The sequence below is a fragment of the Hyperolius riggenbachi genome, chromosome 1, assembly GCF_040937935.1.
Source record: "Hyperolius riggenbachi isolate aHypRig1 chromosome 1, aHypRig1.pri, whole genome shotgun sequence".
NCBI classification, from domain to species: Eukaryota; Metazoa; Chordata; class Amphibia; order Anura; family Hyperoliidae; genus Hyperolius; species Hyperolius riggenbachi.
In genome coordinates this window covers 91,580,632-91,703,239 of record NC_090646.1, presented here as the reverse complement: position 1 = coordinate 91,703,239, position 122,608 = coordinate 91,580,632, and the positions used below count along the sequence as shown (strand labels likewise).

The 122,608-nt window shown below is 44.2% G+C and overlaps 1 protein-coding gene across 2 annotated transcripts; it reads left to right on the top strand.

Moving 5' to 3' along the window:
* Nucleotides 1-5,579: 5,579 nt before the first annotated feature.
* LOC137563791 (SH3 domain and tetratricopeptide repeat-containing protein 1-like) lies at nucleotides 5,580-97,907 on the top strand. 2 transcript variants are annotated; one of them, XM_068276734.1, is made up of 18 exons: nucleotides 5,580-5,673; nucleotides 17,475-17,772; nucleotides 25,659-25,754; nucleotides 32,585-32,706; nucleotides 34,855-34,960; nucleotides 40,190-40,333; nucleotides 49,834-50,023; nucleotides 52,995-53,065; nucleotides 57,292-57,487; nucleotides 58,629-58,762; nucleotides 61,016-61,051; nucleotides 67,027-68,700; nucleotides 78,333-78,513; nucleotides 82,077-82,227; nucleotides 83,924-84,046; nucleotides 85,601-85,751; nucleotides 91,008-91,204; nucleotides 97,461-97,907. In XM_068276734.1, exons 2-18 carry the CDS (start codon nucleotides 17,526-17,528, stop codon nucleotides 97,692-97,694), a joined length of 4,053 nt encoding a protein of 1,350 aa, XP_068132835.1. In that variant the 5' UTR covers nucleotides 5,580-5,673; nucleotides 17,475-17,525; the 3' UTR covers nucleotides 97,695-97,907. The 2 variants fall into 2 exon arrangements, with proteins under 2 accessions (XP_068132835.1, XP_068132841.1); XM_068276740.1 differs by lacking the exons at nucleotides 85,601-85,751; nucleotides 91,008-91,204; nucleotides 97,461-97,907 and having other exon boundaries at nucleotides 83,928-84,007.
* Nucleotides 97,908-122,608: the final 24,701 nt, after the last annotated feature.

Below are 122,608 nucleotides of genomic sequence, written 5' to 3'. Positions count from 1 at the left end.
GCCAAAACGCTGCCAAAAGCGCTCCTGTGGGTTCCAGCCCTCACAGCTGATCACTACAGTAATAGCACTAGTGCTACAGTAAGCGGATCTATAGTGACAGTGCCACTGCTGATAGATGCACAATCTGTATGACAGATACACTGGGAATAAAGGTATCAGCAGAGAGGAGAGTGACCGGGATAAATCCCTTTCCTGTTTATGGAAAAATAAGACATTTCCAGGTTGGGACAGATTTATCAGTAGCCACGCTGCTTATTTGCTGAGCTCAGACCTTTCAGAACAATGTCTGGATGTTCAGCTTCTGCACAATCCTGATGACTGATAAGAACTCGTGATCTTGCACCATAGGCTATATGACAGTCAGGCCTGCTGGGACCCACTAGCAGCACTTTTCTAATCACTTGTGATTTGTAAGCTTTTGCTAAGGCAAGGGCTGATTCAGGGCTGGTGCACACCAAGACAAGAGCACTTCTGAGTACTTTTAAAATTGCCATCGCTTTGAAAAGCGCTTGGCTAATGTATTTGAATGGGATGGAGCACACCAGAGCAGAGCCGGGACAAGGTCCTCCAGCACCCAAGGCTGAGACACCAAAGTGCGCCCCTCCATCCCTGCCACCCCAGCCATCACACACTGATTGCTATTAGACTAAGAGGCGCCACAGGGCCCACAACCTCCCCAACACCTTAATATGTAGTTATCTGGCTTGCAGTCACTGCCTTTTCTTATTTCTTTCTGCTTCAAACACAATTAGGAATGACAGCTGAATGAATTGTGCGCCCCCTCCTACACTGCGCCCTGAGGCTGGAGCCTCTCCAGCCTATGCCTCGGCCCGGCCCTGCACCAGAGCGATGTGATTTTCTCCCAAACGGATCCTGCAGCATTTCTGCTGATTTCTGAGGTGATTCAGCCTCAATGATAAGTATAAGAAAGTGGAAATTCACTTTGAAAAGCTCTAGATCAGAGCGATTTTCAAAGCATTTTTTGTTACAGAAGCTGTTCAGTTCCAGCTCTACTGTAAAAAACAAAACAAACAAAAAACGCTACACCAAAATGCTCCAAAAATCGTTAGGTATGATTAGAAAATCGCTAGGCATATGCCTCTGAAAAATCACTTTAAAAAGCTCTGAGCGTTTGCGATTACATCAGCACTTTTTGGTGTACACTGGCCCTAGTACTCTTAGCGGTAGCGTAGCTTAGGAGCTGTGGGCCCCAGTGCAAGTTTTACATTGGGCACCCTCAAGCACTCTAACATCGCTATTGATATGGAGCACCAAAACCTGCCAAGGACAGCTGCAGTGTCAGAGAGGTGTAGGCGGAGTTGGAGAACAATCTATTAATAGTTATGACTAATCAAAGCACATATAGAGGTGATCATAATCAGCAGAGAACCAATAAAGAGCTAATAAAGTGGTTGAAGCAGGGCCCTTGGAGGGCCCTCCTGGTCCAGAGGCTAGAGGGCCCTCCTGGTCCAGGGGTTCCGGTGTGGTCGCTACCTCTGCATCTCCTATTGCTACTCCACTGACTCTGATGGCTAGGTCACACCAAAAGTCGCTAAGCATAATCGCAAACGCTTAGCGCTTTTTTTGTAGCAATATGCAGTAGCAATTCCCGGCATAGTCTAGCGATTCTCTACTTATGTCTAGATATTCTGCTGCATTTGTGTTTAGCAGTTTTGTAGTCCTTGTGGCAAAACAGGAAGTACACTTTGACCTGGAAGTGAACAGCTTTTGGCAAAAAATTTTTTTAAAATGGCCCTGTTCAGTGATTCTTAAAGCAATTTTACAGTTTTCCTATACATTGAGGCAAAACTGCCCTCAAAATGCTGCAGGACCCGCATTTGCTAAAAAAAAATCACATCCCTCTGGTGTGAACTGGCCCATATAAACACAGCCAAGTGCTTTTCAAATTGCTAGCGCCTATAAAAGTGCTCAAAAGCGCTCTTGGTGTGAACCAGCCCTTAGCTAGGGTCTGTACACAATGCTGCGCTTGCACTGCGCTTTTAAAATCGGCTGTGTTTTTTAAATGCAAGGTCTTTTGAAATATTATGAAAATCGTGAAGACCTGTACACACTGGTGCGATGCAATTTTTCTATTTTCATGAAGGCTTTGCGATGTAAACGCATGCGATTTAAAAAACACAGCGCAAGCGCAGCAGTGTGTACAGGCCCTGACTCTGAACAAGCATTTAGGTGTGATTCAGGCACTACTGCAGCCAAAGATCACTGGGACTGCCAGGCAACTGGTATTGTCTTCTTAGTGGCGCCTTCATATTTTAGTTTCTGCTGTCTTCTACAATTTAGCCTATGTTCACAGTAAAGCGTGGCAGTGTGGTGTAACACGGTCAATGCACCACCTATGCGACATTCACAGTGCACCAGATGCATTGTGGTATAATGGGTTGCAGCAGCATAATGCATAGTAAAGCAAACTTTTCATTGACTGTTTGCTTCACTGTACCCAGAGCAACAGAGCATAACATGCCACATCACTGTCCCGAACTGTGGCATTTCGTTTCTGTTGTCACAGGGAACGCAATGGCCACTGTGTATGTGGCTTTAAAGGACAACTGAAGTGAGAAGAAGAATATGGAGGTTACCATATTTCCTTTTAAACAACACCAGTTGCCTGGCAGCCCTGCTGATGTATTTGGCTGCAGTAGTGTCTGAATAACACCAGAAACAAGCATGCAGCCAATCTTGTCAGATCTGACAATAATGTCAGAAACAGCTGATCTGCTGCATGCTTGTTCAGGGTCAGTGGCTAAAAGTATTAGAATTAAAGTATCAGCAGGATAGCCAGGTAACTGGTAAACGAAATAAATATGGCAGTCTTCCTCTCACTTCAGTTGTCCTTTAACCACTTCAGCCTGCGGGTGTTTTCACCTTCAGGTCGGAAGCAATTTTCCCGTCAGCGCTCCTCCCATTCATTCACCAATAACTTTATCACTACTCATCACACATAAATAATCTATATCTTTTCTTTTTCACCACAAATTAGGCTTTCTACAGGTGATACTTGTTTTCAGTAATTACTTTATTCTCTATGCATTTTATAGGAAAATCCCCCCCACTATTTCTCCAATTCCATCCCCTATAGATTTAAAATAAGCAATGCTACTATAAATAACACCCACCCATTGTATCTGCCAGTTAGTCCCGTCTATCACAACATTTAAATTATGTTCCTAGTACAATGTATGGCGCCAAAATATTATTTGGAAATAAAGCTGTATTTTTTCTGTTTAGGTTTTTTTTTGTGTCCCGTCAATTGTAAGCCCTTATGTACTAAAATAACAGTAACATACCTTCATGACATACATATTAAAAGTAAATAAAAGTCACTACTTTCACTACTCACTACACTACACTTTACTACACACTTTTGCCACAAATTAAGCTTTTTGTGAGCAATACTTGTTTTCAGTAATTACTTTATTTTCTATGCCTTTAAAAGGCAAATACACAAGGGAAAAAAAAGAAAAAATACACTATTCCTCTAATTCTTTCCCCAATAGTTTTAAAATAAGCAATGCTACTATAAATAAACCAACCCATTTTATTTTCCCATTAGTCCCGGCTATCACATTTAAATTATGTTCCTAGTACAATGTATGGCATCAATATATTACGGTATGTGGAAATAAAGGTGTATTTTTTCTGTGTTTTTTGTTTTGTTTGTTTGTTTTGTATGTCCCATCAATTGTAAGCCCTTATGTACTAAAATAACAGTAATATATCCTCATAACATACATATTGAAAAAGATAAGTCCCTAAGGTAACTATTTATGGATTTTTTTACTGCTTTTTTTTCTTTAATTTGTTTGCTTGGTAACTGGGGTGGGGGTCGGAGGGGTTTTGAAAGTGATTTAATAACTTCATTTTATTAATACAAATCTGTGGTGTTAAATTCAACTTTCACCACTAGATGGCGCTAGAGACACTCCCTGGTTTACCAGGAAGTGTTTCTTTTTTTTTCACTTTAATGCATGTTCATTCTTATGAATGGACATGGACCGTGATCGGGGTCATGTCTATTCATTACAGGCACTGCAATTGGTTCCCGGGAAGCCTTGCTTCCCTTCCCCAACCGCCGAATTGGAAAACTGCTGGGGTGGGCACAGAATACTCATCCAGTTTGACTTTAGCAGTGCCTATCTGGATGAGAATACTCATCCAAATAGGCTTAAGTGGTTAAAGGACAACTATAGTGAGAGGGATATGGAGGCTGTCATATTTATTTCCTTTCAACAATACCAGTTGCCTGCTGATCTATTTGGCTGCAGTAGTGTCTGAAACACACCAGAAACCAGCATGCAGCTAATCTTGTCAGATCTGACAATAATGTCAGAAACACCTGATCTGCTGTATGCTTGTTCAGGGTCTATGGCTTTACGTATAAGAGGCAGAGGATCAGCAGGATCCATCAACAGGCTATGGCAGGCTCCATATCACTCGTACCTCGGGTTCACTTTAAAGTGGAATGTAACCCAGCATTTCTTCTTTGCTCTAAAAAATTATTTACAGCATATTATATACAACCAGTATCTTTTTTTTTACTAGAACAGCATTCAAAGGGTTACACACAGGGCTGGAAAGTTCAGTGCAGAGAAATCTGGGGCATCCGAAGTTTAGATAATGTTATCTTGTGTTTACTTAATTGTATCAAGTGAGGAATGTGACACATTCTCTGACTGTGCAGAAGCTCCTGGACACAGACAGACACTAAAAGCATTTCTGCCTTCAATACATAATGAATAAAACCAGTTATGAATAAAATGCAAAGTCAGCTCTCAAAGGGCTTGATTCACAAAGCGGTGCTAACTGTTAGCACGCCTGTGAAAACCTCCTTAGCACGTCTAAACAAACTTTTCGCGCATAAAACTTTATGCGCATAAAACTTTACGCGCGCAAAACTTTACGCGCGCACTGCACAGAGCGCAGGGCGCTCCGTGCGAAGAGCCCATTAAAGCCTATGGGACTTAGCGCGCATAAAACTTTGCGCGCATAAAACTTTGCACGCGCAAAGTTGGCGCGCGATCTGATTGAGAAATCTGGTGCTAACCTACTTAGCACCCTGGTTAGCACGTCTAAAGGCTTTAGACGTGCTAAGTAGGTTAGCACCGCTTTGTGAATCAAGCCCAAAGTCAGCAAAAAACTGTACTTTTGGGAACTTGTAATTTCTAAATGAATAATAATACTTATGCACAAATGCAAATATGATAACCGTATGGCATATAAAAAGTGGGAAAACATGTTTTTATTGAATATTATGTCAGGGTCTTATACCGCTTTAAAGAAAACAAAGATGTTAACTCTGACGTGATTGTTCCCAGTGACACAGACAATGCTATCTCCGTACACCAGCACATTGCTATGTGTGTGAATTGCTGAGCACAAAGCAAACAGTCCAGTAGCAGAACATTAATGACAGCGAGTTGTGAAAGCCATGGTCATCCCGGCCTCAGTGTTAATGGTCAACTCTTTGTTAGTTTAGAGAGTCCGGACTGAGCTCTGGGTAGTTCAGTCAACAGGAAAGGTAGAGAGGTCATACAGGAAGGGATGTGTGAGAGGCAGTTCCGTTCAGTGCTGCACAGAGTGCTGCACAGAGCTCACAGCTGTAGCCGTCACATGCTTCTCTGCCTGCGGAGAGACACACATGGTCACTGTGGTAAGGTAAGACATATTTCCATTACTACAAGCAGAATGTGCAGAACTTCTAACAGCTCCATAACTGCCAAGGTAAAGCTATTACTAATGAGATATAGACACTGTCATTCCTGTGGAGACAGTAACAGATGTGAATTGTTTTCTGTATGCTATTCACTGCTGGTCAGCCATAACATTACATCCACCAACAGGTGAAGAGAGTAACCAGTGGCGTAGCTAAGGAGCTGTGGGCCCTGATGCAAGTTGTACATTGGGGCCCCCCCAAGCACTCTATACATAACAATTGATACTGCGCACCAAAACCTGCCAATGGCAACTACAGTGTCAGAGGTGCAAGAAGGGAATGGGGAGCAGTTTGTTAGTGATTACTACTATTCAAAGCATCTATAGAAGTGATTATTATGAGCACCGGACCAATAGAGAGCTAATACTGTAGTTGAAGGAGGGCCCTTCGGGGCCCCTCTGGCCCAAGGGCCCCGATGCGGTGGCTACCTCTGCACCCCCTATTGCTACGCCCCTGAGAGTAACTATTATTATTCTAATGGTGCCTGTCAAAGGATGAGATATCTTTAAACCTGGTACACACTTTCAATTAGGATTGGCCAATCACTGACCAATGTTACCACCTCCATGTACTATAAGGGTTTACCTACACAATCTGCACATAATATTTAATATCTGTTGACCCTCATATTATATGGAGATGGTAAAACTGGTCAGTGATCGGCCAATCCTAATTGAAAATGTGCACCCAGGGCCGGTTCTCTCATGAAGCAGGGTGAAACATTTGCATCAGCCGCAGAGATTACAGGGGCAGCATTTGTGTACTGTGTGTACCTTCCTGAGGAGGAATGGAGTGGCTGAGGGTGAGCAGTTTGTTTGTCACAGACTCACAGCCAGCCAGTGTGTTATTGTGCTGAGCTTCAGCATGTCATGTGAGAACATTAAATGAAGCAGAGTAAATTGTCAGGTGCGGCTCGATCATTCCAAATCGGGGTGGGGAGCATCCTCACAAGTTTGCCTCAGGCAGCAAAAAGTCTAGAACCGGTCCTGTGTGCAGCAGGCTTTAGTTAGCAAGTGAGTCAGTTTTTGAAAATGATGCTTGGAAGCTGGATAGATGGGCAAATGTTAGGATTTCAGCAATTTTGATAAGAGGCAAATTGTGAATCCTTAAAGGGAACCTGAAGCGAGTACAGTTATTTAAACACATGACGTTGCTGCAAATGAATATTACATACTAACCTCACCGTCAGTTCCTCTCAGAAGCTCACCATTTTCTTTTTACAGTGTTCCCTTCCAGTTCTGACAGTATTTTGTCAGAACTGAAATATACCAGTTGCTGTCGGTTATATATCAGCAGTTGTCAGTTACAACTGAATGTGCAAGGTAGTGTCCATGTTTCCCTATGGCTCAAGTGGGTGATATTACAGTTTAACAGTGTGCTAATCAAGAAGCTGTTATGGGGTAATGGCCATTTTTAAAATGGAGGATGGAGAATTCCATTGATCCCGGTGGACAAATGGGACGCAGGAGAGGAGAAAGAGATTGAGTTGTAGATTACACAGGAAGTAAGTATGACGTGTTTATGGTTATTTTGGCTTTTTATTTTCAGTTCAGGTTCTCTTTAAAGCAAACCTGTAAGGTTTGCAAACATAGAAGTACTAAACTTACCTCTGAGAGGGAGGCCTCTGGATCCTCCTCCGACAGGCTGTCCCAGCACTGGGACCCCCGAGCTCCCCCTCAGGTAAACTTTAAAGTGGTGCTGAACTCTTGCACAGGACAGAAGGAAAACATAGAGAAATGCATCCTGTATGAATTTAGAGAGTTTAGCCTGTCTAAAGCCCCCTCATCACAAGTGTAATTTGATCTCTTCAGCTGTGTCAGGCAGCTCCTGCCATGGCAGAAAGCTAATTGGTACACACTAGATGTTAACAATATGTCTGCTTCCATAAAAGCAGGAAGTAGACTGCAGAATTATTGCAGGATTTGTATCAGTTGTAACAAAAAAAAATGTTTTTCTTTACAGGTTATTAAGCTTTTGCTTATGTTTTAGAACAGAGAGGAAGCTCTGAGTTCTGGTACATACTATTGTGATGTCTGAGTTTCCAGCATCTGATCATAGCAATAGTAGCTGTGTTTAGGCTATTCTTATGGAGTTGTCTGCAATAAGTGCTGCAATTTATGGGTTTGAAATCTTTGTGGAATTTTATGACATGTATGCATTTCAAGGACCTGCCCAGGCGGCCTGATCATATTCAATCACTCAAATAAAGAAAGTGTGGTATAGCGCTCGACCCCCAGTGAGGACAGTGCTGAAACCTGGATGCTTGATCCCAACAGGCCAGAAACCCACTAGGAGCGCTTTTCTGAGCACTTGATATGAAAAGCTCTTGCTAATGTAATGCTATGGGTGTGATCCCACGTGAGGGATGTGATTTTATAAAAATCCCCCATAGCATTGCATTAGCAAGAGCTTAGTGGGTCTCTGGCCTAAGAATAATGAAGAAGAAAGGATTGTCCACACTTGTCCAACAGTGTTATCAAACTAGACAGGGATGGAGAGGCGCTCAGAGCAAGATGGGGATAAGGGAGCACTCCCAATTATTATAGTTTCACCCGCTGCTGCTTGTAGCCCGAGGGTCCCAAATACGCGTGCATCAAAAAAGGGCGCCTGGAAAAAAGGGCGCGGGGTATAGCCGAAAGTTTTAATGCAAAACCATATTTTTCGGTTAAGAGGTTGTAAACGAAAATTTTGTGCTAAATAGGTTAAATAAACGGAAATGAAATGGCAAAATACCGTCTATAACATATATTATGCTGTAACTATACTTAACCTTACTCTCACACAGAGCCCTCCCTGTACCTATCCCTAGCCCCTAGACCCCCCTGGTGGTGCCTAACCCTAAGACCCCACTGGTGGTGCCTAACCCTAAGACCCCCCCTGGTGGTGCCTAACCCTAAGACCCAGAGGCGGCCTTAGAGTACGCGGGGCCTGGGGCGAGTGTCATATGCGGGGCCTAGAGACACAGATTAGAGGTGTGTGTGTGTGTGTGTGTGTGTGTGTGTGTGTGTGTGTCACTCTCACATTGCAGTGCTTGGTCTCCAGTTCCAGGTCAACATTAGCAAGGAGTTTGTGTGTTCCGCCAGGTACTCCGGTTATGAATGACAGGATTAGATTGTGAGCCCCTCTGAGGACAGTCAGTGACATGACTATGTACTCTGTAAGGTGCTGCAGAAGATCTCCGTGCTATATAAATACATGATAATAATAATATGGTAGAACATTAGACTATGACTATGGTAGGTATTAAATTGGAAGCTCCTCTGGGGACAGTCAGTCAGTGACATGACTATGTACAGTGCTGCGGAAGATGTCAGTGTTGTATAAATACATAATAATAATATAGTAGGACATAAGACTGACTATGGTAGGGTAGATTGTGAGCTCCTCTGAGGACAGTCAGTGACATGACTAAGTACTCTGTAAAGTGCTGCAGAAGATGTCAGTGCTGTATAAATACATAATAGCAATATGGTAGGACATTAGACTATGACGATTTGATTGTGAGCCCCTCTGAGGACAGTCAGTGACATGAATATGTACTCTGTAAAGTACTGCAGGAGATGTCAGTTCTATATAAATCCATAATAATAATATGGTAAGACATTAGGCTATGACTATGGCAGGATTAGATTGTCAGCTCCTCTGAGGACAGTCAGTGACATGACTATGTACTCTTTAATGTGCTGCAGGAGATATCAGTGCTATATAAATACATAATAATAATATGGTAGGCCATTTGACTATAGTAGGATTAGATTGTGAGCTCCTCTGAGGACAGTCAGTGACATGACTATGTACTCTGTAATGTGCTGCAGGAGATGTCAGTGCTATATAAATAAATAATAATAATATGGTAGGACATTAGACTATGACTATAGTAGGATTAGATTGTGAGCTCCTCTGATGGCAGTCAGTGACATGACTATGTACTCTGTAATGTGCTGCAGAAGATGTCAGTGCTATATAAATACATAATAACAATATGGTAGGACATCAGACTATGAGTACATACTGTGGGAACATACTGTTGGAAAAGCACTTGGGTGGGAATACGGAGATGCACAGAATGCAAGAAAAACATATTAAACCATGCGTTTATGTGAATTTTCTTTAAAACACAAAAGAAAAATAAGAACATTTTTACAATAACAGATTTGAATCAGACCATAGAGAAAATACAATAAAAGTGACATGATTGCCAGAAAATAAACCAGAATACTTGGGCAAAACAAGATCATCACTGCAGTCACTCACATGCTTGCCTCCTTCCTTCTTTCCCTGTGGAACCACTGCTCCCAGCAACTTCAGTCTGCACCACAGACAACTGCAGAACATCTCCACTTTCATCAACTCTTCAGTGACACTCGCTCTCCTCCTCCCCTCTCACCAGTATGGGACTGGGTCCTCTCCCTGCTATGTATAGGCTGGCTGTTCTAGTCACGGCTGGCTGATCAGCCTTCCTCATCTGCCCCGCGCTTCAAGCTGCACACATGGAATGTGTGTCAGCTCCTCATCCAGATCTCAAGCCTCGAGTCACGTCTCTCCCTCCAGCTCTTCCCGCCATCATGTCACACTCCAAAGAGACGTCAGGTCAGCGTAAGTACGCTTGACGCTGACATGTGTGATAGTTTACTGTGTGTGAGCCTGTGGGGAGGGAGGAGGAGTTGCCGAACAGCACTCGTAGCTGCTGGCTGCCGGTAATTAAAAGGGTGCTATAGCCTCCCGAAGCACCCCCTGGCCATGACTATACCAAGTGTGCAGTGCACCCGCCGTCCTGCTGCTCCATGACAAGAAACTGTCATGGAGAAATCGGAGGCTCCTGCAGAGGGTGCGGGGCCCTCTTCAGGTGCGGGGCCTGGGGCGACTGCCCCACTTGCCCCCCCCAAAGGCCGGCTCTGCTAAGACCCCCCTAGTGGTGCCTAACCACCCCCTGGTTGCGTATATTATACTGTAACTATACCTAACCCTCCCTGTACATATCCCTAACCCCTAGACCCCCCTGGTAATGCCTAAACCTAACCATCCCCACCGCACAAACACTCTAAACACATATAAACAATAATATATTTAATCCTTAAAATACTTCTCTACAAATAACATGAATAAAATAATTTATCTTCTCTACAAATAACTTGAACAAAATAATTTATATATTTGTAATAGAATAAATAGCCTTAAAATCACGTATACATTAATATTATAAATAGAGAAAAGTATATATAAATATATACAATACAATAGATAGCCTTACAATCATGTACGCATTAGAAAACTTAAAATAACAGTAATATTAAAAGCGATATTTTAGTAACTATAATAAACGCATTATAAGAGTAAAAACAAAGTTAATACCAAAAGCGATGTATTTCTAATACAATAAGGTTGAAAACGGTATTTAACTATTTGACATTCCTGGACGTGAAACTCACGTCCAGGAAGCCATGTGCGCTCCTGCGCGTCCACGCGGCCGATCGCGCACGTGCACGCGCGCTCCCGGCCGGCCGTTTGTTAGCCAGTGAATCAGTGAATAGGGCAACGGTGCCCGATCACTGATTCCTCTCCCCCGCAGAAAAAGCGACAGCTTCTCTCGGAAGCTACGCTTTTTCTGCTTCCTATGTCGCTCTAAGCGTACGTGGTACGCTTAGAGTGACGTCACTGTAAACAACTCATGGCTGCCATCTTGTGGCCAAAAAGTAAACTACATCTAAATGTTAAATAAAAATAAAAATACACGTATATTTACAAAAAAAAATACAATTTCAATCCCACCCTCCCAAAAATACCCACATAAAATGTTTAATTAAAAAAAACAAAAAAACATTACAATAAAAAAAAAAAAACACAAATATTTACCTAAGGGTCTAAACTTTTTAAATATCTATGTAAAGATGAAATATTTCTTTTTTTTTTTTTATTATAAGCTTGTAAATAGTGATGAATGCAAAACGGAAAAAATGCACTTTTATTTCCAAATAAAATATTGTCGCCATACATTGTGTTAGGGACATAATTTAAATGGTGTAATAACCGGGACAAATGGGCATATACAATACGTGGGTTTTAATTATGGAGGCATGTATTATTTTAAAACTATAATTGCCGAAAAGTGAGAAATAATGATTTGTTTCCGTTTTTTTCTTATTCTTCCTTTTAAAATGCATTTACAGTAAAGTGGCTCTTAGTAAAATGTACCCCCCAAAGAAAGCCTAATTGGTGGCGGAAAAAACAAGATATAGATCAGTTCATTGTGATAAGTAGTAATAAAGTTATAGGCTAATGAATGGGAGGTGAACATTGTTCGGATGCATGAAGCGAAAAACGACTGAATGCGAACTGGTTAAGCATTATACATATGAAAACAAATTTTTAAATGATCAAAGTGTAAACGAAAATTTAGTTGTTATACTTTTGTAAGCGAAATTTTAAAACTAAAATATATGTTAAAACTGATATAAGCGAAATTTAAAAACGAAAAAAATAAGTATAACACAAACTCAAAACGAACTTGTAAACGATATTTGTTATAAACCTTATTTTGTAAACGAAAACTTTTGTTAACACGATCCCTGTAGGCCCGGTTCACATTAGCGGTTGTTTGCCAAACGGACCGGATGACCTGACCGGATCTGGACCGGATCCGGATCGGAACCGTACGGTTCTGATCCGGATCCGATCCGGATCCGGTCAGGTTGCATCAGGTGTCCATCAGGATGCGATCCGGATCCGTTTGGCAAAAGTTCGTTAAAAACAAAAAGAATGTTGGGGTCTGGGAGGTCAGCAGAAGGGGGACCTGTGGAATCAGGCCCTCTGCTGTTTAGCACTCACCTCCACCTCCGACATGCTGCCAACATCTCCGGATCCGGATCCAGCTGTGCTGCTCCACTCCAAAATGCTTGCCCATGTGTCCCCATCCAATATCGCCGCAACAATCCCCATAGGAAGTGGGGTAGAACATCCGGATTTCTCAGCCAGTGTGTTGTGCGCTCTCCGGTTCCCATTGGTTTGTATTGGCCGGATGGTGCAGTCCGGCTCCGCCCCGGATACGGCTGCCGGAGGAGCCGGATGAAAAAATAGCGCATGTTGGAACGGAGGCCGGAGTCCGGATCCGGTCCGGCTCCGGTTCGGCAGAACGGACGCATGTGAACGGACGCATAGGCTTTCATTGCTATGCCGTGCGTCCGTTCCGTCCGTTCTGCAAGCGGTGCGGCTCCGGCACGGCGATTCCGGAGGGCCACCGCAAGTGTGAACCGGGCCTAACCGCTATTTCTCGGGCGCCCTTTTTTCCTCCCTGGCGCCGAATAGCCGATATTTTGCATTGTAGTCTATGGTGGCGCCCTTTTTGTCCACTATCCCTGTGCGCCCTTTTTTACTAGCCCGCCCAAATACCTCAGGTCAATAATAAAGAAGAGTATATACTGTATATAGAAATAAGTAACGCTGGGAATGATGATAAAATTTTTCAAATTTTAATTGATATATAGTATCTGTATACAATTGAATCTGTCGCTCAAAGCAGATTATATGGAAATAGATGATATGGTAATAGTCAAATCACATTAAAAACATAAAAAATACATAAAATGTACATAAATATGCATAATAAATTATCTCAGTATTGCACACGGGATACACTCAGGAGTACATGGGTATATTGATCAATGTACGTTCAGGATGCAATGCTCATACGTCATTCTCAATATTCACACCTGAGCCACCCGATGCTCTATAAAGAGGAGGAGGAGGAGGGGGGGGGGAGGAATTCCAAAAAAGTGCATTTATAAAAGAAATCAAGTCCTAAAGAGCAGGAGATAAATTAAAAAATCAATTGAGATAAACTATAGCTAAAAAGTTTGTTGATGAAGAGGTAAAATCGCCCAGTACTGGTTTTTAAACTATTGCTCGTGATCAGATCTGTATATTACCTCTAGTTAGTAGTAAAAAGTTGTGATGCTCATTATAAATTCATAGGGGTTGATGTAGACCTTGATCAAATTAACTGTCACAGTATCTCTTACAGGGCAATGTAGGTATACTCCAGTAACTTCAGCCGTTTAATGCAAGTACATGTAGGTCATAAAGCATGTGCAACTTAGATAGGTAAAAGCGCTCTCTCAATTTTGAGTACTCATGCCCCTGTTGATCAGCTGGTACCACTTCCGTGATGCTTTATTCAGTGCGGGGCCCGGGTTTCTACCTTTTCATCTAGGGTTACCGCTGGCTCTAGTAATAGTGCCTACTGGTTTTCCTCTGGTAGTGCAGACAGGAGATTGCGCTTACCCAGGTGTGGATCATAGCTCCTTCTGCCTCTAAACAGCGTGAAGGTGGCCACACAAGATACAATAAAATGATCCGATTTTACAGTAATTCGATAAAAATGATCGTATCTCTCGAAAAAATCAAAAGCTTTTTTTTTATTCGACTGAAAAATCCGATCGGATTTCCCGTTTTTTTCTATTTAAATCGATCTGGAATGCCAGATACTTCGCTTCAATTTCTGCTAAAGATTGTATGGTGTGTGTTGGATTGTTAATTTATTAATATACACACCCTAGCAATTTTCTCTGAGTTTCCAATCATTTTTATCATAATTGAGGAAAAAATGGAACATAGGTGTGTGGTACATTGGTCATATTTTTGAAACGTTACAATCAGTCAGAAAATTTGATTGCAATTCTTAAATTGAACAGATATTTAAAAAATTGTATGGTGTGTGGCCACCTTGAGGCAGACGTGAATCGTTACAGCTTCTGCCTGGACAGCTTGAGGCAAGCTGGCTCCACAGCGTCTATCAGGGGCCATGTCCATTCATAATAAACATTGTGAATGGAAGAGAAAATAAATGAAACACTTCCTGATAATCCAAGGAATGTTTCTATCACCATCTAGTGGAGAAAAGTTAAATTACGCACAACACATATTTCTAATAAAAAAAATAATCCCTTCCAAGGACAACTGAAGCAAGAGGAATATGGAGGCTGCCATATGTATTGCCTATTAAGCACTACCAGTTTCCTGGCTGTTCTGCTGATCCTCTGCCTCCAATACTTTTAGGGCCCGTTTCCACTATCGCGAATCCGCATGTGTTGTCCGCATGCAGATTCGCATAGCCAATACAAGTGGATGGCCCTGTTTCCACTTGTCAGTAATCCTGAGCGTTTTTCTGTGCAGAAGAAATCTGCACGGAAGAGCCGTCAGAATTCGCACGCCGCTATGCGAATTGCCGCTAATGTATTTAATAGGGAAATCACATGTGGTTTTGGCATTCGTATTTTACCGCGATTTTGCATAGAAACTAATGTTAAGTCACACAGGCAGTGACATGGTTAAACTCGCATAAATACTAACCTATGCGAAATCGTGGTAAAATACGCATGCGGAATCGCACCCGTATGCGATTTCGTCAGTGGGGAATCAGCGGCGATTCCGCACCGCACAAGTGGAAACGGGCCCTTAGCCATAGACCCTGAATAAGCATGCAGCAGATCAGGTGTTTCTGAAATTATTGTCAGATCTGACAAGATTAGCTGCATGCTTGTTTCTGGTGTGATGAAAAGACAGCAGGGCTGCCAGGCAACTGGTATTGTTCAAAAGGAAATAATTATGGCAGCCTCCATATTCTTCTCACTTCAGTTGTCCTTTAAAGCTGGAAACTCTCTCTACAGCCTCTGCATTGATCATTATTGGTATGTGATTGGTCATTTTGGTGTTCCCAAGTCCACAATAACTTCTTCGGTCTTTTTTGTATTTAATAACAAGTTGTTATTGTCACACCATGCAGTCAGGTTCCTAACCTCTTCCCTGTATGCAGCCTCCTCGTGGTCTGATGTAAGACTAATGACAATGGTATCATCTTCAAATGTATCAGTTATGTTTGAATTATGGATAGATTGGCAGTCATGGGTGAAAGGTGCACAGAGGAGAGGACTTAGTACACAGCCCTGTGGCACGCCAGTGCTCAGGATAAGGATGGAAGATGTGTGTTTTCCTAACCTGACAGCTCCAGGGTGATTTGTAAGAAAGTCCAATAACCAGGTACATATGGAGGGAGCTAGACCTGGTGTATACAGTTTGTTGATTAGCTGGCTAGGTATGATGGTGGTAAATCCCAAGCTATAGTCAACAAAGAGTATCCTAACATAGGTGTTGGGCTATTCTAGGTGTGAGAAGGCAGCATGGAGGGCTATACAGCTGCATAAAGTCAGATGAACAGTTAAAGTGTAACTGCAATAGGAAAACATTAGCTAATGGCTGGTGTGAGAGATTAATAAGTAGCAGTGAAAGTATTCCCTGTGTTTACTTTACTTTGCACTGTGTGCCAAAATGTACTATGTGAAATTAGCTGTGTACATACTAGGGGGATCAATTCTTTTCTGAAAGGCATCTAGTCACTGTTAGAAATATGATAAGAAATGCTGCCTCCCTTGCCTATAGGATGCATGGGAATTACAAACATAAATCAGAACATTCATTCAGGCCAGACTTGTCATAAGAAAACTTTTCACCTGAATAGACTTTTCTTCATAAGAATAAAAAAAGTGTTTGGTCCTGCACGGAATTTGTATGCTCTTCCCGTGTCTGCGTGAGTTTCTCCTGGGCACTCTGTTTTCCTCCCACATTCCAAAAACGTACTTAATCGGCTTCCCCTTTAAAAAAATGTCCCTAGACTATAGTAGGGATCAGCCCCTCTGAGGGACAGTTAGTGACAAGACTATACACTCTGTAAAGCACTACAGAAAATGTCAGCACTGTGTAAATATCTAACAATAAAAATAATTATAATAAGCTAGCAAATCAGTGCCAATTGGGCACATGCATTTCCACAAGTAAGGATGCAGAAACAAATCCAGTTTTCATTGGCCAATCATAATGTGAATATATGTGAGTATATGAGATTGTTAGTTACACATATCACATTATATGACCAACTGAACACTAAAGCCTGGTACACACTTTCAATTGATTGCCCAATCACTGACCAATTTTACCACCTCCATGTGGTAACCCCCGCCGTGCATGTGCATGTTCTCGATGTTCCCGCTCGTGCACACACTTAAATGTGAATGACTGCATGTAAACATGTGCATTCAGTCATATACAATGACTGAATGTAAACATGTAAACACTCATGTAAACATAAAGAAAAAATTGCAGTAAAAAAAACCAAAAACCTAACTAATTGTGTCACGCATACTTAGACTAAAGATCAGTGGACACTTGTAATGGCTGCCAGCCTGCCACCCACAGCGATTGGAAGCGATTGCTAGGGCGAAAGTTCAGAGACCCAACGCTGTACAGATACTGTACATTACTGTGTTGTTGCCTAGCAATGTATCTGTATAGCACTATGGTCCCCAAACTGTGTGCCATATCAGGTCCAATCGCTAGAAACACACAAGCTGGCGATAATGGTACGCCACATTCCCAACTAGTGATGAAATATGGCTTGGGGCCTAGTGAGTGTCAAGGGCCCCACTTGCCAACTCCTTATCCGCTTCAGCTTACCAAAAGGACCACAAGTGGGCCCCCAATCTACTACTTTGCCTAGGGCCCCATTACATCTTAATTAATCTCTGAACTCACCCATGATCATGTGACCAGTTTCATTGGCTTCTTACAATTATTTGATCACACGTTTTTTCCACTTCCTTTTTGTCCCATATGATTTCAATCACAGGTTAAACAATGTAAGATACATTGTTTGGCTTATCTCTAGTGATAATCTGCTTTGTGTTTCCATTCACAGATTTGGTTACTCAGTTATTACAATGCAAATATCATAAGGTGAAGGACAAATATGGAGCCAGGCGTTCCCCAGCCCATTATGCTCCACCACAGGCTACAACCCATTGCAGAGGATGAAACAGAAGCTTTAGAGGCACCGGCAGGAAGTGAGGAGACAACAACAAGAGAAGGCAAGGATGGAGCTCCAGTGGAAGCCACCAAGAGAGCTGGTCTTCAGCCTGATCACGAAAGTGCCATTCACAGCCCCAAATCCCTTGTGGCCTCTGTGAAGAAGGTCATTTCCTCTCTAGGTCCAAGCGGTAGGTTAGGACTCATCGTACTCGTTTCTCCTAAAGGAAAATCAAAAGATGAAAACGAAACTGTTTAAAAATAATAGTTCCTTGTTGTGTTCAGAATCACATTAATTTGCCAAAAATGTCGTACCTGGAATTGTTTATGGTTCCCATGGCAATGGCAATAGAGCCAAAACAAACACTCGCCAATCTCGTCTTACTATGCCATAGTTGCCATACAGGTCTCATCCACTAGAGGCTTCTGGAGGTGAATCCACTGTGAGCACAGTAAGCGTTTAAGATCAGTTGGTGTGCCCATACATGATACCATCTGGATTGTTTGTACAATCAGTAAAATAAAGTTATCAGTTTCGCTCTGGAAAGCAAGGTAATTTTGCTGCCACCACTCTCTAGATTGAAAACAGGCGAAGAGACTATGAAATTAGCACCCTAAAAGGAAAAACAGTCCATCTCAGGATTTAATTCAGTGTGACAATATGTTGTACTAGACAAGCAGCCAGAGAAGTCTTACATTCCTGAAGCTAGCAGTAGAGTATTGTACCATGTCAGTCCATCAGTTTTTACAGGATCAGTTGAAAAAGGCACCTGAGCCGCCTGTATGAAAAGGGCGCCTTCATGGATATCAATGTTATTTCTGCTAAAATCGGCTACAAGGTGGTGAAAAGGGCACCTCAGTTTTGATATTGGCTACAAGCAGGTGCCCCTTGGGAGCCCATATTTTATTTGGTTACGTTCGGCTACAGTAGGGCTCCTGTTGTGTAGCCCATATTTTTACGTTCGGCTACAGTAGGGCACTCCTTTGTAGCCCTTATTTTTTTATTTGGCTACAAGGTTTTCGCTACAAAAGGGCACCCTTTTATAGCTGAGATTTTTGATTCGGGGGTGCAGGGGGGCTTAGGATTAGTCATCACAAGCGGGGGGGGGAGCTTAGGGTTAGGCACCACTGGGGGCTTAGGATTAGGCCCTCCCAGGGGAGGGTTCTGTGTGATAGTAGGGAGATGTTAGGTGATAGTAATCACTGTGGGGTCTTAGGGTCAGGCACCTCCAGGAGTTCTTAGGGCACCACCAAGGGGGGTTAGGGTTAGGTACCGCCAGGGGGGACTTAAGGTTAGGCACCACTAGGGGAGTCTTAGGGTTAGGCACCATCTGGGGGGACTTATGCTGGGCATACACGGCATACTATCTAGCAGATAGTGCGCCGGTATCGTCACCGCTCGTCCGCGCGTGTGCGCAGATCGATTCCCGTTTGGCCCCGCGGGCACTTCCTTCTCAGCGCTTATCAGCGCTTTGTTTTGCCTATTGTCTGCCCGCGGGGATCGAGCAGGGGGTCGATCCACGCGGTGATCGGACATGTCGGAAATTATCAGTTGGGCCATCAGTGGCTCGATTGATAAGAAGAATCTGGGCCGTGTATGCCCTGCATTAGGGTTAGCCACCACCTGGGGGGGGGGGGGTCTTAGGGTTAGGCACTACCTGGGAGGTCTTAGGGTTAGGTACCCACAGGAGAGTCTTAGGGTTAGGCACCACCAGAGGGTCTTACGGTTAGGCACCACCTGTGGGGTTAGGGTTATGGGAAGGTTCTGTGTGAGGGTAGGGAGGAGTTAGGTCATAGTAATCACCAGGAGGGGTCTTGGGGTTAGGCACCACCAGGGGGTTAGGGTTATGAACCACCAGGGGTGGGGGGTTAGGGTTAGGTACCACCAAGGGGGGGGGGGGGTTAGGGTTAGGCACCATCAGGGGAAGGTTCTGTGTAAAAATAGAGAGACGTTAGGTCATAGTAATCACTTTCCTCAGCTATATCTAGAGCCCTTTTATAGCCCAACAACTGTTGCCTATAACAGTATCCTTTTAATAAACTAAAACTAGCTTTTTTGGCTACACCAGGTGCTCTTTGTAGCCGAATTTGACATATGGGCTACAGCGGGCACCCTTTGTAGCCGAATTTGGCATATATGGGCGACACCAGGCGCCCTTTGTAGCCAAATTTGGGATAGAGGGGCTACACCAGGTGTCCTTTTTTCCAGGCCCCTTTTCAAATGGATCCGTTTTTACTTAAGGTGATACCACTTATTGGCTAACCTGAATCTTTTAAAGTTAGACCGTAAATGATATCATCTTGATTCAAAACTTCCTGTCTATTCCTAAAGTTAGTGATAGCAAAGAGATGATTTTTTTTTAAATAACAGAAAGCAAGGTGCAGACAGATGTTCTGCTATTGCTATAACACTAGATGACTTATTAGGAAGAAACAATAGTGTAGAATAGAATAGAATGCATGCTAATCTCCCCCATTACTTGTCCATGCCCATGTCTGTCTTTATCTCCCTTACTGCTTGTCCATACCCCTTTCTGTACTAATCTCCTCCACTGCTAGCCCATACCCATGACTGCACTAATATCCGTCTGTACTAATACCCATGTCTGTATGAATCTCCCTCAGTGCTTGCCCATACCCATTCCTGTACTTATCTCTTCCACTGCTTGCCCATACCCATTCCTGTACTTATTTCTTCCACTGCTTGCCCATACCCATGTCTGCCCTTACCTCCTCAACTGCTCTCCCATACCCATGTCTGTACTAATACCCGTCTGTACTAATACCCATGTCTGTGTGAATCTCCCTCACTGCTTGCCCATACCCATGTCTGTACTAACCTCCCCCACTGCTTCACCATACCCATGTCTGTACTGTACTATTCTCCTCCACTGCTTGCCCATACCCATGTCTGCACTTATCTCCCCCACTGCTTGCCCATACCCATGTCTGTACTAACCATGGGCAAACGCAGAGGGGGATTACAGCTGCCCAGAATCCCCCCTCAGACCAGGGCCAGTGCAGTGTCAGGGGACAGGCACAAATTGAGACACCAGAATATCTGCAGGCATCCTGCAGTTCACAGCACTGCCCCCTTTCTTTCCCTGCTACAGTTAACTTTTGATGTAGCAGCAGCATGTGTACAGAACATGGAGCAGCAGTGTCTTTACAGAGCATGGAGCAGCAGTGTGTGTACAAAGCATGGAGCAGCAGTGTGTGTACAGAGCATGGAGCAACAGGGTGTTTACAGAGCATGGAGCAGCAGTGTGTGTACAGAGCATGGAGCAGCAGTGTGTGTACAGAGCATGGGGCAGCAGTGTCTGTACAGAGCATGGGGCAGCAGTGTTTGTACAAAGAATGGAGCAGCTCTGGGGAACTTAACAGAGTCAGGTATGAGCACAGCCCTGTGCCCTGCTGTGTGAATGCTTCACTTTCCCCTTCATTACCAATGTCAGCTGTCCTCATTATTATCTGTATCCAAACTGCTCCTGATCGATCCCGTCATTGGTCAGACGGGAAATTGCATTATGTGTACCCAGCATGATGTCCTGCCATATTATTATACTGTATTGTGTGTGGCTGAGGGAGAGCTTTCAGGAATCCCCCCTGTTGAAGATCCTGGGTTTGCCCCCTGCTAACCTCCTCCACTGCTTGCCCATACCCGTGTCTGTACTTACCTCCCTCACTGTTTGCCCATACCCATATCTGTACTAGAGATGGGCCGAACGGTTCGCCCGCGAACGGTTCCAGGCGAACTTTGGGTGGTTTGCGTTCGCCAGCGAAGGCGAACTATTGCGGAAGTTCGGTACGCCCCCAAATGCCTCACTGCTGCCTGGTAATTGCTTGGTGAGCACATAGTTCAATTGCCTGTGTGAAAGGGCCCTCACTCCTTCCCCATACCAATGTCTGAACTAATCTCCCCACTGCTTGCCCATACCCATGTCTGTACTAATCTCCCTTACTGCTTGCCCATACCCAGGTCTGTACTTATCTCCCTCACTCCTGGCCCATACTCATGTCTGTGCTAATCTCCTCCACTGCTTCCCCATACCCATATCTGCACTTATCTCCCTCACAGAAAGTTATCCTACATAATGTACGATGCCCAGCGGCCAGGGCTGGCCCACTCATGAGGCAGGGTGAAACTTTTGCCTCAGGCGGCACTCCCTGGGGGGCGGCAACCGCACTTCCGTGGGTTGCGGGGGGGGGGGGCTGGCCGCCGAGCTGGAGGGGTAGCGGGCAGTAAGGGGGTATTGGGCCTAGCGGTAGGGAGGGGTGTCGGACCCCCCCCTCCCTCGCCTGGGTCCCCCGATCTGTGCTTCCCCTCCATTGTTACGCAGCTGCCGATAGTAAGAGGGACGGGTGGGGATCACGCACCTCTTCCACGTTCCAGCGTGCGCTCCACTGACGTCACTTCCTGCAACGCCGCCCACTGTATTGCTCCCTTTGCCTGTACCGCAGGGCTGGCCCTGCCCAGCGGGCATTAATTTTCTTGTGCTCCTGTAACTGTAACCTGAATTTATTACAAGTTCGTGAGTACATGTACACTTATGCAGCTCAGTGACCTCTCAGCAACTCTCTGTCCATCATGACCCAGGTGAAGATTGTGATCTTTTGCCTCCTAATAGCAGACTCTAATTTGTGGGAATATACATTTTGGCTCCATTTTTAATGAATAATAGAGCTAAGCTACTAGTGATGATTTTTCCTGGGAGAGGATGAGGAAACCTGGCGACTGCAGATAGAGTACAGCACGTTGGCTTCTGTCCTATAGAAACAGTGCTGGATGTCTGTGAGAGAGTCTGTGTTAGCAGATAGGTTTTTATGTCAATTGATAAGAAAACACAGGCGTGTGAATATTCTGTGGCTTTATTTTTAGAGTGCTAGTGCGTGGGTATATGTAGGTGATGTGTGAGTGTGAAATTAAACAAAAACAGTCTTCAGTGGAAAATATAAGACCCACCCGGGGAAGATGAAGACATGCAGTGAAACGCCCAGAATCAGTGCTGCCCTTTTGATGCCAGTGCAATGGGTTCAGTGGTAAGCTACATATACACACTAGATTGAACTCAGCCAAGGTTGCAGATAACTACCGCCTCTGCCAAGAGAATGTCAAGTGTGCACCAGACCCTGATCCTTCTCAGATCCCTTGCGGATCGACTTGGCCGAGCACTGGCCAAGGGCATTGTGTTCCCTCCACACACACACTCACTCCCACTTGCGTTATGACACTCCCGTGCGGCGATGTGTCGGCCCTCCTCCCCCTGCATAGCAACAGAATCCGCTGCTAGCCTGAAGGCTAGTGACGCATCTGTACAGCCTTAGCCTTGTACTTGAGGCTTGATCCCTGATGGGCAACAGTCCTCGTGCCTGTGCAGAGCCTGATGAGCGGACCTCCACCCCATACTGACGTGACTAGTGCTGAATAAGCAGTGCTGATAGGCTCCTTTTGTATATGCAGATTCCATAAGAGAATCACTGACACAAACTTCAAGTCACTGACCCCAAAAAAGTCTGCAGATCAAGTGTTCTACTCAAGTCTGGAGGTGAGGGGCCATATGCTATCTTTTTTTAAGGGGGGGGGGGGGTCATACATTCTACATTGATACATTCTACATTCATGCAAAAAGGGTGCCGGGAAAAAGGGCGCCTGGTGTAAACGTTAATTTGAAATATCGTTTATAAAACAACTACATTTTAATATTTTGTTTAGAATAATGTTTTACAAATTAAAATCATTAAAAAATGTCTATGAAATGTTGTATTGGTAAAACACTATTTTCTGTAATTATAGACGGAAAATTATAATAACGTTTGTATATTCACAATGATGATTATAATTATTATGATTTAAAGGGACACCGAGCAGTGCAGGAACTATGGAAAGATGCATATCATTTTAAAGCTCTCTTTCTCCTCTTTCCAATGGTATATAAACCGCCGCCCTACGCCTTTTAGTTTTCACGATTTCGATTGCGCAAATAGAGTAAACTAAAAGGCGTAGGGTCGCGGTTTATGTGTCGCCAGAAAGAGGAGAAAGAGAGCTTTAAAATGATATCCATCTTTCCATAGTTACATTGTATTACAAAGGGCGACTTTGTCCTAAAGTCAGCAGCTCCATTTAGCAGAAAAAGTCACCCTGTGTAATACAATGTAACTATGGAAAGATGCATATCATTTTAAAGCTCTCTTTCTCCTCTTTCCAATGATATATAAACCGCCGCCCTACGCCTTTTAGTTTTCGCGATTTCGATTGCGAAAATAGAGTAAACTAAAAGGCGTACGGCCGCGGTTTATGTGTCGCCAGAAAGAGGAGAAAGGAAGCTTTAAAATGATATCCATCTTTCCATAGTTACATTGTATTACACAGGGCGACACATAAACCGCGGCCCTATGCCTTTAGTTTTCTCTATTTTCGCAATCGAAATCGCGGCCGCAGCAAATTCGATCGCGAAAATAGCAAAAACTAAAATGCGTAGGGCAGCGGTTTATATATCATTGGAAAGAGGAGAAAAAGAGCTTTAAAATGATATGCATCTTTCCATAGTTTCTGCACTGCTCGGAGTCCCTTTAAAATGGATTTTACATAAAGTACTTTTAAGTACTGTTTTTTATTTTATTTTATTTTTTTTATGATTTAACCAGATCAGGATCCAAGAAAATATCTTTACATTTTCTACTGCTATAAAGTTTCTAAATTATATTTTGTAACAATTTTTATTATAAAATTGATAAACCTTTAAAAAGTCATTAAGTACAGATTAAAACTTAATTCACATATTTCAAAAAATCAAATCATAAAAAAAAAATGTAAGTACGTTTGTAATAACTGTAGTAAAACATGAGTAAATATTACTAACATTTTACTACAACTAAACCTAACCCTATTCCTTCCACAGAACCCTCCCTCTACCTATCCCTAAACCTTAGACCCCCGGTGGTGCCAAACCCTAAGATCCCATTGGTGGTGCCTAACCCTAAGACCCCCCTGGTGGTGCCTAACCCTAAGATCCCCCTGGTGGTGCCTAACCCTAAGACCCCCCCGGGTGGTACCTAACCCTAAGACCCCCCCTGGTGGTGCCTAACCCTAAGACCCCCCTGGTGGTACCTAACCCTAAGATCCCCCTGGTGGTGCCTAACCCTAAATCTCCTCTAGTGGTGCCTAACCCTAAGACCCCCCCCCTGGTGGTGCCTAACCCTAAGACCCCCTGGTGGTGCCTAACCCTAAGACCCCTCTGGTGGTGCCTAACCCTAATTCCCCCCTGCTGGTAGCTAACCCTAAAACCCCCCTAGTGCTGCTTGACCCTAAATCCCCCCAGTAGTGCCTAATCCTAAATTCCCCCTTAGTGATCGCTTTATTGTGTGAATAATAATGTTTTACAACTAGAGACTGTAAAAAATACAATACAATGTACTTACTGATCGCTTGATTATGTGGATAATAATGTTTTACAAAGAGTAAGTGATAACATTTTAAACAACGTTTTAGTTAAATACGATAGATATGTTTAGTATGTTTGTAACCATTATTCATTAGATTTAGCTATTGCTCGGTTTATCAGATGGATAATAGTGTTTTATCAGTATTAAGTGTGAAAAACGATATATTATGATTTTGTTGTTGCACAGTTTATTTGGTGGATATTGTGTTACAGAGTGTTAATGAAAAAAAAAAATATATATATATTACAATTTATTTGTTGACGGCTTTATATGTTGAAAATAATGATTTATAAAAAGTGATTATTTAAATATTACATTACGGTTTAACTCAAAACTATAAATAAGTATTATTTTATGTGTAAACGTTACTGGTCGCCGGCGAAGTTGGGAAACATTACTTATCACGGATGCAGTTTGAAAACATAAATGATCATGGGCGCCCTTTTTTCCTGTTCGGCACCTGTTAAACGATATTTAATTAATATGGGAGTCAATGACAGCACCCTTTTTGTCCACCTGCCTCATGCGCCCAAATTTCCTGCTTCCTGTTTGCTTAATTGCTTTGTACTGTTGTTGAGTTTGATAGAACTGTACAATGTGCCATGAGCCTAACGTACACTTTATCCTCCTGCAGCTGAATCTCGCAGTCTGTCAGACTTTGTCCACATTAATGATTGTTTGAAAGAAAAATCAGAAAAGGTCCCTGACCCACCAGATGCCTTTGTATCAGGTAAGAAAAGTAATGGTGTTTTGTTGAATGGGTAAACGACAATAAGACAGTGTTAAAGGGAAGCTGAACTGAGCCGAGAGAGCGATGTGGAGGCTGACACCTTTATTTCCTGTTAAACAATTCCAGTTGCCTGGCATCCTGCTTATCTCTTTGACTGCAGTAATGTCTGAATTGCACACCTGAAACAGGCATGTGATCAATCTATTCAGACTTCATCCGGAACACCTGATCTGCATGCTTGTTCAGGATCTAAAGCCCCATCTACACCATACAATTTTTTGTGCGATTCGATTCATCAATTCGATTCAATCCGACATGTCCGAACGGGATTCGATTCATTTTGTCATTGCAGGACAATGGCAAAATGAATCGAATCGAATTTTGATCTGACATGTTGGATTGAATTGAATTGAATCAATGAATCGAATTGAGTCAAATCGCAATAAAAAATGTATGGTGTAGATGGGGCTTAAAGGTGGCCACTAACGGTCCAATTTCCAGTGAAAAAATCGTTTGAGCGATCAGAAGTTCTGATCGGAGGAAAAATTGTTTACTACACCATCAACGAACCAATCTTTGCTTCCTATCTATCACAATCAACAAGAAAATCCAAATTTTGGATTGACAAAAATCCAAACGGACGACTACTTTTTACAATCGTTCATAATCGATTGTGCCCATCAACTGAGACTTTTTACAATCGTTCATAATCGATTGTGCCCATCAACTGAGACTTTTTACAATCGTTCATAATCGATTGTGCCCATCAACTGAGATTATTTTCAACCAACGATTTTTCGCTAGAAATTAGACCGTTAGTGGCCACCTTTATGGTCCCAAAAATACGGTGTTTCATAAGGAAAGGGGACGTAACTTGGGGATGTGACCTGTGCTGAGGGGCGGGGCATAGGACGCCAGATCATCTTTGCCTATAGGCTCCTAAGCTGTAAATCCGACCTTGTGTTATTGTATCGTATTGTATCTATGGCTAAAAGTATTAGAGGCAGTGGATCAGCAGGACAGCTAGCAGGCAGGCGATGTGCATAGTTTAAAAGGAGATAAATAAGTCAGCCTCCATACCCCTCAAAATAAACATCCACCTGTCAAAATAACCATACACAGGTCATACTTACCTCCAGTGTAGTCTACTCCTCAATCTCTTTCTCCTCTCCTGCATCCTGTTTGTCCACTGTGATCAATGCAATTGATTTTGAAAATGGTCATTACCCCATAACAGCTTCCTGGTCAGCACACTGTTAAACTGTGATATCGCTCACTTGAGCCATAGGTAAACGTGGACATTACCTTGCTTAACAGTTGTCCTTTCAGTTATTACTGTCAGCAACTGATCTATAACTGACAGCAGTTGATATATTCCAGTTTTGGCAAAATCTTGTCAGAACTGGAAGGAATTGTTTTATTTTTTAACAATTTTATTAGAACATTACATTACATTCACTCCCATAATAAATATTGTTTAATGGACGCCGAACTGGAAAAAAGGGCGCCGGAGATGATTAACGTTTTACAAACGGTACCTAGAGATTTTTAATGTTTTATAACTGTGTTTGTGATGATTTAAGTTTAGAAAATGCGCCCGTGACGAATAACGTTTACACAAATACTAAACATATTTATCGTGTTTAACTAAAACATTATTTAAAATGGTATCCCTTACTGTTTGTAAAACATTATTATTCACAAAATAAAGCGATCAGTACGTAACGTAAATTGCAATATATTTTTTACAGTCACTATTTGTAAAACATTATTATCCACATAATAAAGCGATCAGTAAGGGGGGGTGGTTAGGGTTAGGCACCACCAGGGGGGTGGTTAGGGTTAGGCACCACCAGGGGGTCTAGGGTTAGGCCCCGCCAGGGGGGTCTAGGGGTTAGGGATAGGTACAGGGAGGGTTCTGTGTGAGAGTAGGGTTAGGTATAGTTACAGTACAATATACACCACCAGGGGGGTTGTTAGGGTTAGGCACCACCAGGGAGGTGGTTAGGGTTAGGCACCACCAGGGGGTCTTAGGGTTAGGCACCACCAGGGAGGTTTAGGGGTTAGGGATAGGTACAGGGAGGGTTCCATGTGAGAGTAGGGTTCGGTATAGTTTTAGTAAAATTTTAGTAATACTTACTTACTAATGTTTTACAACACTTATTACGAACGTAGTTATATTTTTATCATCGTTATAAACAATATTTTCAGATTTTATTAAAAGAAGAAACGATAAATGAAGGTTATTCACAATAATATACAATTATAACGATTAAACATATATTATCGTCTTTTTAACAAACGTAATTATAAGTTTCACTTTTGAAACAGGGAAGATTAACGATTTCACAATTGCCGATTTCATACAAATTATTTAATGATTTATACATTTGTAAAACATTATTTGTAAACGAAATACAACACAATATTTTTCTAAACGGTATTACTGCTTATCGTTTGCACCCCGCGCCCTTTTTTCCCAACGCCATTTTTTCCCAACGCCCTATGCCGCTGGCCAAATGGTTAGCAGGCAGGCCACAGATATCAGAGCACATGAAAGTCTTTAAGATTATAGTATATTATTTCTCTTCTCTCTACCTCTTAAAGGGAACCTAAATTGAGAAGGATATGGATTTTTCCTTTTAAAATGATACCAGTTGCCTGACTCTCCTGCTGATCCTGTGTCTCTAATACTTTTAGCCACAGCCCCTCAACAAGCATGCAGATCAGGTGCTCTGACTGAAGTCAGACTGGATTAACTGCGTGCTTGTTTCAGGTGTGTGATTCAGCAACTACTGCAGCCAAAGAGATCAGCAGGCCTGACAAGCAACTGGTATTGTTTAAATTGAAACATCCATATCCCTCTCAGTTTAGGTTCCCTTTAAAGAGACACTGTAGTAAAAAAAAGGTGCCCCTGCGCAGTAGAGTGGACCCAACCCTGATTGGCTATTTACACCTGACCCCGAGCCGAGAGCTGCTACTGCGCCTGCGCTGGATGAAGGTAAGTATTTACATGGCCGCCGTTCGGAGGGGCCCAGCGAAACCGCCGTGGGACAGAGGAGGGAGAAGCCTCGATAGGATCCAGAGGCTTCCCCCTCCAGAGGTAAATACTCTCCAGGGTCACTTTTTTCTGTTACATGGTTTCTATAAATAAAAAAAAGAGAATGTATTTTTATTACGGAAACTTTATAAAGGGAATTGGTTTGAATGGATGTAACAACTCTCCAAAAAATAACTCTGTTTAGTTTGCTTTATCAGACTGGGAGGACTCTGAGCCTTGAGGTGAACTCTTTTCCCAGCTAAGCGATGATAACAACATGAGGGGATCACATGATACTGGGGAAGGGGATTTGTATTGGAAAGGAAGTGTTTTTGTGATGTACTGGTCAGAGGGAAGGAAGCCAGCCAGGATATAGATCTGATAATTTACAGGACCTCAGATGACAGAGAGAAGGGCAGTCAGCGGGTTTAGTAAACAATGCAACTTGCTGACAAATGGATCCTATGTGGAGAACACAGAATGCTACTGAAGCAAGTACTGACTGGAAGCAAGATAATGTCACCGGGGGTAGAGGGCGGCACACTATACAGTGCACTAATACAAAATACCAGTACATAATATCACTGTACTCCTAGCCATGCAGATCATGAAGGGTTCCCAAGCAATATATACATTTTTACTTACATGATAATTTCAGTTTTAATAAGAGCAAAAAAGTTTCTGTAATAAATTATGTAGGTAGAAAAAACAAACAAACAGTACAGACACAACATTCGCAAGCCAGTGACAACAGGCAGTGAGGCCGGATTACGTCATTTGGACATGGGGCTCGGCAGGCGCCTAATTGACGCCAGTGTAAATGATCTGTAATTGAGCGCCCAATCGGTGAGTTGGGCCCCCCGATGCATATAGCAGCTAGTCGGTTACTACAAAGGAAATAATGGTCGTTCGGGCACCGGGTTTAGTGTAAGGAATTAGGAGGCAGAGGTTAGGTTTAGGCACTTAAAGGGGGGTTAATATTAGGGCTGAACCAGCAGTCTGGAATTTCGCTAAAATGCTTTCTGCTAGCAAGCGTGACACAAGTATCGGTAAATAATCATAACGGTGGCTGTCCCTCCATTTGAATGGACAGCTCTTAAATTATGAGCTTCTAACACAGTAGGTGGTGGTGGTGGTGGTGTTGGTGGAGGGGTAGTTTTAAGCACTAGGAGGGAAGGGTTTAAATGGGAATGTGTGCTGGGTAAGTGCATAATAAAATATCAGTACTTTTTCTTTTTACCAGCAGAACCGCTCAGCACCCAACTTATGCACATACGACAGTGGGGGGGACTGCCCCATGCTTTTCAGTAGGATTCCTTTAAACATAAAGAAATCGTCTTTCTGCGATAGAACATGAGGGGCTGTATCCCCAATGAGGACAGAGACGGCCATAAAAATCTAAAAAATGGTCCAAACTCATCTCATGCTATCCAAAACAATATAAAAATGTCTGCAGCTCTGCTGTAAGGGATTGTTGAGGTGAGTGGGAAACCACATCTCCCCACTGGCAGGCAGGGTTTCCTGCACTAATGGCAGGTTAGTTTCCTTTTTGTAAATGACTGGAGCTGCATTTTTAACACAGACCCTGGCAGGTGTAAGAACTCTTCCCTGACTGGTCTATGTTTACTCTCATCTGCACTGTTTCTGCTTAGGTTTACCATGCACCTTTCACAAGTACAAAAAAAAAGAAAAATAAGACAACAGACTGGCCACATAGATTTCCAGCAGTTACTTCTCCTGGAACTCTGCCTATAGGAGCCAGTGTCCATATTAACTGTGCAGAATCTGTTAACTCTGCTTTCTGCTCCTCTACTTCAGTGGTAGGGAACCTATGGCTCGGGACCCTGATGTGGCTCTTTTGATGGCTACATATGGCCCACAGACAAATCAGTAGGGGTTGAACCAATAAGCTGCACTGCTCAAGCAGTGCAGCTTAGTGTGAAAGCGCAAGTAAAAATTTCTAAGTAGTGCACGCTACTGCTGTAGCATGCACTGCTAACTTACTCGCGCTACCCCTAAAACGAACAGCTGCTCCAATTGTCCCACTCTGGATCCTGTCAGGTCCAGTGACTTTGTAAAACGAGATCCCGGCACTTTGATTGGCCCAATAGGCTGCCTGTCACTTGACTGGCAGCCTATTGGGCCAAAGTGTGGGGATCTCGTCCTGCATAGTGAATTAACCCCCATGTCAGCTAGCTAATTGTACAAGCTGTTAGTCAGTATTTCTCCTGTCTGGCTCTCGGGGAAATTGCTGATGTTGCTGAAATCCAAGAGAAGCTGAAGATGTGTCTGACACTTCCGCTGCCTGGTGGATCAACTGCGTACACATCACCATGGCAACAGGGATATGAGCTCTACTGTCCCAGTTTGAAACATATTGTATGGCTCTCACGGAATTACATTTTAAAATATGTGGCGTTTATGGCTCTCTCAGCCAAAAAGGTTCCTGACCCATGCTCTACTTGGTAAAAGAGAAAACATTTTCTCTTATGAGACTTTGGAAAGTAGAACTTAGTGGCACCACAAGTTACACACGAAGACTCATGATCAGTGACTTAGTTCCCATTAGTCTTATAAATGAATGAAAGGTGTATAATTTTGTTTCAGACACCCTGATGTAGCTACCAGTATACTGTGTGGCAGGCTGTGGAGACTGCTGAGGGAGCACCCAATGAGAATAGGTGTTGTTTGCTGTTTGTGCTCAGCATTACTTTAACGGTATTGCCAAAGTGAATGATATTATCACTACCCAAAGGGAAATGTCAGGAATCCTGCAGTGTTCTGGACTGTAATGAACAGTCATTGTCCACCAATAGGTGGCTCTATGCTGTTCCTACCAAGACTTGCACTTTTACTTCACTGATTACTTCTCACTGGTGCATTTGTAAGGACTACTATTTCCTCCCCAACTTGCCACAATACCGCAGAGCCTCCTGGTGTGTTCCTGGTCCGTATTTGTTCTCTGATTCTCTGTCTGCTATTTTTCCTTATGGTTTGTCCTGATTCTTGTTTAGACTTCACCTTTTCTGGATGATATCTGTATTTCGACTGGTTGTAAATATTATTTGTACTTATTGACACTTAGATAGTTAGGGTTGCGAATTTGAGCTTGGCTTTTGTGGAGTTGATACTTGTTTGCTGTGTTTCAATTTGTACATTGTGCACATACCTCCCAACTTTTTGAGATGAGAAAGAGGAACACTTAAGCCACACCCCTATCCATGCCCTGGCACGCCCCTAGTCACGCATACCATAAAGATTTCATAAGAAAAATATGTTGTTTTATTATTAAAACAACACTGGTCCTCTCTATCCTGGTTCATTGTCCTTCATATTAACATTTTAAAATTAGTAATATATCAATGTAAAGCATGAGAATAAAGTTTAGAGTCAATCAAACACATTTTAGTAGAGACATATAATATATATTTACATAGAAAGAGTGACAAAGTCCTGAAAGAGGGACACATGAGGAGGAAAGAGGGACAGAGGGACGGGGCTCCCAAAGAGGGACTGTTGGGAGCTATGTGTGCACTTTTCACCAACTACTGTTAGTTTTTTTTTTGCTGAATTTGGTCTCAAGTCATCAGTATTAGCTGCAAACTGTGGTCACCCGTAAGTTATATTTGCAACCTCATAACAGGAAATTGAAATATACTTTGAAGAAAAACTGAACACTTCTTCACAGCTTTGTCTCCATCAAGGAGCTGAAGCCTCCATAGAAGATGCCTTATTTATATTGTAGGTACAGATAAGCCTAATCCAATTACTGTAATGATTTGTCTCATAGATCTTGGTCTCCAGCTGATCATGGTAAGAGAAGGAAAGCCCGATGCCCATCTACAAGCAGAGCTCAGGAACAGGCTCCGTCTGCTGGAGAACGATAACAAGGAAGTTGCTGCAGTCTTCTCTGTAAGTTCACACCTATAGGGGGAATTTACAAAGTCAGGCAATGACATAAAAACTAAGGGCAAAAACTAAAACCCTTGTGCGAGTGTTAGCATTATAGGTTGTTCACAAATTTGCTTCCAGCCCATCTCTCTCTACCAGTGGCGTACCTACCAAAGGCTGCAGGTGCTCACAGCACCGGGTGTAGCTATGGCTAGGGGTGCCGCTGTGGTGCTCAGTCACTGTGTTCTTCCACCTGGGACCTTTTTTAATAGTTTGGGCAACATTCAGGAAAATAGCAGCAGGCAGTGCAGGGGAGTGTACTACTTCCTGCACTAGATGTAGAGTGAATGTGCAGAGCAGCAGGCTGAGTGGAGAGAAGGATTGCTGTGCTGCAGCTGGGATATTAGCAGGGAGAGGTGGCAGGATGTGTTTAGTGCTTCAGAAGTTGCCTGTCATTAGTAGCCATGATCACTGGCTGCTGTAATTCCAGAGTGCCCGGCCTAGACTATTGATTATTTGTCCTGATCAGAGTAATTAATCAATAATGCAGGGCAGTCTGCTGTTGCAGAAGCCAGTGGCAATGACATCTTCTGCAGCACTGTATAAAGTACAGAGTTTCATAACAGTTAGCTCCGTCCACATTCTGATGACTCCTTTTCCCCGAAAAATTCTCCAAAATTTGCAGCGAGGTGCTCTGCGCCCCAACCCGTCAAACCCCCCCCCCCCCCCAACAAAAAAATTGGTTGTTTTTGGAGGCTGTCTGTAAATAACCAGCACCGGCTGTCAAATTCCCAAGGTACACCACTGCTCTCTGCATAAGTGAAGTGAATTTCTTAGCAAGAAGATTATTCTGTAAAGAGGGAATGTGATGTAACCGTGCAAATAAAGACAGAGTGAATCCACCCCCTCTGTCTTTGCCTGAATGTGTCTCTCAAATACAGGGGGTAAACTCAGATTAAGTTACCGCAGAGAATGAAAAGCGTTGCCAAGTCCTCACTTGTTTACCTGCCCCCCCTCTCCTTCTAGCAGCATACTTGCAAAGACGGCACCGGAAAATTTAGGCGCAGGATGAAGCCGAAAAATGTATTACTATTTTACTGTTCCCCCTCCAGGCCGCCATGGAGTCAGGGGGAAATCTGAAATTCGCCTGCCAGCTATTGTTGGTGGCCAAATTATGCTGTTTTAAAAATAATTTGGACTCTGTCTTTTGATGGCGCCCAAATTACGGTCTGAGTGCTGCTATAGCCATAATTCACATTACGGCTTATGGTGGTGTATGTTTTGCTCTGTTTCAACCTAGCAGTATGGGCATGCCATTGTTGAAAATCCATTCCATTTTTCAGCTGGCTGGATTAGAAGGAGGGAAACTTTTATAGGGTTAAAAACATTTTTAAAAAAAGAGAGAGAAGTTTTAGTAAAGGGCTCTCTCAGGATATTGTGGTGGATTCTTACACAGTTGAAGTCAGAAGTTTACATACACTTTGAAAGTCGCCTTAAAACCCCTTCACAGATGTTATACCGACAAGCTCTAAATTTGGCAAATCAGCATATATCATTTAAAACATGTACTTTGTGTATTTTATAACTTTGTGTATTTTTTCCCAACAACCTTCAAAGATGATTTAACTTTTTAACGACTGTATCACAATTCAATTAGGTCACAAGTTTACATGTATTGTTGTTTACAGCAAACCTAAAAATAAACTTATGAGATGATTATTGTTAATGTGTTTTACTAAAGTTAAATAGAACATAGAACTGAGTCTCACATTTTTAAGTACTTCCTTTTAAGACTGAATTCTAAACAGCAGCCATGACAAATCTGCTTCACTGTTGACCCTTTGAATTGTACAGCAATAAAACCTTATCATAAGCCTTTTCTCACTCAGATTCATCTTTTTTTTTGGCTTCTATTTACTTTTCAGGAAAGAACTAAATTTGATGAGCAGTTTGACAAGCTTTTTTGCATGGATAACAACTCTAGTTTTTTTTATACTTGCTGTACTGGAAAACAGAAAGGGATTTCAGACAATTTTTTAGTAGGGCTAATACTATATGTATTTATGTTTTTCTGGCCCTGTATACAGGAAGGAGTTGTATAAGCATTGTTGGTAAAATGAACATAATCTCTTAGGTGGTAAAATGTGATTGTGGATGTTACTTTTACAGGAGCTATCAGCACGACTGCTGTCTATTGAGAGTGATAAAGATCTTATAACTGTGACTTTCCGAACATTTGAAGAGATCTGGAAGTTTACAACCTACTACTCACTAGGTAAAAGAAAATAATTATAATCACTCTTATTATAAATATACTTATTGCTGCTCGTATTTGTTTTACTATTGCATTAGACTTTGATTGGGTAAGGTGGCTCAAAATGAGACCAGTGACCTCTATTTTGGTTAATGATCTCTACCATTTTTTCCAGATCTGACAAGATTGTTGACCACTGCTAATGCAAAAATTGGGAGGTGTTACAGAGTATCCAGTGCTAACATAAGGGAGTTGTAATAAGAGTAATGGTCCTTTGCCATTAAAAAGGACCCATGGGTCAGCTCATGCTAATTTACTGTATTTTTTGGACCACAAGGCGTCCCGGACTATAAGACGCACCTAGGTTTAGAGGACTAATACCAGGGGGAAAAGATATTCGAAACCTGTTGCATCCATAGTGCAGGAGCGTCTTGAGAGAGGGGGAAATGTCAGAAGCAATGGAGTGTGTCTTGCTGGAGTTTGACATTATCTTAACATTTGCTCCTGAAGTAAGGCAAGCACGACAGGACCACTATTTGGCAGGAAGTGTGATAGGGAATAATTGTCGGAAATATAGACAAAAGGTCAATGGCAAAACTGTTGGCAGAATATGGAATTCAGTTCTGGGCACCACATTACAAAAAAGATATTGCAGTTTTAGAGCAGGTGCAGAGACGAGCAACAAAATTGATACGTGGGATGGAAGGTCTCACTTACCAAGAAAGGTTAGATAAACTGGGTTTATTTAGTCTAGAGAAAAGACGCCTTAGAGGAGATCTAATTAACATGTATAAATACATCAGAGGGCAATATAATAGCTTGGCGGATGAGCTTTTTGTCCCTAGGCCTTCTCAAAGGACTAGAGGACATGATCTGCGCATGGAGGAAAAACGTTTTAGCCATTTATTTAGGAAAGGGTTCTTTACAGTAAGAGTGATTAAGATGTGGAATGCATTGCCACAGGAAGTCGTTATGGCAAACTCTATACCTGCATTTAAAGGGGGCTTAGATGCTTTCCTTGCGTTGAATGACATCCATGGCTACAATTACTAGGTAATGCCAATGATGTTGATCCAGGGATTTTATCTGATTGCCATCTGGAGTCGGGAAGGAATTTTTACCTTGTAAGGGTTTTTTCGCCTTCCTCTGGATCAACAGGGATATGTGAGGGAGCAGGCTGGAGTTGTACTTTGTACTGGTTGAACTCGATGGACGTATGTCTTTTTTCAACCAAAGTAACTATGTAACTATGTAATATCACTAAGCAATATACAGTATCACACATGATAATCATCAAGTGTCCCTGCGTCCCCGGTCCCTGTGTCAGTGCATTTGCAATACTGCGCATGTGCAGCATGGACAGCTATTGGGACAGGGGAAGCAGAGGGCCGGGCGGATGTGTGCGCGGGTGGACATGTGCGTGCGTGGGGCGGGTGGGCATGTGCATGCGTGCTGACTATTCGGCAGTGGCGGTGGTCACAGGGGCAGGAGGGGAGGGGGGTTGCGAGACAGACCTAGCTTATTATATAATTCTTCTTAAAACAATTAATCATATAAAAAATAATTGCATAATAAAACTTAATAATATAAAATATTTTTCTATATACATTTGTCTTTCCTATGAATAAATAAATTTAATAACTTCCACCAGCAGATGTCACTGTTTAATCATTTAAATAATAAGCTGTATTAATAATATTAATTATACGTCTATGAAACCGCCAGGTGGCATAATTGTCCTAAATACGGGACAATAGAAAAAACCTTGCAAAATTTTATTGACATTCCAAAGGACACTCATAGTCAAAACATCTTTGTGGAACACAGCTAATGTGTTTTGAAACGTTTACTGCAGAATCCAGCATTTAAATGCATTTCAAAGTATTACATTTTATTTTATGTAATTATAGGGTTTAACAATAATTATTTCTTTCTTTATAAGGAATGTATTGATTATTAATATCTTTCTGCAATATAAAATGGCAACAGTGCTTCTTAAGACAATGGTATTCAATTTCAATTTGTTTATACTTTTCATATTTTGACTTTCTCTGGCTGGGAAATGATATCTTTTCTTGCTGGCTGTAACAGCCTTGTAACAAGTACATGTCAACAATCTTCTAGCTTACAACTTAAAATAATCTTATAAAAGTTTCACTGTCTGGAATATGCTGAGATGTCCCAGAGCAATATTTTAAAGAAGTACCCCAACTTTACAATGAAATTTTGCATAGAACATTAAAACTTAAATCATACACATATGACAGCTTCTCCTGCATAAATAAACCGCTAGAATTCTGACAGATCCTATTAGAGATCACCACTGCTGCTAAGGACCCTTTTTCTTGTAGCCATGCTGCTCCAACCCATGAGTGTATCTAGGCATGTGCGAGTATGGACCGTTTATGCCTGGTAGAGCAAAGCCATGCACAAGTAGCTTCCCTCTATTGGCCATGTGACGACCTCACTTGTGCATCCCCAGTCTGGATGCCTTCATACATGGCAGGAGCGTGTCCAAGAGAAACATATTTGACAACCTCTTGACGAATATGTTTAGAGATACCAAGTGCTGGAATGGTGGGCTGAAGGAGGATCCACAAAGCCTCTGGACTACTACAGGCCTAGCAGTACTGAGTTAAGCATCTACTTTTTTACTTGCGTTTGCAGTGTAGTGTTAACCCAGCCTAAGGCCCCACTAGCTGTTTCAACTGGCAAGCTTTGTATGGTTTGCTGCAGTGCAACAGAGATAAGATACCTCCACATTAGGACCTAGTCGGTGGCTTAGCCATGGGGAATGTAACCACACCAGGCCCTTTCAACCACTGGAAACCACATGGGGCATACCTCCAATTAAGACCTAATACAGTGGTTAAAGGATGCTTCAACCACTATATTAACTCTTAACTGAAGGTATGCTGGTAATGATGATCACCTCAATATGTGCTTCAAAACAGTAGTAAAATCCATTACCGGAAACGATTGGTTGTGCCCATTACTGGCAAAATTCCCACTAGCCTAGCCAATTCGATCAGATTAGTGGAATCGACTTACTGGGTGTAGTTGTCAGCCACCAACTAACCTAGTTAACTAGTTAAGTGCAGCAGTACAGCAACACCCTTCCAAAACATTACCAGATGGAGGTGCCAACTAAAACATTCACAAGAAATATTTTGTATCTTTCTAACTAAATATAATGTTTTACTGTTTTTATCCTACTAATATTATAAATGCGAAAGTTCAGATGTTTGGATGTTTGTTACTCGATCACACAAAAGGCTGAATGGATTTGAATGAAATTTGGCACACACATAGTACATTACCTGGAATAACATATAGGATACTTTTTATCCCCATAACCAAAAAGTGGGCGGAGACAAATACAAATTTCACTAGGAAAATGTAAACTGTGGCCATTTTTACACTGTTAATGGTAGGTGTAAGGATTCCTCCTGTGGCGTGTTCTGTCCATTGCGGTGGAGCCGCAAATGGACAGTTCTGGCTTGTCAGCCTGCATTCGGTCGGTTGTGCATTTGTCACATTGTCATTTGCAATTGCTCTGCAGTTCTGGGCAGCTCAGAATGCTGTCATCATTCCACCAATGGCTTAGTATAGCTGAACTGCAGCCAGATAGCCCTGGATTTCCTGCATGCATGTTGTTGCATAGGACTGCATGCATTGGTACAGATAGTCTTTCAGCTAGCAAATGGTAATCAAACCAGCTCAGGATTGAATGATTACCATTCAGCTGTGTGGAGATTTGCATGCTTGCATCCATTGGCTGATGCCAGCATAAAAGTCTGCTTCCCCTTTTAGACCTCGCCCATCATAGCGTTCAGCTCTCTGAGTTGTTGTTGGGTCTATGCTGTGAAAGTTGTTATTGTAAATGTATAATGCCTTGCTCTGTATTGTCATGTCTGCTGGATGTTTGCTGACATGCAGGGGCTCAGTGAAATTGTTCTGATCCTGATAGTTAGATTCTGCCAGCACCACGTTGGTGACTGGTAGTATTCCTTCTAGTCTTGTTCTTGAGGACGAACTATAGCAGCGGTTGCCATTAGTTCTCTCCTACCTGTTAGTCTTGTCTATCTCAGTGTGAATGTCGCCGTCGCTGAATCAACGACTAGATTGGCCGACCATTCCGTCTGTCTGTCTGTTGTCTGTCTTGTTAATCACCATTACTTGTGCTTAGCTAGTTCTTGATAAATATATATATGCAGAATTGCTAATATATATTTATCCATTACTTGAGTCGTTTGTTATTTTCTTTATTCGAGTTACAGAGATTTCTCAGTTACTGTGTTAGCTAGTCAGTTTAGCACATTTTGGTAGGGTGCGCTTATCGTGATCAACCCTGCTTACCTAGCATAGTTGTGTTGCTATTAGTTACATTCTTTCCTGTAGTCCTGCCTGTGTGGATGCTTGCTGGTGACTTTCGTTAGCCTGCTTGCTCTGATTCTGTGGATGTGACTGTGAGCTGCAATCTATAGTCCTGTCTTGTACCTGTCTGAATGCTTGCTAGCGCAAGAGCAGCGCAACATCGCACTGCGCTGCCATTGCGTCTTATTTGTAGCGATATCGGAAGCCCAGAGCTGCAGTTGCTCTGGGCAGCCTGTGTAGCCTCTTCCATTATCCAGCTCTTAGCCTTGTTGTGCTGGGTGGTCAGAAAGTATAACCCCCCAGCATTACAGTAGGGTTCTCAAACTTTGCACAGTTGGTCACTGGGTGACTGGGATTAATATTCAGAAAAGTGGGTGGAGACAACAAAAGCCAATTAAAATTCACCTATTGATTTTCAAGGGCAATATTTAATTGCTGCCATTCTTGCACTGTTAATGGCACAAGCCTCAAACCTTGGATGACTGGGGTTCAAATTCAGAAAAGGGGTGGAGCCACAAACAGGCAATAAGATTTGTTTCATTTTAATGCAGGTTATTGATGCCAAAGACCGCAAAGCTCACAAACTTGGTCATTGAGTAATTGCGTAATTGAGTGTTAGGGTTAGAAAAAGTGGGTGCAGCCAGCACCTGCCAAATACATACCCGGGCAACGCCGGGTCTTCAGCTAGTAGTTAATAAAACATACCCCAAGCCCTTGATTATCATGGTGATGATTATTATTTACCTTGTCCGCATTCTGTACAATACTGTAAATAGAGGAGGAGATAATAAGAAAACAAAGTATTTTTGGATTGTCTTGAAGTAGCTGAACCTTGTGATAGAATGCACCTAATTTTCTTTTTCTTCAACGCAGGCTTCTTGAATCACTGTATGGAGAATCTATTATTAGACCAGACCTTCTGGCTGACCTCATTAGAGGAGGAAGATGCTGGAATTAAGGTTTTGGTCAATCAGGAGTCGCTAAGCTACATTTATAAAGGTCTTCTAATAGAAGAAGGTTTGTAGGAATGTGTGCATTTTCTATATTTCTCAATGCTGTAAAGATCATTTATTCGATACCACAATACCAGAATTCCAAGTAAAAGTGCCCACTAATGGTACAATTTTCAGTGAAGAATCACCCGAGCGATCAGATAAATGCGATTGAAAATTAAATCTTGAACTACATCAATTATTTCACCATCAATGAATCTTTACTTTCTATCCATCAACGTTTTTCTTACTGACTAAATTGACATCAAAAAAATCACCTTAAAGGTGGCCATACATGGTACAATTTTTTCATCCAATCTTACCAATTCTATTTAGTATAAGGGAACTGCCTAAATTATCCTTTCAGTACATTCACTTAATTTACCCTTATACTACATAGAAATGGTAAGATTGTATGAAAAAATTGTACCATGTATGGCCACCATTAGGATCATATTCAGTCAATCTGAGACACCAACGAGGTTTATTGTCTAGCAATCAGATTGCCTTTATCTGATCGCTGGGGTGATTCTTTGCTTAAAATTGTACCATTAGTGGACACTTTTACTTGGATTTCGGCAAATCTGTAGGTAGATACATCTAAAAGATAGCAAAGATAGCTCTTATGCCTTGCGGTTCAAGAAACCCAGGTTTAAACCAAGTTCCAGTCAGAGCGTGATCTGTATGGAAACTGTATGTTCTCCCTCTTTTTACATTGTTATTCTCTTGGCATCCCAGTTTAATAGTCGCCACCTGCCATTGGCCAAATGACACTCCCTGCCATTCAGTTGTCCAGGTGACTCCTGGATACAAACTCCTGGACCCAGGGGCAGTTCTAGCCTTATTGCTGCCTGAGGCAAACTTGTGAGGATGCGCCCCCCTCCCAATTTGGAATGATCGCACAGCACCCAACAATTTACTCTGCTCTGCAGCTCAACACAATAGCACACTGGCTGGCTGCGAGTCTGTGTATAACAAACGGCTCACCTTCAGCCATCCTCCATTCCTCCTCAGTCAGGACAGCAGTGCTACCTCCTCCCTTCTGCTGTGCAAGTCAAATGAAACACAACTGCTCTCCTGCCTCCCCCCTCCTCACTCACTGTCAGTCTCTTCACACAGCACAGCAAGCTGCTTTTCCCCAATGATAACCTCTTCACATCGCTCTCCTATGGCTTTTCCTCCTACTCTACCTACATGCTGTTAGTGTAAACACAGTACAACAATGCTGCCTCTGTAATCTCTGTGCCTTGTGCAAATGTTTCACCTTTCTTCATGAGAGAACCAGCCCTGCCTAGACCATAACTTACCCCAGCCCATCAGCAGTCTCTTTTCCCGGTAACTCTTGGATCCAAACTCTTTGGGCCTAACTTGCCCCAGACCATCAGTGATCACTTTTAAAGGAACTCCTGGGTTGTAACTTGTCCCAGACCATCATCAGTCACCTTTTCAGGAACTCCAGGATCCAACTCCTGTAGCCTAACTTACCTCAGACAATAAGTGTCATGATCGGTGTCAGCACGCAGAGAGAATCTGATTATTGGCGATCTGCAGTATCACCAAGAATGCAGCTGTATACCCGATTATTGATAATCTGCAGTATCACCGATAATCCGACATATTGCTAACCTCTGGACACCAGCAAAAGAACACAATAAAGACAGTAATATATCAGAAAGTGTGGAAATGTCCACCACACGGCAATTCCTCAGGGGTGTGGTTACCTCTGAATGGGAACCCCGTGAGTGAGATCCTCTAACCAGGCAGAGTGAGGAATCTCGACCCCCAGCAGTAATCGTCTGCTTGGGGCAGGCGTCTCGGAGAGGCAAGCTTCAGAGATAACCCTCCAGTGGGAGATGTTCCACTGAAGGGAGAAAGGTCAGACAGGCAAGGGTTCGGCAACAGAGATGACGGCGGCAGTACAGGAGTGGAAGGCAGAAGAGTAATCGGTAAACAGGCATAGGTCGGCAACAAGGATCAGATAGGCAAAGGTACAAGATCAGCAAGAGATAGAGTAGTCAGGGATAGCCAGAGTCAAAACACAGATCAATATACAACAATATTCCTAAGCTAAGGTGTGAAATCCTTAGTATCAATTGACCCGTCTACGGAGAAGGTAAATGTCCTGCCGCCTCGCGCGCGTGCGCATGACGCTCTGCCTCTGCACATCAGTGAGGCCAGGTCCCCGGTCAGCGCACCTTCGCGCACGGATTGTGGGGCCCGCCGCCATATCGTCAGGCGCGGCGGCGACTGCCCTGCTCTGTGCCGGCGGCTCCGTATGCGAGTCGGAAGCCGCCGGCTGGGAAGCGGAGGCCGCCGCCATGCTGCCCTGCGCGGCGGCGGCCCCGCTATTTCTCACAGTACCCCCCCCTTGAGAAGTGGACTCCGGACACTTCCTACGTGGCTTCTCAGGATGTAACTGATGGAACCTCTTTTTTAATTTCTCAGCGTGCATGCGACTCTCTGGTACCCAAGATCTGTCCTCCACCCCATACCCTTTCCAATGGACCAGATACTGTACGGAATTCTGTACCAGCCGGGAATCCAAAATTTTTCCAACCTCGTACTCATTCTGGCCCTCCACTACCACTGGGGGGGGGGGGGGGGGGAGGAATTTACATACACTGCTGGTTTCAACAAGGGGAAACATGGAATGATCTCCCACCTCTCATGCTGGCTGGGAGATCAATCACATACGAGACCTCATTGATCTTTTTGGCCACCGGATAAGGCCCTATGAACTTGGGCCCCAACTTGGTGGATGGTTGTCTGAGTGCCAAATGTCTTGTTGACACCCACACCATGTCTCCAGGAGAAAAGTGCCACTCAACAGACCGTTTCTTGTCAGCCTGTTTCTTTTGATTCTGAAAGGCTACTCCAGAATTCTCCTTTACTTGTCCCCAAAGTTTCTTCAAAACCTTCTGCCAATCTTCCAGGGCTGGGAAGGGAGAGGAACACACCGGCAATGGGGAAAATTTATGAGAACTTCCTGACACCACCTGAAAAGGGGACAAGCCTGTTGAAGCGCTTTTCAAGACAAGACAAGACAAATAACATTTATATTGCGCTTTTCTCCTTGCGGACTCAAAGCGCCAGAGCTGCAGCCACTAGGGCGCGCTCTATTGGCAGTAGCAGTATAAGGGAGACTTGCCAAAGGTCTCCTACTGAATTAGTGCTGGCTTACTGAACAGGCAGAGCCGAGATTCGAACCCTGGTGTCCTGTGTCAGAGGCAGAGCCCTTAACCATTACACCATCAGCCAACTGCTCAGGTTCAGGTTGTTGTGTGCAAACTCAGCAAAGGGTAAAAATGTAACCCACTCCGTTTGTGCATCTGCCACATACCACCTCAGGAATTGTTCCAGTGACTGATTAACCCTTTCGGTCTGCCCGTTGGTCTGTGGGTGATACCCAGACGAGAAGGACAGGTTCATACCCAAATTATGGCAAAAAGCCCTCCAAAATTTTGATACAAATTGGACTCCTCTATCCGACACCACATCATCCGGAATCCCATGTAATCGGAAGACGTGCTGTATGAAGAGGTCGGCTAAGTCTTGAGCTGATGGAAATCCTTTAAGAGGAACAAAGTGGGCCATCTTGCTGAACCTGTCCACGATCACCCATATGACAGTCATACCTTCCGACTTGGGAAGCTCGCCAATGAAGTCCATGGACAGGTGGGTCCATGGTTCGCTTGGAACTGGCAAGGGTTGTAAGGTACCCACTGGAGCCTGGCGAGACGGTTTACTCCTGGAACACACCACACACTCTCTGACGAATTCCCTGCAATCAGATGCCAATGAAGGCCACCAAACACACCTTGTGAGTAGATCTAGAGTGCAGGTGACCCCTGGGTGACCTGTGTTCTTATGGGCATGGAATAGCTGCATGATTTGCAAATGGAACGGGAGTGGAACAAAGAGAACCCCTTCCGGTTTCCCTTCTGGGGTATCTAGCTGGTGAGGCGCCAGTGTGACTGCCCAGTCCTCCCAGGTTTCAGTGGCTGCCAGCACCACCTTGTGTGGTACAATGCTCTCGGGGAGTGCGGGCTGAGCTGTCTCCGGTTCAAAACATCTGGAGAGAGCGTCCGCTTTAATGTTTTTGGAACCTGGAGTGTACGTGATAACAAATCTAAAACGCGAGAAAAATAGGGACCAGCGGTCCTGACGAGGAGTGAGCCTCTTAGTCCCTTCAATGTACTCCAGGTTCTTATGGTCAGTATATACAGTAATAGTGTGTTCTGCACCTTCCAGCCAATGGCGCCATTCCTGGAAGACTAACTTGACGGCCAGCAGTTCCCTGTTGCCCACATCTTAGTTTCTCTCAGCAGGAGAAAACCTGCGTGAGAAATAGGCACAAGGTTGTGTCTTGCCCTGCAGACCCGAGCGCTGAGACAGCACAGCCCCCACCCCGATCTCTGAGGCATCTACCTCTACTATGAAGGGAAGAGCGATGTTAACATGTCTCAGTATGGGTGTTGAGCAAAACAGTTTCTTCAAGGTATTGAATGCGGCCTGGGCCTCCGATGACCACTGATAAGGGTCAGCCCCTTTCTTGGTTAGACTAGTCAGAGGGGCTACTACTGAAGAAAATCCCTTAATAAATCTCCGGTAGTAGTTAGCAAAACCGAGAAATCTCTGAAGTGCCTTTAAACCCACCGGTTGCGGCCACTCTAGGACAGCCAAAACTTTTTCTGGGTCCATAGAGAGCCCTGACGTTGAGATGATGTATCCCAGAAAAGGAATTTGAGTGACCTCAAAAAGGCATTTCTCTAGTTTTGCATACAATAGGTTTTGTCTCAACCTCTTCAACACATATTTGACATGCTTGCGATGTTCCACGAGGTTTGGAAAGAAAATCAATATGTCATCGAGATATACCACGACAAACTTCCACAACACCTCCCTGAAGACCTCCTTAATCAAGTCCTGGAAGACGGCCGGGGCGTTACACAACCCGAAGGGCATAACCAGATACTCGTAATGCCCGTCGGGTGTATTGAAGGCTGTCTTCCTTTCGTCACCAGCCCTAATGCGCACCAGGTTGCCCCACGTAGGTCCAATTTTGAAAAAATAGTGGCATTGGTAATCTGGCCAAAGAGATCGTCTATCAGAGGTAATGGATAGCGATTCTTGATGGTGATCTTGTTTAGACCTCGATAGTCAATACAGGGTCTAAGGCCACCATCTTTATTTTTAACGAAAAAAAAAACCCCGCCCCGGCCGGTGACCGAGAAGGGCGGATGAACCCCTTTGCCAAGTTCTCCGTAATGTACTCTCGCATTGCCTGTTTCTCCGGACCGGAAAGATTATAAAGATGACCCCTAGGAGGCATACAACCAGATCTTAGGTCGATAGGACAGTTGAAACTCCGATGTGGTGGGAGTTTATCAGCAGATTTAGGACAAAACACATCCGCAAACTCAGCGTACTGTGCGGGTATCCCCTTGACCTCTACCTTGGCAGCACACATGGCAATCCTTCCCAAACAATGAGTATGGCAATAAGGTGACCAGCTGAGTAACTGACCTGAGGCCCAATCTATCTGTGGGGAATGGAGCTGTAACCAGGGCATGCCAAGAATAATGGTGGAGGTTGCCATGCACAAAACAAGGAACTGAAGACTCTCCTTATGTAGAACCCCTATAGTACATGAAAACCTTGGGGTCTGAGAGAGAGGTGATCTACACTGTAGAGGAGAGTCATCTACTGCGGTGACGACTATTTGTCGGTCTAAGGGCTGTAAGGGAACCCCCAGTCCTTTCACAAATTCGTAATCTATAAAATTGGTTGCGGACCCAGAGTCCACAAAAGCTTCAGTACAAACAGAAGAATTCCCCCAGGAAATGGAACACGGGAGAAGTAACCGATTATTCTGACTTACAGGTAAGTTCTGTGCGTCTAGGGTATTACCTCTAACTACACCTAGACAGCAGCGTTTCCCGATTTCCTGGGGCAATTTTGAGCAATATGACCCTGCTCTGCACAATATAAACAAAGGTTCTCTGCCCTTCTACGCTCTTTCTCGGCTCGAGTCAACCGAGAATGTCCGATTTGCATCGGTTCGTCGATAGCAGGAGCAGGTGATGGGGACGCATGAGAAAAAACTCTCACTGCATTCCTGTCTCTCGCTGATAGCGCAATCTACGGTCCGCCCGTATCGCCAAAGAAATGTTGTCATCCACAGACTTGGGCTCTGGGTGTCCCAACATTAATTCAGATACTGCGTCTGATAGGCCTGACAGAAAACAGTCTAACAAGGCGTAAGACCCCCACCAAGATGACACAGCCTACTTTCTGAACTCTGCCGCGTAAACCTCGACCGTGTCTCGACCCTGCCTGAGAGTTTTGAGCTTCCTCTCGGCAGTGATCGAGGCATCCGGATCATCATAAATTATAGCCATTGATTTGAAAAATTCCTCAACTGACGTGAGAGCCGTATCCTCGGGTGGAAGACCATGTGCTCAGGTTTGCGAATCCCCGGACAATAAAGTCTTAATAAAAGTCACCCTTTGCTGCTCAGAACTCAGACTGGGTAGGTCGTAACTCAAAATAAGATAAAACCCGGTTACGAAAATTCTGGTCATATCCTTGCCCTGAAAACTTTTCGGGCACTGACATTCAGAGATCTGTGACCGGAGGGGATTGCACTGTGGCCACAGTCGTCTGCAAGACCCGTACAGACCCAGCCAACTGGTTGATCTGAGTCTGTTGTGTATTAACCACCTCGATGAGGTTATTAAGCGAGGTGGTTAGAGTCTCGATCTGACTGCGTAGTGCTTTCATACCAATGGTCTGCTGTTCTGTCATGATCGGTGTCAGCACGCAGAGAGAATCTGATTATTGGCGATCTGCAGTATCACCAAGAATGCAGATGTATACCCGATTATTGATGATCTGCAGTATCACCAATAATCCAATATATTGCTAACCTCTGGACACCAGCAAAAGAACACAATAAAGACAGTAATATATCAGAAAGTGTGGAAATGTCCACCACACGGCAATTCCTCAGAGGTGTGGATACCTCTGAATGGGAACCCCGTGAGTGAGATCCTCTAACCAGGCAGAGTGAGGAATCTCGACCCCCAACAGTAATCGTCTGCTTGGGGCAGGCGTCTCGGAGAGGCAAGCCTCAGAGATAACCCTCCAGTGGGAGACGTTCCACTGAAGGGAGAAAGGTCAGACAGGCAAGGGTTCGGCAACAGAGATGACGGCGGCAGTACAGGAGTGGAAGGCAGAAGAGTAATCGGTAAACAGGCATAGGTCGGCAACAAGGATCAGATAGGCAAAGGTACAAGATCAGCAAGAGATAGAGTAGTCAGGGATAGCAAGAGTCAAAACACAGATCAATATACAACAATGTTCCTGTGATGATCCGCTCAGCTGGCTGCACAGGCAGACAGCTGTTTGTCCATTCCTCTAGTCTGTGGGCTGCAGGTCTCTGGAACAGAGACCTGTCTTTCCATTGCAAGTTTCTGGTCTGTTCTCTTGCTGGGGAATTTGCATACATTCGTTATGCAAATCCCCTACCTGCCTTCTTTGATGACTGGCACTATAAGAGCTTTATGTTTCCCAGAAGGGTTGGCTGGTCATTTCCCTTCCATGGTCTGTTCCTGATGGACACTGCTGGAGTGTCAGCCGTTGCTATCTAGTATAGTTAATTCCTGGGGGTTGCTTTAGGCTCCCCTTCTAGCCCAGTCAGGTTGTATTATCTGTTTGTTTGTTCTGTTGCCATTGTCCTGTCCCAACGGTGGTCGACAGGAAATGGTTCTGATCTCTGTTCTTGGAGTATAGCTGGTGCAGCGGTTGCTACCAGCTATCTCTTCTGATCTGTCTCTTTGGATCGCGCTAGCCACTTTTCGCTAGCGCTGTGGATCCTTCTGTTCTGTCTTCTGGGATCGCATTAGCCACTTTTCGCTAGTGCTGTGGATCCTTCTGTTCTGTCTCCTGGGATCGCACTAGCCACTTTTCGCTAGCGCTGTGGATCCTTCTGTTCTGTCTCCTGGGATCGCGCTAGACACTTTCGCTAGTGCTGTGGATCCTTCTGTTCTGCTACTCTGTACCTGGATCGTGCTAGCCACTTTTCGCTCTGATACGAACGCTTGCTGTAGACTCGGTGAGGTAACCGTTAAGCAAGCGCTCGCGTTCTCTGTTTCGTGTTTGTCTGTCTTTGGTTAGTTAGGCGTGCTTGTCTCTGTTGTGCGTAACACGCAGAGACCGCGCACGAACGCGTGCACTGTTGCGAATGAGTGCGGTGTTCGCGTTCAGCTAGCGTTTGTTATTTTCCTTATCTTCTCTTTGTATGATTTTCTGTGCCTTTGCTACCCTTGTGCGCTGTCCTGCTCTGTCTTGTGTCTCTATCGGCAATCGCCAATCTTGCGATTGCGTTCCCACTTTGTTTCCGCTGTTGTGTGTTCACTGTCGCTGGGTGGCGGCTAGTTTGGTGCACACACATACATCCTGTCCCTGTGCTCTTTCTCTTTAAGGGCTCTTCAGCCCCGTTTATCGGGTTCTGTACAATTCCCATCTGGCATCTGTGGCTGTGCAGCGGCTGTGTTCGCCTGCACTCCGCAGCGCCATCTGCCGGTGGGAATTGCCCTCTGCGGGTGCATAGCACCTAGCCTGGGTTTCCCAAAATTATACGCTGGTGGAGGGTTTTCGTTGTGTCAGTGCGCGTCTTGTGCGCTGACCACGAAAACGACCCCGCCATCGTTACAATTCCTAAGCTAAGGTGTGAAATCCTTAGTATCAACACCAGAGAACTGCACTAAGGTCTGAGCGCTAACACAGAATGTATTCACGACAGCAGACAGTGAGCAAATGACATCTGTGGGCTTAAATGCAGAAGCCCTGTTCCACCAGCCCGCCCAGGGGGCTGGAAACAAGGTCAGCTTGTGATTGGTTGGCTGAGGTCAGTTGATCACCGGATCAGCTGACCCGTCTACGGAGAAGGTAAATGTCCTGCCGCCTCGCGCGCGTGCGCATGACCCTCTGCCTCTGCACATCAGTGAGGCCAGGTCCCCGGTCAGCGCACGCTCGCGCACGGAAGTCCACCGGCTGGATTGCGGGGCCCGCCGCCATATCGTCAGGCGCGGCGGCGACTGCCCTGCTCTGTGCCGGCGGCTCCGTATGCGAGTCGGAAGCCGCCGGATGGGAAGCAGAGGCCGCCGCCATGCTGCCCGGCGCGGCGGCGGCCCCGCTATTCCTCACAATAAGCAGTCACAATGCTGTACTCATGCCTTCAATGAAATATTTCTCATTACGGGACTGAGCCAGGCGAGCCGATTACACCTATTTCCATACCCAAAACCTGGCCCAACCTTTCCTCTAATCTTAACTCTTTTCCCTCAAAATCAGACCAAATCTTAATAGAAGCAGAAAAAAAACTTCACATGGTCTTCCTGTGCACATCACAGTCTGTAGATAGTTTAACACACAATTCCTCCGAGCTAATAATACAAAACTATGAATATTTGATGTAAAATCATATTTGGCAAAAATAAAATGGCATTTTCTTCTTTTCAGGGATATACTTTGTACTTTGTGATGACAACTATATCAGACAAGCCACTGCTGTGGATAACAATGTGCAGATAATTCAGACCAGTACTGAGGCTAAGAAACACACAGCAGAGTGGAGCTACCCAGAATCCTCCACTGGGGAAGATGAGGAAGCCTCCAAGGCTGGAGCTGAGCCGCTTTGCCCCTTTCATCAGTAGGTAGCTGCCCCCTTTAGTTCATTATTACTCTGTTGTTATCAGTACATAGGGAAGGCGTTACTTCACCACATCAAACAAGTGATTTCTCTAAGAAAACCTAAAACCTTTTTTTTGCATGTAACCATTTCTAATATATTCCACCATTATGCAATGTACTGTATATAAGAGCTCGGGAGCAAAGTCAATGGTGACGTGACAGATCTATTTGCGCCAGAGGGCCACTGAAGTTTGGAAGGCGGAGCATTTATCAGCGGGTTTCCAGTGGGGTGGGGGGATAGTTATGGTTAGGCATTGGGGGATGGCATTTTAGGTTAGGCATCATGGTTGGTTGGGTAGGTTAGGGTTAGGCATCGATAGAGGGAGGGCCCGTGTGAGAATAGAGTTAGGTTTAGCAATAGTAAAATATTATTAACATTTTGTAGAAAATCAGTAATTTTACCGATATTCTACAAGCAGCTATTTCCAGTTCCCAAATTTCCCAGGAGCCCATGTTGCATGTTCGCAAGTGAACACCAAGAGAAAAAAAGGACAACCGAGATGACATGTGACATGATGAGATAGACATGTGTATCTATAGTGCCATTACTCAAAAGAGTTAGGACCAGCACCATGCAGAATAATAACAATAATAATAAGCAACAAGTTAGAGCAATAATTTAATTAGAATGGGCTAAGGGGAACCAGGGGAAAAATTCTGATACAAAACAAAGAAAAAGACCCCCATAAACAGCACCAGACTAATAAGATGAAAGGTATATCAAACTTTATTATGTTCCAAAAAAAACCATCAATAATAATAAAAACAATGATTAAAAAAGGTCACAAAAAATGACCAACCGGGTCTCTCGATCCCATTCAATAGTGAATAATACATATAATAAGGATATCACCATCTGGTTACTGGTACAATGATCCGAAATAGAACAATCACCTCATATATGTATATATATATATATATTGATACAAAACACACAGAATTATATATAAATGACAATATGTGTAAGGGTTAACATTGTGCTAATTAAGGTGTATATGTGCAACGGGAGCTATAATCCATAAGGTGCATATTCGGAGAGGCCAATAGAAAAGGCAAGAGAGTGGGAGGGGTGAATAGGTGAATTGACTGCCTGTAGCCGATTGAAATATGTATTGCACAGTGCCCGATGGGGGTAGAGGGTTGAAGCGGTAGGCAGGGTGACTTACGTGGGGATGAGGGATGCCAGGATCAGCTGACCAGATGCCAGGGGGGGAGAGAAGAGAGAAGCCCGTCAAACAGCCTTAGTGCACCACGCGGGCTCGACCCGCTTCACAGGAGGCTGGAGTAAGACTGAGAAAATGTCGCCCTTATACTCCAAGAACGCTAGGTAACGGAAGTACGTCGCCGCAAGAAGCCAGATATGACACGGCCGCGTCATCAGCCAGACTAGCGTAGGGTAACCATAGGAACCCTACGCCGCTGACTGTCCGTGACATAAAGAGCCAAAATAATAAAAGCGGCGAACGAGTGGGGAGGGACAAAACATAAATGGAATTTTTAGAAAAGTAAATAAAGAAATAACAAAGAGAATAATGAAAAGGATAATATAAATCTTAATAATGTAATGTAATATAACTATACGGATTTTATAGTAATTAAGCATGAGAAAAAATAGCATGAGACATTGTATCAAAAGCAGTACAACAACCCTAACCAATGTGCCATCTAGTGGAGGAATTGCAAAATGCACAGACATATCAAATACACATCCGAACACACTGCCCAGGCTTCATATTGAGGTCAGTGTGGAATATATACGAAGAGACACCAAGAATATCTTCTCTCTTTTCCAAGGGAAGCGTCCGTTCCATAATGTAATGGCCACTAAGGAAAAGGAGGGAAAAGAGGACACATAAAAAGAGACAGAAGCAGGGGCAGAAAAATGGGGGGGGGGGGGGGGGGAGGGAGGGGAAAAAAAGAAAGAAAAAAGAACTCTATCTATAGTGCCAAGTACACAAATAACTAGGCTGTGTTCCTTTTTTATTTCATGGCCTGAAAGAGTTAAAAATTAGGTATGCAAGTGACAGTTTCTATCCGGGTTGAGACTGGGTCAGACTATAGCATAACACTTACTTTGTAAGTAATTAAAGCCATAAAATACTTTCCTGTTAGTAAATGGCTTCCTGGAGCAGGAAAGAGATAAAATCTGGATTTAAATATAAAATAACAGTGGGATGACTAAAAAAGTCATTTTTAGGAGAACAATGATTGATACAATTCTTTTTCTCATCAGTTTATTTTCACCTCGGAAGTCCTTTAAGAAAAGGGAACTCTTTTCAAAAAGGAATGGACTGATGATATCGGTCAGTTTATAATTCATTTTTTTTTGCTGAAACACAAACTATAGGAACATTTGGGACATCTTGTTTTGAGTATTTTTCTGCTTGCTGGCAGCAGAAAAATATTTTGATAAGGTGTGAAAACCTCCATTGTGAGAATCAGAGGAAACGTTCACTAATTAAGGGCCAATGCGTCTTTCAAGAGTGCCAGAATAACCAGGAACAGTTTTATAGAGCGGACCCCACATGCCCTGTACTTGCCATTTAGGAGTCGGGGTCTCTGAATTGGATGGAAGGGTTCAAAGGAACTCTTTATATGTACAGAGCAGAATTATTACTTGGTTGTTAGTCTGATACATTAAGCTTAGTAGGTTAGTCTAAGTTCAGGATATCGAACTCCAGTCTTCGAGGGCCCTCACACAATTGTGACAAAGCTCAAATTCATTGATCGAACTAAATCATGAAAGGTGTGGATCTTCAATTAGAACACCTTTCTCCATTTCTCAGTCTATCCTAAACACTGGCATGGATATGGCCTTCGAGAACTGGAGTTCGACACTTGTGGTCTAGGTAAATACTCGACTCTTGCTGCATTTTTCATTTGTGTAGGTTTTGGATATTGCACTTAGGTATCCGTTTATTGTTTCACAGGTGGTTCCTGAGAACAAATTTAGGTCCGGACTTTGGAGGTTTTGGTGAATCAAAACAGAGGAACCACATAGGTAAGTACAGAACACAACATTGAGTCACATGACAACAGTTTCACTGACCAACATGGAAGCTCGGCAACTCAATCCACCTACGTCTTTGGAACTATTTATCATATTCACACCCAGTTTTCACTGTAATCAGCACATTGTACTGCTCAGTGAATTATCAATACAGGTAAACAATTAGTCACTATCTCAGACACCTTTACACCTTTAGTGGCTGTAGCTCTCAAGTGCTTTGAGCTCTACAGGAGAAAAGGAGTCCTTGGGAAATACTCTCTAACACTACAGGGTGGCCTATTGAGCGTGCCCCTAGTCACTGCAGCCCCCAAGTGTTTTAAGTCTGATAGGAGAAAATGGCTATGCAAATATTATTATTATTACATGAATAGTGTGTAACTCTGTGCCTGCTGCTGTAGTGCCAACAAGGTAGCTATGGTACAACTGTTGGTGTTTTGATATTCTGGTGTCAATGTTGTTTGGGCTCCCTTAGTTTCAGACAAAGAAAGCGTAGATGACACTGCAACCCACTTAAAGAGAGTCTGAAGCCAAATAAATTACCTCTTTTTATTGCACAGTTATGTTAAGCATTAAGATCAAAGCTGATTCACCGCATCCCTGCAGCAGAATGGGGTATTAATCCCCCCAAAATCCCGGGACAAAATTCCACGACTTTCCAGGTCATGGATTTTGCTGCCCGGGGGAGGCAGAACTTTGCACTGTAGCTCTGCCTCTAGTCCAGTCAATCTCCGCCAATCTCCGCCTCTCCCCACCCCTCTCAGTTAAAGAAGACTGAAAGGGGCGGGGAGAGGCAGAGATCAGCGGAGATCGACTCGACTAGAGGCAGAGCTACAGCGCAAAGCTCTGCCTCTACCAGGAAGCAATCAGAGAATTTTGCCCCAGGGAGTTTGAGGGGATAAATACCACATTCTGCCATGGGAATACGGCGAATCAGCTTTGATCTTAATGCTTAACATAACTGTGCAATAAAAAGAGGTAATTTATTTGGCTTCAGACTCTCTTTAAGGCCTCTTTCACAGTGCGACGTTAAAGTCGCACGTTAGAAAATTTTATAACGCAGACTAACGCACAGCAATACTAAGTCTGTGCGACATTCACAGTGTACACGGTACGTTTGTGTAACGTGAGGCGTTATTAGAAAGTGCTGCATGCTGTGCGTTTAGCAATGAATCTTCTGCGTTAGTTGTGTTGCAAATGCTCAGTAATGTATTTTTTTTATATGTAACGCATGCGCCATTTTGTTCTATCACTGTGCGACAAATACGGCAGGGCTAAAGAATGCACTACAACGTCCAAGTTATAGTGCACAATGCGTTGCGTTAGGGGCACGTTGTGCGACCTTAACGTCGCATCAAACGCAACGTCCTGATGGAAAAGTAGCCTAAGGGTAATGTTACCAGGGAGTCCAAACAGGATGAGCCTGGATCCACCAAAGGCTCCGTATACGATTCCTCAACAAAAAACTAAGATTGAGGACGCTACCAGGATTTAGTGAATGAAAATTGGGCCCAATCCATTCAAATAAAATAAAATTACTTATAAGCCACCAACAAGCAGGAAAATACTTACAATAATTTTTATAGTACTTTTCACTTGCTTTTTGCTACTTTTTCAATTGTGTGCTGAAAAGTCATTTTAAACAGAAGATGAAAAAATATCTCCTAGGAGAAAACTTCGAAGAAAAAGTGGATTGGATCGGGCCCTTTGTATTTATTGTCTCACAAACATGTCTAAAGACAGGCACAACGTTTCGTGCGGAGCGGACATCAGACATGTTTGTAGGACAATTTTAATTTGCTAAATCCAGGTGGAATCCCAGATCTTTGTTTCTTGTTCTTCCTTTGTTTTTGTGCCCCATGCAAATGCCCATGTCCAGACATAGAGACTGCCTTGTCCTTTGGTTTATACCTGGATTAAATAAAGGTGGATTTGTATTATTGCACTGGACATGGGTCCACATGCAATACACGTTTTCTCCTAGGTGATATTTTCTCAACTTGTCAATAAAATGCCTTTTAAGCCACAAGCAAGCAAGAAAGTACTCAGAGTAATGTTGATAGTACATGATCACCAACTTTTTGGTAGTTTTTAATTGCAGTTCTTTTAAACTGAAGATAAAAAATTATCTCCTAGGATAAAAAGTCAATTGATTAAGGCTCATGAGCCTATATTCAATTAACTTTTTCTCCTTAGTTTTCTCCTTGGAGATAGTTTTTCAACTTCTTTTCATAACTTTCCAGCAATTGGCAAATTAAAAAGTTCCAAAAAGTAGATGAAAAAGTACGATCAAAATGATCTTATGTATTTTCTTGCTTGGTGGTGGTTTAGAAGGCATTTTATGTGTGAAAATATCACCTAGGATAAAAATAAGAAGAAAAATATAATTGCATATGGATATGGGCCATTGTGCAGAATTTCCTTCATTTTGTAGATATAGAAACTATTTTGGTGCTGCATTCACCTGCATTGGCCCATCTCCCTATCAACATACATTTCATATCAGACTTTGAACACCCCACTGCCTATATACAGTGGAGGAAATAATTATTTGACCCCTCACTGATTTTGTAAGTTTGTCCAATGACAAAGAAATGAAAAGTCTCAGAACAGTATCATTTCAATGGTAGGTTTATTTTAACAGTGGCAGATAGCACATCAAAAGGAAAATCGAAAAAATAACCTTAAATAAAAGATAGCAACTGATTTGCATTTCATAGAGTGAAATAAGTTTTTGAACCCCTACCAACCATTAAGAGTTCTGGCTCCCACAGAGTGGTTAGACACTTCTACTCAATTAGTCACCCTCATTAAGGACACCTGTCTTAACTAGTCACCTGTATAAAAGACACCTGTCCACAGAATCAATCAATCAAGCAGACTCCAAACTATCCAACATGGGAAAGACCAAAGAGCTGTCCAAGGATGTCAGAGACAAAATTGTAGACCTGCACAAGGCTGGAATGGGCTACAAAACCATTAGCAAGAAGCTGGGAGAGAAGGTGACAACTGTTTGTGCGATTGTTCGAAAATGGAAGGAGCACAAAATGACCATCAATCGACCTCGCTCTGGGGCTCCACGCAAGATCTCACCTCGTGGGGTGTCAATGGTTCTGAGAAAGGTGAAAAAGCATCCTAGAACTACACAGGAGGAGTTAGTGAATGACCTCAAATTAGCAGGGATCACAGTCACCAAGAAAACCATTGGAAACACATTACACCGCAATGGATTAAATCCTGCAGGGCTCGCAAGGTCCCCCTGCTCAAGAAGGCACATGTGCAGGCCCGTCTGAAGTTTGCCAATGAACACCTGAATGATTCTGTGAGCGACTGGGAGAAGGTGCTGTGGTCTGATGAGACCAAAATAGAGCTCTTTGGCATTAACTCAACTCGCTGTGTTTGGAGGAAGAAAAATGCTGCCTATGACCCCCAAAACACCGTCCCCACCGTCAAGCATGGGAGTGGAAACATTTTGCTTTGGGGGTGTTTTTCTGCTAAGGGCACAGGACAACTTAATCGCATTAACGGGAAAATGGACGGAGCCATGTATCGTGAAATCCTGAACGACAACCTCCTTCCCTCTGCCAGGAAACTGAAAATGGGTCGTGGATGGGTGTTCCAGCACGACAATGACCTAAAACATACAGCAAAGGCAACAAAGGAGTGGTTCAAGAAGAAGCACATTAAGGTCATGGAGTGGCCTAGTCAGTCTCCGGACCTTAATCCAATAGAAAACCTATGGAGGGAGCTCAAGCTCAGAGTTGCACAGAGACAGCCTCGAAACCTTAGGGATTTAGAGATGATCTGCAAAGAGGAGTGGACCAACATTCCTCCTAAAATGTGTGCAAACTTGGTCATCAATTACAAGAAACGTTTGACCTCTGTGCTTGCAAACAAGGGTTTTTCCACTAAGTATTAAGTCTTTTATTGTTAGAGGGTTCAAAAACTTATTTCACTCAATGAAATGCAAATCAGTTGCTATCTTTTATTTAAGGTTATTTTTTCGATTTTCCTTTTGATGTGCTATCTGCCACTGTTAAAATAAACCTACCATTGAAATGATACTGTTCTGAGACTTTTCATTTCTTTGTCATTGGACAAACTTACAAAATCAGTGAGGGGTCAAATAATTATTTCCTCCACTGTATCTTGCTTGACTGATTTTTGTAAATACATGTGGATGATGATGCTCATGTTAACATCCTTGATATTTTGGTCAGCTGTAGGTCACTTGGAAGCTGTAGTAGACTATGACAGCGAGGCTCCCGATGAGATCCCATATCAGAGCGGAGACCGGATGGAGACCATCAGCACTTACATAGAATGCATGGAGTGGTTTGTGGGAAGACATGTGACCACCGGCAGGGTGGGCTTTGTAAGAACCAGGAACGTCAGACCGTGTGCTTCAGATCAAGGGTGAGAGGGCTGCATAAAACACTCTGGTCGTGATTTATAAGGATTTGAAGATATAGTACCTAGATCTAAAGAAAACCTAGTAGCAAGCACAAAAACTACATACACATTTGTGTTTTTTTTCTGTAACAGCTTCAGGGCCAAAATAGTCTATGTTCTATGTCAGTGTGTGTCTTGTAAAGATAAAGATGGACCCTTTTAGTTGCTGATCCATAAGGGCTGTTCTGAAATGGTACTCTGTTGTACCAATGATTGGTAATGAGAAAATGCACTGATGTGCAAATTTATGCTGCACTGCTGTGATTTTTTTTTCCTCGCATGCAAAATTCTAGTATGAACAGTCCCATTGACCTACATTGGTAAGTTAAAATTTCTATGCAGGAAAAGACATGTGATGAGATAAGTGTGAATCCTGTCACTAACGGCCACTAATGGTACAGTTTTCAGTGAAGAATCACCCTAGTGATCGGAAAACTGCGATCGGAAATAAAATGTCTTAATTCATTAATTATTTTTTCCATCAGCTAACTAATATGTACTTCCTATTCATCACAACCATTATAAAAAAAAATTTCTGATCGACAAAATTGCCATGGAATGATCACTTTTAGAATTGTGTGCTGTTGATAAGGAACATTCATCTGATCACTCGAACAATTCTTCTCTAAAAATTGTACTGTTAGTTGCCGCCTTTATAGCTTTTTGGCTTTAAAATTATGTATGCATTGCTAGAACTCCTCCCCACTGAGCTTTGTACTAAAAACCACACTGCCATATCTAGCTTTCTTTGTAAACACATGCGAGCACAGCATAGATCGTATTTCTGCAGCCTCTGCAGAGTGGTGAGGTGTATTTTCCTTCTCAGCCTCCTGTCACACTGAACTGGCCTCAGCCAATCAGTGAGGAGCAGGAATGTGGGAGGAAAGATAACCAGCTTCCCTCTCCCTGGCAATGTACCTGAATAGAGCCAGGGTGAAATATGATTCATTACAGATGACATATTTATGATTATATGAGAATGCTTGCAATACAGCCTGCATGTAGACTACATAATAAACACAAAGCAGTGGGTAAATGGAATTTGATTTTATGGCTGACAATCCTGCTTTAATATTGATGATTAATGAATGTTACTTTTGTGTAGGCAGGAACGTTCATGGGATTTTCTGTGTGAAGACGTGCTAAGCACACGGAGCACAGACGACTTTGATCTGGATGCTGCGAGGGCATTGCTGCTTAGGATATCCCACTCTGATGTCTGCCATTTGTATAAACTGGGTAAATAAGGATGTCATTGCTCACTAGTAAAGGCACATACATGAAACCAGCCATGTTCTCCTGCCCATCTGATATCTCCACTAACAAGCACGGGTAGCAGTGACTGTTGAGGATAACAATCATCCATGCAGCCTGGATGTTACAGGTGTCAAAAATTCATGTCATTCAGAGTTCCTTTAAATTAATTATTACATCTCCACGTTCTGATCACCAATGTGGTCTTCCATAAAAAAAAAAAAAGTTAAAAGCTTGCAAAGTATGTGAATAAAGGGAAAGAAATGGAATTTCTTCTCATTATCCAGACCTTCCACTACTAGAAGCCTCCAACAATCTTAGGCATGCCCCCATCACAGTTCCCCAGGGGTGAATGGGTGTTATCTGACCAACATTATGGCCTTTCCCCATCATCAGTCACTAGAGGTAACTACAGCATGAGGGCCGCTTCACATAGGCAACTGCCGCTACTGTAGTGCCAAACACTCTTCTCTTCTGCTATGTGCACAAAAGCGTTTGGCATAGTTTCCCATCTGTTGGTCGTCATGTTACATTTTGAGCCCCTAGAAGGAAACAGAACCAAGAACGCAGATGACCCTAGGAAAAAAAAACAAGAAAAAATTCAGAAAATTTGATCGACCATGGCACTTGCACAATCAACAGTAAATGCATTGAGATGATAGCTTACATTCATCTCAGTGTGGGTTGTGCTGGATCCTAGCGCTAAACTATGGAAATGGACGCTGGCAGCCATTCATCTGAACCAAGCCTACATAAATCAGACACATGACCAGCTTTTCCTTTTCCTAAAAAGTAATACACACGACGGGGATTTTTTTTTCTTTTCTTTTTTGCTATTCAATTCCCTTCTTTTAATTGCCTGTATATATACCTGAGATTAAAACATTTGACCATAATTCCAAATTTAGACACCCATACTGATTTGCAGGCATTAGGTCTAGTTTACACTGGCACTAAAATACGGTCCATTAGCGGATTGTAATGGAATAGATCCTAATGGATGTGAATGGATCCAATGTTAACCTTGATCTTTTCACATTGGTCTGTTCGATTGTATCCATTGGCTCTGTGATTTTTCCGGATAGTGGAGCCCAGCTGAATAGAAACAGAGGCTGAAGCACTGCATTGGGGGTAATAAGAAACAGTAATACAACAACACACTGACTGCAAAACGGACCGTTCTAGCCAGCAAAAAATTACTTTCAGGGCCGGGCCGAGGCATAGGCTGGAGAGGCTCCAGCCTCAGGGCGCAGTGTAGGAGGGGGCGCACAATTCATTCAGCTGTCATTCCTAATTGTGTTTGAAGCAGAAAGAAATAAGAAAAGGGGATACATAGCAGTGACTGCAAGCCAGATAACAAGATATTAAGGTGTTTGGGAGGTTGTGGGTCCTGTGGCACCTCTTAGTCTAATAGCAATCAGTGTGTGACGGCTGGGGTGGGAGGGATGGAGGGGCGCACTTCGGTGTCTCAGCCTTGGGTGCTGGAGGACCTTGTCCCACCTCTGATTACTTTGGTGATGTTGTCAGGGAGAATGGGAGTCTGGAATGCAGCAATCAATGTTTCGTACTTGTGACATGTCTATATACTATGTACTGCTCTGCAGAAGGTGTCAGCGCTATATAAATACTAGCTCTTTATCAACGTTAACACATACAGCACTGGCATTTTCCCCAGCAGCTATTCAGCACTTTCTGGGCTATATGCAATTCACTTTTTCACCTGAGTTTTCGTCTAGGTGATATTTTCACCTTGTAAACTTGTAAATAAAATGCCTTTTACACCACCAGCAAGCAAACAAATACTCAAAATAATTTAGACATTACTTTTTCACCTACTTTTTCCTTTGCAAAGTGCTTAAAAGTTAACTTGATTTGAAGATGAAAAATGTTCTCCTAGGAGCAAACTCAGGAGAAAAAGTGAATTGCATAAGGCCCTCTGTTGTAAAACGGATACCAACTGATCGGAAATGGAATGAATGAATATGAGATCCGTTTTCACAGATCCATTTACCAGAAAATGCCAGTGTGGACCGGCCCTAAGGCATTATCCAATCACCCTCAGGCCATGCTGTCCACCAGCTTGCTTACTAAAGAGGTCAGATCGGGCATTTGTCATCTTACCATGACCTTTTGCAATGCTGACGTGTCACACCGCATATCATCTTGGCTACTTTGCAACTTTCTTTTCTCCGCTTGCATTCTCACTCACTTTGCCTTTTTTCTTTTTGTTAATTATAGATGAACTTGAAGAACTCAAAATCTGTAGCAATAAAGGTAAAAATGTAACGTTCTACTACCTTATAATTTATGATATAAAACTAAATTAAAGTAAAAGTGTGAAATCATAAAATATATCTTATATAAAGTATTTACTTTTATTTTTGAGCGATTTTGCTTCAATGGAAGGTATAGGAACAATACAAAATGGTCACAAAGCGGTTTGTTTGTTTTTTATCTGGCGATTGCGTTCGCGTTTATAAGAATAAATAAATTGTATTTATTCTTTTCTGGGTCAAAGAGTTCACTTGAAAAAATGGAATTGCTCTACAAAAGCACTTTGTACAAAATCGTACTGCGCAGTGAAGAGCCGGGAAAGGAAAAAAAAAACATTAAAAAAAGATGTGAACAAAGCCTCAAGGCCTATACCCATGATGCGATTTTTGCAGATGATTTTTAACGACAAACGATTTTTTTCATGATGTCGCGCAAAATCATTTAATGAAAATTCATTAAAAGAATTTTCACTACGCTTGCCACTCGTGGCGATTGACTCATTTCACTATGCATGCCACTTGACTCATCTCTGAGTCTCTTTAAAGGACAACTGACCTGAGAGGGATATGAAGGCTGCCATATTTATTTCCTTTTGCCTGGTAGTCCTGCTGATCTATGTGGCTGCAGTAATCTCTGAATAACACAACTGAAACAAGCATGTGGCAAATGCAGTCAAACTTAAGTCAAACATCTGATCTGCATTCTTGTTCAGGATCTATTGATAAAAGCAGAGGATGTCTGGCACTGTAGCTTTAATGCGTCACAGCAAGTGTACAATAAATGTAACATCAAACACAGGGACAGAGTCCGTGGAAGAGGTGGTACTTATCGTGCTCTGCTGAAGGTCAGGAGGCAGCTGTGGGCGCCAGTGGGTGCACGGCCTTACAGCCGTTTCGCAATGGGATGAGCCTTGCTTCTTCGGAGGCTAATCGTGCTAACCGTTTCTCCCCTCCTGTATATCTATTGGCACGGGACTACCCATATATGCTTAAAGCATGTGGCATGAATGGGTGCTGCATGTTCTTTTCCCACGAAAAACAGCTAATTAAGCTTTGGGATACGGATAATACATCCTATCCCTTGCGTGGATGGAGCAGAGTTTTGCTTACTGCCTGTTGCTTGGCAGACGAGATGCGCATTTACGCACCCGCCCCTTGTCCGCCTATTGGTCGGCGGTGTTAGCCGCCGCCTGGTTTTGCGGTCCAGGGGCGGTCTAGGTTGCCAACGCAACATTTTGAAGCTCCACTCATACGCGTCATCTGTACGCAGTGACGCATCAGCGTCCCCGTAACATAGTGACGCATAAGCGCCGCTCACGATGACGCATCTGTACCAACCTATGGCTGAGCCCCACGTCATTTCCTACAGGTAGGCTGGACCCTACACGGAAGCAGGCGATTTAATGGCCACTTCCATCCTGCACATTGTGCACGATTAGCCTCCGAAGAAGCAAGGCTCATCCCATTGCGAAACGTCTGTAAGGCCGTGCACCCACTGGCGCCCACAGCTGCCTCCCCACCTTCAGCAGAGCACGATAAGTACCACCTCTTCCACGGACTCTGTCCCTGTGTTTGATGTTACATTTATTGTACACTTGCTGTGACGCATTAAAGCTACAGTGCCAGACATCCTTTGCTCTTTTTTTGTATGAAGTTGTCACAATGTTTGAACTCCATTTGTCTTGAGCACATAGCTTCTGCTGAAGTTTTTCTACACTGCCATTCAGCGGAACTAATTCCATCTGCAGTTTGTACTGAGTGCCTGCCTCTCTCTTTTGAAGTTCGTCTATTGATAAAAGTATTAACCTCTTGAGGACTGCAGTGCCAAACCCCCTAGTGACCAGGCAATTTTTAGTACAATAGGCCACTGCTGCTTTAAGGCCAAGCTGCAAGGCCGCACAACACAGCACACAAGTGATTCCTCCCCACTTTTCTCCCCACCAACAGAGCTCTCTGTTGGTGGGGTCTGATCGCTCCCCCCATGTTTAATTTTTTTTTTTTATAAATATTGTTGTTGCTATTTTTATTTAAAAAATCCCTGTTTCTTTAAGTATTTACCCACCCTCCCCACAGCCAGCCAATTATGGCGATCGGCTGTCATAGGGTTCTGCCTATAAGAGCCGATTGCTCTCTTGTCCCCCAGGGGACAGCCGTGTCACACGGCTGTCCACAGTGCTGATCACAGCGCTGCACCAAGTAAATAGACGGCGATCACGCCGTCTACCAGTCTCCCGAGCGGCAATAGCCGCTCGGAGACTGAACGCGATCTCCTGCAAAACAGAGCCCCAGGACTTTATACCAATCGGCGTTAGGCGGTCCTGGGGCTGCCGCTGCGGCCACGCCCATCGGTGTGACGCGGTCGGCAAGAGGTTAAAGGCAGAGGATCAGCAGGACATCCAGACAATGTGCGTTGTTTAAATGAAAATATGGCAGCCTCCATATCCTTCTTAGGTCAATTGTCTGTTGCTACGGTAATGAGCATTACTTACGAGGGTGAAAACCCCAAAGGGGAAAAGAGGCGCCCAGGGTTTGAGAAAATTGCGTTAAAAACAAATAAAATAAAAAAGTGAGGTAGCTCAGCTCAGAGAACCTTTTGGCACTTTATCCGGCCTGAGAAAGTGGGCATGGACCGACGAAACACGTTGCCAGTGCATAAAATTGTCTTCACTGAGGTTAGCTACCTCACCTTTTTCTGTTTTATTTGTTTTTAACACAATGTTATGATACCCTGGACGCCTCTTTGCCACTTTAGGCTGTACTTGGAGATGAGCGTAATGACCTAATTACGATTTTGCGAAATTTCGCGTAATTAGTGTAATTACGATTATGGCCGTAAGTACATAATCGTAATGAAGAAGGATTTCGCGAAATTTCGCGTAAGCGTAATTTTCGCGTAATTTTCGCATTACAGTCGTATCATGTCGTAATTTCGCATTAAACGCTACCGTAATTTCGCGTTAAACCGTAACGCTCCGTATAATATAAAAAAGCCGCCGACTTTAAGGGTTAATAGCAAAGCCCCCTTAAATGCTAAGAGCCTCAAATTTGGAGAATATATTAAGGAGATCAGGAGGATTAAGAGGAAAAATTTTTTTTTCAAAAAGACCTTATAGTTTTTGAGAAAATCGATGTTAAAGTTTCAAAGGAAAAATGTAAACATTTAAAAACCCGCCGACTTTAACGGTTAATAGCAAAGCCTGCTTAAAGTTTAGGAACACCAAATTCCCAGGGTATATTAAGGGGATCAGTGGGAATAAGAGAAAATTTTTTTTTTTCAAAAAGACCTTATAGTTTTTGAGAAAATCGATTTTTAAGTTTCAAGGGCGAAAATGTCTTTTAAATGCGGAAAATGTCAGTTTTTTTTGCACAGGTAACAATAGTGTATTATTTTCATAGATTCCCCCAAGTGGGAAGAGTTTTACTTACTTCGTTCTGAGTGTGGGAAATATAAAAAAAAAAACGACGTGGGGTCCCCCCTCCCAGACCTCTTTAACCCCTTGTCCCCCATGCAGGCTGGGATAGCCAGAATGCGGAGCACCGGCCGCGTGGGGCTCCGCACCCTGACTATACCAGCCCGCATGGTCCATGGATTGGGGGGTCTCGGAAGGGGAGGGGCAGCCAAGCTTTCCCCTCCCCCTCCGAGCCCTTGTCCAATCCAAGGACAAGGGGCTCTTCTCCACCTCCGATGGGCGGTGGAGGTGGAGGCCGCGATTTCCTGGGTGGGGGGTTCATGGTGGAATCTGGGAGTCCCCTTTAAAAAGGGGTCCCCCAGATGCCCACCCCCCTCCCAGGAGAAATGAGTATAGAGGTACTTGTAGTACCCCTTACCCATTTCCTTTAAGAGTTAAAAGTAAATAAACACACAAACACATAGAAAAAGTATTTTAATTGAACAAAAAACATAACCACGAAAAAAGTCCTTTAATATTCTTAATTAACCATTAATACTTACCTGTCCCTTTAAATAAATGATCCCACGCAATATCCTCGGAAATGTTCTATCAGTTACAATGTAACAAAGTTATTACAATATAACAACTTTGTTACATTGTAACTACGCCGCACCCGACGTCACTCACCGCCGCCGCCGCCGCCGCGTCTGCGCTGCAGGACCCGACAGAGCTCTGAGCTATAGCTCAGAGCTCTCCAAAGCATCTTTGTATTTGGGCTCCAAGGAGCCCCATTGGTCCTTAGCAGACCAATGGGGTTCCTTCTGATTTGAAGGAACCCCATTGGTCTGCTAAGGACCAATGGGGCTCCTTGGAGCCCAAATACAAAGATGCTTCTCAGAGCTCTGAGCTATATAGCTCAGAGCTCTGTCGGGTCCGTGCAGGACGCTAAGTCCCCGCCGGCTCCGCTGCCCTCCCCGCCTCTCCCACATGTCACCCACATGTCACCCACATGTGGGTGACATGTGGGTGACAGATGTGGGCGGGGTGGACAGCGGGAGCTGCGGGGACTTAGCGTCCTGCACGGACGCGTATGCGGCGGCTGAGCGGCGAGTGGCGTCGGGTGCGGCGTAGTTACAATGTAACAAAGTTGTTACATAATAACTTTGTTACATTGTAACTGATAGAACATTTCCGAGGATATTGCGTGGGATCATTTATTTAAAGGGACAGGTAAGTATTAATGGTTAATTAAGAATATTAAAGGACTTTTTTCGTGGTTATGTTTTTTGTTCAATTAAAATACTTTTTCTATGTGTTTGTGTGTTTATTTACTTTTAACTCTTAAAGGAAATGGGTAAGGGGTACTACAAGTACCTCTATACTCATTTCTCCTGGGAGGGGGGTGGGCATCTGGGGGACCCCTTTTTAAAGGGGACTCCCAGATTCCACCATGAACCCCCCACCCAGGAAATCGCGGCCTCCACCTCCACCGCCCATCGGAGGTGGAGAAGAGCCCCTTGTCCTTGGATTGGACAAGGGCTCGGAGGGGGAGGGGAAAGCTTGGCTGCCCCTCCCCTTCCAAAACCCCCCAATCCATGGACCATGCGGGCTGGTATAGTCAGGGTGCGGAGCCCCACGCGGCCGGTGCTCCGCATTCTGGCTATCCCAGCCTGCATGGGGGACAAGGGGTTAAAGAGGTCTGGGAGGGGGGACCCCACGTCGTTTTTTTTTTATATTTCCCACACTCAGAACGAAGTAAGTAAAACTCTTCCCACTTGGGGGAATCTATGAAAATAATACACTATTGTTACCTGTGCAAAAAAAACTGACATTTTCCGCATTTAAAAGACATTTTCGTACTTGAAACTTAAAAATCGATTTTCTCAAAAACTATAAGGTCTTTTTGAAAAAAATTTTTTTCCTCTTATTCCCACTGATCCCCTTAATATACCCTGGGAATTTGGTGTTCCTAAACTTTAAGCAGGCTTTGCTATTAACCGTTAAAGTCGGCGGGTTTTTAAATGTTTACATTTTTCCTTTGAAACTTTAACATCGATTTTCTCAAAAACTATAAGGTCTTTTTGAAAAAAAAATGTTTCCTCTTATTCCTCCTGATCTCCTTAATATATTCTCCAAATTTGAGGCTCTTAGCATTTAAGGGGGCTTTGCTATTAACCCTTAAAGTCGGCGGCTTTTTTATATTATATGGAGCGTTACGGTTTAACGCGAAATTACGGTAGCGTTTAATGCGAAATTACGGCATGAACGAAACGCGAAATTTCGCGTTGAAAATTACGCTTACGGTATTTTCAATTACGATTTTAATGGCAATTTCGCTACGCTAATTTCGCATCGTAATCGCAAATTTCGCATGCGTAATTATAGTAATGCGAAATTACGAAAATTTCAGCTCAACTCTAGCTGTACTAGGCCAACACACTTTATTTAGCATGTACTCCTTCCAACAGTTTGCTTTTATAAACTGTTTAGATTCACTTATCATCCTAATTGCTTCCAGAATTTGCTTTATACAATGTTGAGTTTGGTTGGGCTTTCATTTAATTTTTTGTATGCTTTATTTCAGAAGTACGCCATTCAACACCAGCAATCGACAGCAACAATCTACAACAGAAGCTGGAGGAATTTTTGTCGAGACCCAACACTTGTTCAGAATTTTCTACTGACTTACAAGAAAAGAAAGCAACTTCTTCTGAAGTTCAGGCCATCTGTGATGAGTGTGAGGACCTCAGTTTCTGTATTTGTGGGAACGAAGACCAGTATGCATTACCACTGCAGTCACTACTCCAGTTTTTAGATAGCGAATTGTATCTCCCAGGCTTCAGGAGGCTTTATGATGTTTCCTACACCTCTCTCTGCAGCCTGTTTCATGGATATGAAGAAGAGGAAGATCTAATTCGGTATCTCAGCGTAGCACGAGAAGCAGCAAAGAAGTCTAACATGACCTGGGCCCTGGCAAGACTTTGCTTTGCTCTTGGCAGGCTCTGCGCTAGAAAGAATAAGTTGTCACAAGCAAGAGTTTACTTTGAGGAAGCCATGGGGGTTATGAATGGGGATTTTTCGGACATCTTCCTTTTTAGTGCCATCCATATGAACTTAAATGCCATATATCTGAAACAGAAATCTAAGGACAAGAGTATGCAAATGATTGACAAGTCTTCTTCACTTATCCTTGGACTACAAAGCTATATAAGCAGTACAGACATGGAACCAGTGGTGCTAAAATATGCTCTAAAGAAGGCCATACTGAGTCAAGATCAGAAAAGCGAAAGAAAAGTATGCCTTCTTTTGGCCAAAACATACAACGCTTTAAGGCGATATGATGAATCTCTACCGTTTATAGAGCGCCTGCAAGTTTTAAAAAATGCAACAGATTCCAGTACATGTTCCTCCCCACATTACTATTTCCAGCTGGCTGACAACTACAGTCACAAGTGTTTACCACACTTGACCATGAGCTGTGTTAAGGTGGCTTCTAAGACCTCTTGCAGCTTTATGGAATCGTTGAGAAGAGTCAACTTCATCATCAAAAATTCTTCAAAGATCTGTGGAATGAAAAGGACCGGAACTATGACATTTCCAACTCAGATTGCTTACCATCTGAAACGGGCTCTGTCATCTGTGTCTTCCAACCAAGAACAGGATCTTTGGAATTCTGTGCATCTGAGCTTAGCTGAGCTTTGTGCAATTCACCAACTGTATAAAGAAGCTCAATCTCACCTCATGCAAATAGTGAACACTGGTATCGACATAAAGCACAGGGTGGATATTTTGGTATTACTTGCCAGGTTGTATATGCTTGATGGACAAGACCACAAAGCCCTGGATATACTAAACTTTGCCACATCATGTTTAACTTGTACTCTGCATCAGTTGGGCATAATACACAACCTTATGGCTATTTCTCTGCGGCGAGGTACCATGGCTAAAGATGCTGCCAGACACTACTATAGAGCTCTGCAGATCTCAAGAGACTTGGACAACATGGAAAACCAGGCAGTGGTGTTAGCAAACTTGGGCATATTATGTTTACATCTCAAGGCTAGGACTTTGGCGGAACATTTCTTAGTTAAATCTGTATCAGTTTACTCCAGTGTTCCGCATACAGATAACAGAGCTGACTTTATGAATGTCTTACTCATCCTTGGGCATCATTACATTAGCATAGACCAAAGAGAAATGGGAAAACTTTATTATGAATGGGCTTTACTGCTGGCCATAGAAGCAAATCATCTACAAGGTATGTTCTGTTTCCATCCCTGCACCTAGAGACTTTGTAATTTTTGCAATATAATAATAATACAAAAAAATATTTGCTGCACCCACTTACAAATACTAAGTGACCCACATCTGCTTTTTGCACAATTATAGTCAGCCTGAAACATTCTTGAAACTTGATCTTCTCAGGGAGGAACGCTGCTTCCAGTAACGTTTATTTTACTGTAGCGTTACTGGAAGCAGCGTTCCTCCCTGAGAGGATCAAGTCGCTTCTCATTGTCTCACGCTGCTTTATTCACCCACCGGCAAGCAGGTCACGATGCTGGACACAGAGTGTGTACAGAGCACGCAGAGGAGGGTGAAAGGTGGGGTAGAGCCAGTAGTACGGCCTGAGGGGCGTGGAAGGGGTGTTACGCAGGAGTGCCTCTCCTACTAAGGACACCCCTTCCTCTCTAGGATTGCCAACAAGTTCCTTGTCGGTAGGGGGAGCTGCAGGGTGCATGGGGCACAAAGAGCATTGCGGGAAAGGACACAGAGGCATGTCCTTACCTTTAGATGGGAACATGCTTCTGTGTCTCATTTGTGCCCACTGTATCCCCATCAGGTACACCTTAAGATGCCTAGCCACGCACAATTTCTGTCATCTGCAGGGGTCGAGGCTTGATCCCTGTGGGCAACAGTTTGGAATTGAGTTCTGTACAGACACGTCTCTATCCTGCATACTAGCGATGCATTCTGTTGCTATGGAGTGGGGAGGAAAGACGGCCCGTGGTACATGATGGAGCGGGAGGGGTAAAGAGGAAAACAATGCCTTCAGTCTGTGCTCAGACAAGAGGATCATCTGGCAGTCCGGATCTCTTGCTGATGCATCGGGGTGGGTCAGGAGATTCTCAACAAAGGCAGCAACCTTGGCCGAGAATCATCTCATGTGTGTACAAGGCTTTAGTCACATCGGCATTCGGCATACGAGGAGGGTGATTTCATAACAAAACTCAACTCATCAGCTAAGTGGAATGGTAAATTTGACATTTCTTCTCTATAATACATTGGTTGTGCTCTGTTGGGTAATGTGGGGTAAGCCAGTGAGGAAACCATTGGAGGTGCCATAGCTAAATAATAATAATTATTCTTATTGATTTATAAAGCGCCAACATATTCCATCATAAACAGCATGAACATGGAACAGTGCATTATGGGATTGCATTGTTATTGCCCTGTTGCCTAAATAAAACAAACCTGTAGAGAGGTGTTGTATCAAACTGTGTGCTTCCCGGTTGTGAAAGGTACTTTCTCTAACCATCATGCTATGCAAACATGACCTCTACCAAAAGGTTCAGGCATTAACTCAGTTATACATATACAAGTATGTATGGTTTCTGGCTAGGCTAATGTCTTTAATCACATCTGCCAGGGATCTTTTCTCCCAACATATTTGATTTTGTTTGTTGACCACGCAGGGGAAGGAGTGATGGGGGACTGATGGCCATATGATGTTGTACTGCATCCAGCCATGCAATAGTTACATAGTTACATAGTTATTTTGGTTGAAAAAAGACATACGTCCATCGAGTTCAACCAGTATAACACCAGCCTGCTCCCTCACATATCCCTGTTGATCCAATTTTTTTTTCTTAAATGGACATTTGCTAAGTCTAATCCACATTAAGTCGAAGAGGCAGAATCACTCACTCAGTAGCGTCCCTACCATAGGGCGGCAGGGGGCGCCCCGCACCGGGTGTCGGGCGCCCCAGGGGGTGTCATCAGGCCTCCCACAGAGGCCTGTGCAATGTGCAGGACAGGAGGGGGAAGCAGCACGGAAAGGAGGGGTGGTGGGGAAAGCGGCGGGGAGGAGGGCCGGACCCCCCACCTCCCTCACCTGGGTCCCCTCCTTCTGGCGCTTCCCCCTCCTAATTAGCAGCAGCGGGCAGCAGCGGGCAAGAGGACTTACTCACCTCCTTCCTGCGTTCCAGGCGATGGCAAATAGCGTCATCGTCACGTGACGCTGGTCTCCGCCTTCTCCACCGCTCACTGTGCTTCCTGATTGGCGGAAGCACAGTGAGCAACAGAGAAGTCGGAGACCAGCGTCGCGTGAGGATGACGCGATGCGCCGCCGCTATCGCCAGGAGCAGGTGAGTGAGTCTTCTTCGCCGCTCCTGCTCGCTGCTGCTAATTAGGAGGGGGAAGCGCCAGAAGGAGGGGGACCCAGGTGAGGGAGGTGGGGGGTCCGGCCCCCCTCCCCGCCACCCCTCCTTCCAGGCTTTCCTCACACTGGGGGCAACTAAACTAGCTATACTGGGGGCAATTATACTAGCTATTCTGGGGGCAATTATACTAGCTATTCTGGGGGCAATTATACTAGCTATTCTGGGGGCAGCAACTGTACTGGCTATACTGGGGGCAACTAAACTAGCTATACTGGGGGCAACTAAACTAGCTATACTGGGGGGCAGCTATACTGGGGGCAGCTATACTAGCTATACTGGGGGCAACTAAACTAGCTATACTGGGGGCAACTAAACTAGCTATACTGGGGGCAGCTATACTGGGGGGCAGCTATACTGGGGGCAACTAAACTAGCTATACTGGGGGCAGCTATACTAGCTATACTGGGGGCAGCTATACTGGGGGCAGCTATACTAGCTATACTGGGGGCAACTATACTAGCTATACTGGGGGCAGCTATACTAGCTATACTGGGGGCAGCTTTACTAGCTATACTGGGGGCAGCTATACTAGCTATACTGGGGGCAGCTATACTAGCTATACTGGGGGCAGCTATACTAGCTATACTGGGGGCAGCTATACTAGCTATACTGGGGGCAGCTATACTAGCTATACTGGGGGGAGCTATACTGGGGGCAGCTATACTGGGGGCAACTATACTAGCTATACTGGGGGCAGCTATACTAGCTATACTGGGGGCAGCTATACTAGCTATACTGGGGGCAGATATACTGGGGGCAGCTATACTAGCTATACTGGGGGCAGCTATACTAGCTATACTGGGGGCAGCTATACTAGCTATACTGGGGGCAGATATACTGGGGGCAGATATACTGGGGGCAGATATACTAGCTATACTGGGGTCAGCTATACTAGCTATACTGGGGGCAGCTATACAGGGGGCAAATATACTAGCTATAGAGGGGGCAAATATACTAGCTATACAGGGGGCAACTATACTAGCTATACTGGGGGCAACTATTGACGATTGAAGTGTTTTGTGGACAGGTCTGCCACACGATTGCATGTATTTTCTGGTCAAATCTGCTACATGATTGCATGTATTTTCTGGGCAAATCTGCCGACATGATTGCATGTATTTTCTGGGCAAATCTGCGGACATGATTGCATGTATTTTCTGGGCAAATCGGCCGACATGATTGCATGTATTTTCTGGGCAAATCTGCCGACATGATTGAACGTATTCTCTGGGCAAATCTGCAGACATGATTGCATGTATTTTCGGGGCAAATCTGCCGACATGATTGCATGTATTTTCTGGGCAAATCTGCCGACATGATTGCATGTATTTTCTGGGCAAATCTGCCGACATGATTGCATGTATTTTCTGGGCAAATCTGCCGACATGATTGAACGTATTCTCTGGGCAAATCTGCCGACATGATTGAACGTATTCTCTGGGCAAATCTGCAGACATGATTGCATGCATTTTCTGGGCAAATCTGCAGACATGATTGAACGTATTCTCTGGGCAAATCTGCAGACATGATTGAACGTATTCTCTGGGCAAATCTGCCAACATGATTGAACGTATTCTCTAGGCAAATCTGCAGACATGATTGCATGTATTTTCTGGGCAAATCTGCCGACATGATTGAACGTATTCTCTGGGCAAATCTGTTCACATTACGTGTATTTTCTTCAGAAAACCTGCACAATTATGTGAATTTTCTGGGGAAAGGGTCACCAAAACTTGGGTCCACTGTCTTTGCATTGCACTTTTAAAGGGAACCCGAGGTGAGAATAATATTGAGGCTGCCATATTTATCTACTTTTAAGCAATACCAGTTGCCTGGCTGCCGTGCTGGTCCTCTGCCTCTAATTCTTTCAACCACAGACCCTGAACAAGCATGCTTGTTTCTGGTGTGATTCAGTTCACTACTGCAGCCAAATAGATCAGCAGGGCAACTAGTATTGTTTAAAAGGAAATAAATATGGCAGCCTCCATATCACTCTCACCTGGGTTCACGTCAAATTACAGTTAGCTCCGCCCTCATCCGGTCATGGCCACGCCGCATGTTATAGCGCCACCCATTTTTTGCCCCTTTACTTTTTTTTGGGGGGGGGGGGTCTTATAATACCCAGCACCGGGTGTCAAATGCCCTAGGTACGCCACTGCACTCACTGCTACCCAACTGATTTCCAAACAGAGAGTGGTTGATCACTTTCTTTATCAAGCTGCGCATGGCTAGCGGTAAGAGTGGAAGGAGCAGTGGTTGGGATCAGAAATTGCATCTGCGATCTGTGCAGGATCATGCAGTTCTCTATGTTGCAGCTAGAGGGCAGGATGAGATGTCTGCACTGGGGAAACTGCTATCTCAGTATACAAAGGAGCAGGTGTGTATACGCTGTTTGTCATGTATTTTGACTGGTTGATGCTTTAGCAATAAACACCAACATGCTAACTAGGAAGCAGCTTGTTCTAAGTTAGATTATGCCTTTGCTTTAAAAAAAAAATGCTATGACATGCATTAGAGGTATACACATCATTTTTTTAAAATGTGTTATTATGAAAAAAAAAATAGCTATCCATTTCATTTTTTAGCCTGCTCTGCATGTCTTGAAGGGCCTGGATAACTGGATGGCAATATCTTCCCCTCTCCATTGTATAGTTTACTGCTCATTCAAAATCACTGAATGTCCAGTAACACCTCAGTAACTCTCGTCTTCCTGCATGTGTAATAAGATACACAGAGCAGGTAATATCTCTGGACAGGGGCGTAGCAATAAGGGGTGCAGAGGTAGCAACCGCAACAGGGCCCTTGGGCCAGATGGGCCCCGAAGGGCCCTCCCTCAACTACAGTATTAGCTCTCTATTGGTCCTGTGCTCATAATAATCACTTCTTTAGATACAGTACTTTGATTAGTGATACTCATTAACACACTGTTCCCCATCCCTTCTTGCAGCTCTGACACTGTAGTTGCCAGTGGCAGGTTTTGGTGCGCCATATCAATTTTTATGTATAGAGTGGGGGGCCCAATGTAAAACTTGCATCAGGGCCCACAAGCTCCTTAGCTATGCCACTGTCTCTGGAGGTGGATCAGCTGTACTAATCAGAAAACGGTCACACCTAGGTCTCACTGTGCTGGCAGGACGGACGTGCTATATGTGTGGCTGTCTTAGGAGATTTAACCAAGGTATCACATTTGAAATAATAATGCTGTCTGATGTATACATGTAAATTGAGGGGGCAGCATTATGTATTTTTATAGGACAACTAAAGTGAGAAGGTTATGGAGGCTGCCATATTTATTTCCACAAAACAAAAAGGTACATTTTAGTGCTCATTCAAGATAATTGACTGCCCAGTAGCTCCCTAGTAACTCTCCTCTTCATTAACCAATCACTGTCCAATCAAAACTGAAGGTGTGTACCAGCTTGGTACAAACTTTTAATTATGATTGGCCAATCACTGATTAATGTTACCATCTCCTTGTAGCATTAGGGTCAAAAGATATTGAGTGCCGTGAACAGATAGGTAATGTAGATTGCGTAGGTAAACCCGTATATTACTTGGAGGTGGTAAAATTGGTCAGTAATTGGCCAATCATAAGTGAAAGTGTGTACTAGGCTTTAGGCTTCAAGTAAACTTAAGTGGAAGTATACTGAAGATATGAACAATTGTATCTATCCTCCTACTCTTAAAAATTACTTTTAGATATCCAACAGTTTTATGTCTCAGAGTACTAAAATCTATAAACTATTGACCTTTTTTATCTACCCCCCAAACTCAGAAGACCACTTATCTGCGTGGAAAGTATTTTATGGCTGTAATTCCTTATCAGTGAGGGATACTATAGTCCGACTGGGTTCTGACTGGAGAAAAACTGGCAGTTGCATAGATAAATATTAACTCTTTCTTATTATGTCACATGTCACTTAAAGCGAATCCGAGATGAAAAACTAACTATAACAAGTAACTTGTCTACATATCTTATCTAAAGTTTAGATAGTTTACACAGAAAATCTAGCTGCAAACAGCTTCAACAGAATATGATTATTACTTCCTGTGATACAATGAGGGCAGCCATTTTCTGTTTGTGATCATTACACACAGGCAAGCTGATAGCATCTCCAGCCCTTAGCCTGTGAAAACTTCAATACCCTCTCCTCCTCCCCCTGCCTCTGAAATCTCTGGCTAGTAACATCTCCTCCTGCCCAGACTGAGCTCTCATAAGCCCTTGCTACATAGATCTGAGAGTGCCAAGGCACTGGAAAAGCTGTGGGTGAGGCTTGTTTAGTTTATAGGGAATTAGAGTATTAAAACAAAAACAAAAGTATTTGGCTTGAGGAATGCCCTATAAACTATATGAAAGGAACACAATTATGCGATGAGTAAAGGTTTATCTCGGATCCACTTTAAGGTTCCCTTTAAGACCAGCACTAAGTAATACCCAGATAGCTCACAGTGACCCAGAACCACTAGGAAAGTATACAGTAGTATTATACATCAGATGATTATAAACAACCAGGCCATCTGTTGTACAGTATACAAGTAATGTTAAGATAAAATATATGTAGCCAATAACCTATTTCCTTCATCACAGTAAGTTATCTCCTCCCTGAATTCTTTATTTTGACTAGTGTTGTGCACTACGAGTATGTAGCTACTCCTAATCAAAATTTAAATAAGACAGCGCTGCTTGCGGCAGATAGGGGGTTAACCTACCCATGCCGCCACCTAAGCCGATGTGCTCTACTCGTGTTCCACGTCCCTCTCAAGCTGCCTTCTTCCAGGTTGATGGAGGAAGCATAGGAGTGATGTGGAATGTGAATGGAGCACATCGGCTAAGGCCGCAGCATGGATAGGTTAACCCCCTATCTGCCGCGGGCAGCGCTGTCTTATTTAAATGTTGATTATGGGTAGCTAGGTCAGAGCTGGTTCTAGACAGGCACAAATGAGGGGGCACCGTCAGAAATGTAAAGGGGGCATCATGTGTACACACCATGTGCACATGTGTACACATCATCGTGTGCACAGCAGTGCTCTGTACCGCTGGGTGTGGAGGACACAGGACAGCTATCTGCTGCCCCGCTGGCCAATTGCCATTCTCTGATTCGGGGCCGGATGTAATATCGGGCAGGATGTAATATAGGAGACAGAGAAGGTGCAGCATTATAACGACAGATTGTCACCTGTTCCAGCCAGGCTTTCTGCAACGATGTCTGCCTTCATCCTCAGTCTGCGGCTGAAGGTAGTAGTCTTCCGGGAGCAATCTACCAATTAGATGGGGAGAGAGGCGTAGCTAGGGTTTTCAGCACCTGGAGACACCTTTGCGCCCTCCTCTGGACAAAATGGGCGTGGTCACACATCAGAATGTGGTCATGGGTGGAGTCAAATGTTATTTTAATAGCCATATGTGCCCCCTTAACCCATTCAGATAGCCAGATGTGCCCCCCCTTTAAATACCCAAATGTGTGCCCCTTTAGAAAGCCAGATGTGCCCCCTTCACCCTGTTTAGATAGCCAGATGTGCCCCCTTTAGATAGCCTTATTCTGCTGCTGTTAACTCTTCTGCAGAAAGAGGGAGAGAAGCAGGGGCACTTCAGGCAGCCAGCGAGCCATCTCTAATGCATGTGGGGGTGCAATGGGCGTACTGAGCACCCTCACAGTGCGCAGCATATACATACATACATACGTCCCCCCCCCCTTGCCCACCCATAGCTACGCCTTTCGGTGGGGGGGCGCTGCCCCTGACTGCCATTCACAGCTGTTCCCTGCTCGCTATTTAATAGGACCCACTGGTATCGAGGGCAGGACCATGGCTCTCTCATTGAGTCCAATCAGTGCATTCCCTGGGAGTGCAAAGTGCAGTGATTGGCCCCAATGAGAGAGTCATGGTCCCGCCCTCGAGACCAGCGGGTCCTGTTAAATAGCAGCAAGGAGTAGCTGTGATTGGTGGTCTGGGGCAGCGCCTTCTGCCTGATTGGTCGCTTGTTCCTGGAAGCCTGGCATGTCTTCTATGTAAAGGACAAGGGGGTCACTGGACACAAGGGGACGGACGGACAGAGGACCCAGGTCTAAGGGACATTGATTTGAAGGGGAAAGACTTTTATTTGAGGTGGCGCTGCCCTCTCTTGCCTCTGCATAGAGCCTGCCTCGAGCTAGGTACTTGTAGCCACGTGTCGTGCACAACACTAATTTTGACGTTGTTGTACCTTTATTGTCTAAGATCTAAAACAAAAGATGAAAATCAAAAAGCCGGTGAAGCAGAAAATCAAAGCATAAAATTACACATATTAGATTTTATTACCTACTACAGAGCATTCAAGCTTTAAATGCCCCATATTCTGTAATGCAATAATGACTTCTTATTTTAGTCTGCAGCCGTGCTTCAGAGTAATGTGCTGAATTAACAAAGTTTAATTATCCAAAACATGTAGGTTAATGGGCACTTCCATGTGAATTCTCCAGATCATTGAAGACGCTGGCATGCATCACTTGGCACAAGTACTGATGGACTGGTATTAAAACTTGAAAAAAAACAAAAAACTAAAAAAAACGTTGGCATTGTGTATTAGCGCTATATGTAACTGCCCAGTGTAAGATCCCTGATCTGTCATTTGTGTATCTTCGTCTTTACTGTAAAATTAAATGTGAGCACTTGTTTGTGACAGCTCAGTTAAAAAAAAATATAGGTTGGGAGGTTGTGTAATGTAAATAAACAGTTACAGTTTACAGATCTCTTAAATTGTATATTTGATACAAAGTAGTATGACGTGCTAAAGGAGTGGACATGGCCCTGGTACTCCCCAAACCTGCAAGTCTCATAAAACTAGTCTCATGAAACTCTCGATACTCTCTACTCTTCACCTGCGTTAGCATGGCTTGCTCCAGCTTGGAAGCCACCAATTGGGCCACTGCTGCTGAGCTGGGGGCAGGCCGCAGCAATGCCAATGGGCATGGCCAGATCCTCAGCGGGCATTCTGAAATGTAGGTGGGTGTAGCAAGATCCGCGGGAGGCACTCTGAAATAAATTACCCAAGTCCATTCTCTGAGGGGGGCGTGGTCACCTGCCTGGAGGGATGACACTAGGACAGGTAAGTATTTAGCCCTAACACACCCCCTATCCTCCATCATTTAGAGAGTCTGTCTTGTTTTACATGAGGTACTCTTTAAGTTAATCTAGGCCTTGCTTGATCCATGCTTGTTGCACTAGCCAACCCATTGATCCATGGAGGGGGCACCTGCCTGGATGGATGACACCAGGACGGGTAAGTATTTCACCCTAACACCCTCCCCTCCTTCCCCCATCCTCCATCATTTAGACAGAGCCTGTCATGTTTCAGGTACTCTTTAAGTTAATCTAGCCCTTGCTTGATCCATGCTTGTTGCACTAGCCAACCCATTGACCAATATCCTTCACAGACAAATAATTTGTATCACCTGTTGTGTTTCTCTTTGGACAGGTCAGCTTCATGCCGTGCAGCTGCTATGCCAGTTCTACAACACATACATGGTAAACGAGGCTCAGTGCATTATCTACAATGAATACCAGCTTTCCCTAGCCAAGAAGATGGCAGACAAAGTATTGGAGGGTCGGGTGCTGGAAACCATCAGTCAGCTGTACTTATCATTAGGTACTGACAGGTGAGCGGAGTCTTACAAAAATCAGTTACTTGCCACTATGATCTGGTTCAGTAATTTGTGTGAAGAAGGTGCTTTCTTTTTCTTAATGAGCTTTTAGTCCACCAGAGATGATCACTGAAAAGCTGATTATTTATTTATTTATTTATTTTAAAGCAAACCTGAAGGGAAAATAAACTTATGAGATAATGAATAGTATGTGTAGTGCAGCTAAGAAATAGAACATTAGTGGCAAAGACAAAAAACTGTTTTCCAGTACAGTAAGAGTTTAAAAAAGTTGTTATCTATGCAAAAGAACATCTCTGAGCTATTTGTCCCAATTTGGGTTGAATACAGTCTTGTTTTCTGAAGCACTTAAAGAGAACCAGATATGTTGGGGGGAAAAGCTTTTATACATACCTGGGGCTTCCTCCAGCCCCATAAGCCTGGATTGCTCCCACGCCACCATCCTCCGCTGCCTGTATCCGCCGGTACCGGGTCCCTTACTTTCGGCCAGTCGGCTAGTCGGAGTAATCACGCGGCCAATTTTCAGCATCACAGGGGCTCCTTCATATCCTTACGCGTGCGGCTGCATACTGCACAGCCCCTGTGCATGCGGAAAATTGGTCGCGTCCGCTGGAAGTGACGGGACCCGGTACCGCCGATAGAGGAAGCTGAGGACGGCGGCGTGGGCGCGATCCAGGCTTATGGGGCTGGAAGAAGCCCCAGGTATGTATAAAAGCTTTTCCTATTTTTAGTGTTCATTCCTCTCTGGTTCCCTTTAAACAGCCAAGAAACCGTGAGAGACGGCTGAGAATAAGGTTTTACTGCAGGAAAGTTCAAAGGGTCATTACTTCTGCTTTGTTTTATAGCTTAAAATACAGTGTGGTTTTAAAACTACAAATGTGACAGAATGATGGAATGTTATTTAAAAAAGCTATAAAACTGAAAATAAAAATGAGGCTCTTTTCTTTGCTACTAATGTTCTATTCACTATCTGTTATTATTCAACAACTAGGCTGCGCTGTCTATCCACAGTGGGTCATATAGTCAAAATTTAAGACCACAATGAATTTTGGGAAAACAATAAAGTTATTTGTCCATATAATGTCCACAAGTTCCAATGAGATCGCTGTCACACTTTTCCAGATGGTAAATATAATACAATTGCTGGACTGCGCTCTCCACTTCCTATAACAACACAAGATTGCACATAGCGTGACTCTGTATAAAATATTCACACACCACCCGTGCTACAGTGATCAAAGTGCACCACACGTGACCACACACTCCTTCTCTGAATCTGCTCACCGGATTTACACCACCTCAGAGACCAGGTGTGTCTAGCGTTTGTATACAATTCCACAAGGCACTTTCTCACTTCTTCATCTTTTCTTTAATATAAAAGTTCCTCAATAAAAACACATAAGAACAACATAGTGTAATCCTGTTTAAAACATCAGCCGCAATGCCCGCACACTAATGCGCACTCACGTTATAGTTTCTTGGTTAATAGCACATCAAAAATCCCAACAGCAAGGTCTGACCTTGCTGTTGGGATTTTTGATGTGCTATTAACCAAGAAACTATAACGTGAGTGCGCATTAGTGTGCGGGCATTGCGGCTGATGTTTTAAACAGGATTACACTATGTTGTTCTTATGTGTTTTTATTGAGGAACTTTTATATTAAAGAAAAGATGAAGAAGTGAGAAAGTGCCTTGTGGAATTGTATACAAACGCTAGACACATCTGGTCTCTGAGGTGGTGTAAATCCGGTGAGCAGATTCAGAGAAGGAGTGTGCGGTCACGTGTGGTGCACTTTGATCACTGTAGCACGGGTGGTGTGTGAATATTTTATACAGAGTCACGCTATGTGCAATCTTGTGTTGTTATAGGAAGTGGAGAGCGCAGTCCAGCAATTGTATTATATTCACTATCTGTACTACACATACAATTCATTATATAAGTTTTTTTGTTTTCGCTTCAGGTTTGCTTTAACTAGATGTGCTCTTAGGCCTTAGTTAATATGTTTTATCATTAGTTTGATTTATGTAGACTACAACTACATACTGCCATTTGTCATCTTGATTCTCTCTGACTGAAGCCAATCCTGATGTAATTTTGTCTGCCCTCATCCAATCCCTCATCTCTGAACTGTCCTCAGCCAATCAGTGAAGAGCAGGAATGTGAGAGGGGTGATAACAAGCTTCCTTCTCGTTTGCAATGACAAAAATAGAGCCAGGCTGACTGAGATGAGATTTATTACAGCAGAAACATTTCTGAATGGATTGTAGTGCCTGCAATGCTAGGTTGCAGGCTGCATATTAACTACTTCCTGACCGCGTCACGCCAATAGGCGTGGCTGCGTGGGCAGCCCCAGGACCGCCTAATGCTGATCGGCATTAAGTCCTGGGGCTCTGTTTTGCAGGAGTTCGCGCGCAGGCTGCGCGCATCTCCTGCTTAGTAGGCGGAGCGGAGCTCCACCTTCAGTCTCCGAGCTGCGATCGTCATTCGGGAGACTGTTTGACAGTGAAACCACTGTCTATTTACCCGTACAGCGCTACGATGTACAGCAGCGTTGTACTGGGGACAGCCATGTGACACGGCTGTCCCCTCCAGAGGCACATAGGTGATTGGCTGTCATAGGCTGAAGCCTAAGGCAACTGATCACAGGGATTGGCTGGCGGGAGGAGGGAGGGAGGCATACAATAGTTAAAAAAACATTTTTTTATCAAAAAATACACACATAAACAAACAAACAAACATCTGGGGGCAATCATACCTCACCAACAGAGAGCTCTGTTGGTGGGGAGAAAAGGGGGGTGGAATCACTTGTGTGCTGTGTCGTGTGGCCCTGCAGCTTGGCCTTAAAGCTGCAGTGGCCAATTTAATGAAAAATGGCCTGGTCTTCAGGGGGGTTTAACACTGCGGTCCTCAAGTGGTTAAACAGAGAGCAGTGGGTAAATGGAATTTGAATTTGTGGCTGATAATCCCTCTTTAAAGCGGACCCGAACTTATGCAAAGGACACAATAAAACGTTTTCATTCCACATACTGTATTAATGCTGTAGAAATCAACTGCAGCTGTGTTTGTTTACAGTAAAGTCTCGGTTGCCAGGAAATCAGCTAACCATACCGTCTTTTAACATTTAATACAGAGTTCATGGTATGTATATAGAATGGGGTAAAGTACTGTATAAACTAGACTTATTTTTAAGTCTCAAGCAAACAGAAGGCTCACTTATACAGCATTAGCCAATAACCAAAATTCTACTGTATTTAGCTACACCAGAGTGTAATTATCTGTAGTAGTGCCCTAACAGTAGCTGTGAATATGGGAAAAGACAGATGCTTTAACCCTTTGTGTTCTCCCCAGAAGTTAACTCAGTTAAAACGTTTTGTTCTTTGTTAATGTACTTTGTTATTAAGAATCTTTTCCCCTAAAGGTTATCATGATGTGCCTAATCTTTTAGAGCAGAGAAGAAGTTCTGAGTTTAGATCTACTTTAAACACAATTTTGCACTTTTACACCTAAGACACCGTATTCTGAATGCTGTTCTGTGATAAACAATACTATTTCCCCCCAGAGCCTGTAGGGCTGCCCTGGAATACACCAAAAGGAGTCTGGGTATATTCATTGATCTTCAAGCAAAAGAGAGAGAAGCCTATGCCTGGTTAACGGCTGGAAAGATTTACTACATTCTTGGTCAGAATGAGTTGGTTGAGCTGTATATTCAGGTAATGGCGAGTATAAAACAAAAGTTTTAAAGGGAACCTAAACTGAGACGGATGTGGATTTTTCCTTTTAAAATAATACCAGTTGCCTGACTCTCCTGCTGATCCAGTGTCTCTAATGCTTTTAGCCACAGCCCCTGAACAAGCATGCAGACCAGGTGCTCTGACTGAAGTCAGACTAGATTAGCTGCATGCTTGTTTCAGGTGTGTGATTCAGCCAGTACTGCATCCAAAGAGATCAGCAGGACTGACAAGAAACTGGTATTGTAGGAAACAGCCATTTTCCTCTCAGTTAAGGTTCCCTTGAAATACATTTGGGGATATGTGTTTACATTATGCATTCTAAGTTTTTCTTTTAATAAAGACATTAAAGCAGATCTCCGCACTAAAATTAAAATGCGGCAGGCGTCCTGAAAAGAACGTTAATAGTTACCTGCGCTGCCATCCCGAAGACCCCACATCACCCGACTCCAATAAACGTTTTAGCGTTTTTCTCTGGGTAGAGAGGGGAGGCGGGGCCACGCGCCGGAAGTCGGGTGATGTGGGGTCTTTGGGACAGCTTTGTGGCACAAGCAGGCGTTCCAAATAATCATGTGCAAATAATATTTCCCTCTGATTTTCCTGAACAGTTGATGCCAGGGGCAGTCAGCATCATCTTTTAGTCATCAACCATTAGAGCATAATTCATATGTTACTGAACAAATCTCCTCATGATAACAGGATTTATTCAAAAATAAAAAATACTTGAAAAATGTACTGTTCCAAATTTTTACGCACAACAGAGTTTTAAAACATTGTATAGGCTGTAAAGATCTGAAAATGGTCATTTGTTTAATTTTCAGGAGTAGGAAGTCATATTTACTATAATCAAAAGCTATTTCAATCAAAAACATCTTAACAGGTCAAGTCATGTATTACCATAGGACCTCTTATTTATAGCAGCTTCAGAATTCTCGCATCCATTGAACTTTTGAGCTACACAGCTCTGTAAAAGCTACACAGAAATGTTATTGAAATCCAAATGAATGTATTAATTTTCCAAGATTGTCTGCATAGATAGAGAAGAGAAGGGGAGAAAGGACAGAGCCCTGGGGTACCCCAACAGACTGAGGATGTGAGAGAAGCTGTCATTTAAATTAGACAGTCAGTAAAAGACCTTCCAGAGAGAGAGGACAGAATCTAAGAAATAATGTTGCCCTTTATACCTAAAAAATCAGAGAGGAGGAGCAGATTGTGGTCATTTATGTTAAAGGGAACCCGAGGTGAGAGGGATATGGAGGCTGACATATTTATTACCTTGTAAACAAAACCCTTTGAACAAGCATTTTGCTAATCCATTAAAACCTGAGTTAGAGTACCTGATCTGCATGCTTGTGCAGGGTCTATGGCTAAACGTATTAGAGACACAGGATCAGGAGGACAGCCAGGCAACTGGTATTGTTTAAAAGGAAATAAATAAGGCAGCCTCCATATTCTTTTTACCTCAGGTTCCCTTTAAATGGAGAGCTCAGATCACTAAGGATGAGCATGGTGCAATAGTCTTTGGATGAGTTGGTTTGGAAATCATTTGGATTTAGATGTTAGGAACTCATTGGCTATCTTCTTATGGGCATCTTTTGGAAATTTTACAAAATAATGCAGTCCTGCCTGTTACTTTTAACTGACCAGATTTCTGAATAGATTTCTGTTTCTTTCCCAGGTAGCTCAGAATGTAGCCCTATACACTGGAGACCCACAGCTAGGAATGGACTTGTATGAAGCTTGTGGAGACATATTTTTTAATGGGACCAATGACAGAGACAAGGCTGTCACCTTTTACAGGGTAAATATGAATAAAGACAAATGACCAGGTCTAATTGCCAGTCACCCAGGCTGACAGACCTTTGCCGTGTGTGTATATGTATGTGTCTACGTGAGTATATGAATGTGTGTATACTGTGTGTGCGTGTGTGTGTGTGCGTGTGGTGTGCGTGTGGTGTGTGTGTGGTGTGTGTGTGCGCGTGTGTGTGTGTGTGTGTGTGTGTGTGTGTGTGTGTGTGTGTGTGTGTGTGTGTGTGGTGTGCGTGTGGTGTGCGTGTGGTGTTCGTGTGGTGTGTGTGTGTGTGCGTGTGTGTGCGTGTGTGTGTGTGTGTGTGTGTGTGTGTGTGTGTGTGTGTGGTTGGTGTGTGTGTGTGTGTGTGTGTGTGTATACAGTGTTACATGAGCCATTGGTAAGTAGGGAATTGTCTGTGTTTGTGTATATGTGTGTTTATGTGAGTGTATGTGTTTGGGAGGGGAGGTTCTTGATGCAAAGCCAATACAGGTTGTTACGGGTTATTACATTTTGCTTTTCATAGTAGAATTTTTACCTGAGCAGACAGTTATTAAATATCCTACTGAACCTTTTCTGATCGCCTCTCCATGGGAGCAGCCATATTGGAAAGGTGACACACACAAAACACACACACGCACACACAACACGCACACCACACACACCACACATGCCACACACACCACACACACACACACACACACACACAACAAATAAAAAGGAAAGTAAGTGAGCAGAATGTAAAGCCAGAATTTGATTAACGGAATACTTTACTGGGCACGCATTAACTTATGCTCACTTCCTCAGGTGTAGAGCCAGTGGGGTGATATTAAACAGCATGAATATCTCTGTATCTGATACAGTACCTATTTGATACAGAGACTCTCATCCTAATTCATGATCTCTAATAGTAGTCTTTACTTTGTTTAGAAAAAACAATACAGTTGTTTGGTAAATTACAAAATCACTGGACTATGCAGTACTGCTAGGGATGATCTTTTGAATGTGTTGGTATGTCGGACCAGTAACAGATCCTTTATACATGTGAGCTGTGGTGGAGGGGGGTTAACTTACCCTTGTTGCCACCTGTGGCAACCTGCTCTCCATGTCGTGTTCCATCACTTCAACACTTCCTGCTTCCAGCTGTTAAAGAGGAAGTATTAAAGAGATGGAATGTAGTGTGGAGCGCAGCAGGCAGAGGTGCATAAAGGATCTGTTTCTGTTCTAACACATTGGGAACAGACGATTGTATTGTAAGCTAATCTCTAAACACAACTGTAAGAAGCCTGGGTCGCACACAAATTTTTATTGGTGAATGACTGGCTAATTTTACCATCACTTCCAATTTTTTATAAGAATGAAAAAAAAATATTAAGAACATTAAAAAGATGACTAGAAACACACATGGAGATAATAAAGCAGTAAGCAATTATTGATGAGTGGTGCTGAAAAAAAGGTTGCCTGGGACAAACAAAAGTTATTGTATAAAATATAAAGGATCTATTTACACTATGCAGCCGATTTGGCTGCTAGGCACCCCTGTGACTCTGCTCATTGTCTGCTCAGGACTGCGCGCTTCCACTGGCTGTGAACATAGGAAACGAGAAGGCTGAACTCCGGCTCTGCAATAAGCTCACCGGTTTGCTGATGAGTATGAAGGGTTATGAGGAGTCCCTGGACCATGCCAAGACAGCACTAGCACTAAGTGTGAACACAGGTAAATAGCGCACTGCTGGTCATTATTATGTCTAAACTGTAGACTTTTTTTTTATTTAAACAGAATCTGTACTGTAAAAATCTTACATAAATAAACGTACAAGCCTGTTTGTTGTCTACTCCTATCCCAGGCATGGGAAAACTTGGCCCTCCAGCTGTTGAGGAACTACAAGTCCCACAATGCTTTGCAGGAGTCTGACAGCCACAGTCATGACTCATAAAGGCAAATGCATTGTGGGATTTGTAGTTCCTTAACAGCTGGAGGGCCAAGTTTGCCCATGCCTGTCCTAGCCCCCTCTGTGACATTTTTGCCACTCACCGCTGCTTTCCTGGTGATAAAATCATAAAATCACTATTTTATTCATTATTTTTTAAACAATGAAGATGGCCGCCAAACAGGATATACATCATCAGAGCAGGTGCCTGTTTGCAGAGGCTCCTCTCAAACCTGACTTGATTGCTGGAATGTTACTCCAAGTGTTGCCTTAGCTGCTTGTCTGAGCTCTGCACTGACCTCTCTGCACACACAGCTGTTTGGAATGTCTTAGCTCCACAAGCCTTGCAGAGACGCTGGCTGTGAGCAGAGACATTGCCTGTGACTCATACAAACTCAGGAGAGCCTGCAGGCAGTGTGCATAACTTCTCCCTATCACAGCAGAGACAGTGCATTCCTCTTTGGCTCAACAAGGCTTGACAAAGGAAAGAAGATTAGATACTGTATACTACAGAGACAGTGCAACTAGAAAAGGCTGCAGTAAGCCAGACCACATTAGAACATGTATAGGAACTTATAGGATAGAAGAAATAAGGCTGAAAATGTTGTTACAGAGTCTCTTTAAAGTTAAACATGGCACAGAAAAATAGATTGTATCCGATTCAAAGTATGAGTATCAGGGATATAAAAGAACATACTGTACCTGTAAGCAGTTATTTCAGTTTCTTACTGAATTTCTGTATGTTATTACTGTACCTGTCTGCAGCACAGGGCCAGATTTACAACTCAGAGGACCATAGGCATTCTGGTGCCCTAAACTCCACCCCTGAACACAGACCACACCCCCATGTAATATTCTGAACTCTAATCCCTTCCTTATGTCACTAACTGTCCTTAGAATTCTATACTCTAAACACTGTCTCATATCATCCTTAGTGACATGAGACAAGGATAAGGGTGTAAGTGCCTGAGGTCAGTGATATGAGGCAGGGATTAGACTGTAAGCTCCTGAGGTCAGTGATCATAAGACGCCTGTAGGCACATGCCTACAGTGCCTTAAGAAAAATCCGGCCCTGCTGCATCCTTCTCCTGTCTATAGGCTATTCTATAGAGGCCACAGCCTCTTTATTGTGGACACAGCTTACAAACACTACCTGTGACCTGAAAAGCTTTTACTACAATGATTTTTATTATAAAACCTTCCCCAGTTTTCCAAGCCTCTATGCAAATATAAAGATATTGGCTTCAATTCAAAGAACATTATTACCCATTAGGTAATAGATAAAACTGCTGTTTTTTACCAAACAGTTTGTGAATAGTCAAGTCACTAAGGCTGTTACCGCATGGAAAATTAAAATTACAGACTAGTGACTTAAATTCCTGACTTCTGCGGTAAATACCTCAATAAACGTCAATTCACAAAGATTAGAGCATGTTGTAAAACAAGTGAGATGTTTGCTATTTTACCTCCAACCTGGAGCTGTCGGTAACTAACATGAATCCATTCTGTAGAATGGCAAAGTAGCAACCCTAGAAGCCACCCTGTCTAACTACTCAACCAATTGCTGGTACCGATGTACTGCAGGGTGGGACATCAGAAAATAAACAAGACATGATATGTAGAAAGCAAGCAGGGCACATTCATAGATTTTTCTGCTCTAGCCCCTTAAATATGAACTGTAGTGAAAATAATATAATTAATACGATTTCTTTTTTTAAATTTTTTTTCTAATATTCATTTTTATGATTGCACAATAAGGGTATAAGAGGCGCCCTGGTGTAATAAAAGCATCTAAAAGCAGTTTAAAAACGGGAAATAAATTTGAGGTAGCTTACCTCAGTGACGAAAAAATCTTTGTATTTTACAAAGGTTTTTATTAGTAGCACAGGCAACGCGTTTCGCGGGTCAGAGCCCGCTTCCTCAGGCCAATAACAGTGCCAAACTAAATGACAGATTCAGCAAAGGGAGCCTCCTTGCTGAATCTGTCATTTAGTTTGGCACTGTTATTGGCCTGTGGAAGCGGGCTCTGACCCGTGAAACGCGTTGCCTGTGCTACTAATAAAAACCTTTGTAAAATACAAAGATTTTTTCGTCACTGAGGTAAGCTACCTCAAATTTATTTCCCGTTTTTAAACTGCTTTTAGATGCTTTTATTACACCAGGGCGCCTCTTATACCCTTATTGTGCAAACATACCCCCTTACCTCACCCGTCTGAGGGGTGGGTACAGACCACACGTGGCTTCGACCACGGTGGATATCTGTCCCTTTTCTTTTTCCAAGGAAAGCGACCGCATCCAGGTTCCTAGGGACCACCCCGAGTGGAGGTGGGATTGTTGTCTCCACCTGCTTCCTGTGGTCGGTTGCCCCTCTGCAACCCACCTTTGTGAGTAGTGTCTTACTTTTATTACGTTCAATTGTTTTTGACATACTACACCATTGGGCTCCCACTTTTGTCTCCTGTATCTTTTTACTAGAGGGTGTTTTTGACACCCACATCCCACTACGTCATTTTTATGATGTTCATTACTAAGAGAGGGAGATACTGGTTGCTTGGCAGTTGGAAAAAGCCATTATTTCCCACAAGGCAACAAGGTTCATAGACAGCAAACTGTCAGGACCATGGTCATGACATCACACTGTGGGGGCAGGGTTTCACCACAATATCAGCCATACAGATCCTCCTGATGATTTATTTGAGAAAAAGTAAAGGATTCTCGTGGGAAAGGGGGTATCCGCTACGGATTGGGATGAAGTTGAATCTTTGGTTAAAGTTCCTTTTTAAGGTGTAAACAGGGAAACATGGATACAGAGCCAGAGGGGCTAGAGATGGCATGCAGATCTAAAGGGATGCGGGGATGCCTTTTACATAGTCACATAGTCACAGAACAGAAGCAGGAACAGCTCATGTTTTAGTAAAACCACTTGTACCAAAAGAATCAACACAATTCTCTGGCTAGAAGTAGCAGAACATCACCGTAGTAGAACACAACTTGCTACCGAAACCTCCTCCACCGCTAGTTAGACTTGTACTTATTACCAAACAGATCATACTTAAATGAAGCCATGCTTTTCGGTAAATTACTGAACTATTACTGCTTGTTTGACAATCTTAGTTAATTTGGGGAAAAAAGTCTAATACCGTATTTCACCGACCTATTATTTTTACCGTACAGGTCTTAGTGAATTGACTCCACTGTATTCTCAGCGCCTTCAAATGTTGGTCTCTGTTTACATCGTATGTTATATCAGGTCTCCAGTCCAAACCACCCTCACCAAAGGTGATGATGAGAGTGTGGGGGTGACATTTGGCCCAGTGGAAGCACTTGTAAGGGCAAAGTTGCTTTCTGAAAGTTAATTATTGTATTCACAACACCTTCAAGGTGTGGTCACTGTTTACATGTAATGCTAGGTACACACCATACAATTTTCTGGCAGATTTACCTGCCAGGTCGATTATTTCCATCATGTCTGATCCAGTGGCGTAACTAAGGAGCTGTGGGCCCCGTTGCAAGTTTTACATGGGGCCCCCCCAAGCACTCTATACATGACAATTGATACGGCGCACCAAAACCTGCCAATGGCTACTACAGTGTACAGAGGTGCAAGAAGGGAAGGGGGAACCGTGTGTTAAGGATTACTACTATTCAAAGCATCTATATAAGTGATTATTACCAGCACAGGACCAATAGAGAGCTAATACTGTGATAGAGGGTGGACCCTTCGGGGGCCCCTCTGGCCCAAGGGAACCGATGCGGTGGCTACCTATGCACCCCCTATTGCTACACCACTGGTCTGATCTGAATTTCAATTGATTTTTCGATTTTCTGATCATTTTTTAAATTGTTTTTTTCCATTGTTTTTTGATCAATTTTCACACAACTGAAGGAAAATCGATAAAAAAATGTTTTAAAAAACGATTTAAAAAATTGATCTCAATTCAGATTGGACATGTTGGAAATAACCGATCTGGCAGGTAAATCTACCAGAAAATTGTACGGTGTGTACCTAGCATTACACAGTATCAGGCCTGGAGTCCAGAGATGATTATGAGAGTGTGAAGGTGCTGTTTGCCCCAGTGGAGGCACTTGTAAAAGCCAACTAGCCCCAACATTCTATGTAATTGCTGGAATTAGTGGATTTTTTGGACTTTATGCACTTTTTCTCCCCCACAAATAGTGCAAATGTACAGCCACGAGCTCTTACCTATCCAGTGGGGTGCTGTGAGTCCTCTGTCCATCTGCTCCGTCCATCTCCTGCTGTACATGCTTATCCTCCATGGCCTCTGTCCTTCCAGGTGCCCTCTAGTTGTGCACATCATGAGTGACCTGGGTGCATTTTGCGCTGTCAAGTCATGAATGACATGCTCAACTAGAGGGCACCAGTGTACCGGGCAGGACAGAGGCCAAGGAGGATGAGCATGTAGAACACGGGAATCTTCTGTATATAGCGAAAAAATTAGCCTCAAATTAAGACAGCGCTCTATCAGGATGAGTCCCCTTGAATTTCAATAGTGTTGTCAGATCCTGCTGCTCCAAAGGCACTTGTGGGAACCAAGTGAATAGCACTAAAAAACAGAAAATAAAAGGAGCGCTTCTCTGGTGTAACACCTTCTTTAATCCACTTCACTAGTAAGTGCAATCTAGTAGGTGCAATTTTATTCTAATAGTGAAGTTGATTAAAGAAGGTGGAGACGCCCTCCTTTTGCTTTCTGTTTTCTGTATGTAGCGGCTGCTGACAGATGGAGGACATGGACGGAGGACTTGGAGTATGCCGCTGGATAGGTGAGGGCATCCATTGTAGCTGTGAGTGTAGTTAGCGTGTGAGTGAGTATAGCTGGTTGGGGTAGTAGGGGTTAGTGTAGCTGGGCAGCTTAGCTTAGATAGGACATCTTGGAGGGAAAAGGTCCACAAAACACAACTGCGCCATAGACACACCAGGTTTAGCATATTTCCCCCCATGATTTTGCCCTCTAAACCTAGGTGCGTCTTATGGTCAGGAGCATCTTCTATTCAATCTAATCAGTTATGTCACTTTGTTTCAGGTGATCAGCTGAATGAGCGAGTGGCCTATCACAGACTGGCTGGAATATACAGTCACCTAGGTCAATACGAGCTGGCTGAACATTTCTATCTGAAAGCCCTCTCCCTGTGCCCTTCTCCTCTGGAGCTAGAGGAGGAGGCCATCTACTACATGAAGGTTTACCTGGTCCTGGGGGACATCATATTCTATCACCTTAAGGTACAGTGACCAGATTTTTGTGGGTCCAACCTGGGACAGGGAGGGGGGGGGCGCAGGGAGGGAGGGGTGGCGCGCACAGCGCGCTACGGCAAAAAGTGGGGAGGACTGAGGAGCGTGCAGCGACGAAGACCGGAGTGGTGGCTGCGCGCCGCGGCGAAAAATGGGCCTGGCCATGACATTGTATGGGCGGAGCTAACGTAATGATGTAACAGCGAGGCATAAGAAAGCAGTGTTTACGCCATGATGTGGACAAACGAGACTTTGCATCATGGGTGTGCAGAAACTGTGTGATGTTAATAGTATACCATAACCACAAAGCAGCAAACATAGCCATCTATGACCATTAAATAATAAATGCAGTAAAAGTTACCCCGGACACCAGAAAATAAGCGCAATGGGCAACATGTCAGCACAAAATAAACGCAATGCGGGCAACATGTCAGTACAAAATAAACGCAATGCGGGCCAACATGTCAGTACAAAATAAACGCAATGCGGGCAAACATGTCAGTACAAAATAAACGCAATGCGAGCAAACATGTCTGTACAAAATAAACGCAATGTGGGCAAACATTTCACCAGAAAATTGATGCAATGCGGGCAAACATTTCACCAGAAAATTACTGCAATGCGGGCAAACATTTCACCAGAAAATTAACGCAATGCGGGCAAACATTTCACCAGAAAATAAACGCACTGCGGGATAACATTTCACCAGAAAATTAACGCAATGCAGGCAAACATTTCACCAGAAAAGAAATGCAATGCGGGCAAACATTTCACCAGAAAATTACTGCAATGCGGGCAAACATTTCACCAGAAAATTAACGCAATGCGGGCAAACATTTCACCAGAAAATAAACGCACTGCGGGATAACATTTCACCAGAAAATGAACGCAATGCAGGCAAACATTTCACCAGAAAAGAAATGCAATGCGGGCAAACATTTCACCAGAAAAGAAACGCAATGCGGGCAAACATTTCACCAGAAAAGAAACGCAATGTGGGCAAACATTTCACCAGAAAAGAAACGCAATGCGGGCAAACATTTCACTAGAAAGTAAACGCAATGCGGGCAAACATTTCACCAGAAAAGAAACGCAATGCGGGCAAACATCTCACCAGAAAAGAAACGCAATGCGGGCAAACATTTCACCAGAAAAGAAACGCAATGCGGGCAAACATTTCACCAGAAAAGAAATGCAATGCGGGCAAACATTTCACCAGAAAAGAAACGCAATGCGGGCAAACATTTCACCAGAAAAGAAACGCAATGTGGGCAAACATTTCACCAGAAAAGAAACGCAATGCGGGCAAACATTTCACTAGAAAGTAAACGCAATGCGGGCAAACATTTCACCAGAAAAGAAACGCAATGCGGGCAAACATCTCACCAGAAAAGAAACGCAATGCGGGCAAACATTTCACCAGAAAAGAAACGCAATGCGGGCAAACATTTCACCAGAAAAGAAACGCAATGCGGGCAAACATTTCACCAGAAAAGAAACGCAATGTGGGCAAACATTTTACCAGAAAAGAAACGCAATGCGGACAAACATTTCACCAGAAAAGAAACGCAATGCGGGCAAACATTTCCCCAGAAAAGAAACGCAATGCGGGCAAACATTTCACCAGAAAAGAAACGCAATGCGGGATAACATTTCACCAGAAAATTAACGCAATGCAGGCAAACATTTCACCAGAAAATTAACGCAATGCAGGCAAACATTTCACCAGAAAAGAAATGCAATGCGGGCAAACATTTCCCCAGAAAAGAAACGTAATGTGGGCAAACATTTCACCAGAAAATAAACGCAATGCGGGCAAACATTTCACTAGAAAGTAAACGCAATGTGGGCAAACATTTCACCAGAAAGAAACGCAATGTGGGCAAACATTTCACTAGAAAGTAAACGCTATGCGGGCAAACATTTCACCAGAAAAGAAACGCAATGCGGGCAAACATTTCACCAGAAAAGAAACGCAATGCGGGCAAACATTTCACCAGAAAAGAAACGCAATGTGGGCAAACATTTCACCAGAACATAAACGCAATGCGGGCAAACATTTCCCCAGAAAAGAAACGCAATGCGGACAAACATTTCACCAGAAAAGAAACGCAATGCGGGCAAACATTTCCCCAGAAAAGAAACGCAATGCGGGCAAACATTTCACCAGAAAAGAAACGCAATGCGGGATAACATTTCACCAGAAAATTAACGCAATGCAGGCAAACATTTCACCAGAAAAGAAATGCAATGCGGGCAAACATTTCCCCAGAAAAGAAACGTAATGCGGGCAAACATTTCACCAGAAAATAAACGCAATGCGGGCAAACATTTCACTAGAAAGTAAACGCAATGTGGGCAAACATTTCACCAGAAAGAAACGCAATGTGGGCAAACATTTCACTAGAAAGTAAACGCTATGCGGGCAAACATTTCACCAGAAAAGAAATGCAATGCGGGCAAACATTTCACCAGAAAAGAAACGCAATGCGGGCAAACATTTCACCAGAAAAGAAACGCAATGTGGGCAAACATTTCACCAGAACATAAACGCAATGCGGGCAAACATTTCCCCAGAAAAGAAACGCAATGCGGACAAACATTTCACCAGAAAAGAAACGCAATGCGGGCAAACATTTCCCCAGAAAAGAAACGCAATGCGGGCAAACATTTCACCAGAAAAGAAACGCAATGCGGGATAACATTTCACCAGAAAATTAACGCAATGCAGGCAAACATTTCACCAGAAAAGAAATGCAATGCGGGCAAACATTTCCCCAGAAAAGAAACGCAATGCGGGCAAACATTTCACCAGAAAATAAACGCAATGCGGGCAAACATTTCACTAGAAAGTAAACGCAATGTGGGCAAACATTTCACCAGAAAGAAACGCAATGTGGGCAAACATTTCACTAGAAAGTAAACGCTATGCGGGCAAACATTTCACCAGAAAAGAAACGCAATGCGGGCAAACATTTCACCAGAAAAGAAACGCAATGCGGGCAAACATTTCACCAGAAAAGAAACGCAATGTGGGCAAACATTTCACCAGAACATAAACGCAATGCGGGCAAACATTTCCCCAGAAAAGAAACGCAATGCGGACAAACATTTCACCAGAAAAGAAACGCAATGCGGGCAAACATTTCCCCAGAAAAGAAACGCAATGCGGACAAACATTTCACCAGAAAAGAAACGCAATGCGGGCAAACATTTCACCAGAAAAGAAACGCAATGCGGGCAAACATTTCACCAGAAAAGAAACGCAATGCGGGCAAACATTTCACCAGAAAAGAAACGCAATGCGGGCAAGCATTTCACCAGAACATAAACGCAATGCGGGCAAACATTTCACTAGAAAGTAAACGCAATGCGGGCAAACATTTCCCCAGAAAAGAAGCAAAATTGTGGGCAAACATTTCACCAGAAAAGAAACTTAATGGGAGCAAATTTCACCTGGAAAAGAAAGCATTTACTCACCTGGCAGAAGTCTCCAGCCTCTGGCGCGCTGCTCCCGGGACCACCTTCCTCCTGCTCTTCTCCCGTGCTGACAGGGCTACGGCAAGATGGCGCCCGAAGCCCTGTACTGGAGACACAAATAGTCTCCAGTACAGGGCTTCGGCAGCCATTTTGCCGTAGCCCTGCTCGCCTGCCGGTGTCGGAACAGACACCGGAAGGAGGAGGCTGGAGCGGGGCTGCAGGCAATGAACTGGCATGGCGTCTATAGACGCCGCTGCCAGTTCATGAAGACAGAGTGGCCAGAGTCCCGAGGCCGGGACCTCCCGCTGCTGAAAGCGGGACGTTTCCCGGGACCTCATGCAGCCTGGGACAGCGGACCCCGAATCCGGGACGCGTCCCGGGCAATCCGGGACGTCTGGTCACTCTACTTAAAGGGGAACTGAAGAGAGAGGTATATGGAGGCTGTCATGTTTATTTCCTTTTAATCAATACCAGTTGCCTGGCAGCCCTGCTGGTCTATTTCTCTGCAGTAGTATCTGATTAAAACCAGAAACAAGATGCAGCTAGTCTTGTCAGATCAGACTTATAAGTCTGAACCACTGAAACACCTGATCTGCTGCATGCTTGTTCATGGGCTATGGCTAATAGTATTAGAGGCAGAGGATCAGCAGGGCTGCCAGGCAACTGGTATTGTCTAAAAGGAAATAAACATGACAGCCTCCATATACCTCTCTCTTCAGTTCCCCTTTAAGGTAAGACAAAAGTACTCTTTATAGATATTATTGCCAGGCTGACTGAGCTAAGATTCATTACAGAAGAGAAGACACATTTATGATCACAGTAAAACTAACCCCCCCCCCCCCCCCTTATCCAGAACTTAGTTAACCAGAAGTAAAAGTCTACTTGTACACTTCTTTATTCAGTACTAAACCTCTGTTACATTAAGTTAAGACTGTCTTTTGTCTTAATTTGTTTCTAATTACGGTACTGTATTTCAACATCAATACAGAGTTTATGGTAAGTATACAGAGTGGGGTATAGTACTGTTGTTGTTGTTTTTTAGCAAGGCCTGTTTTTAACATTGACTCTCAAACAACCAGAAACTACACTTATCCAGCATCAGCCGATTCCCATTAGTGCCGAACAATGGGGGTTTTACTGTATATTGGAATGCTTGCAATTCAGGATCTGGATACAGACTACATAATAAACACAGAGTAGTAGGTAATAGGAATTGGATTTTATCACTGTCAATCCCTCCTTAAAGAGAACCTCCATAGTAAATCCTAAAATCCGGCAGCCTGCAAGTAAAACAGTTATATTTACCTGAGAAGCCTTGTCCTGCGATGCCGTCCTGAAGTCCTTGCATCACCCGACTTCCGGCATCTGACCCCGCCTCCTCTCCCGGAGAAAAACGCCAAGCTATTTCCTACAGTAAATAGCTTGGCATTTTTTCTCTGCGGAGAGAGACGAGGCAGGGCCAGGCACCGGAAGTCAGGTGATGCAGAGGCTTCAGGGCGGCATCACGGGACAAGGCTTCTCGGGTAAATAAAACTTTGTTTTACTTGCAGGCTGCCAGATTTTAGGTTTTACTATGGAGGTCCTCTTTAAGGAATACAGCTCTTAAAATATGATTGGGGGGGGGGGGGGGCACAGAACGCTCAGGCAGCGCTCCCAACTGTCCTTCTTTTGGAGGGACAGTCCCTCTCTGGGAGCCATGTCCCTCTGTCCCTCTTTCTACCTTGTTTGTCCCTCTTTCAGGACTGATGTACAGATCTACAGTATGTAAATATATTCATTTTTCTGCAGAAAAAATGTGTTTAACTCTAAACTTTATTCCTACCCTTTAGATTGATATATTTCTTATTTTCAAATGTTAATATGAAGGACAATGAACCAGGATAGAATGATTTGTTGTTAATATTTTTTTATTAATTTTCAACGTAAACACTTAAAAGCAATCATATCAACAGGCCCAAAACAAAGGCGTTACTAGCAATCACCGGGCCCACCTGCAAAAATTCTGACGGGACCAACCGCCCCCCACAGGGCCCATTCAGGGCTGTTTTGGGGGGCTGGAGGGATCGCAGCAGCATGAAGGAAAAAAGCCATGGCCTCACCTCGGGCTCTCCCCTCTGCGCTCCCTTCCAGCATCAATATCAGTCTCTGTGCAGGCGGCAGGCAGCGGCAGATACACATACCTTCCTGCGTTCCACCACGGATGTTCATTGCTCTAGTGTCTGGTGCTACTTCCTGTACTTCCAGGAAGGGAGCAGAGGGGAGAGCCCGAGGTGAGGGGGGGGGGGAACCATCCCCCCCCTCCCTGCCGATGTGTGGCCATAGCTTTCCCCTCATGCTGCGACTCCTCCAGCCCCCCAAAACGGCCCTGAGCGGGCCCCCCTCGAGTGCAGGGGCTGCAGCCCCTATTGTTACGCCCCTGGTCCAAAAGTTGGTAAATTACAATCAAGCAGCATTAATACAAAAGGTCACAATATGGATCTTAAAGTGGTTTGTCAGGATAGAATGAATTGAATAGTAAAACAACATTTTTTTTTTGTTATGAAATCTTTATGGTATGCGTGATTAGGGGTGTGGCAGGGGCGTGATTTGGAATGTGGCAGGGGGCATGGCTTAGGTGTCCCACTTTCTTATCTCAAAAAGTTGGAAGGTATGCGCTCGAGAATAATACAGATGTTACTGTAACCTCATAAAGACCTATGTACAGCTTAGGAGCAATGGTACAGAGTAATGTTGGAATACAGCAGCTGATCTCCCTCTTCTGTTCCAGGATCCATATGACGCAGCTGGATATTACCACCTGGCCCTGGCGGCTGCCATGGATTTAGGCAACAAGAAGTTTCAGCTGAAAGTCTACACTCAGCTGGCCGTCATCTACCACAATTTCCTCGTGGACAGAGAAAAATCCCTTTACTTTTATCAGAAGGCCAGGACCTTTGCCTCTGGTCTCAATGTGCGGAGGATAAACCTCTCCCCAGTGCAATGCTATCAGAATCCACCCTAGACTCACAGACACCCAACGCACATGTGAATAGATGACATGCAGAGGACTCCATCTGTGTACTTTTCAAACAACAAACTAAGCGGTGTATGCACTGCGCTAAGCAGTATAACGTGCGAAAGTCGATGGGCTTGATTCACTAAACCGTGATAACTCAAATATCACACCTTATCAAAGATCACATCTTATGAAACGATATCACACCTTATCAAAGATATCCCACCTTATCAAAGTTAACACACCTTATCAGAGTAGCATAGCGAGTGCTACAAACGTATGCCTGCTAATTGGCAATGGCACTCGTCCTGCCCTGAGCCACTGTGGGTTTGTAGCGCTCACTATGCTACTCTGATAAGGCGTGTTAACTTTGATAAGGTGTGATATCTTTTCATAAGGCGTGATATCTTTTCATAAGGTGTAATATTTGAGTTATCACGGTTTAGTGAATCCAGCACGATGAGCGGTGCAGAATGCAATAATCACATGCAATGTAAGATTTTATGCACATTATTCTGCTTAATGCCTTTTAGTGTATACTCTGTTAAGTGCGTAAAGATAATCTGAGTATTTAATTTTTGTGCATTCAGTTGGATGCCTACCGTGAACCCAGCTTTACTTTTCAGTATTAAATCAGTCCCAAATTACCTTATATCCTATATAATAATCCCTAACTGTCCCTGCGTCATCATTTGTGCGCGCGGTTCAGCCGGCTCACTGTCAGGGCAAAAGGGACGCACAGCGCAGAGCTGGGAGGATGACGCAGGGGAGGAGGAGGAGGGCGACGGGGGCGGGTGTGTGTGCGTGTGCGCGGCGGGTGGGTGTGCGTGCGCGCGGCGGTGACAGATCTAGCGGCTGTTTTTAAACAGGCTTAGGTCACTAGTAAAAAAATAAAACGCAGTTCAAATGCAATGATGTGAACAGATCAATACCAGTCAGCTAGTAAACAGGTTAATATTATTATTTATATAGCGTCAGCATCTGCTGTACCTAGTACAAAACAAATAGTGGGGAACATGGATGCATGAGAAGTTCATAACCAGTGGCGTAACTACAAACCCTACAAACCATGGGGCTCCCCCAGCAAAACTTTCTCTTGCCGTTCCCCTGGTGACCCTCACAGCCAGGAGGCCGATCTCACAAGGGTCATTAAACAAGTGTAGACATCATAATCTTCATACCCATAACAAGTGTGGCCACAAAAACTCCTGATCTGAAGAATGGACCTCTTCATCAGAGGGAGTGAAGTGGTAGTTGGGGCCTCCTTAAAGCTCTGGGCCCCCCTGCAGTTGCAGGGGCTGTTCCTCTGTAGTTACGGCGTCCCTGTTCATAACTCTGTTCAATCAGGACATCCAGCAATACAAGTACCAATATATACATTTAGGTAGTGGTGGAGCGCCACCGTTCATAATTTAAGATTACAATTTGCTGGCCACGGCAGAGGGGGGGTTAACTTACCCACGTCGCCGCCTCTAGGTGATGCGTTCCATGTCACATTCCCTCACGTTCCACATCACTCCAAAGCTTCTTCCTTCCAGGTTTGAAGGAGGAAGCATGGGAGTGACGTGGAATGTGAGTAAACATGTCGTGGAGCGTTTCGCCCGCAGGCAGCGACATGGCGGAGAACATATAGTTTATCAAATATAACCACAGAGTGTTGACCATAATTTAAAAAAAATGCCACATAAAGTGATTAATATCAGGAAATGTATTTTGGTCAACGACATGTTGCTTCAGAGGATGTGGGAGCGGTGCCAAAGCTTTACAAGAAAGTACCTAGCAAAAGTGATTCAAGAAAGGACAGCTGGTAACTGGTTAAAGGACAACAAAGATTTATTGCTGTGTTTGAGGAGCTAAGGCTAGCCAGCTTGGTCCAGTCCCACAGGAGGGCTACAGCAGCACAAGCTGCTAAAAAGGTGTCAGAACACACCATGCATTACAATTTGCAAATCCACAGACAAGATGCTGACTCCTCTACACCTCTGAAAATTCCTTCAATGAGCACATACACTCACATAAAGGATTATTAGGAACACCTGTTCAATTTCTTATTTATGCCGTTATCTAATCAACCAATCACATGGCAGCTGATTCAATGCATTTAGGGGTGTGGTCCTGGTCAAGACAATCTTCTGATCTCCAAACTGAATGTCAGAATGGGAAAGAAAGGTGATTTAAGCAATTTTGAGCGTGGCATGGTTGTTGGTGTCAGATGGGCCGGTCTGAGTATTTAACAATATGCTAAGTTACTGGGATTTTCACGCACAACCATTTCTAGGGTTTACAAAGAATGGTGTGAAAAGAAAAAAACCATCCAGTATGCGGCAGTCCTGTGGGCGAAAATGCCTTGTTGATGCTAGAGGTCAGAGGAGAATGGGCAATGTTGACTGAACAAAACACTCGTTCGTTACAACCGAGGCATGCAGCAAAGCATTTTTGAAGCCACAACACGCACAACCTTGAGGCAGATAGGCTGCAACAGCAGAAGACCCCACCGGGTACCACTCAACTCCACTACAAATAGGAAAAAGAGGCTACAATTTGCACGAGCTCACCAAAATTGGACAGTTGAAAACTGGAACAATGTTGCCTGGTCTGATGAGTCTTGATAGAGTCAGAATTTGGCGTAAACAGAATGAGAACATGGATCCATCATGCCTTGTTACCACTGTGCAGGCTGGTGGTGGTGGTGTAATTCTGTGGGGGATGTTTTCTTGGCACACTTTAGGCCCCTTGGTGCCAATTCTGCATCGTTTAAATGCCACGGGCTACCTGAGCATTATTTCTGACCTTGTCCATCCCTTCATGACCACCATGTACAAATCCTCTGATGGCTACTTCCAGCAGGATAATGCACCATGTCACATAGCTCGAATAATTTCAAATTGGTTTCTTGAACATAACAATGAGTTCACTGTACTAAAATGGCCCCCACAGTCACCAGATCTCAACCCAATAGAGCATCTTTGAGATGTGATGGAACGGGAGCTTCGTGCCCTGGATGTGCATCCCACAAATCTCCATCAACTGCAAGATGCTATCCTATCAATATGGGCCAACATTTCTAAAGAATGCTTTCAGCACCTTGTTGAATCAATGCCACATAGAATTAAGGTTGTTCTGAAGGCGAAAGGGGGCCAAATACCGTTTTAATAGGGTGTTCCTAATAATCCTTTAGGTGAGTGTAAGTGTCAGAACTGGAACACCGTGAAGAAATGGAGATAAGTGGCCTGGTCTGGAGTATCACATTTTTTGGGACACCAATTCCTCCATATCTCATTCTGATCAAGCATTTGTGTGAAATCCTACCATGGAGGTCTAACCTCACAACGTACAGGGCTTAACATGAACCGGAAGGGAGAAAACTCACTTTAGGTTTCATACTTACCTTAGTCAGGGCAATATTTGCGGTCCAGTATCTCTCTAGGGCAGGGGAGGGGAACATTTTGTAGATCGGAGCGCATTCCCCTGGAATGCGGCCCGCTGCTTGTCTCCCTGTCTCACTCCATCCCTCCCTCTAGACTTGTGCAGGTGAGGAATGATTGGGTTTAACTCAATCACTCATTACAGTGACGAATTACATGGCGATGGCGGTGTCATATGATACCATAGTACGTAATGATAGCAGGTCACATGACGCTCCCATTGCCATTGGGATTGGTGCTGGAGGGTGCGATTGGGTAGGTTTCTGGGTAAGTTCCTTCAAGTGTACGCGCTAGATGTATTTTTTAAAGGACAGTGGGAGGGAGAAGAGAATTGGAGTGGAATCCAGCCCGCCTTCATAATTACGGCCCACGAGCCGTAGTTTGCCCAACCCTGCCCTGCCCCAATGGCTGAAAATGTGACGATGCCAAACACTTCTCTACAGAAATGCGTTTGAGCATGCTGAAACAAGATGTCAGCCGCCTAAGTCTCTTGTCCATTTTTGGATTACTCTTTCCCTCACTCTGTATCCTCATGGGAGATTCCCACACCTCCTGCAGTGTCATCAAGAACAGAAGGCTGACAGAATCTTTCTATCTGGAACTTAAACAGTAGAAAATTCCTGAGGAAAAATAATTAACCCTTCCTCTTCCGAAACCAAAACAAAGTTTTGGTAAGATGCCCTACGAATAGGCCTATAGGAGTTGCACCTTTTTAGTGTAAGGAGTTCACATATTATTTTTAATTGTACATATGTGGAGATGTTTTATCATTTGTATTTACAGTATCACATGTCTCTCTGTAATTCAGTATAAAATGTGTTACAGAGTGTTGATGTATAAAATGAATATGCATCAGATATAACAATGTGTGTTTTTTGTTATAATTAAATATATATTTTTAAGACAGAAAAATAATTTGCACAATTAAATGGTCTACTCATCGACAGTCGTGTGAAGAGTGTGTTCTTTTTTTAATAAATAAAATTTAAAAAAATAACCTTAAGGAAATACAAACTTTCAGACTTTACAACAAGAAGCTAAAGAGATTGTGTTCCTTTACCTTTGAACCGTTTGTAGTCGAGGCAGATTTCTGCACAGGACCACATGACGTGGGGCAATGCTGCACGTGGGGACTAAGCAATCTTGAAGTTTATTGCAAAAAACTCAGGAACTCAGGAATCATTATAGCTGAGTCTGTCTTCTCTGATGTCTTTTCAAACCCAAGCCTGCCCCCTTCTGGCTCTGCTATAATGACTCAGCTATAATGATTCCTGAGCAAAGCCAGACTGAATGCTCAGTCGGGGATTTTATCAGGGCTGATAACAACCAGGCTGAGCGGTGAAGAATTAAACAGATAGCAGGGTAGGTGCTTTCTCTAATGTTCCCTCTGATATATATGGTAAAATACATGAGGGTGCTTTGTCTCTGGTTCACTTTAAATATATCATATAGGAGACACACACAGTGATATTAGAGAAGTGAAATTAAGTTTATTGGATTTACAGAAAGTGTGCAATAATTGTTTAAACAAAATTAGGCAGGTGCGTAAATTTGGGCACTGTTGTTATTTTATTGATTCCAAAACCTTTAGAACTAATTATTGGAGCTAAAATTGGCTTGGTAAGCTCAGTGACCCCTGATCTACATACACAGGTGAATCCGAATATGAGAGAGTATTTTAAGGGGGTCAATTGTAAGTTTCCCTCCTCTTTTAATTTTCTCTGAAGAGTAGCAACATGGGGGTCTCAAAACAACTCTCAAATGACCTGAAGACAAAGATTGTTCACAAACATGGTTTAGGGGAAGGATACAGAAAGCTGTCTCAGAGATTTCAGCTGTCTATTTCCACAGTTAGGAACATATTGAGGAAATGGAAGACCACATGTCTCAGCTCAAGTTAAGACGCAAAGTGGCAGACCAAGAAAAATCTTGGCTAATCGGAAGCAACGAATGGTAACAGTCAGAGTCAACCCGTCGACCCACAGACCAGCACCAAAGACCTACAACATCATCTTGCTGCAGATGGAGGCACTGGGCATCGTTCAACCATTCAGCGCAGCTTAAACAAGGAGATGCTGTCTGCGAGAGTGATGCAGAGGAAGCCTTTTCTCCACCCACCGCACAAACAGAGCCACTTGATGTATGCTATGAACATTTGGACAAGCCAGCTTCATTTTGGAATAAGGTGCTGTGGACTGATGAAACTAAAATTGAGTTATTTGGGCATAATAAGTGGCGTTATGCATGGAGGAAAAACAACACAGCATTCCAAGAAAAACACTTGCTATCTATAGTAAAATATGGTGGTGGTTCCATCATGCTGTGGGGCTGTGTGGCCAGTGCAGGGACTGGGAATCTTGTCAAAGTTGAGGGACGCATGGATTCCACTCAGTATCAGCAGATTCTGGAGACCAATGTCCAGGAATCAGTGACAAAGCTGAAGCTGCGCCAGGGCTGGATCTTTCAACAAGACAATGACCCTAAACACTGCTCAAAATCCACTAAGACATTCATGCAGAGAAACAAGTACAACGTTCTGGAATGGCCATCTCAGTCCCCAGACCTGAATATAATTGAAAATCTGTGGTGTGAGTTAAAGAGAGCTGTCCATGGTTGGAAGCCATCAAATCTGAATGAACTAGAGATGTTTTGTAAAGAGGAATGGTCCAAATACCTTCAACCAGACTCCAGACTGTCATTGGAACCTACAGGAAGCGTTTAGAAGCTTTAATTTCTGCAAAAGGAGGATCTACTAAATATTGATTTTATTTCTTTTTTGTAGTGCCCAAATTTATGCACCTGCCTAATTTTGTTTAAACAATTATTGCATACTTTCTGTAAATCCAATAAACGTCATTTCACTTCTCAAATATCACTGTTTGTGTCTCCTATATGATATATTTAACTGATATTTTTTATCATGACAACCAACGATTTATACAGTAATAATAATACTGTAAAAATAGCTTTAACTGCAGAAAAATAATCGTCCACTAGAGAGCAGTAGAGATTTACAGTAATTGGATAAAGAGCTACACAAATAGTTCATTCTGCCAAATAGTTTCATTAAACAGTCATGAAGGGCTGACAGCCTTGAGAGTGAAAGCTATGACTTTACTGAATGGGCTTTCAATAAACCAGGCATCTGCACTTACAGACACATCAGTAAAGTGTCCAGTCATGCCTCATTCCTTTCAGTGTCACAACACAGCCCCTGTACCTCTATTTAAACAGGTTCCATTGATTTCAGTAAACATAAGAATCTCTTTATGGCCTGGAACCCACTAGGAGCGCTTTTCTGAGCGCTTTGTGATATGAAAAGCTCTTGCTAATGTAATGCTATGGATGTGATCCCACTTGAGTGATGTGATTTTATAAAAATTCCCGACAGCATTGTATTAGCAAGAGCTTTTTCAAATCACTAGCGCTTAGAAAAGGCTGCTAGTGGGTTTGAGCCCTTAGTCATAGAAATTAGCAATAGAATCTTTATTTATGGGGAATTGTAGATCCCATTACTGCTGTTCTAGGGCTAGGCTATGTGTAAAATCCTGTATCAAGTCAGACTTAACTCTGAGAGTACAGGCTTCAGTGTTATGAGGAATTACTGTGAACTGGTAAGGGGACCTCTCTCTGGATTCTTGTACCATTTCACAGTAAAACCTACAGAATACTAATATTAACAAGTCTCTAATGTCAACGTACAAATAAGGGACTTTGGCAGGTTGAAACTTTAGGAATAAGATATTTTATCTGTGATAATTGCCGCCAATCTAATTGCAATTTGTGGGGATATCTGCTGCCAATCTAATTGCAATTTGTGGGGATATCTGCTGCCAATCTAATTGCAATTTGTGGGGATATCTGCCACCAATCTAATTGTATTTTGTGGGGAAATCTGCCACCAATCAAATTGCATTTTGTGGGGATATCTGCCTCCAATCTAATTGCATTTTGTGGGGATATCTGCCGCCAATCTGATTGTATTTTGTGGGGAAATCTGCCGCCAATCTGATAGCATTTTGTCAGGAAATCTGCAACCAATCTGATTGCATTTTGTCGGGAAATCTGCTGCCATTTGACTACTTGATGAATTACATGAGGCATGTAACTACTTGATTATTTTATCTAAAATGTATCTGGTCAGACCTCATGTCTGTGAATAACACCGCTACTTATTTTGTGGGGGTTTTTTTTAAGTCTGCCCATGACTCATCATGACCACGCCCATGTTCCAGTGCGTGGTGACACTCATTTATCCCTATTGGAGACTGTCCTCAGAAGTGCTCACAATCTATTCCCTACCATGCAAAATGTCTAGAGTACATGTGTATGTGAGCCCAAAATGGGGAGGGGGAGGGGAGGAGGAGAGGGGGCGGGCCCCAGGCTGAAACTTCCTTGGTGGGCCCTTAGTGTCCCAGTCCGACCTTGGCTGTGTTATCCTTTAAAGATTCTCTTTAAAACTGTGAGGATCCACTCGGCTGCCTGTGCAGGCAGGCAGCTTTTTGACCACTGTTCAGGTCTGCATTCTGCAGGTCTCTGGAAGAGAGACCTTTTGTCAGTTTGGCAGCTTGCTGCTGAGGAATTTGCATATGTTTGTCATGCAGATTGCCTAGCCACATCCTTTGTAGGCTTGCTCTATATATACCATGTGATATCACAGACCTGGGCTGGTCATAAGGGTTAGTCCTGTGAAACACTCCTGGAGTGTCAGCCTTGCTCATTGTTTGAAGATTAGCCTAGAGTAATTCCTGGGACTGCTCTAGGCAGGTTCCCTAGTGCAGTTAGGATTGCATATCTGTTTTGTTTGTCTGTTGCGATTGTCCTGTCCCAGCGGTGGTTGACAGGAAGTCGTTCTGATCTTTGTTCTTGGAGTATAGCTGGAGCAGCGGTTGCTACCAGCTATCTCATCTGATCTGTCTTGCTTGGATCGCACTCGCCTTGCGCTAGTGCTGTGGATCCTTCTGTTCTGTCTTCCTGGATTGCACTAGCCCCTTGCGCTAGTGCTGTGGATCCGTCTGATCTCCATCTCTCTTTCTATACTTGGATCGCACTTGCTCTGGCGGAAAGAGCAGTGGATCCAGCTCGCTCTGTTTCTATACTTGGATCGCACTTGCTCTGGCGGAAAGAGCAGTGGATCGTATCGCTCACTTATTCCTGTTTTCGGGTATCTGTCTTGTCTGCTACGAACGCTTGCTGGAGGCTCAGTGAGGTAACCGTTAAGCAAGCGCTGGCATCCTCTGTTTCATGTTTGTCTGTCGGTGGTTAGTTAGGCGTGCTTGTCTCTGTTGTGCTTAACACGCGGAGACCGCGCATAAACGCGTGCACTGTTGGGAATGAGTGCGGTGTTTGCGTTTAGTTAGCGTTTGTTATTTTCCTTATCTTCTCATTGTATATTTGCTGTGCCTTTGCTACTCTCGTGCTCTGCCTTGCTGTAGCCTTGTGTCACCTCGGGCAATCGCCTCTCCCGCAATTGCGTTCCTACTTCATATCTGCTGTTGTGTATGCATCGTCGCGGGTTGGCGACTAGTTTGGTGCACACACATACAATCTGTCCCTTTGCTCAATCTCATTCGCAATCGCTTCTCAGGCGATTGCGTTCTCACTCGGTTTCCTTTGTTGTGTGTCCGCCGTCGCAGGGTGGCGGCTAGATTGGTGGACATACATACATTCCTCATCTGTGCTTATTCAGTCTTGTGTCGCTGTTAGCAATCGCCATCTCTGGCGATTGCCTTCTCACCTGTTCTTCATGGTTGTGTGTTCATCATCGCAGGGTGGCGACTAGATTGGTGGACACACATACCCTCTGTCACTTTGATCTCTCTCTTTCAGGGCTATCTTGCCCTGCGTTTCTTCCCTTCGTGCAATTCCTGTCTGGCATGTGTGGCAGGGCAGAGGAGCTGCTCCACCTGCCGACAGGAATTTCCCTCTACAGGTGCATTGCACCTTTTGCTGGGTTCCCTCAAATTATACGCTTGTCTTGTGCGCTGATCACGGAGAGAATTCCACAATTGTTACAAAAACCATTCCATTTCAGCTAAATGTTATCTCTAACATTTCTATTAATCCATACAGACCTTTTTTTATTCCTCAAAGTTTTAGTTCCATATGGGATAAATGTACTTCAATATTCATTGAGAATATTGCTAAAAGTTTGCCATTTCCCTTCAATGTCCTTCCGTTGCAGTATACTTTCCTGGTTCCCCGAACTTGTATCCCTTAATTGATTGAACTTTGCTTTTCTAAAATGAATAGTTTAACCACTTAAGTGGTTTCAGACAGTATATCTACATCCTGCAGGACTTCAGTTCCTGCCTAGGGACGTAGATAATCGTCTATTGAAGCCAGCGGCCGCCGCTCGCTCCCACACGCCTTCTCGATGTTGATCGTTAGAGGGTAGATGAATAAATGGGAACGCTGTTCCCTTTCATAAATCTAAGTCCCCATGTCAATGATCGCCATCATCAATGAGACACCATGATCATTGTAATTACCAGAGTAGCACGTCCACGCATTACTTCCTGTTAGTGTACTTACAGTACGCTAAACGGAAATAATGCGTGAGGACATCTTGTGACCAAATAGTACAATTACACCTACGTACATTTATTTTGCATAAAAAAAACTACAATTAAAAAATTCATAAATAGTTACCTTAGGGGCTGAACCTTTTTAATATGTATGTCAAGAGGGTATATTACTGTTCATTTTGAAAATATGGGCTTGTAAATAGTGATGGACGCAAAACTGAAAAAAATGCACCTTTTGTTTTTAGATAAAATATTGGCACCATACATTGTACTAGGGAAATATTTTAAAAGTTGCAATAACCAGGACAAATGGGCAAATAAAATGTGTGGGTTTTAATTGCGGTAGCATGTATTATTTTAATACTATAATGGCTGAAATCTGAGAAATAATGATTTTTTTTCTATTTTTTATTATCTTTGCCATTAAAATGCATTTAGAATAAAAAAAAACATAAGAGAATGGTAATTTATAGCTCATTTTACTCTGGGAGAAACATATTTCTTATTTGTATGTATTTACATGTATTTTAAATGTTACGATTTTCGCGATAGTGGTCCTTTAAAGAGTAACTGTCAGGCTGCCAAAGCTAATTTAAACCTCTATTCTCCTGTGTTAAACAGTTTAGAAGGAATCCAAAAAGGCAATACTGAAGTTAAAAATCTCTCTTACTTTGATGTTTGCTGAACAGCAAGGCTCTGTATTCCCAAGCTCTGTAAGGATATAGTAAAAGATTTTTGGAAAGGCACACCTTGCCGTGAGTAGTTGGGTGCACAACCTTGATGTAGAAGCAACATCAGTACAATACAGTCAATTCAAGGTCGGTCGGCACACCAATTTAAATTCCCAAGCACATTTATTGAATGGACAGCATGACAATTGTTTCGGGGCCACGGAGGGTCCCCTTCATCAGATAAGTGCAGACATATGTCTGCACTTATCTGATGAAGGGGACCCTCCGTGGCCCCGAAACAATTGTCATGCTGTGCATTCAATAAATGTGCTTGGGAATTTAAATTGGTGTGCCGACCGACCTTGAAGCTCTGTAAGGAGGCCGGCAGGAAGCATAACAGATACTGCACAGCATTCTGGGGCTGCTTCTTCTCCCCAGTGCACTCCCTTGGTCCTCCCCTTCATTTCCCTATCCCACCCTAAGGCTGCTTTAACAGTGGGAAGTTACAGGCTCATGTTACAGCAGCTTGTAACAGCAGCCTAACTCACAGCACTGAAAAATCAATGTGCTGTTCACAGGGCACTTGTTCCCTTAAAGTATACTGCATGAGTCGCTATTGTTCCTAGCCACGTGGCTAATTAATATTCATTGCACAGTAGTGTTGTCCGGATCATGAACCATTAGGATCTTTGATCCTGATCTTTTTTGTGAGTCGAATCATCAGAAAGCAAGGAAAGAGAGGATATGACATCACAATTGGCTTCATACAAGACAGACAAACATGGAACCTGCCATGAGCTGTCAGGAGCATCATTCTCTGTAAATACTATATCAAAATTCTGTGAAATCCAAACGTGGACAGTGAAATGCATATGTAATGTAAGTACAGCCAATATTTAGCTACTGATATATGTGTGTTTATACCTAACAGCTCCTCTTTAAGTGGTTCTGCTGCTCCATGATGACCTGCTGATGATTACTATTCCCCAAATGTTCTTGAAACTGCACATTTGATACATTATGTGGTCTATCTGAAATTACCAAATCAAGTAGCGCACTACCTCTAGTTGGAGTCAGGTAAATGTCCCATAGTGTTGCCAGAAATCTGTCACTTTAACCAGAATGAGTAACTCTAATATCCCAATTGATTGGATAGTTGAAGCCCCCCATAACTATGACCTCACTTTTACTTGCAGCTCTTCCAATCTGCTGTAGTAGTTCCAATTTGTGTCGTCGCAACGTGGAATAAAAAAAAAAAGTCAACCTTTACGCAGCTAGATTTATAAATCCTCATGGAAATGTAAAATCCACTTTCTCCAGGAAATTCCAACTATTCCTGCATGGATTGTGAAAGGGATTGAAACATGTTCCCAGCATGCACCACAGACTGCCTGAAGTAAAGGCACTTGTGAGGTTTCACACCAGGTCTCACCCCAAAAGTCTGAGATCCACCTCGACATCCCTGCTACTGGCCACAGCGTTGGGAATTGGAGGAAGGAGAGGGAGAAAGGGAATCCTCACAGCCCGGATGTTGGGCGATAAGCATTTACATCTTGTAAGTGCAATGTTTTATCCTTTTTAACAGCACTAAAACGTTAATGCACCATAGAGCGCTCCTGTTTCATCTTACCTCTCTAGGTTCCCCAACCTTGGACCCCACTCACACTAGGCATTTCCCTACTCTCCTCTACTCACTCTATACACCTCTCTAGTTTTCCCAACCTAGGGCCTCTCTCATTCCATGGATCCCCTACTCTCCTCCACCCGGGCCACCTCAACTCACTCTATACACAAAGAAGCTGCCTGCCTCCTTTTTCCAAGACTTGCCTTTACTGCACAGCTCTGGAATATAGCTGGGAGTAATAATACCAACAGAAAGAAGGATACCTAGTAGAGAAGCCAGTGAGCTGATACTACAGAGGACAGGAGGAAGCAGAAACTGCCTGCAGAGATGGTAAAAGAAGGGGGGGGGGGGCAGGGAGAGAGTGAGTCCAGGAGTCTGCACAACTCTGAAAGTGGCCGGGGATAACAAACCTCCAAAACCCAGGTCCATAGTAACTGGTATGGGGATTGGAATGGAATCCTTCACCACTGGTGCAAAATCATATTCAGCTGAAGAGGCAACCTCAACACTTCTCCATCCACAGGATAGAAGAGTTGCATGAACTTGTAAAAATATTTGTTTTGTTCTTAAAGTTGTTTTTTTCTTAATTAACTACCGGTAGAAGCGTGACTGAGGATTGTACGTAGGCCTTTGATTGCAGTTCAACTTTCAAAACAGGTCAGCTGCTCAGCTGTTTTGCTAGGTTACCAGAATGGCACGCCCTCATGTGGAGATTCTGTGTGCGCCAGGATAAATATTACAAAAATGTTTTCAAAATGTTCTTTTCCTGAGGCCTGATGTCATTCGAATTTCACAAAGCCACCAGGAGACGGTACTGGGGATGTAGTAAACATGAGGTAATGCTAAGCCAGAATTGTCATTCCTGTATTTCCGTGAGCCTTGCCATATTTTTCACGCTGTTAACAGCTGGGCTTATTCCATAAGACGGTAAGAGTTCAAATTAGAGATCCCACAGCGGAGAATCAGAGCAGATCACTCATGACGATTATTTATTTATCAGATGTGCTTTTGTTAACATTTTAGCAAGTCCTACAAAGTTAGTTTTGTAAAGCTTGCTTACTGCATAATTTGTGTAGTAAATTGTTCCTAACAGAGACTGTTCAGTTGGTGTGCCAAAAGCCTGACGCTTTCACTGTTCATGCTGAGGTGTTGAAAATGAGTAAAGGCCCTTTTCCACCTAAAATCGCAAACATACTGCAATGCCAAGGTGATTTTCATAATTTTAACACCTGTTTTTCCGTGCAATATTTTAACTTTTTTTTTTTATTACATCGAATGTGTTTCAGATTTGTTTAGCTACTTAAAGTGTACCCAAGGCATTGCGGTGAGGGGCAGATGGGACATGGGATGTTCCCTGCTGCATGACATGCCTCTGTGTCATCCCCCCGAACCACTCTTTGCCCCCCACCTCCGCCACACTATCACCTCCTTGAGATTGGTGACATGCGTTTGTCGCCAATCTCAAGGGAAGGGAGGTTTTCTATGCTTAAACGCCCACTGAAGGCATTCCAGAAAGAACTCTTGCATCTGCCATTGGGCAGCTCTGCCTCTCCCTGGCTCTTCCCCCTACCGCTTTCCCGCCTCCCTGCACTCCGCTCTCTATGAGACACACAGAGAGGAGATTCCAGCATCCCCTGGAATAAAAGAACGAAAGTTAGACAGTGCAGGGCAAAGGAGTGCGGCAAAGAATGACGGGGATTGCAGCTACCTGATCTAATCATCCCCCGGATCAGGGAGCATTGTTTGTTTTTACTTCTAATCCCCACCTCAAGTTCATTTTAAAAAAGAAAAAAAACGGGAAAAAAAGTAATTGCATAGCAGTGCATTTGGTATTTGGTTTTCTATTTTGTTCTCCCATTGACTTTTTTTCTTTCTCTGCCTGAAAGAGTTAAAAACCAGGAATGCAAGTGACAGTTTCTGTTCAGTCAGGACCTGGTCAGAACCCGGGTCAGACAATAGCGTAACCCTCAGCAAAACACTGCAGAGTCTCCATTGCCTCTGTATCATCAGCAGAAGCTGGCACTAGGGAAGCCGTAAAGGAGAGGAGATGTCTGCAATCGCTGCTGGAGCTGCTGGATGAGGTGAGCCAAGCTGTGCTTCTGCTAGTTACTGTATATACGGGGAGCGGGCAACTCACAGGGTTATGAATGGGAGGATAGCGGAAAACACACAGGATTATATATATGGTAATAGCGGGAGACACATGGGGTTATACATGGCGGGGATAGTAGGAGACAAGTGGGAGACTATACGGGGAGTCCCAGATGTTGCGGCGGGTCAGCAGTTCATATCGGTGGGTTTGTATAAGTCGGGGACTCCCTGTATTCAACATATAAGTGCATCTTATATGCCGAAAAATGCAGTAAGTTATTTGGCTTCCCCTAAACTTTGCCCTAGACCAGTGACGTAGCTAGATATTATGGGGCCCCATAGCAAAACTTTCATAGGGCCCTCTAATCTATGCACTCTTTAGCTATGCCACCTGCCCCTAACCTATGTACATGAGTTAATTGGCAAATTACATTCTCCTGCAATCAACACTGCATATACTCCATGGGCACTAATGGCCCATACTCACGGGCAACATTTCTGGCCTGTCGCTAGCACATGGGAGCGTGTGCGGGACAGGCCGGCGACAGCTCGTCGCCAGGTCCCTCCGCATACACACGGCGGAGGGACCTGGCAACTGATGCGGCGGAAGCTGTCGCTGTTGTTCCTCCCCCCGCCGGAAGCTCAATTGATTCCCTGGTTGTTGCTGTCGCTAGTCCGCCTACCCACGCGGACTAGCGACAGTTGCGGTGGAGTTGCGGTGGCAACTGTCGCCAGGCGATTGACCGCGCCAATCGCCTGGCGACATCAGCGACGAGCGACGGTTCGGGGTGTGCGCCCGTGCAACGCCTCATACTCACGGGCGGCCACAATTGTAGCCCGTGAGTATGGGCCATGAGAGAACGGAAGAACCTAACACAATTAATAGTGAATACATCAAGAACCACCTGGACCCCCTCTGCTCCAGTCCCCATAGCAGCTGCTATGGCTGCTATGGCTATTGCTACGCACCTGCCCTAGACTACAATGGACATATAAGCATGGTAGGGATTAGATTGTGAGCCTCTCTAAAGGGACAGTTAGTGATAAGACTATATACTATGCACAATGCTGCGAGAGATGTTGGTGCTTTATAAATACTAATAATTTTTTCTTTATATAGCGTCTTCCATAGCGCTGTACATAATACATAACAGACAAGAGTAGGGAGTACAGATACATGAGTAGCTGAACACATTTTACAATCCTTCTCGTCCTTCATACTAGATCCTTGCGATTTCATGTTACCAAGTTCCAACACTACAATATAAATCATTGGGTGTATTTCCTAAACTATTGACACGCACAGATAGCACACGTTAACTTTACCAGACATCACAAAAACTAACGCAAAATACCTAAGCAGCTCAGGGTGACCCAGAACCACTGGGAAAGTAGAGGGGACTAAAAGAGACCAAAAAGCCCTCCTACTAAAAAGCAACGCTCAGTGTAATTTGCCTTCTTAAAACAGAAGGTATTTATGATAATTCAGCTTTAAGTGAGCAACTGTGGTTACCCACAATGCACCGCTACTGAATATTCACTACTGAATATGCAATATTCAGTAGAGTTGCACTGTAGGCATGGGGGTAGCAATAGCCGTAGCCAGGCCCGGCCCTAGACTTTTTGCCGCCTGAGGCAATCTTTAAAGAAATCGCCGCTCCCCCCCCCAAGCCGTGGGTGTGGGGGGCCGCCCGAGCTGGAGGGGATAGCGGGCAGGAAGGGGGTATTGGGCCTAGCGGCGGGGAGGGGGGTCGGACCCCCCCCTCCCTCGCCTGGGTCCCCTGTCCTCCGCTACCCTCCAGCTTTAAAAAGTTACGTTGCTGCAGCTGGCTATTGTAAGAGGTAACGGGCGGGGATCACTCACCTCTTCCTCGTTCCAGCGTGCGCTCCACTGACGTCACTTCCTACTACGCCGCCCACAGCGTAGCAGGAAGTGACATCAGTGGAGCGCACACTGGAACGAGGAAGAGGTGAGTGATCCCCGCCCGTTGCCTCTTACAATAGCTAGCTGCAGCAACGTAACTTTTTAAAGCTGGAGGGGAGCGGAGGACGGGGGACCCAGGCGAGGGGGGGGGGTCTGACCCCCCTCCCCGCCGCTAGGCCCAATACCCCCTTCCTGCCCGCTATCCCCTCCAGCTCGGGCGGCCCCCCACACCCACGGACGGGCGGGTGCTGCCCCCACCCCAGAAGTACCGCCTGAGGCAATAGTTTCACCCCGCCTCATGGGCGGGCCGGCCCTGGCCGTAGCAGCTGCTATGGGGCCATAGAGCATAGGGGGCCCAGGTGGTACTTAATGTATTCACCATTAACTATCTTGTGTTCCTCCACACTCAAACTTTGTCTCGGTGCCCATGAACTATGTGCAGTGTTGACTGCATGAGAATGTAAATAACCCAATCAACTGATATCCTTAGCAAAGGGACAAGTGGCATTGCTTAAAAAGTAGCCATACATCTATCGATTATGATTCAATCGACCAAGTGATCGACTTTATTAAGGAATCGACTTTAGTATGGTTGATCAAAAGTCGATCGACTAGTAAACCACACACTACAAATGATATCCTATGCGATTCACCTTCACATTCGATTTGACCGATGTTGTGTCTCCATGCTCTGAATGCAAAAATTGATTGAATGACATGTGAGCAGTAGGCGATTCCAGTGCAATCGACTGATATCCTGCATCCTGCTCGATCGAGTAAGCTGGTTGATTCGACACAAAATCTGCCACTTTTCATCGATTGGGATTTCTGGAACACACTCGATTCTCTCTCGATTTAATAAAATTATTAAATCAAATGGTCGATCGCACTGCAAAATCACTAGATGTATGGGCACCTTTAGAGTGCCTACACCTGAGGGCCTCATTAAAGTGAACCTCCGGCCTAAAAATCTACACAGCAGAACTGAAAAGGCTTGGTGTTTCTTTAACAGTTTCATAGCATCAGAACTGTTTTTCTTACCAAAGCATTATTTTTGGCTGCATTTTTAGCTAAGCTCCACCCATCAAAGAAAACTGCCCGGGCTTTTTTTCCCTGATGCTGTGCAAAGCATGATGGGATTTCCTATGTTGTTATTCACATTGCCTAGCAACTGGGAGGGGTGATCAGCACACAGGATAGTTGGAACTGTGTCTCATGCTCCCTGTCACCTCCTTTCAGCCAAAAAGATGTCTGCCCTCATGAAATCAAACGTTTGCCTGTTCTTTTAAAACAGAGTGGGTAAGAGATTATATGACCTATCTATTTTAATTAACATAACTAATGTAACTTAATGACAGTATGTTTGTTTAGGCTGAAGTGCCTCTTTAAAGTTTTGCTATGGGGCCCCATGATCTCTAGCTACGCCAATGACTGTAGGTAATTGCAGTTGCTTACTTACTGAATTATCCTGAATAACTTCTGTTTAGTGTTGGGCGAACAGTGTTCGCCACTGTTCGGGTTCTGCAGAACATCACCCTGTTCGGGTGATGTTCGAGTTCGGCCGAACACCTGATGGTGTTCGGCCAAACTGTTCGGCCATATGGCCGAACTAAGAGCGCTGTGATTGGCCGAACGGGTCACGTGGTTCGGACCCGAACGCGCTCTGATTGGCCGAACGGGTCACGTGGTTCGGGTAAATAAATACCCGATCCACGTCATTTCTCCGCCATTTGTCTGTGGGTTTAGCTTTGGGTAGGCAGGCAGGGTAGTTCTCTCTCCAGCCAGGCTAGCCAGGGTCCACCGGTCATTGTGTCGCTGCTGGGAATAGTAGTACACCGCTCAGCCACACTATATAGCATTGTGTTTACTGCCACTCTGTGTGTCTGCTGGGAACAGTAGTACACCGCTCACCCTGTATAGCATTGTGCTCTGTGTCGCTGCTGGGAATAGTAGTACACCGCTCAGCCACACTATATAGCATTGTGTTTACTGCCACTCTGTGTGTCTGCTGGGAACAGTAGTACACCGCTCACCCTGTACAGCATTGTGCTCTGTGTCGCTGCTGGGAATAGTAGTACACCGCTCAGCCACACTATATAGCATTGTGTTTACTGCCACTCTGTGTCTCTGCTGGGAACAGTAGTACACCGCTCACCCTGTATAGCATTGTGCTCTGTGTTGCTGCTGGGAATAGTAGTACACCGCTCAGCCACACTATATAGCATTGTGTTTACTGCCACTCTGTGTGTCTGCTGGGAACAGTAGTACACCGCTCACCCTGTATAGCATTGTGCTCTGTGTCACTGCTGGGAATAGTAGTACACCGCTCAGCCACACTATATAGCATTGTGTTTACTGCCACTCTGTGTCTCTGCTGGGAACAGTAGTACACCGCTCACCCTGTATAGCATTGTGCTCTGTGTAGCTGCTGGGAATAGTAGTACACCGCTCAGCCACACTATATAGCATTGGGTTTACTGCCACTCTGTGTCTCTGCTGGGAACAGTAGTACACTGCTCACCCTGTATAGCATTGTGCTCTGTGTCGCTGCTGGGAATAGTAGTACACCGCTCAGCCACACTATATAGCATTGTGTTTACTGCCACTCTGTGTGTCTGCTGGGAACAGTAGTACACCGCTCACCCTGTATAGCATTGTGCTCTGTGTCGCTGCTGGGAATAGTAGTACACCACTCACCCACACTATATAGCATTGTGTTTACTGCCACTCTGTGTGTCTGCTGGGAACAGTAGTACACCGCTCACCCTGTATAGCATTGTGCTCTGTGTCGCTGCTGGGAATAGTAGTACACCGCTCACCCACACTATATAGCATTGTGTTTACTGCCACTCTGTGTCGCTGCTGGGAACAGTAGTACATCGCTCACCCACCACTGTATAGCATTGTGCTCTGTGTCGCTGCTGGGAATAGTAGTAAACCGCTCACCCACCACTGTATAGCATTGTGCTCTGTGTCGCTGCTGGGAATAGTAGTACACCGCTCACCCACCACTGTATAGCATTGTGCTCTGTGTCGCTGCTGGGAATAGTAGTACACCGCTCACCCACCACTGTATAGCATTGTTCTCTGTGTCGCTGCTGGGAATAGTAGTACACCGCTCACCCACCACTGTATAGCATTGTGCTCTGTGTCGCTGCTGGGAATAGTAGTACACCGCTCACCCGCCACTGTATAGCATTTCTGTACTGCCACTGTACTGCTGCCAGTCAGCGTGTACTTTTACGGATAAGTGAAATGAAGAAGAAATCCTGTGAAAGAGGGAGGGGCAAGGGAAGAGGTGTTCCCCCTGACGGTTCACGTACAGGCCACAGTGGAGCACCGAAGAAAACCCACTCAATACCGCCCATGTTGTCCAGGAAATCAACCCTCACAAATCCAAAAGAACAGGACCAGATAATTAATTGGATGACCTCTCAAGCGTCCAGCAGTGGGTTAAGCAGCACCAGCACATCACGCACGAGGTCTGAGTCCTCAGCCAGTTACAAGGAGCCAGTGGGCACAAAGCAGACACAACCGGCAGCGACACCACGCACACAACTGCCAAATAACCAGTCCGAAGAATTTCCTCAGGACACAATGGGGTATTCGCAGGAGCTATTCCCAGCCCAACAAACTTCCACCTTTCAAAGGTCAATGGAACAGCCAGAAATTTTGTGCCCAGATTCACAACCATTGACTGTGGGAAATGCACCGCGCACTGAAATGCAAGGCGAGTCCGAGGAGGACTCGGAAACCCAAATCCCAGAGCAAGTTGGGCAGGAGGGGTTTCAATTGCAGGAGGTCGGCCGAGAAGATCTTGAAGACGACGTTGGAGTGTGCTGCGCAGAGGTTGTTGTGGGGAGCTCTACTCCACGGCGGCGGCCCACAATCACATATGACGAGTTTGATGGAAGAGGAGGGTATGGACAATGTTGACAGAGACCCAGATTTTGTATGTGAAGGAGAACATCGCCGTCGTAGCAGCAGCACAGATGAGTCTGTTGAAGAACTCACTGCTGCACGAGTTCGACTTGTGCCACAAGGTAGGCGGCTCGAAATTTCAGGCACCACAAGCGTGGAAGTTCAAGTGAGACAAAAAAGAGGCGCAAACAGAAATCGCCAGCAAGGCAGGTGCTCCAAAGTCTGGCCTTTCTTTGAAGACTGCAGTGAGGATGGTACCATGGTGATTTGCAAAGCGTGCAAGACCCGCCTGAGCAGGGGGAAAACATATTAACAACCTCTCCACCACCAGCATGACCCGCCACATGGTATCCAAACATCCCACTCTGTGGCCGCCAGGACAGGGTACCAGCAGCAACACTGCCTCCCTTGGGGTCACCAGACTCACCACCAGACCCTCCTCAGCAGCAGCAGTAGCCCAGCCATTGCGTGGTTCACAACAACATTCACAAACATCAGACGAAGCTGACACTGTCACTTTCCGGAATAGTGCTCTTGAGGTCTCCCAGTCATCAAACACAACAACCAACAGCCGTTCAGTGTGCAGCCCTACGGTTCAGTTGTCTGTCTCGGAGATGCTTGAGCGCAAGAGGAAATTGCCAGCAAATGACCCCCGGGCCATGGCAGTAACAGCCAGCATAGCCAAGCTTCTGGCCTGCGAAATGCTGCCATATCGAGTGGTGGAGACAAACAGCTTCAAGGGCATGATGTCAGTGGCCATCCCACGTTACGTGGTTCCCAGCCGCTACCACTTTGCGCGCTCTGCAGTGCCTGAGTTGCATGAGCACGTGGTCAGCAAAATAACCCGAAGCTTGAAGAATGCCGTTGCCTGCAAGGTTCACCTCACCACTGACACCTGGACGAGTGCGTTCGGCCAGGGTCGATACATCTCCCTTACCGCGCACTGGGTGAACCTTGTGGAGCCTGGTAGCGATTCCTCACCTGCTACGGCGCGGGTGTTGCCCACGCCGCAAACAGCTGCACCGCCGTCCCTCCCACTGGATAACAACAGCAGCACCTACCTCTCGGACTCCTTCTCCTCCAACGCATCTCAAAGCTGTACCTCATCCGGAAACGCTAACTCAGCAGCAGTAGGACCGACCGTGGAAGCAGTGCAGCACAGCTGTTGGCATGCATCAGCAAGCGTTGCTGAAGCTGATCTGCCTTGGGGATAAGCAGCACACAGGGGAGGAAATTTGGAGGGGAATAAAGGAACAGACGGATTTGTGGCTGGCACCGCTGGACCTGAAACCGGGCATGGTTGTGTGTGATAATGGGAGTAATCTCATTCGCGCTTTAAGGTTGGGTAAGCTGACACACATCCCTTGCCTGGCGCACGTGATGAACCTAGTAGTTCAGCGGTTCCTGAGGACATACCCAGGCGTGGCCGATCTTCTGTTGAAGGTGCGACGAGTGGCCAAACATTGTGGAAATTCCAGTACTGCTTCGGGGGCACTCGCCAAGATGCAGGAGCGCTTCAATCTCCCCCACCATTGCTTGCTGTGTGATGTCCCTACGCGCTGGAATTCTACGCTGCACATGCTAGCCCGCTTTTGTGAGCAGAAGAGTGCAGTGGTCCAGTACATGACGGCGCAGTACCGAGGCGCATCCGGACAGCTGCCAAGCTTCTGTGGATCTGATTGGGCCAACATGTTGGACCTCTGCCAAGTCCTCCAAAATTTTGAGCAATCCACGTTGCTTGTGAGCAGTGACAACTCTTCAGTCAGTATTACCATACCACTGCTGTGTTTACTGAAGAAGTCAATGTTGAGAATCAAGGAAACAGCTGTCATGATGCAACTGGGGGAATCTGAAGGAGAAAACGATCAGCGTGATGGTACCAACATCAGGCCATCTGCCTCAGGAAACGCTGGCCCCAGCAGCTATGACGAAGAAGAGGAGGAGTAACAGCTGGAGTTGGAGCAGGAATTTCATGCCACCACTGACGAGGGCCAGAGCGGTGCACGTTGGACTTCCACAATTCAGCGCGAATGGTCAGCAGAAGCAGACCAGGAAGAAGGTGACGACTATGATGCATCACAACAACTATCACAACGCTCACAAAGGATGATGAGGATTCTGGCAGGACTCTGGCACACATGGCTCAATTCATGCTAGACTGCATTGAACGCGACCCACGCATTGTGCACATTCTGGACAACACCAAGTACTGGGTTTATACCCTTCTGGATCCACGGTACAAACACAATGTTCCAAAACTGCTTGAAGAAAGAGTCAGACAGGTCAAAATGGAAGAATACCAGCAGGCCCTTGTGGAGACTTTAGAGAGGAGATTGACATCCTCCCCCTCCTCTAGCCAGTTGTACGCCGACAGACTGACTTCCGCAAACCCAGGACGACCAGGAGGGCAGCAAACAACACAAGCCGCAGCTAGTGCCCAAAAGGGAATGGTATCGGCAGTGTCCTTGGAGTGGGAAAATGTTCTGACACCCATGCAGCAGCCCACAGAACAGCAAGCGTGCAGATCCACCTCCAACACCGATCGCTGTTGTGTCTGAAAGCGTGGCCTTCTCCTCCTGCGCCTCCTCCTGTTCCATCACGTGTGCTGCTGCTGGGTTAGCGTTTCCGGTCCCTGTTTATGGAACCTCTTATCTTTATTACATTTATGACTGCATGGCGGCAAAAAGCATGCTATCCGCACGCTTCTTGTCCTCATGCAAGGCCTGGGTTGTTGTGTCTCAAAGCGTGGCCTTCTCCTCCTGCGCCTCCTCCTGTTCCATCACGTGTGCTGCTGCTGGGTTAGCGTTGCCAGTCCCTGTTTATGGAACCTCTTATCTTTATTACATTTATGACTGCATGGCGGAAAAATGCATGCTATCCGCACGCTTCTTGTCCTCATGCAAGGCCTGGGTTGTTGTGTCTGAAAGCGTGGCCTTCTCCTCCTGCGCCTCCTCCTGTTCCATCACGTGTGCTGCTGCTGGGTTAGCGTTTCCGGTCCCTGTTTATGGAACCTCTTATCTTTATTACATTTATGACTGCATGGCGGCAAAAAGCATGCTATCCGCACGCTTCTTGTCCTCATGCAAGGCCTGGGTTGTTGTGTCTGAAAGCGTGGCCTTCTCCTCCTGCGCCTCCTCCTGTTCCATCACGTGTGCTGCTGCTGGGTTAGCGTTGCCGGTCCCTGTTTATGGAACCTCTTATCTTTATTACATTTATGACTGCATGGCGGCAAAATGTATGCTATCCGCACACTTCTTGTCCTCATGCAAGGCCTGGGTTGTTGTGTCTGAAAGCGTGGCCTTCTCCTCCTGCGCCTCCTCCTGTTCCATCACGTGTGCTGCTGCTGGGTTAGCGTTTCCGGTCCCTGTTTATGGAACCTCTTATCTTTATTACATTTATGACTGCATGGCGGCAAAAAGCATGCTATCCGCACGCTTTTTGTCCTCATGCAAGGCCTGGGTTGTTGTGTCTCAAAGCATGGCCTTCTCCTCCTGCGCCACCTCCTGTTCCATCACGTGTGCTGCTGCTGGGTTAGCGTTGCCGGTCCCTGTTTATGGAACCTCTTATCTTTATTACATTTATGACTGCATGGCGGCAAAATGCATGCTATCCGCACGCTTCTTGTCCTCATGCAAGGCCTGGGTTGTTGTGTCTGAAAGCGTGGCCTTCTCCTCCTGCGCCTCCTCCTGTTCCATCACGTGTGCTGCTGCTGGGTTAGCGTTTCGGGTCCCTGTTTATGGAACCTCTTATCTTTATTACATTTATGACTGCATGGCGGCAAAAAGCATGCTATCCGCACGCTTTTTGTCCTCATGCAAGGCCTGGGTTGTTGTGTCTCAAAGCGTGGCCTTCTCCTCCTGCGCCTCCTCCTGTTCCATCACGTGTGCTGCTGCTGGGTTAGGGTTGCCGGTCCCTGTTTATGGAACCTCTTATCTTTATTACATTTATGACTGCATGGCGGCAAAATGCATGCTATCCGTACGCTTCTTGTCCTCATGCAAGGCCTGGGTTGTTGTGTCTGAAAGCGTGGCCTTCTCCTCCTGCGCCTCCTCCTGTTCCATCACGTGTGCTGCTGCTGGGTTAGCGTTTCCGGTCCCTGTTTATGGAACCTCTTATCTTTATTACATTTATGACTGCATGGCGGCAAAAAGCATGCTATCCGCACGCTACTTGTCCTCATGCAAGGCCTGGGTTGTTGTGTCTGAAAGCGTGGCCTTCTCCTCCTGCGCCTCCTCCTGTTCCATCACGTGTGCTGATGCTGGGTTAGCGTTGCCGGTCCCTGTTTATGGAACCTCTTATCTTTATTACATTTATGACTGCATGGCGGCAAAATGCATGCTACCTGTGCAAAGAAAACAGACATTTCCCGCATTTTAAAGACAGTTTTCCCTTTGAAACTTTAAAATTGATTTTCTCAAAAACTATAAGCTCTTTTTGCTAATTTTTTTTCCTCTTGTACCCACTCCCAAGGTGCACATACCCTGTAAATTTGGGGTATGTAGCATGTAAGGAGGCTTTACAAAGCACGAAAGTTCGGGTCCCCATTGACTTCCATTATGTTCGGAGTTCGGCGCGAACACCCGAACATCGCGGCCATGTTCGGCGAACGTTCGCAAACCCGAACATCCAGGTGTTCGCCCAACACTACTTCTGTTTGAGAAGGTAAATTACCGTACATAAAAACTACGTAACATGCATTACACATTTTGCGTAACTCGTGTTCTACACTCAGCCTGC

What these genes read in the sequence shown, in the direction of transcription:
- LOC137563791 (XM_068276734.1), top strand. Translation starts at nt 17,526, where the DNA reads ATGGAGCCAGGCGTTCCCCAGCCCATTATGCTCCACCACAGGCTACAA. An exon ending in AAGTTGCTGCAGTCTTCTCT is followed by an intron (nt 32,707 to 34,854) that starts GTAAGTTCACAC and finishes TTACTTTTACAG; the next exon opens with GAGCTATCAGCACGACTGCT. An exon ending in TTATCATTAGGTACTGACAG is followed by an intron (nt 78,514 to 82,076) that starts GTGAGCGGAGTC and finishes ATTTCCCCCCAG; the next exon opens with AGCCTGTAGGGCTGCCCTGG.